General features: G+C 39.8%; 3 protein-coding genes, 3 long non-coding RNA genes and 2 pseudogenes across 8 annotated transcripts; 1 reads left to right on the forward strand and 7 right to left on the reverse strand.

Moving 5' to 3' along the window:
- Positions 1 to 20,212: 20,212 nt before the first annotated feature.
- Positions 20,213 to 20,329, forward strand: LOC137089082 (5S ribosomal RNA; annotated as a pseudogene).
- A 4,991-nt stretch (positions 20,330 to 25,320) lies between these two features.
- Positions 25,321 to 34,925, reverse strand: LOC137088130 (uncharacterized). Its single transcript, XR_010907545.1, has 3 exons — positions 33,316 to 34,925; positions 32,794 to 32,864; positions 25,321 to 25,354 (listed from the first exon to the last, which is right to left on the reverse strand). It is a non-coding gene; the product is annotated as an uncharacterized lncRNA (long non-coding RNA).
- Positions 34,926 to 36,427: 1,502 nt separating this feature from the next.
- Positions 36,428 to 50,709, reverse strand: LOC137073027 (uncharacterized). The gene is made up of 4 exons (XM_067441190.1): positions 49,058 to 50,709; positions 46,173 to 46,322; positions 45,691 to 46,080; positions 36,428 to 36,654 (listed from the first exon to the last, which is right to left on the reverse strand). Exons 1-4 carry the CDS (start codon positions 50,691 to 50,693, stop codon positions 36,428 to 36,430), a joined length of 2,403 nt encoding a protein of 800 aa, XP_067297291.1. The 5' UTR covers positions 50,694 to 50,709.
- Positions 50,710 to 52,750: 2,041 nt separating this feature from the next.
- LOC137089098 (5S ribosomal RNA) lies at positions 52,751 to 52,866 on the reverse strand (annotated as a pseudogene).
- Positions 52,867 to 53,723: 857 nt separating this feature from the next.
- On the reverse strand, positions 53,724 to 57,511 carry LOC137088141 (uncharacterized). The gene is made up of 5 exons (XR_010907546.1): positions 57,330 to 57,511; positions 56,573 to 56,669; positions 54,220 to 54,252; positions 53,978 to 54,066; positions 53,724 to 53,787 (listed from the first exon to the last, which is right to left on the reverse strand). It is a non-coding gene; the product is annotated as an uncharacterized lncRNA (long non-coding RNA).
- Positions 57,512 to 66,645: 9,134 nt separating this feature from the next.
- LOC137088152 (uncharacterized) lies at positions 66,646 to 73,452 on the reverse strand. The gene is made up of 4 exons (XM_067452101.1): positions 73,412 to 73,452; positions 70,221 to 70,311; positions 68,073 to 68,136; positions 66,646 to 67,858 (listed from the first exon to the last, which is right to left on the reverse strand). The coding sequence occupies exons 3-4, from the start codon at positions 68,129 to 68,131 to the stop codon at positions 67,078 to 67,080; spliced, it is 840 nt and encodes a 279-aa protein (XP_067308202.1). The 5' UTR covers positions 68,132 to 68,136; positions 70,221 to 70,311; positions 73,412 to 73,452; the 3' UTR covers positions 66,646 to 67,077.
- Positions 73,453 to 96,455: 23,003 nt separating this feature from the next.
- On the reverse strand, positions 96,456 to 104,327 carry LOC137080835 (uncharacterized). Of its 3 annotated transcripts, none has more exons than XM_067447602.1 (5): positions 104,229 to 104,327; positions 101,097 to 101,159; positions 99,688 to 99,757; positions 99,519 to 99,543; positions 96,456 to 99,359 (listed from the first exon to the last, which is right to left on the reverse strand). In XM_067447602.1, exons 2-5 carry the CDS (start codon positions 101,109 to 101,111, stop codon positions 97,706 to 97,708), a joined length of 1,764 nt encoding a protein of 587 aa, XP_067303703.1. In that variant the 5' UTR covers positions 101,112 to 101,159; positions 104,229 to 104,327; the 3' UTR covers positions 96,456 to 97,705. The 3 variants fall into 3 exon arrangements, with proteins under 3 accessions (XP_067303703.1, XP_067303705.1, XP_067303704.1); XM_067447604.1 differs by having other exon boundaries at positions 101,097 to 101,154; positions 104,229 to 104,265; XM_067447603.1 differs by lacking the exon at positions 104,229 to 104,327 and adding an exon at positions 102,767 to 103,009.
- Positions 104,328 to 125,677: 21,350 nt separating this feature from the next.
- LOC137088168 (uncharacterized) lies at positions 125,678 to 131,769 on the reverse strand. The gene is made up of 3 exons (XR_010907547.1): positions 131,549 to 131,769; positions 127,123 to 127,186; positions 125,678 to 126,888 (listed from the first exon to the last, which is right to left on the reverse strand). It is a non-coding gene; the product is annotated as an uncharacterized lncRNA (long non-coding RNA).
- Positions 131,770 to 139,384: the final 7,615 nt, after the last annotated feature.

Raw genomic sequence — 139,384 nt, forward strand, 5'->3', positions numbered from 1 at the left:
GCCAGAAGATTTTGCCCAAACTTCTAAGGCCTGTTTCAATGAATGAATGCATGAATGAATGAAGCATTTATATAGCACTTTTATATGTACTACTTTACAAAAATAAATGATTTAAATGATTAAACTAAGCGTATCTTAACTTTAATGTTACATTTAATCATTTTAGCAGACGCTTTTATCCAAAGCGACTTACAAAAAGGGGAGAGCAATAGAAGCAACGAAACAAACAAGGCCAACAACCTGTAAGAGCTGTAAGAAGTCTCAGTTAATTAGCACAGGACACAAACTTATTATTTTATTTTTTTTAAGACAAACAAACAGAAAATTTAATTGGATAGTTAAGTGCTAGGCTTTATTGGTCAGGTGCAATTGGAAAAGATGTGTCTTAAGATGTTTTTTGTAACTGGCTACAGACTCGGCAGCACGGATTGAGATCGGCAGGTCATTCCACCAGGTGGGAACGGTCCAGGAAAATGTCTGTGAGAGCGATTTCATGCCTCTTTGGGATGGAACCACGAGGCGTCATTCACTCGCAGAACGCAAGCTTCTGAACAAGTCAGTTTAGGTATATTGGTGCAGAGCCAGTGGTTGCTTTGTAGGCGAGCACCAGTGCCTTGAATTTGATGCGAGCAGCCATTGGCAACCAGTGCAGTTTGATGAAGAGAGGCGTGACATGCGCTCTCTTCGGCTCATTAAAGACCACTCTCGCTGCATTCTGGATCAGCTGCAAGGGTTTGATAGTGCATGCTGGAAGCCCAGCCAGAAGAGCATTACAATAGTCCAGTCTGGAGAGAACAAGAGCTTGAACCAGGAGTTGTGCAGCCTGTTCTGATAGGAAGGGTCTGATCTTTCTAATGTTGTATAAAGCAAATCTGCAGGACCGGGCTGTTGCAGTAATGTGTTCAGTGAAGTTTAACTGGTCATCAATCACAACTCCAAGGTTCCTGGCTGTCCTGGAAGAGGTTATGGTTGATGAACCAAGCTGAATGGAGACATTTTAATGAAGTGCTGGGTTGGTTGAGACAACAAGTAATTCTGTCTTTGCAAGATTAAGTTCAAGGTGATGCTCCTTCATCCAGTCAGAAATGTCTGTCAGACAGGCAGCGATACGAACACTGACTGTATGACAGAGCCTAATGATGACATGTAGATGGAGAAGAGAAGTGGTCCAAGCCCTGAGCCCTGGGGAACCCCAGTAGCTAGATGATGTGACTTAGACACTTCACCTCTCCATGACACCCTGTAGGACCTACCAGAGAGGTAAGACCTGAACCACTGGAGAGCAGTTCCTGAGATACCCATCGTCTTAAGTGTTGACAGGAGAATCTGGTGGTTAACTGTGTCAAAAGCAGCAGACAGATCCAGCAGAATGATCACTGAGGATTTGGAAGCTGCTTTTGCCAGTCTCAGTGCCTCAGTTACCGAGAGCAAGGCAGTCTCAGTCGAATGGCCGCTTTTGAAGCCGGATTGGTTGTTGTCTAGGAGGTTGTCCCGTTCAAGAAACACAGAGAGTTGATTGAACACAACTCGCTCAAGGGTCTTTGCAATGAAAGGCAGAAGGGATACCGGTCTGTAGTTTTCTAAAAGTGCTGGATTCAGAGAGGGTTTCTTAAGCAGTGGGGTTACCCGAGCCTGCTTTAATGCTGTGGGAAAGGTTCCCGTGTGAAGAGAAGTGTTGACAATGTGAGTGAGTGCAGGAGTGATATAAGAAGAAATAGCCTGAAGGAGGTGAGTGGGTATAGGATCAAGTGGACAGGTAGTAGGGTGATTGGAAAGGATGAGTTTAGAGATTTCCGCCTCGGAGAGCGGAGAGAAGGATGGAAGCGTGTTCGTGTTTGTTGTTGAGATGTGCGTGTCAGTTTGTGGTGAGGAGAACTGGTTGCTGATGAGAGATGTTTTGTTTGTGAAAAATGATGCAAAGTCATCAGCTGTAGGAGATGATGAAGGAGGGGTAGGAGGACAAAGAAGAGAGGAGAATGTTTTGAAGAGTGTGCGAGAGCAATTGTTGTTTTTGTTGTGGTAGTATGTTGTTTTAGCAGTGGAGACATTTGTAGAGAAAGAGGAGAGAAGAGACTGATACAAGGTCCTAAATAATATGCATTATGTTTATTTATATAATATATAAATTAACAAGTGCCATTCTAATGAAGCAGACAAGGGTGCAAGTTTGATTTTATAATGTTACAGCTAACAAAACACATCTACTCTGTTCATAGTTTAATACAATAGTTACTGTCATGTTCCTTGCTATTATTTGAAGAAGCTAAACACACGTCTGTGTCTGTTATTAACAGAAATGAACTACTGGTATATTTGTTTCACATCATTGTCCAGTTTGTCCTGGTGGACATGGCACACACACAGTAATACTGTTACGAGTTTTCAGTCTCCTCAGATCACTGACACTTCTTTCAGCCTCAGCTAATGAGAGAGAGATGACTAAAAGCAGCTGACAAACTTTACCAAACAGGCCTCTCACTCTTCAACAAGACCAAACAATGTTCTGCCTTCATGTTTTATGAGGAATTTACAGAGACTTCATGTTTTCATACTGAACAAACTGTATATTCCACCCCATTACACTATACCCATCACACAAAACGTTCTGCCTCTACATTTGAAAATCTTTTTGCCATCTTTGTATGTAGGGTTTCTCTCTCTCTCTCTCTCTGCTTCCGGCGTGAGTGTTGGGTGCGAGTGGAGTGGACGGGTGTGAGCGTGGGTGGATTTACTCGAGTGAATAACTTTTTTTCTCTCTTTTTCGGTTGGTGTTTTTTTCATTTTTATTCTTATTGTTTTTTGGGTGTGCCTTTGGGGCCTCGTGCTACCTGGTTAAACCGGGAAACATGACGGCCCAAAGTGCGCAGGGTTTGGGTTCACTCACGCGGCGCCATGCGGTTAAAGTGGCATCCGCTGCAGGTGTTGAGGAATGTTGCATGGCGGTCGGCGTGGTTGTAGGGCATGAATGTATTGTTTCTGCCTCAAAAATGAACAATGCCATGGTTATTTTCCTTAACAGTATTGAAAAAGCGAACGAATTAGTTGAGCAGGGAATCGTGATCAGTGATGAGTTTGTCACAGTGCTCCCCCTCGTTTTACCATCAAAAAGAGTTACTTTATCCAACGTACCCCCTTTTCTTAGTGATGAAATATTGACTCAGGCGTTGTCTCGTTACGGAAAACTGGTATCCCCAATTAAAAAGATTGCGATCAGTAGTGAATCTCCTCTTTTGAAACACGTTGTTTCTTTTAGGCGTTTCGCATATATGGTAGTTAAAGATGATGCCGAGTTAGAATTGTCACTTAATTTTCGGGTTGAAGGTTTTGATTACGTGATATTTGTTACAACCGCGAAAGCAAAGTGTTTCGGTTGCGGCAAATCAGGACATGTAATTCGGAATTGTCCGGATAAATCGGAAACCGATGCTAATAAAGAAAAATCCGTTAACGGAATGAGTGAAGCAACCGAGGCTGTTTTGCTGAACGATGAGGCGCCGGGGGTGAGCCGGGCCGAGTCGGAGTCGGTGGTCACGGGGAAGGAACTCCACGGTGAGGGGGTGGAAGCTGCTGGCTTCGCTGAGGCTGGTTCAACCTTGACGCATCAAGAACGTTCAGGTATGATACGCGATGAAACAACTGTTTGCGATGATGGAAAAGTGATTGGGGTACAGTTTTCTGGGAACGCAGAAGGTAAAAAATCATCTGGTGTTGCAGGGATTATGACTTTGCCGCTGTTGATGAGTATAGGGGATGTGGATTGTGTTGATACAGAGATGGAAAACAAAATGTTCAAAGTACCCAAAAAAAGAAAAAAGCCTGGTCAATTGCAGGATGAAATTTTTTGTAAAAAAATGGATGTACAAGTTAGTGAGGACCAGGAGACTGAAAGTGATAGTGAGCTGTCTGACTCCAGTGTAGTGCTTTCTCAAAGAGATTTTTCTGGTCGAAGCTACGATAGTGAGGACATAAAGATGTTTCTTAGGGCAACAAAATACAAAAGAGGTGTTTGTGTTCAAGAATATTTCCCTGACATCAAGCAGTTTGTTGACAAAACGAGAAGCCCAATGAAGGGGGTTTTAATAATCGGGAAGTGTACCGTTTGAAGAAGATTGTGAGGAATTTAGACAAGGATTTGTGTAATGATGTTAGGAAATTAAGAGACACCATTTTTAGTGATTTGTTGTGTGTTGGAGGGCTCTTTTTCTTTACTTTTGTCATGAGTGAAGTACGCCTGGCTACCTTGAATGTGAATTGTGCCAGAGACGTTAGGAAAAGAGCCATGTTGAATGAAGTGATAAAACAGAAGAAATTAGATGTTATTTTATTACAAGAAACACATAGTGATTGTAAAAATGCTGCTGATTGGGCGAGGGAGTTTGAGGGTATTTCTGTATTGAGCCATCTTACTTCAATAAGTGCTGGAGTGGCTGTTTTGTTTGCAAAAAGTTTTAGTCCTATTTCATATGATGTTGAAGAAATTATTAAAGGCAGACTTTTAAAAGTAAGAGCTTTTTTTGAAAATAATGTGTTTGTATTTATTTGTGTTTATGCTCCAACTGCTGTAGTGGAAAGGATGGTTTTTTTAGACACATGTTCTATCCTGCAAAACTGTTCTTCTGAAGAATATTTATTTTTGGGGGGTGATTTTAATTGTACTGAACACATACTGGATAGAAACCACATTGAACCTCATTTGCCTTCACAAAAGCGGCTCATCCAAATAATAAAGAAGTATGACCTATCTGATATCTGGAGGCAATTAAATGGAACTCAGAGACAATACACATGGGCTCACACAAGAGACAATGTAATGTCGTTTGCTAGATTGGATAGGTTTTATGGGTTTAAGCATCATCTTAATATTTTTAATAAATGTTCAATTATTCCTATAGTGTTTTCAGATCATGGAATGGTGCAATGCTGTTTCATTTTAAACTCCTTCAAACCTAAAAGTGCTTACTGGCATTTTAATAGCTCTTTGTTGAGTGACAAGTTTTTTAGGGGTTCGTTTAAGTTTTTTTGGGAGGAATACAGAAATACAAAGCATGAATTTCAATCAGTACAACAGTGGTGGGACTTTGGCAAGGTTCAAATTAGGCAGTTCTGTCAGCAGTACACTCACAATGTTACTGGAGAGATAAGAAGATCTTTGGAGAATTTAGAGACTGAAATAAATGAATGTCAACAGTTAGCGGAATCCACTGGAGATAATCAATATTTAGAAATTGGATTAAGGAAAAAGGCTCGGTTAGATGATCTGCTGGGGTATAGAATACAAGGGGCGCTGGTCCGGTCAAGATTTCAGAGTATAGCACAAATGGATGCGCCGTCCAAATACTTTTTCAGCCTTGAAAAAAAGAATGGGCAAAGACGTTTAATTCAAGCTTTGCATTCTGAGAATGGTGGGTTGTTAGTAGAACCAGTTGATATTCGAAGGAGAGCAGTTGTTTTTTATCAGAATCTATATAGAAGTGAGTCTGAGTCGGGGAGCAATGAAGGAGATGCCTTTTTAACTCACTTACCCCAGATGTCTGAAGAGGGTAATGCAGCCCTTTCAGGTGCGCTGAGCTTGGGGGAGCTGCATAAGGCCCTGCAAGGCATGGAGTCTGGGAGGGCTCCAGGACTGGATGGTCTCCCAATTGATTTTTATAAATCATTCTGGACGGAGCTAGGAGTGGATATACTACAGGTACTGAATGACAGCTTGTCTGAAGGTATGATGCCGTTGAGTTGTCGCAGAGGGATAATCACCCTCATACCGAAAAAAGGGGATCTCACTGAGATAAAGAGCTGGCGCCCCGTCTCACTTCTGTGTAGCGATTACAAACTGCTTTCAAAGGCATTAGCTAACAGACTGGCTGGAGTGTTGGACGAGGTAATCCATCCGGACCAGACGTATTGTATTCGTGGCAGATCAATGTTTGATAACATTTCACTAATTCGTGATGTGTTAGAAGTTTCAAAATTGTTAAAGTTAGATGTCGGATTAATTTCTTTGGATCAAGAAAAAGCATTTGACCGAGTCGAACATTCATATTTGTGGGGGACTTTAAGAGCTTTTGGTTTTAGTCAAGATTTTATAGACAAGATCAAGGTACTCTATAGTAAAGTTGAGAGTGTACTGAAGATAAATGGCGGCTTATGCGCTCCGTTTCAGGTTCAAAGGGGTATAAGACAAGGATGCTCCTTATCTGGGATGCTATATTCTTTGGCCATTGAACCATTGTTGCAACAAATAAGACAAAAGGTGTGTGGCTTATGTTTACCCAATTGTAAAAATAACATTGTTTTGTCAGCTTACGCTGATGATGTGATGGTTTTAATCAGTGGACAAAATGATGTACAAACTTTACTTAAATTAATTAGAGAGTTTATGTTATTATCCTCTGCTAAAGTCAATTGGACAAAATGTGAGACATTGTTGGTTGGTCAGTGGTTTGATGGAAAACCAAACCTTCCTGATGGGGTTGTTTGGGGTAAAACAGGGATTAAATATTTAGGTGTTTTTTTGGGTGATGATGTAACACAACAGAAAAATTGGGAAGGGGAGTGTGAAAAAATTAAGGGGCGTTTGGAAAAATGGAAATGGTTGATTCCAAATATGTCTTATAGAGGACGTGCTCTCGTTGTCAACAATCTGGCTGCCTCCTCTCTGTGGCACAGGCTGGCTTGTGTGGATCCTCCAAAGCAACTTCTAGCAAAAATTCAAGCTGTCCTTGTGGACTTTTTCTGGGACAAATTACATTGGGTACAACAAAGTGTTTTATACCTGCCTAAGGAAGAAGGAGGACAAGGACTTATGAACTTACAATGCAGAACCGCTGCTTTTCGGTTACAGTTTCTACAGAGGTTTTTTGACGGTGCGTCTGATGTGAGCTGGAGGGCCGTTGCCTGTGCCATATTGCAAAACTTTGGGGGGTTTGGGTTGGACAAACATCTTTTTTTGATGAACCCTTTAAAAATGGACTTTTCAAAGATGCCATACTTTTATAAAAACCTTTTTAAAGTGTGGAGTTTGTTTCATGTGCAAAAGACTGAAAAATCATACTCTCTTCACTGGCTGTTAGAGGAACCTTTGATTTTTGGAGCACGTTTGGATATAACGAACAATTGTAACTTACATGGGTTCAGTTCTGTTCTTCAAAAATCCAGGGTGGTTACTTTAGGACAGATTTTGACCTTGGCTGGCTCAAATCTGGAGAATGCAGAGATGGCATCCCAACATTTGGGTATTAGATCTGTTCGTCTTGTTTCTTTGTTTTTGTTTAAGCTGAGATTAGCTCTTACAGCTGAAGAGAACCAAATGTTAAAAGAGTACAACTGTGGGACATACACCCCCAATGCTCAGGATCTTTTTCCCTGTCTAGAATTTTCGCCTAATCTTGATGGGTGTACAGGTTTTTTTTTAAAGAATTGGCAATCTTTGTGGTTGGATCTATTGTCAACTAAGGGAAATTTGTTGTATAGAGCTTGTGTTATGGCTTTTAATAAGACATATTTTGAAAAAAAGGTTGATACACCATGGCGATCTTTTTTGGGGCTAAATGATAATGTAAAACCTGAATGGAGATCTTTATATAAGCCGCCATTATCAAAGAGGGCAGGGGACTTACAGTGGAGAATACTTCACGGTATCATTGCTGTAAACTCTTTTATCTCTGTTTTAAATCCAGAAGTTAGTCCTGAATGTCCCTTTTGCTTTCAAAGGGAAACAGTTTTTCATGCTTTTATGCAATGTCCTAGATTAGAACAATTATTTTTATTTTTAAAGGATATTTTCAACTGTTGTAAAGAGTCTTTTTCTGAAAACATGTTTATTCTGGGTTTTAAGTATAGTCGCAATAAGAGGTATGTCTGTCAATTGTTGAATTTTGTTTTGGGACAAGCAAAGTTGGCAATATATACCAGTAGAAAAAAGAAAATAGAGCAAAAGCCTTGCCAAAGCATCACTGAGGTTTTTTCAATGTTGGTTAAATCAAGAGTGGTGATTGATTTTAAATTTTATAAAACAATGGATGACTTGTCTACGTTTGAGATGATTTGGTGTTGTAATGGAGCATTGTGTGTTGTTTTTGAAGAGGAGTTAGGTTTTTCTTTGTAAGCCTGTTTTTTTGTGAGGCTTGACTGTTATTGTGTATTTTATTTTATTTTATTATTTTTATTTTTATTTTATTCTTATTATTTTTTTTAATTTTGTTGTAATAGCTGTGTGAATTATTGTGATTAAAGTTTTTTCAAAATTCAATTCTCTCTCTCTCTCTCTCTCTCTCTCTCTCTCTCTCTCTCTCTCTCTCTCTCACACACACGTTTGCCAGTTATCCCGCGATTGTTATATTCTGAACAAACAGTAGTGTCTCTAACTCAATATGTGACGCGATTTTCCCAGTATTTCCTTCCACAGAGGCGTTATTTTCTCCCATACTCACCGCCTCTAGGTCTCGGATGAACTTTGCTTTGATGCTTCGCACAACCAAACTTATCTACAGCCTACACACAAGTTAGAAAGAAAAAAATAAAGCCAATCGCAGATGTGATTTCGGGAGTCGGGATTATTAACCGTTTGTGATCCAGGAATCGCGCATTTTCCACAGAACCTCTTAAGAGATTTATTTTATATTTAAATAAAATAAGTGATAGATTAAAATCACAAGACACTATAGGACAACAGTAGTTATATAAATAGTTTACATTTTGATCTAAAATATTGCTGGTAATGGATATTGGTTGGGACAATAGGACATCCAGCGTCCCTAATAAAGTCTGATTTCTGATTTTTGTCTGACACCTAAAAAAACAACAATCCAAAATGTTTAAAGGGGGGGTGAAACACTCAGTTTCAGTCAGTGTCATGTCAATCTTGAGTACCTATAGAGTAGCATTGCATCCTGCATATCTCCGAAAAGTCTTTTTTTAAAGATAATTATATAAGAAAGATGCGCTGTTCCGAGTCTTTCCGAAAAAAGCCGAGCGGGTGGGGGCGTGTCGTGTGAGCGGAGCTAAATAGTGACGTGTGCTCGCTGCTGCTATTGTGTTGAGTCGAGTGCGTCGTAAAGCTGTGTCATCCCTAACAGCGGGAAAAAAACTTTATTCAAAATAAAAATATGGCTTTTAATCAGATACAGCCATACATCTATGATCCGGAATCAGACCCAGAGGCTGCAGTTGAACAGGAGCAGCAGCAAAAACGACTAGAGCAGGACGTCTGTATGTGGTAAGTTACAAGTTATACACTAACTATATAATATGCTTAGCGGCTTGTGTTATTTACATATTTATACTTGAATTATATCGTCGTATTTTTGTCTTTGAAGGTGTACATGTGGGAAGTGCAGTTGTGCACGTGTGTTTGTGTGTTTACGCGTGGTTTGTGTAGACAGTAAGCGGACTGGTTTTGCACGGCAGGCTAAGTTAGTGTTTACATAGAAAGACACGGAATAGTAGCGCATTTGAATGAAGAAGCGCGCTTATATAGTTCAACATATTTCCCCCCTCTTTGTGTATTGTTGTTTGGAGTGCTTTTAAAATACACAAACATAAAGTTACACATATAGTGGCCAGCTAAACAAATGTACACGCACTACACATCGCATGCTCCATTGATCAATTAACTATACGTGATCATGTTTGGGCTACTTGATGAGCATAGGCAAAAACACAGACATTTGAAGCAGTCTTACTCACCGCCTGCGGTTCTAACGTTGGGACCTTTATCGTTGGGACTGCTCCATCCTTCAGCATTAGGCGATCGGAAAATCCGGCGTCGAGCTGGGCCTTGTTTATGAAACAGTCGGCACCGAAATGCAGCGAACAGATATAAACATTCGCGCAACTCAGTTGCTGATCCGGAAAAGCAAATTACATCCACTGTTGCCTTAACGCGGGGGTTTTTGGGGAATCTGTGCAGGACTGTCTTGGTCTGGCAACCAAAAACGCACTTTTTTGGTGACATTGTAATTGTGCACATCACCTGTCCAGCATCCTACAAGCCAGCGCTTTGATGGGCGTAGCCTGTTGCTTTCGCTCTCTCCTTCGCTCTCTCTCACGCGCTTCCGGTAGAATTGTCCGTAAGGCCCATACAAGGAAATTCCGCCCCCATTAACGTCAAAGGGGACGCATGATCTCAAAAAACTTGCCGAAACTTATGACTAACCGGAAGTAGTATTTTTGACAAAGAAATACTCCCATCAAACGTCCACCTTAACTTTTGAAACTTTGTCTATGTTTAGTATGGGATTCCAAGTCTTTAACAGTGTAAAAAGATCAGTATGCATGAAACAGCATTTCAACCCCCCTTTAATTAAACTGTTGCGTATGATTTACATAAATCATAAACAAGACCTTTGTCTCAAAATGTATTCAATAAATGATTCTTATTTGCTACTTAAATCTCCAATAAAAAATAAAATAGAAATAGAGATCAAATTAGCCCAGAATCAACTTTTTGGAAGAATAATTAGAACAACATAAATGTAATTAGTACTAAAGCCTAACAATTGTATTCATTCTCTATATTAAGATGATACTCAACCCCCTTATAGTGTCCCTTTTTACCACGCAGGTCCCCTTTTTTGGTTTGGGCCACTGCCCCTCAAAATGTCTGTGCACGGCCCTGCACACAGTAATACTGTTACGTCTCACTTGTGTCTGTTCTGAGGAGTTTTCAGTCTCCTCAGATCACTGACACTTCTTTCAGCCTCAGCTAATGAGAGAGAGATGACTAAAAGCAGCTGACAAACTTTACCAAACAGGCCTCTCACTCTTCAACAAGACCAAACAATGTTCTGCCTTCATGTTTATGAGGAATTTACAGAGACTTCATGTTTTTATACTGTACTGTATATTCCACCCCATTACACTAACCTTACCCATCACACAAAATGTTGTACATTATTTTTATATTTTCAGAAAAACACCACTTTTGCCATCTTTGTATTGGTTTCACACACTCGTTCGTTACTCTCTCTCTCTCTCTCTCTCTCTCTCTCTCTCTCTCTCTCTCTCTCTCTCTCTCTCTCTCTCTCTCTCACACACACACACACACGTTTGCCAGTTATCCCGCGATTGTTATATTCTGAACAAACAACAGTGTCTCTAAATCAATATGTGACGCGATTTTCCCAGTATTTCCGTCCACAGAAGCGTTATTTTCTCCCATACTCACCGCCTCTAGGTCTCGGATGAACTTTGCTTTGATGCTTCGCACAACCAAACTTATCTACAGCCTACACACAAGTTAGAAAGAAAAAAATAAAGCCAATCACAGATGTGATTTCGGGAGTCGGGATTATTAACTGTTTGTGATCCAGGAATCGCGCATTTTCCACAGAACCTCTTAAGAGATTTATTTGAGATTTTTCCTGGTTAAATACAATAAGTGATAGATTAAATTCACAAGAAACGATAGGACAACAGTGGTTATATAAATAGTTTACATTTTGATCTAAAATATTGCTGGTAATGGATATTGGTTGGGACAATAGGACATCCAGCGTCCCTAATAAAGTCTGATTTCTGATTTTTGTCTGACACCTAAAAAAACAACAATCCAAAATGTTTACGATCTCTTCCCAGTTTCTGCTGCTGGTCCCTCTTCTAAATGTTTTTGAGGATTTTATGATTGTCAAAGATTGACTTATCGTTTATTAAAGCTGTTTTATATGAACTGTCCTTATCCTCGCCTGTTTGTAACACATTCTGTTTAAAACGAACAGCCTTTAATATGAAGTTGTGTGACCCAACACTATCACAGAAACATGTTAGCAAATGTGTTCATTATAGCTACACCTACTCTTAAGCTCAAATGTGTTTGAATATTTACATTTTTTATTTTATTTTTTAAACCAGAATAGATTACTGTGGTGTAATGCAGCTGTTCCTGTTTATTTCTCATGTTTTCTTTAATAAAGTTGAATACAATAACAAATAGAGTTTATGTCCTAGAATATTTTCCTGCTTTACAAACTCAAAAACAGCACTGTGTCTCTATTAACTTATCATTAGTTAATGTGCGGTGAGCAACTTTTACACTAACACTGAGATACACTAAATCTCATATATGTTTTTGACACAATTTGTATTACGATAGCATAGGGCTATTTAAAAAAAGTCAGAATATCTTTCTCACCTGTAAGAGCTTCCTCACTTACAGGGATATTTACAGCGACCGAAGCTCATGTCCATTATATACTCTGCTCTCATTGTGATGGGTGGAGACTAGCACACACACTTTTGCTTTCTTTGATTTGTAATTTCATATCTTACACAAAAGCAACCTGAGACTTCTCATCTGATGCCATGATATTTATTTTCCGTGTTTTATTTTTTATTAAAGCTCCACTGTGTGATATTTTCCCCCATCTAGCGGTGTAAAGGTATATGACCATCCAGTCAATAATAGTTTCTGTTCTCAATTCGCATTCGAACCCGTCACCCGTATGTATTTTCAATGGCATATTATAAACTTACGAGAATACTTTATTACTTGAAAGAAGTAAATATACATTAATGAGCGCATACATTTTTGAAAGAACTAAGTGTTTTTTGCTATGAATAAACTAAAAAAGTTACACAGTGTAGCTTTAACTCGACATTTTTTTAACAAGAAGGGAAACTTGAGTAGCTCGTAAGTGTATTCTTTCACTCGACTCTCCCTGAAAGGATCACACGAAGACGATATGTTGAATAAACAACAAACAGACATAAAATGCTGCTGATCGTAGTTGAGAAAAAAATATGAGATGGGAGGGAAAATTATTCTCTCTCATATATTATTTCGGTTAACATTTTATGTCTGACCAAAGTCCCTTTAATGGACATCGTTCACTGTGCAGCCATATCTGTCCTGTTCTCGTGAATCCTGAAAAACTGCTCGCCAAACACCACTAAATGTTGTTTCTTGTGTTGAAATAATCTTTAAATGGTATAACTGCTACAATTTATTTAATTTTATACAATCCTTGCGTTAACGTTCTAAGGTGTGCCATTAATTTTCAGGGAAGTTTAATCACTCCACCAGATGATTTCACTTGCAGTATTTATCACTGACCAAGCAAATAAATATGCCAAACAATAGGATCAAAATGACTAATTATTTCATTAATTAAAATTACTATGTGTTTTTTTTTGTTTTTTTGTGCCTCAAAATAATGCTTTATTATGTATATTCAGGGTGATTGGGACACATTTTGCCACTGAGATTTCTTGAATAACGCCGGTGAAGATTCCACCATCAGCCACCAGAGGTCTCACTCACCAGAGTACTAATGTTTAATTCGGACTTCATTTCCCAAGCACCCTCACTCTGATCACTGTACATCTGATCCTGACACACTGAACATACATATATATATACACTAGAGTGACCATATGAACATATTTTGATTACAGAGAACCAGGACACTCGGCCTGACAATGAGATCTCAAAGTTTACTCAAAGATTCCTTATTAAAGAGATAGTTCACCCAAAATTGAAAATGTAATGTTAATCTGCTGACCCCCAGGGCATCCAACATGTAGGTGTCTTTGTTTCTTCAGAAGAACACAAATGAAGAGTTTTAACTCCAACTGTTGCCTGTATAATGCATGTCAATGTGGTCTAATTAGAATTAGAAAGTATGCCCCCTTTTGTAGGAATAGAAATGTGTTATATTAGGGCCAGGACAGGGCGTGAAAACAGGACGTTTGGTCAGCCTTGCCTCTGATACAGCTGTACGCCATGGTTTATCAACACACACCTGTTTGTTCACTGAGACCGTTTTACTTTAAACTGCACATGGAGTCCTCATGACACCTACAGTGCAGACACACACTCGCACAGAAATGCATTGTCAGCAATGCTCTGACAGTTTTATTAGTAAAACATTTTAAAAACTTAAAAGCTACATGAATTAATCATTAGGCAGGCAATAATGACTCTGTTATCGAAGCAGATACATTTAGTTTCCTTATTAGAAGATACACTCCGGATGAATACTGTTGAGAGATGGACAGACTGAGCTCATTCTCTCTCTCTCTCTCTCTCTCTCTCTCTCTCTCTCTCTCTCTCTCTCTCTCTCTCTCTCTGCATTAATAACTGCATTAGTCTGTTATCAGTGCCTGAAGACTCCGTCACTAGCTCTAAAACGACGATTTGGAATTGGCAACCGAGGCTTGGGGCATAATAAATTAGTCCTGCACAAGACAAAACCTGACAAATGTCTTGAAATACAACATCTGAACAATGTTTTGAGTTGTGTTAACTGTAGTATAAGTGGAATAATTGACTCTGGGCTGTGGAATTATTCGAAAAATAATGTACGTTACTTACTATACTATTAATAGTGCTGTAGGGCCGGGGCAGTTGTGGCCTAATGGTTAGAGAGTCGTTCTTGTACCCGAAGGTTTGCAGGTTCGAGTCTCAGGTCCGGCAGGAATCGCGTCTCAGGTCCGGCAGGAATCGCGTCTCAGGTCCGGCAGGAATTGTCTAATCACTAAGTGTGGCCCAGTCGCTCCACTGCCGTGTGTGTGCAGTTGGACAAGAACCAATGGAATGTGTGTTTGGCATGCTGTCTGAGGGGAAGGCGCTGAGCTCTGACTCTGCCTGCTGCCCCCGCAGTCCTGACTATGGTAGTGGAAGAACAATTTCAGATTAAAGGACTCAAAGGGATATTGAATTACAGTGAAAAGAACCAAATTACATATAAATGATTTTTTATTAACTAATCGTCCACCGATACATTGAAATTGCAGTACTTAATCAATCTTGAATTGGGATACCGGTGGCCAACAACAATAATATCATTAACTTTATGTTCACTGACTGATTTTGACTGAGTCATTCAGAGAGAGAGAAGGCACACATCCAAACACAACACAACACTCCATCGCTAGCTGATTTCTGGCGTAATTATTTGGTTTCTTAGGCCGGATTATAGTAGGCCTATGGTGCGACCGATTATGAACTATGGTGGTGCTTGGCTATTTTCCTTGATTACTTTAGTTCTCAGGAGTGTGTACACTCAACATGTGGCTACTTGGTCTCGTGTGTGAGAGTTCCTTACAGAGGTTGTTAACCTGTGGTCTTTGTTGGAAATGATGCAGACACTGTCTTTCCCAGCCAGTTGGTTTCATTGATTAGTTTTATGATCCGTTCAGGGTTCGGAGAGGGGGTCTCTGGAATGCTTTGTTTTGTCGACTCACTGCTGGAATATACATATTCCTACAGTAGGAACAAGCCAAGAGTGAGGAGTCGGGGTGGTAGATGGATTATTTGAACATGCTCCACCTGTACATCATTTAGCTTTACATGCACAAACAGCAGCATAACAACATGATGATGCACTGTCACATCATGCACTGCAGATCTTCTTTAAAGGGAAAAAATAAATAAGACACTTGAATTATTAGCAGATTAACAAAAAAAACTGTAATAAGTCAGTGTTAAATTAACACCGCTCTGTACATATTGTGTCCACTGTTACAGTTAAGTTAATGAGATAATTAAGTGAATAATTGAGTGATGATTAGTGATGAACACCTGATGTTAACAAGCATAAATCACTGAAGGAAAGAGAAACAAAAGAACAGAAAAAAGAGAGACACAATTAAAATTGACTTCCAGCCATTACACATTATTACACTTATTATTAACTAGTTTGACTTTATTTCTCTCAGACATCTACAAAACTTCTTATTGAGGATTAACAAAGGAGGCTTTTGAAGCCTCAAAGTTTAGATGTTAATGTTTTATGAAGGTTTGGTTTGAAGTCACCATGATGGTGATCAGCGTTTGATTTAGTTGATCTCTTCACCCTTTTTTACTTGTTTATTATATTAGTTTTAGTCATTAGTTTTTATTAATATTAGTTTTTAATTGTTTAACAAGAGAAAATATGACCTGGTCATAATGGTTGTTTGATGATGACAATATTTTCATCATGTAATAGCCTGATTCACGTATGTCATTCAGAATCTAAATATCGGAGTATATGCTTGATGTGTAACTTTAATTTAAACAGAACATTTCTGTGCGCTGGTGTCCTCCTGCGAGTTACACCGGTTAGTCTCTATTGTTAATACTCAATATACTCCTCGAGTCTTTTCCTTTTGGAGGTAATCGCTTATACCATAGTTTGATGTCTGCACTTGTATGGGTTTGATACTTTAGATGGATGTCTTTGGCTGTTGCATCATGTCTCTGTTTCTCAGAATCTGAACAATACCAATTGCATTTTAAGGTGTTACAAATAATTTGTATTTGAATATGTGAATTGAAACTCAATAGGCCATTCTGTTCTGTTCTCTGATTATGGACTAAGTAAAAACGAAGCACTTTTTTAAATGTTTTAGCATTTTTAAATTCAGTACAGTCACACCGAGCATAGTCATCATGTTCATTGTTTTCATGACTGATCACTTCTGGGGAATGCATTATATGGCCAAATGTATGTGGACACAATAATTTGCATTATTTTGATTTGTCACGTTATCCACAAATCACATATATTCTTAAAATATGTAAAATATATTTGGAAACATGAATTTTGTGAATAAAGTAAATAAAGCATATTACATTCACAATGCTTTTTTGATCAGTAATGGAAAAAAGCAATATAATCTAAACTGACTGCAAGTCATATAATAGACAGCAAGTCAAAATAGAGATTATTGAGTGTAAAATTCCACTTAATGATACATTAATGATACATTCCCCTCAACACGCATGTGAATCACACCAAAAAAAAAAAACTGGCCTGTACACGCCCCAGTGGTGATGATAATGCACGAAGAAGATGAAGATGACTTTAGTAAACACTTTAATGGTCACTTCACCACTGGTAAACATAGACTCAAATCAAAACAGGTATGGAGAAGGGTCTATTGATGACGACGGACAAAGACAGAGTGAACACAGAGGAACTAAATACACACACTGATGAGGAAGATAACGAGGGGAACAGGTGATACAGATAATGACTAATTAACATAACAGGGTTAAACTAAACTAAACTAATGAGGGATGACATCAGCATCATTTATTAACATTTATTTTTCTTTTTATTCAGACACGTTTTGAACACGTAACTCCATCCCTTCCATAAACCTACCCATTTGTGTATTATTAAAAAACAGGATATAACAGGCAGATACACAGATACTGAAGGCACAGTTTATTCAGAAACTACAAATATTCCAAATGATCCGAGGCCAAACGATTGATTTGTGTGAAGAAAATCCCCCAAAACAATCAGTAACGTTGAGTCCATCTGGCGAATATTAACACATTTCAAATATTGCCGGCGGAAGAAACGTCACGTCAGCTTTGACAGCATTGGCTGTTGTGTGTCTCGTGAACAATTGCGTCATTACGTCAGCTTTGATTGTAAAATGCCATTGGCTCCCGTGTGTCTCGTGACCGATCGCGTCATCATGCTGAAGAGTCGTCTGTACGTGTTTCTCAATGTCAAGGATGCTTCCCTGGAAGGACTGATCCTTCCAAGTCACTTCCTTCAGAGGCTAGGCGAGGCTCCTCTTTAGCATTCGGAGAACATGTAAATGGAACAGGCTAGCAAGTGCACATCATAACGTCAGTGAAAAGGTCCGTTGGCCATCAATAACGTTATGTGTAATGTTATTTGTATTATTATTTTTTTATATCAATACAGTAGTAATTTGTACCAGCATTTAAACGTTAAACTTTACTTATATTTACTACGATTATAACAAATGTTTGCTAAAAGCATTGTGGCAATCAGCGAGGTGAGGGACCGTGAGTGCGGGCCGGTGGAGTGATAATGAGCGGCAGCTGATTGTCACACCGGTCTCGGCTCACGGCAGTGATGGGAGTATAATTGGAGGAGCGTGGAAGACGAGAGAGGACCAGGCCTGGACTTTATGTTATGGTTTGTTTATGTTTTATTATGTGTGTGTGGGCAGTCGCCCGTGAGAGGCTACCCGTGTTACTTTTGTTTTGTTTATTATTTATTATAAAGTTGTTGAACGTTCGCCGGTTCCCGCCTCCTTCCTTCCCATCTCCAAACTCCGATACAAGCATATTTGCCCCGCTCACGCTCCGACTCCGCGAACGTCTGAAGATAGCAAAGCTGCGCGCATAGGATTGTGGGTGATTTGAGAACGCGAAGAGCGCGAAGGCTACTCATATGCATCCTTTCCTGTATATGACATATTTTTCGAACGAAGGACTCAGTCCTTGGTTAAAATTCCGAGGATCCTCGACATTGGAACAGTCCTTCGTCGGATGTCGATGACGTAGTATCCTTGGAATTGTGGCTTCCGAGGATTCTTTCTTGACATTAAGAAACACCTTGTATCATTTGAATCATGAGAAATATGAATGAGTGTGTGTGGAGCGCGATCATCATTTCAACGATTAAAACATTAAGGTCAACTACATCAAGATATTGTATGACTTCAGAAGACTTGGAATGCATGAGTTAATACTTCTATACTGTTTCTGGTCCGTTTTTGCAATAAATTACTGTGACTGTACATTTATTTCCCTGTTATGTGTGTTATATTGTTGAGAGTGGGTAGGTTTAGGGTAGGAGGGGAGTTAGTTGCTCCGAAATATAAAAGTAGGCTATAAATATTCATAAAATCATGTCTACTTTTACAAATGCAAATAATTAAATGTGTGTTGGGAATCTGTGTGTGGACCACGGATGCTGCCTGTCATTGACTTACATAGGCATCACTTCAGTGAACCCATCACGGTATTTTCGGCGATTCCGTGAAACTACCACAGATTTTTGAGTAAAGGGTCCGTGTTCATTTCGAGGAAATCTGTGAGACCAGGTTGATTTTTTAACTCTTGTTTCAACAATTTTCACTCTTCAAACCATTTAACGTTAATTTACAACATAGGCCATACTTCATATACAATGAACATATCACTCAATTTTAACAAACATTGGAACACAACACTCCATTGTATTTCATCACATTAAAATAAATCTCCAACTCAATGATTCCTTTGAATTAACTGTGGTTTGCTAATCTTTTATTCAGATTACACCACAAACTATAGCGATGACTTCACTAACTCGGTGCGCCGGATCATTTTATTTATTACGTGTATTTGACATGGACATAACAATTACATTGGACAAACCATATGCATTTGCTAATTTTCAAAACCTGTCCACGGGAGGCTTTTTTAAATAGAGTAAAAAACAATTATAATAACAATGCCAGAGTGATAATAAAGAAAGAGAGAAAAAAAAACTATATGCATACATACAGGAATAAAACTAACACAAATTATAATAATGATAATAATAATAATAAAAGAAAAACAAGAAAAACAAACATACTATACAATTACAAAAAGAGAGAGAAAAAAGAAAGACCAATATATTCCAAATTATTTCCATACAAAAACTATATAGAACAAAGACAATATGATCAGAAGTTAGAAGGCTATTCAGGCAAACACTGTTGTTTTGATTTGAACCATTGTTTAAGTGCTCTGGAAAAAAGCATTGGCATTAGTCTCTAGTTTGAAATTAACCAGTAAAGCGTTCCAGAGTTTTGGTCCCTTTGCTGAAAAAGCAGACTCACCAAAAGATGTCTTACTCTTTGGGATAATACAGTCGCCACTGAGAGTGGCTCGTGTGTTTGTCCTATGTGAACTCTGACGCCTACTGACCATTTCGGACACCAGACATGATTCATCAGACATTTAAAAACCAACTTGAGATGATTCAAATCAACAAAACTTTCAAAGCTAAGAAGATTATGCTTTTTTAAAACCTTACAGTGATGCCAGCGCATTGGCTTCTGGTCCATAACTTTTATTGTTTGTATAATGAACTAATAGGTTTTAATTTAGTTTTGGATGACCATGACGTAATGCAATATGATAAATGTGAAAATATCATTGCATGCATGTTTAATTTTGCAGTTTGACAAGACAAATCCCTTCTAATAATACGAAAACAATTAAGGTTAGGTTTAACCTTATGGCAGATGTACTTAACCTGACTGTCAAATTTTAAGTTCTTATCCAAATTGATGCCGAGATACTTGACTTCATTCATTGATTTGATTACTTCATTCTTGATCTGCACATTAAATACATCCCTTGCAGGCCTATCTCGTATGGCGAAGCACATAGAAAATGTTTTCTGCACATTAGTCCAATGAGACAATTTGAGCCATTTAGAAATATTCTCTAAAGTCTGTGTCAGATGCTCAGCTGCCTGGCTAGGTGGCTACCAGCAGCCATATCACCCTGTAGCCCAAGACTGGTTTCCCACTGAAGCTAAGCAGGGCTGGGCCTGGTCAGTACCTGGATGGGAGACCAACTGGGAAAACCAGGTAGCTGCTGGTAGAGGTGTTAGTGAGGCCAGCAGGGGGCGCTCACCCTGTGGTCTGTGTGGGTCCTAACACCCCAGTATAGTGATGGGGACACTATACTGACAAAGAGCACCGTCCTTCGGATAAGACGTTAAACTGAGGTCCTCTCTGGTCCAAACTCTGTGGTCGTTAAAAATCCCAGGATGTCCTTCGATAAAGCCTACGTCTACACTAATCTGGATAAAACGGAGTTTTCGTCTAAAAATGCTCCGCATCCACACTATCATTTTCAATCGTTTTCCAAAAAATGTTCATCTACACTGAAACGTCTGAAAACGCTTACATCCCCGTACTGCGCATGAGCAAATCCAAGATGCTTCGACTTGCGTCATTTCCGCTACTCGTTTATTTACTCTTTCTTTAAATTTTGCGGCAATGTGGAGAAAAGGCACAGTAAGTTTTTTAACAGTATGTACAAACTGACATTAATATTTAACAAGGCTGTCAAAACAGAAAGCATACAAAACAACTGCTGTACAATGTCGTTCACCATCCTGGCTGAATTGGTCATATGACTGCACCACATGGCCAAAAATGCGTCATCGTATTAAAAAGCCTCCATTTTCACAGTCCACATTACTACATGAAGACGACGTTTTCAAATGTATCCGCTCTGGAGAGTGTTTTCAAAACAAAACGTTTTCATTGACTTAAAATGCTGTCTCAGTGTGGATGGAAGGCCAAAACGGAGAGAAAAATATACGTTTTCAAATGAAAACCTATTAGTGTGGACATGGTCAAAGAGTAGGGGTGTAACCCTGGCATCCTGGCCAAATTTGCCCATTGGCCGCTGTCCATCATGGGCTCCTAATAATCCCCATATCCTGATTGGCTTCATCACTGTCTCCTTTCCACCAAAAAGCTGGTGTATGGTGAGCGTTCTGGCGCAATATGGCTGCCGTCACATCATCCAGGTGGTGCTGCACATTGGTAGTGGTTGAGGAGATTCCCCCTTCTATATGTAAAGCGCTTCGGGTGTCTAGAAAAGCGCTATATAAAAGTAACAAATAATAATTATTATTATTATTATTATTATTATTAGATGGTGCAATGGATACATGGATGACTGTCATCCGCATACATCTGACACCTGGACAGCAACTTGGTAGGTCATTTATGCACATTGTAAACAGTAATGGGCCAAGTACAGAGCCTTGCGGTACTCCCATGCTGTTGGCTTGCAAAGGTGACTTCACCCCATGGACCCTAACACATTCCTGTCTCCCGCCTAAGTAACACCTAAACCACTGCAAAGCACCTCTTGACATTTTAAATTGATTTAAATTGATTTAGTAAAATACTATGATTAACAGTGTCAAAGGCCTTGTTTAGGTCCAGGAACACTGCCCCGACGACATTTCCTTTTTCCAATGAGGTTTTTATTTTTTCGAACAAATAACAGTTGGCTTTTTCTGTGGAAAATTTGTCTCTACATCCAAACTGCTCATCCTTATTTCCTCATTTATAGACCGGTGTAATTATTGCTGTTTCCAACTCTGGAAATCTTTTTGTCTATATCGATAGATTTAATAAATAAGTGATTGGCTCCAACAAACAGCTTTCATATCTCTTAATTAGTGCAGTATGAATATTATAAATGTCCTTAGACTCGGAATTACTCATTTGAGTCTGCGCCTCACAGTGGCTGGAGTCAGTGTTGCTGCTGATCACACTCAGTTGGACCATCTAAACCTGCAGTGCAGATTCCAGCTCTAATTGGATACATTTTACTGCAGTTATTTGCATAATACTAATCCAATTTTTTTAAAGCATTTTATTTCTCTCAATTTTATTTTTATAAGTGTATTTCTTTCACATATAAACCGTTTTACTAGAAAGGTAAAATTGCCAAAAATAGATATTTTTTTCTATGGACTAAAAATGTACTACTTTGAGCCTGGGTTATATTATGATTGAGCATTACTGATGAACACCTGATGATAATAAACAGAATCACTAACACATGTCTTCACTAATGCTCAGTCATCACTCAATTAATCACTTCATTATCTCATTAGCCCCAACACTGGTCTAACACACAGTTTGGACTCTGATGAGAGTTAATTTAACACTGAGGTTGTGCTGTGCATTTTTAAAGATTCTAGTTTTACTTCGACTGTATTATTGGTAATAATATAGTACATAGCAGTTCAATCTCTTACAAAACTATTTCATCAACTAGTTTGTAACTCTGTGTTAATAATGTCTCTGGCACATTCAATTTCATCCAGAGTCTCCTGAAATACAGCAGCTGTTTTTCTCATTTGATGAATACATTTCAAAGTTTCAGATTTGATTTCTTCTTCTTTTCTCTCACTTTCTGATTTATTAATTTCAGAGATCTCTATTGATTCATGAACAATACAGTAAACATCAAGCGGAATAAGTACAGCTGAGATTACTGCACTTAGTTTCCCAACCACTTTGAATATTTTGGCAGTGTTTGCAACCACTTCTCCAATTTTAGATACAATTTTCGTAACGCTTGCAACGGTTTTTAAGGATTTCACACTTGTTATTATTATTTTATTCTGAGCAGAATATGTCTCCTCCATCTCCTGAAGCTCTTCTATGGCGTTTTTAATTTTATCCAGATGCTGAATGATTGGTTCTATTGTGTTCTGGAAATCATTGGTGATCTTCTCAATAGTCTCACGCAGGTTTTTCTGCTGGACCATGTTAGTGATGTTAGATGCTGCACTTGTTACTCCTCCAGCTACTCCAGCAACAGCTCCACCAACAGTGAGAACTAAAGAAGCACCAAATGTGAACGGGGCCAAAGCCAGACCCACTAGTGCTGCGATTCCTCCAGCTGCTCCTACTGTTGATCCAACCAAACTGCCAATTGTCGTGCCTTTGTGCATGGATTCAAGTTCATCAGTGATGGTATTCAGCTCCTTTATTTGATCAATGAGAGTTTGACGATTTCGGTCACATTCTGAGTTCAGTTCCTCAATGCTTTTTTGCAATTGTCCTCCAAGAGCTTCTAGTTTCCTGAAATATCAGAAGAATATTTGTTTTGTCTGTTTTATGGCTTTCACCAGCCTTAACACAGAGCACATATTCTGTTAAACATTATTACATTTTTATTGTCATGCTGTATTTTTGCAATATAGCAAACTGACAGAAGACACTGAGCTATAACTTTACAATAATGTCTCCTTTGTTAACATTAGTTCATTCATTGGCTAATAACGGTTGTGCTCCAGCTCAGTTTTGTATGTCCTTCTCTTGCTAACATCTCTCCGTCTCGGACACTTCTTGTCCAAGTAGATCGTTCTCTGGGATGCGTTTTCATGAAAATCGAATGTAAAGAGTTTTATCTCTAAAAACAGATTAGCTTATAGCGCTTGTCTATGGGGCACAGGATAAGTAAAATTAAATCGCTAGTTAATACCACTAACAAGGGTCAAAATAGCCTCACACTAACACGGCAGCATAATGAGGGTCCCTACATGCAAACCGCAGCATTGAGAACTTTGTAAGTGAACAAACAGTTTACTAAGAAGATACTTTATAAAGACAGTGCATTACGCGTTTACAGACAGCAGCCATCTTGGAAAACAGTCTCGATAAGTCAAACCACGAGCGCTGTTCTAAGTGATGAACTGTTACTTGGAATCTCATGTGGTCCGTTGTTTCCAGAAGAAAACAGTGAACACAACAGAGAAAATAAATAAATAAAAATAAAAATGTCCATGTGATTACATTTCACAAACTTAATTCCTATCAACCAGCTCACTTAGAACACTGTTTGTCGCTCGACTAGTCGAGACTGTTTTCCAAGATGGTGCCTGTCAGTGAACCCGTAAGGCACTATGTTTATAAAGTATCTTCTTATTAAACTGTTTGTCCACTTACAAAGTTCTCAATGCTTCGGTTTGCATGTAGAGACCCTCATTATGCTGCCGTGTTAGTGTGAGGCTATTTTGACCCTTGTTAGTGGTATTAACTAGCGATTTAATTTCACTTATTCCATGCCCCATAGACAAGCGCTATAAGATAATCTGTGTTTAGAGATAAAACTCTTTACATTCGATTTTCATGAAAACGCATCCCAGAGAACGATCTACTTGGTAACCATCTGTTAATTACCCCTAGGTTCATTTCTCACCGGCGTTGTCCTTTAATACATCTGAGATGATTTGACAGATCCCAAATCTTTTAATCATGATAACTTATCTCTGGCTAATTTGGTTCTTCAAATGAATTTGTGGATTGGATTAATATATCTGGATTAAATTATCTGAGATCACTGCTCGTGACTGTGTTCCCTGAAGAGGGCAGGTGAGCGATACTCGAAACCACGATCAGCAATGCAGTGATTAGCTGGCGTCAAGACAACGGAATGACATCATATAATTAAAAAAGACACCTGGCAAAAAACTTGACAAAGAAGAAAAAAAGAAAAAAACACGATTTCCGGACCGTATAATTTCCGGACCGCTAATGCAATAAATTAACTCAGATTAACGTTACTGCATGTGTGTAAGACTCCAATAAAATTATAAAGAAATGATTCCATCACAAATAAATCTCTCAATCAAGTGACTGTGTCTTTAGTATTATACACACATTTTACAAAACATTATAATATTACTTTCAAGTAAACTTTTATATTAGTATTATTTTAAATGATTATTGCCCCTGGTTCAGTAATGGACTCTTGTAATAAAGTAGCAGTGGCTGGGACAGATTTTAATATCACCTCAAGATGCGATCTAATCCTGTTTACATGATGAGCAGGTTTAAGTTTACGGACCTGTTGCTATGACAACAAGACCAGGATGAGCCCCGAAGGACCAAACAATCCGAGATCGAGCCCAATCGTCAACAATTAAATCCAGCTAACTGAGTTAGCCACATAGGAAGAACGGACCCCTGGTTGTATTACTCATTGATAATAATGAGTTGATTATAAAAATAATAAAGATAAAGTCAAAACTTTAAACAAGAAATACTTACAGCTGGGCCATCTGGTCTGGTTGATCCCTTTCACCTATCAGAGAGAATTTCCAAAAATGACTCCAGTGATAATGTATTAATAATATAGTGGTGCAATAGAAGCAATCATTTTCTGTGTGCATCTATTAGGGGTGTAACGATATTCAAACCAAACTGAAAAAACACGATGCACCACCCACGGTACGAACCGCGATACGCTAAATGACATCATCACCGACGCAAACCTGGACATGCTACCTTTGAACCTTTTAAACCTGGCAGGTGCCCAATCACTTCTTTAATTTAAACCTTTTAACACCACCTGGGTACATTTATTTCTCTCAATCTCATCTCCATCATAGAGGTGGAGGGTTAGCTATAGTTGGTCGTGAGAATATCAAAATATCTAAGATTGAGTTACATGACGTATACCTTGTGTTGAAAATGACTGGCAAAACTTAAATGGCGGTAATCTTAATTTATCGACCCCCAAAACTTCATTCTGACTTTTTTGTCTCTGAGATTAGTGAGTTACTCGTCTGTGCTAGTCATTCTTCTGTCATTTTTCTTGGTGATTTCAACATACACGAAAACTGTGCAATACAACGAATTGATGTTTGTTCTGGAGTGTTTCAATTTAGCTCAACATAGTAACTTTGCTACTCACTCCAAGGGTCACACACTGGATCTTATATGTACATCTGGTTTAAATAATATTCTTGTTAGTGGAACTGATTTTGCATTTTTCAGATCACAAACTCATAAACTTCAGTTTTAGCTTTCCAGCATCTATTACAGATGCTGCAGATTTCAGATGGACAGTTAGATATTAGACAGTCTGACAAAGTAGAAGCCCTTAGTGAATTTGATAAAGCAGATTTTCTTTTGTAGGCTACAAAAGAAAATCTGCTTTATCAAATTCACTAAGGGCTTCTACTTTGTCAGACTGTCTAATATCTAACTGTCCATCTGAAATCTGCAGCATCTGTAATAACACCATTTCCCAAATACTTGACAAATATGTGTAAAAGAGTTAGAATTGTAATTTTATTTGTGAATCCTTCTGAATTTGGCAGAATCTAATGATTTCATGTCGTGCTGGTGCTGTTTGTGTGAGGACTCTCAGGAAAAATGTTTGGTAAGACATGAGATGACGCAACACAGCAGTAGCAATGTGTACTGCACGCTGTGGCTGGGTATACTTAAGCTAATATATAATGCAAATACATATAATAATGCAAAATAAGTTGCGTTTTCAACGATTTTATGTCTGTGATTTAGTATGGGTAATGTTTTGATCATTTAATTTGACTATTAACATATATTTTACAAGTTATTTGTCCTTTTGTCGTCATCAAGGCCAGTGTTGATTTTATTTTACATTTGATTTAGGTCAGTTAAGCCTGCAGTGATAACCACTAAGAGGGTGATTTATTTCATTCTACAGGTATGTCTTTTTGTATGGTTTTGTTCATTGTTATTAATGTAAAGAGTTGTCGTGTGTTGTGATGCAAATTGGTGTTAATGCTGTTATGATGCAGCACAAGAGCTGCAATGTGTTATAAAATTATATTATATAATAATATATATATATATATAATTATATAAAAAGGCTACATTTCCAAATATTTACTAACTTCTTGTTGTTTTAGATGCTGTGAATGCTGATAATAAGAGGCATCAGAGTTTATCTTTGCTGGGACGGTGCAGAACTGGCTCCATTACAACCTGAAAGGCTTCGGGGCATTGCTCCTGGTGGAACCCCCTGAGTTTGGAGTATTATTCTTTCTTCTACCTTCTTTCAGTAGTGCTGTGTCATTTCTGTATTTATTGGCAAGTTTACATTTGTATTTACTTCCATTTTGCAGATGCACGTTGTCATGTTTTTCCAGGCTCTTCTCATTTGTGTCATAAATTCAGATGTAATTGTTTTAAGTCATTGTGAGATTTCCTGTTGTAACTGTGGGGGCATAAATAAAGACATTTGCATGTAAACTGAAGGATGGTGTTTACTTTGAGTGACTTTTTGATGCAAAATCATATCGACTGCAGCCACACATGGTCTCTGATTAAAATGAATAAAATAAAGAGACAAATGAACTGGCATAGAATCCTGCTGTACATAAAGCAAGATTGATCTATTTTTCATTGTTGAAAAAACATTATTTCAGGGTGCAAACCTGATGAAAAATCAATGATATATTTCAATATTGATTCAAGGATATTTTGATTGATGCATTAACATTGATTAAACATTGATTCACTTAAATAAGTGGTTTCATTTTAGTTGGAAAACTATTGATTTTAAGCCCATCTTGATCTATTTTTCATCGTTGAAATAACATTATTTCAGGGTGCAAACCTGATGAAAAATCAACATTCTCAACATTGACATCTCAACATTGATTCAATGATATTTTAGTTGATGCATTAACATTGATTCAACGCTGATTCACTGTTTGTCTGCTATCTGGGTCTGCTGGCATCTGTGATCTAATTGTGAAGTCTAACTCTACATCCTGTCAGCTTGACCCTACTCCGACTGTTTTACTCAAGATGTGTGTTTGTGAGGTTGAACCTTTCATCAAATATAATAAACTCAAGTTTAACAACTGCTATTGTTCCAGGAGAATTAAAACTGGCTGCCGTGACCCCCATTCTTAAAAAAAACGGGACTTGACCATCTAAATATGAATAACTATAGGCCAATCTCAAACTTAGCATTCTTGAGTAAAATCCTTGAAAAAGTTGTGGCTTCAGAATTGAGTGCTAACGGCCTTTTTGAACCTTTTCAGTCAGGTTTTCACACGTCACAGGACTGAAACTGCTCTTCTTCGTATGGCTAATTATATTCTTCTATCTATGGACTCAGGGTAATAAACATCTTCTGGATCTAAGCTCTGGATTCGACACAGTCTGCCATGAAATACTAATTTCTCGTCTTTCTGATATTGGCATCACTGTTTCTGCTCTTTCCTGGCTCATCTCCTACATCAGCGACAGAAAATATTACATCATCATACAAGGCTATAAATCTGCCACTGCTCGGCTTTCACAGGGTGTTCCTAAAAGCTCCGTTCTTGTTCAACTACTGCTTATCATTTATATATATCCACTTGTCAACATCATACGGAGGCATGGACTTCAATTTCATTGCTATGCTGATGACATTCAAATTTACTTCACCACCAGCTCTGTGGGCCATCCTTGCCTGACTCACTCACTGCATGTATCAGGGATATCACACATTGGCTGTCCCTGAATTCCCTTAAAGGGGCGGTGAAATGCTGTTTCATGCATACTGAGCTTTACACTGTTAAACACTTGGATTCCCATCCTAAACATAGACAAAGTTTCAAAAACTAATGTTGGACGTTTGATGGAGTATTTCTGTGTCAAAAATACTCCTTCCGGTTTCTCACAAGTTTCGGAGAGTTTTTTTCGAGTATGGGTCGGCTTGACGTTAATAGAGCGGAAGGTCCTTGTATGGGCCGTACGGTCTCTTCTCCCGGTAGGGTGCGCGCGCACGTGACTAGAGCGAGAGAGGAAATGCACGTCCGTAAACACTCTCAGCTGCAGATCCAGTCGTCCGTGAACACTTCTGACGCGCCGTGCTCCACTTTATTCCTATGGGTGACGTCGAGCGACTTCAACGTTTCAGCACAGCATTCTGGGAAGGCAGCACTGCATTTGAACCGATTTGAACACAGAAATGACGGGAAGCTTCACAACATCGCTTCAGTCGCGTCTCAAAGTGGATCTCCACCGTTCACTGCTGTCAGGACTTCACCAAATCAACAGTTACCAAAGAAGTGTGTTTTTGACGGAGCGGTCCCCGCAATAAAGGTTCGGTCCTGCTTTGGAAGCAGCCGGTGAGTAAAACTGCTTCGAATGTCTGTGCTGTCGGCTATCGTCACGTGAGTAAACATCAGTCAACGACACAATCGTGTATAACGTTAGTTAATTTATTAATGGAGCATGCGATCTATGGTGTGTGTTTAAATACATTTGTTTAGCTGAGCACTATAGGTGTCAGTTTGATTATTGTAAAACCACCCAAACATAAACCTAGGTGACGTTCTCACAAAGCGTGCTTCGTCATTCAAATGCGCTAACGGACTCCATTGTTGTTCTCTGTATAACGTTACACTATTCTGACTCTGACGTGCAAAACCGTTTAGCGTGCTACTTCTAAGGTTTAGTCGCATACAATAGTCCATAAACCGAATCATGTCCTCATAAACTGTGAGTAAACACACACAAATGTTGACAGGCCACTAAATACAGTCCATACCACAGAGACGGACGTCCTGCTGCTGCTGTTTCTCCTGTTCAATTTATTTTAGCCTTTACCCTGGTTTATTTAGGGTAACGTTTTCTTCTCCACGCTTGAGGACGTCACCGGTTTGTGTGTGCTCGTCATTCTTTAGCTCCGCCCACACGATACGCCTCCAGGTGCTTGTTTTTTCCTGAAAGACTCGGTACAGCCCATATTTCTTTTAGAAATATAATAAAACTAAAGACTTTTCGGAGATATGAAGGATGCAATACTACTCTATAGGTACTCAAGATTGACATGAGATTGACTGAAACTGAGTGTTTCACCCCCACCCCCCACCCCCCTTAAACTAAATAATAGTAAAACTGAATTCCTGATGATTGGCTCTGCAACCAAGCAGTTTGTGATGGGTTTGAAGCTGTCTGCAATATTCGTGTCTTATTTGACTCATCTCTAACTTTTGCCTCTCATATTTCTTCTGTTGTGTGTGCGTGCGCACGCGTGTGAACTAGCCAGAGAGAGAGAGAGAGAGAGAGAGAGAGAGAGAGAGAGAGAGAGAGAGAGAGAGAGAGAGAGAGCGAGAGCATGTTTTTGTGTGTCAGTGCATGCACGTGTGTGTTAGAGTGTGTGTGTGCATGTGTCTCTGTGTGCATGAGAGAGATTGAGAGAGCATGTGTAAGCGTGTGTGTGTGTGTGCGCGTGTGTGTGTGTGCATTAGGTCTCACACCTTTATATCGTTTTTTTTTCTCCATTTTTGGCTGATTTTATTTTTGCCAAATTATATACAAATTAGTGCTGCAACGACGCGTCGACGTCATCGATGACGTCGACTACGGAAATACGTCGACGTTCGTGAAATGCGTCGACGCGTCGTGTCAGACGTTCATCTCGCGTAATGTTGGCTTCTGCTCCTGGTTCTATCACAAAAACCTAGACCGCGAATATCAAAAGTATGGGAATACTTTAAACAGAGGCCAAACAGTGTTTCCCACACATAGACTAATTTGTGGCGGACTGCCACATAATCAATAACGGCCGCCACATTCGTCATTCATTCATTTTTACGCTATTTAAAAGACGCACGCATATTCGTTTAGCTGCATTTCCTTAAGTTCTCTCTCCGTCCCTTTGCGCGTCTCTTATTCACTCACACACACACACGCGTTGCATTCGACCGTAAAACAAGTTTTATTGCATTTTGGCGCATTTAGTATGACATAGCTTTTAAAACCAGTGCAGTTGAATAACAGAGTTGCGACACGCCTTCATCACGCGGCAGCGCGCTGTCACGGCGCTCATATAATTCTAAACAAGCCAGCGCGGTGTCAATCAATGCAGACCAGTGTTTCCCAACCGGGATCCCTAGCAAAAGTTGCGGGGACGCACTTACACTTCGGTTCATCTCGCATCTGATGACGCATCTTTAATATGGGTTGTAACTTGGAAATAATGCTGTATGTATGTTTCTGTCGATGGATACACGCGCTGACTCCTCAGGTATACACTACAACAACAGCGATAATAAAAGGAAAACGTGGGCAAAACGGTATCTCTTTGTAAACTTTATAAAACGCATGCGAGTGCTGCTGTACGTCCGAATATGAGCAGTCATTTTCACCGTCATCACCCGAGTGTAGCCAGGAGACGCGAATGAGAAGATCTGTCTTTGTGCACTCGTCCCAAAGCGCGCAAATATTGAGTTATCTTTCAAATCCTGTGCTTAAACGGACAAACTCACAAAAAGTATGTCAAACTGTCATAGCCTACTCTATGCCTTAAGTGAACTTCATACAGAAAATACGACGACTATCCGTGGGTCTTAAAGGGGCAGTAGCCTTCACTGCTGTCTGTTTAATGTCAAACAAAAGATAAAGACATCACTCACTGCGCCTGACTGAATAGCTTTTGTAAGTTTAATAAGGATTATTTTTTTATTTTAAACAGTTAAATGTGTGGTTATTTTACTTTTGATTACTTCATTCCATTTCTCTACCTAAAAACTAATGTTAGACCTACCTGAAAAGCATTGTTTATTTTGTTCTCATCTTTGCTCAATAGTATTTATTTGTGCTGCTGCTTCTATTTAAGTTATCTGTTCTTATTTTCTTTATTTTCATTTGACAGTAGTCCTTTTTCCCCTGAACATAGCAAATACCAAACTGTTCTGAAACGTGAACCTAAAACTGTGATACAAAGTGAACTGTGAGCAGTCTGTACTGTTACACCTCTAGCGTAACTTATGCGAGGGGGTGCCACAGAATTTTGAAAAATTTCAAAGGGTAAAAAAATAAATCGTTAGATTAGTCGACTAATCGGAAAAATAATCGTTAGATTAGTCGACAGAAAAAATAATCGTTAGTTGCAGCTCTAATACAAATGCTCTCTGTGGTAGTCATATATGTGTGAGTTTGTGTGTGTGTGTGTGTGTGTGTGTCTATGTTTGTGTGAGCATGTCTTTTCTACATTGCATTTGTGCTCAAGTACCAGGCCTTATTTTCTGTGTGAAAATGTTCAGATTTATGCTGGATTTATAAATTTGTTGGGCCCCTGTTCTTTCTCTTGTTTTCTCTTTCTGTCTGAGGATGGCTGCCAACTGGCTGGGAGCGGAGCCTGATCATTCCTAACAGCTGAGGCCTCAGTTTTGGGGGCCTACTTTAGGAAAGCTGTTGCTTGTGGTTTCTGGTTTCTTTTGTACAGGATGGGGATTTGTGTTGGTTTAGTTATATTAGGTTAGAAGGAAAGCATAGGTAAGTAAGTTGACTTAAAGGATTGGTTAATAATTCCTTCTGAAGTCAATCGATGCGTTTGTGTGAGAAAAATATCCAATCATTTAACTTACAAATATTTAACTTACAATACAATACATTACCATACGGATTATTTAACATGAACTAATCATGGACAACACCTCTATTCAGCATGAGTTAATCTTTGTTAACATTAGTTAATATAAATCCAGCTGTTCATGGTTTGTTCATTATTAGTTCTTAATTTTAAGTTAATACAACGAAGGAGATCAGTAAAACCTCAAAACATTGTTATCTGAACCATACATTGATTTGACAAAATAAAAAATAATGTTGTGATAAATCATGAACATATGAAATCCTCATCAATGTTAGAAAATTAAAGGATTTCACATATAAAAATGTAAGATGAAAACAATTATCTGCCTGAGCAAACTCTCTCTCAGACATTCATAATTCATGACTTACTTTGCACAGAAGGATGATGCCGAATACTGTGATCAGAAACACAGCTGCTTATTAAAGTCAACTATCAAACCCTACAGAGAAGGACGAGAACAAGGCAAACATTAGGAAACTATTTCACCTGCTCCATTAATAACACACACTCTCATTACGGTTTTAAAATCATGCATCAGGATCCATTCCAGCTCATTTGTTGATTTTGAAAAGATCCTATTAGTTTATCTTTTTTTAATTTAAAATGTTTATTTTAAACTAATAAATTAACTAAATTAATTCATGCAAAAAATGCAGCCAGTTAAGTCATCATAAACATAAAATTAATGAAATAAATGTAATTTAAAAGTAGATTTCAACAGTTATCTGCAACAAATAATTCACTTGCTTTTTTCAAAATATAAAAACTGAATTAATGTCTTATAATATTTGTATATAAACAACACAAATATACAATCATCTGTGCAAGAGTAATATAATCAACTGGAGACATAAACGTGCTAGAAATAAAGTATGAATATTCCTGCCTACCTGGAGTCAAGAGCGCCCGAAGCGTCTGAGGACTGACTGAAATCTGCTCATATTTATATGCGCCGCCACATCTGTTGCGGGGTTTGGGTGTTCTATTTCACTTTTACTTTCACTGTCATGTTTTCCAGGAAGCACTGCTTTTCCAGTAAAATCATCCCGAGTTTCCAGAAATATCCTGGCAGTTTCTCATCTTTTTGGTTTTGTTGTAATTATATTAATACAAATTACATTTCATAATTATATAAAATATAAAACAATGCCATAAATTTACAGGATGAAAGAGTATTATTTTACAACAAATTACTCTAGTCAGAAATGTACAGTGAAAGGAATGCATGCTGGGTCATTTTCTAATGGACGACTGTTAATGAATAGCAAACTAAAATGGTGGCACAATGTAAATTATCCCACTGCAAAATGTTCTGATTATCTTCAACGATCTTGCAAATCAAATGATGGACCTTCAGTAAAGTGAAATCTTCAAAGAGCAAATTAATTTGATTTTTTAAGGAAAAGATCATTGGATGACATAAGACCATGAATTGTGATGAATATTGATGAATTTTACTGCCAATGTGCATCTCACCAGAAATCACGTCTAAAAATATCCACTTTAGCTAATGTTATAGAGCATAAATGAAATTTGGGGCTGAAATACATTAAAGGTGCACTATGCAACTTTCCGTCCACTGGAGGGCGCCTATTCCAAACAAATGCGTAGTTTGATGACGCAAAGTGTGAGCGCAGCATCTTGGGAGATGTGGTCTTCTCATCACAGCCGGTGGAAAATAGGACTCGGGCAGAAATCACGTTCATGCATGCGGTTATTAACGTTACTGTAGTGTAAAGCAGAGCAGGACCGAGTGTTGAGGAGCTGAGCACGGCCGCTGGAGCGATTGTTAAACAAATACCCGCCTCGCGAATACCGGGACTTTTATTATGACGGGACGGGACACAGTCGCCGGGCGCCTGCACAGATCCGCTCTTCCTGTTATGATTATGAGGTAATGTAGCTCTGTTTATCATATTAGATACATTTAAGTGTGTTTAAAACGATGTTATGACGTTACTCCGTGCGTTCACTTGTTCACACTGCTAAGAGTAAAGCGCTCCTGCCAAATAAAAGCCGAAACCAAGGGTAGCGCTGATATGACGCGATTGACAGGCGACTTCCTCAAACGCAATGCTGAAACGTCCCGGTCCTTAGTTAAAATAGCAATTTTCTCACAATTTACAAATAGTTGGAAACATCTGGGATATTGTAAGAACTCAACTGAACAAAATATATAACACCGGCCTAGTGGTTTTTGGATATTTTACTGCAAAAATACTACATAGTGCACCTTTAAGCAATTCAAAGTTATGAATGATTGCTCTCACTTCAACAAGATGAGAACAATAAATGTTTTATGGGACTTTACAGAGACTTCATGTTTTTTATACTGTAACTGTATGTTCCACCCCCTTACACTAACCCTACCTACACACAAATTATTAGATTTTCAAAAAAACACCACTTTTGCCCTTTTTGTATGCAGGATTTCTCTCTCTCTCTCTCTCTCTCTCTCTCTCTCTCTCTCTCTCTCTCTCTCTCTCTCTCTCTCTCTCTCTCTCTCTCTCTCTCTCTCTCTCTCTCACACACACACACACACACGTTTGCCAGTTATCCCCCGATTGTTATATTGAGAACAAACAGCCGTGTCTCTAAGTCAATATGTGATGCGATTTTCCCAGTATTTCCGTCCACAGAGGCGTTATTTTCTCCCATACTCACCTCCTCTAGGTCTCGGATGAACTTTTCTTGGATGCTTCGCACAACCAAACTTATCTACAGCCTACACACAAGTTAGAAAGAAAAAAACAAAGCCAATCGCAGATGAGATTTCGGGAGGCGGGATTATTAACCGTTTGTGATCCAGGAATCGTGCATTTTCCACAGAACCTCTTAAGAGATTTAATTGAGATGTTTCCTGGTTAAATACAATAAGTGATAGATTAAAATCACAGGACACAATAGGACAACAGTGGTTATATATAAATAGTATTTATATATAACATTTTTGATTGAAAATATTGCTTGGGCAACAAATCAGTGTCACTGAATGTTGGTTGGGACAATAGGACGTCCCATAATAAAGTCTTCGGGATGAGGAAAGTCTATGGAGTGACTGTAGAGGATGATTTCTGTTTTTGTCTGACACCTAAAAAAAAAAAAAAAAAAATCTAGGCTATATCAAATTATGTGATAATAGTACAATTTAATAGTTCATCACAGTTTATCTTAAAATATATATTAATTAATGTTTAGTCTCTTCCTAAACACAGTTGCGGCTGCCAGTTCCTCTTCTAAATGGTTTTGAGTATTTTATGATTGCCAAAGATAGACTTATCATTTATTAAAGCTGTTTTATATGAACTGTCCTTGTCCTCGCCTGTATGTAACACTTTTTTTTTAAACGAAAATCCTTTAATATTAAGTTGTGTAACCCAACACTGTATCAGAAACATGTTAGCAAATGTGTTCATTCTCTCTGCATTAATAACTGCATTAGTCTGCTATTAGTGGCTGATGCCTGGGCTGTTGTGGCCTAATGGTTAGAGAGTCGTTCTTGTAAACGAAGGTTTGCAGGTTCGAGTCTCAGGTCCGGCAGGAATTGTCTAATCACTAAGTGTGGCCCAGTCGCTCCACTGCCGTGTGTGTGCAGTTGGACAAGAACCAATGGTATGTGTGTTTGGCATTCTGTCTGAGGGGAAGGCTCTGAGCTCTGACTTTGGCCTGCTGCCTCCGCAGTCCTGACTATGGTTGTAACGTCGAGTGAGGAATGAGCAGACAGGGAAGCAGATCTACGTGCAGGAACATTTACTGAGAAAACTAAGAAAGACAAGAAACTCATGACACTACAATAATACATACATACAACGACTAATAAACCACGGGTGAAACACAAGCACTATAAATACACAAGGTAACAAGGGGGCACAACAGATTTTTATGGTCCTATTTATTCTTCTTTTTCATTATTATTATTATTATTCTTTCTTAGTAAATATTATGAATAATCACTATATAATATATTTTATATATTATTAATAGTATGTTTATTGATTGTGGTTAGATTTTCTTCTGAGGGTGAGCTCTGCCCCTGTACACCTGTCGCTCATTTGTTAATGTTTGGAGTTTGATATATGAGGAAAGAAAGCGAGAGACGGGGGAAGACCTGAGTGCGTGCTGTCGTGTGATCCTGGCCACCTGACAAAACTCTGTCACTGGATGAAACATCATGGTGACAGCCTGTGTTCCTATGGGAACCACCTGGAGAACTAAATTAGCATGAAATACTACAAAGGAGTATGAAACAAAAACACACAACAGGAAATAATGTAAAAGTCCACAAAAACACACAGGGAATGTGACAAAAAGGAACAAAATTAATAAGACACCACACATAATTACATTTAAATAATTAGCAGATTAACATAAACAAAAATACTGTAATAAGCCACAGTGTTAAATTAACACCGCTCTGTACTTAGTGTCCACTGTTAAAGTTAAGTTAATGAGATAATTAAGTGATTCATTGAGTGATGATTAGTGATGAACACCTGATGTTAACAAGCATAATCACTGAAGGAAAGAGAAACATAAAAAAGAGAGATACAATTAGAATTGACTTCCAGCCATTACACATTACACTTATTATTAACCAGTTTGACTTTATTTCTCTCAGACATCTACAAAACTTCTTATTGAGGATTAACAGCAGGCTTGTGCAAAATTCAGAATTTCAGAATTGGCCTCAATTCAATTAATTACTTGGAATTTTAAATTGAATTGACTCCGCCCCACAGGAAGTTGAATTGGAATGTCAGGAAGTAGAATTAAATTCATGACAATTCAAAGAAATTCCACAGTCACACAACAGAAAGAATGTGTTTAATCTCACACACACTTTGGAAATGTAATAGCTTACTAAGTTACCCATTATAAATGTGGTTTGGATTACTTTATCAATGCAAAGCAATTTCCTTTTAATGTGATTAGTAACTAATTGAATTACACATTTTACCTCAGTAAAACAACAATTACATTCATTTTGTAATTTAATAACACAATTTCATTACACGCATCTATACTGTAAACATTTTACACAGTATCTACTTTAAAAAAATTATGGTAACAATATTACATAATATTTTTTTCATGATGAATTGAATCTTGTTAGTGGAATGTACTTTTTCAATTTAAGTCTATTTAAAAAAAATAATTATATATATATATTAGAGTAAATGGAAATGACCTGTTTGTATTTGACTTACAGTTATGTTCAGTTATGTTCAGTTATTCAGCAGCTGGCAAAAAGATTAAAACTTAAACTAGGGTTTTATTTTAGAATCAAATCCTGTCTCTCATTCGAATCTAAAAAGAGGTTAGTTGCTGGTACTTTTATGTCTATTATTGACTATGGTGATGTTTTATATATGCACGCATCATCTCAAAGTGTACATGCACTGGATACTATATACCATGGAGCTCTGAGGTTCATCACTGGTCACCACTGTGAACTGTATGAACGTGTTGGATGGTCTTCTCTGTCAACACGGAGACTTCAACACTGGTATGTTTTTATATATAAGGCTATTTTAGGTCTTCTTCCATCCTACCTTCTGACCTACATCAGTGTAAAAGATATTGGGACTTACAATCTTCGGTCACAGGATCTTGTTCTTCTGTCTGTACCAAATGTTAGAACTGAGCTGGGGAAAAAGGCATTTAACTTTGCTGCTCCCTTTGCATGGAACATGTTACAGAAACATTTGAAACTTAATAAGCTTGTCTCATTGGTTACTTTTAAGAGGATATTAACTAACTTGGAAGCAGCCACATCTGGCTGTAGTTGTTCAGCATGATATGCTAAGGATTTGTGGTTGTTGTATCTGCTATTTTAGTTGTCTTATGTTATTGTGTATTCTGTGTTGTATGTATGGTTGTACTGCCGCCTATCTTGGCCAGGACACTCTTGAAAAAGAGATTTTTAATCTCAACGAGTACTTTCCTGGTTAAATAAAGGTGAAAAAATAAATAAATAAATGTTCAGTTAATAGTCTAGTCTGTTTGATGCTGGCACAAGTAGAAACAAACTTCTTATTGCACTAGCATTAGAAAAGTCATTGTTCATTGAGCAAAGCAACATTCTTCATAATAATATTAATACTTGCAGTTATTCACATCACAACATAACCATATCTCTACTCTTCTGCACAATGGTAATGGTCAAAACTTCATAACAGAAATTCTTTCAAATGTCAAACATAAACAGATGTTTCCCTTCACTCAAAAACACATTCAACAACACTTCATTTCAATATTAATCTCCATTTCCAGCCATATGCAAAACATGCTGGGAACTAACAATGCTGTCTCTAAATAAAACTGCACGATTATCAGCTTAATCGGTTCCTCAATTCAAGCCTCAAAATTGCTTACATTGCATTAAAAAAATTAGGAAAGTGTGTCTCTTGGTTTTATTTCTTAACAACCCTGAACCACAATTTTCTTAAGAAAAAATGCACACTATTTTTAATTATCACCTTATTTTATTTTTATTTTTGTGTGTGAAAATTACAAGATTCATTTTTTACAGTGTCACTCCTCAACCCTGCATTCATTTTGTTCTAAAATACAGATAATGATCAATTTAAATAAATGAACCCCTCAATGTTGTTTAATTAGTTTTGTTCCAATGTTATTTTAATTTCAAAGTAATCAAATAACACAAAGTTGTAAATGCAGTTCCCTTTCGGGGAACTCGAGCTGCGTCGAAACGCTGTGAGAACGCCTCTGCGTTAATGCGTCGTGAAGCGCCTGTAGAACCATTCCATCGGAAAAAAGATCGATCGTCGCCGACGTGATGACGTCGCCGACGTGATGACGTCATCAACCGGAGACTATAAAAGGTCCGCGGTCACAAACAGGATCTAGCTTCTGAGCCTTCAGCAAGCGATCTGTGTGAACCTGTCTGTCTATTTGGTGTTTTTGTCTGTCTATATCCAGAGATTTTCCACCCTTTTGTTAAATATTGCAGTATATATTAACAAACAAAGAGAAAATAAAATAGATAGAGTAAAATGGCGAGTGAAAGCAGCTTTAAGAGGTGTGTTCATCCCTGCCCACGCTACATCACGAGCGGGGATACACACTCTCTTTGTGTAGCCTGCTTGGGAGCGCAGCATGCCCAGGCAGCCCTCGAGGGGGCTGCTTGCGAGCACTGTGAGCGTATGCCACTGAGAACGCTGCGCTCCCGCCGGGCACTCTTCGAGGAGGGTGCCTCGGCTCGTGTTCCCCGCGGCTCTGGTCCCGCTGCTGCCGAGGCAGAGCGGTGGCTTCAGTCGTGGGGTTCACACATGGACTTTACAGAGGGGTTTGAGACGGGCCCAGCCTTATCTCAGCCCTCACCTGTATCGTCCAGTGTCTCGTCTCGGGGTTTGGAAGCCCGCTCTGCGGTCTCTTCCTCCCTGGGCGGGGCACCGGTGCTCCAACTATCCAGCTCTGAGGAGGTGGACGTTGAGAGCATCGCGACTGAAGACTCGCCACTTCAGTCACCCGCTAGTGAGTTGAGGTTCTCACGAGAGCTGTGGCCAGGTTAAATATAAAAATAAGAAATGACTGGCTGGCTGAAATATCTGAATCCCATCGAAATCAGAGAGAACGAAATTAGATGAGCGATTCCTGCCCTCTCGTGCAAAGCATCAACGTCCTGCCATTCTTCCCTGACCTGCACACCGAGGTGTCTAGGTCATGGAGGAAACAAGCGGTATCATATAGAGTGTTCAGCCCACATACATCTGCATATAGTAATATATTTGGGCTGAGACACTATGGTTATGGGGCGATGCCGAAGATCGAAGAGACGCTTGCGAGCTATCTCTCGCCTTCAGCTGCATCGTCCCTGGCATTTCCCCTCCGAAGGAAATCGGTGCTTACCTCAGCACACGGTACCCGTCTTCCTTCGGTGCCCACAGGGGGCCGCGCTGCTAACCCCGCCGCAATGTCAGGGCGCAGAGGGTCTCCGCGGGCCACCTGAGGGTGGTCCGCCCCCTCCTCGGAGGGCATGCGAGCAGTCAGGTCAGGTGTTCCCTGCCGGTTCGCCGTTTCAGGGCACTGCACTCGCTGCTCAAATTACACCAGAGGCCAGCCTCGAGAGGCTGGTTCCCTTAGTTTCCCCTCCGTGGGAAGACGGTGCTTACCTCAGCATACGGTACCCGTCTTCCTTCGGTACCCTCAAGGGGCCGCGCTGCCAACCCCGCCGCAATGTCGGGGCGCAGAGGGTCTCCGCGGGCCACCTGAGGGTGGTCCGCCCCCTCCTCGGAGGGCAGGGGAAACAAAAGGACGCTGAGGGTAGTCCCCTCCGAAGGGAAACGGTGTTTACCTCTGCCTACGGTACCCGTTGTCCTGCAGCGCCCTCTGGGGGCCGCGCTGCCAACCCCGCCGCAATGCCGGGGCGCAGACGGTCCCCGCGGGCCACTCGAGGGTGGTCCGCTCCCCCTTCGGGGGGCTCCCGAGCAGTCAAGTCAGTCGTTCCCTGCCGGTCCGCCGCTTCAGGGCACTGTGCTTGTTGCTCAAAATACACCAGAGGCCAACCTCGAGAGGCTGGTTCCCTTAGTAGATTTTCTAGACGAGTGGAAACGTCTATCAAATATATCTCAGTGGGTCCTGCAGATAATAGAAAAGGGGTACGCCATTCAGTTCAGAAGTCGGCCACCTCCTTTCTGCGGTGTCCTACCTACAGAGGTGGGCCCGGAGCAGGCTCTGGTAATGGCACAGGAAGTAGAGACACTCCTGCAAAAAGGGGCTATAGAGAGGGTTCCCCCTCCCAGCAGGGAGTCTGGCTTTTACAGCCGTTACTTCATCGTGCCGAAGAAGGATGGGGGCTTACGCCCGATATTAGATCTGCGGCTATTGAATCGCTCGGTGGCCAAGCTCAAATTCAAGATGCTTACACTCAGACAGATTGTAGCGCAGGTCAAATCGGAGGATTGGTTTGTCACCATAGACCTCAAAGATGCGTATTTTCATGTCTCCATCCTTCCACATCACAGGAAGTTCCTGAGGTTTGCCTTCGGGGGAGAGGCATACCAATATCGTGTACTTCCCTTCGGTCTAGCACTGTCACCCCGCACGTTCACCAAGTGTGTGGATGCAGCTCTGGCGCCGCTGCGTCTACAGGGCATCCGCATACTGAACTATATCGACGACTGGCTGATTCTAGCGAATACAGAGCAGATGGTGGTTCAGCATCGTGATGCTGTTCTCGCTCATATGTCGAAGCTGGGGTTGAGGCTGAACGCCAAGAAGAGTGTGCTTTCTCCGGCTCAGAGAACCACTTTTCTAGGTGTGAACTGGGACTCGGTAATTATGCGGGCGCAATTATCGCCAACACGCATAGCATCGATCCTGGCAGCCGCCAAAGAACAGAAGCTAGGCCGAGCCGTCACTGTGAAACGGTTCCAGAAACTGTTAGGTCTCATGGCAGCAGCGTCCAACGTGATACCTTTTGGCCTACTGTACATGAGGCCACTGCAGTGGTGGCTCAAAACAAAAGGGTTCTCCCCGAGGGGAAATCCGCTCCGCACGATCAAAGTCACGCGGCGATGCCTACCTGCTCTGGTCATGTGGAAAAACCCGGGGTTTTTATCTCAGGGTCCCGTGTTGGGGGCTCATGTTCGTCGCGTAACGCTAACGACAGATGCCTCTCTCACGGGCTGGGGGGGGCGACCATGAGTGGTCGCTCATCCCAGGGTCTATGGCAGGAACATCAGCGGCACTGGCACGTAAATCGGCTAGAGATGCTCGCAGTGTTTCTTGCATTGAAACAGTTCCTGCCCGACCTCAAGGGGCCACCATGTGCAGACAACACATCGGTGGTCGTCTATATAAATCACCAGGGGGGTCTGAGGTCCCGTCCGTTGGACAATTGGCACATCGGATCCTCCTGTGGGCCCAAGGGAAATTGCTGTCAGTCAGAGCAGTATATATCCCGGGGGTCCTGAATCAGGAAGCAGACAGCCTGTCGAGGCAGGGGCCGAGGCCCGGGGAATGGAGACTCCACCCAGAAGTGGTGGAGCTCCTATGGAAGGTATATGGGAGCTATTTGCTTCGGCGGAGAGTTCTCACTGCCCGCAGTGGTTTCTCTGACCCATCCAGCCCCGCTGGGGTTGGATGCCATGGTACAGGGGTGGCCGAGGCTACCTCTGTACGCCTTCCCCCCGATTGTCTTGCTTCCAGGAGTTCTGGACAGGGTACGCCGGGACGGGGCCCAGGTACTCCTAGTGGCTCCGTACTGGCCGACCCGAGTATGGTTTTCGGACCTGATATCTTTCCTGGAAGGCTCTCCGATGGAGATTCCGACCAGGAGGGATCTTCTCTCTCAGGCGGGCAGGAGATTCCTGTACCCACGCCCAGAGATGTGGAAACTGTGGGCCTGGCCTCTGAGGGGGCTAGGCTCATAGAGGAAGGTCTCTCGGCCGAGGTCGTAGAGACCATCCTTCACTCCAGAGCTCCGTCCACGAGGAAACTGTACGCTCTGAAAGGGAAACTTTTCTCAGCATGGTGCAGAGAACGCCAGTGGGACCCAGTTAACTGCCCGGTTGGTACAGTGCTGGAGTTTCTGCAGGCAAGGTTCTCGGCAGGGTTGACCCCCTCCACAATAGAGGCGTACGTGGCGGCCTTGGGTGCCGTCCACGTCCCTTTGGGTGGAGTGTCTTGGGAAGACACCCTCTGATTACACGTTTCCTCCGTGGCACTTTAAGGTTGAGGCCTGTTATGCACTCGAGGGTCCCAGCATGGGACTTAGCCTGTGTTTTCGGGGCTTGTCAAAAAGAAAGAAAACCTTTTGGCTATTTCATCTCTCAAAAGAATAAGAGATATTCAGTCCCTGTCTGTAGGGCCCTCATGTCTAGAGTTTGCGCCGGGGATTTCTCATCCCAGGCCGGGTTATGTCCCCAAGGTTCCTACGAGCCCACGGGGCCCCATTACTCTTCAAGCATTCTGTCCTCCTCCTTTCACGACGTCAGACCAGGAAGATTAATCTGCTGTGCCCTGTTAGAGCACTAGATACTATGTCCACAGAGCTGCCCTGTGGAGGAAAACTGATCAGCTGTTTGTCTGTTTCGGGCCCCCTAAGAAGGGGCCCCAGTATCTAAGCAGAGGATGAGCAAGTGAGTGGTCGAGGCCATCTCACTTGCTTATGAGGCGGCCGGGCAGCAGTTTCCACTGGCTGTCCGGACGCATTCAACCAGGGGTATGGCTGCTTCTTAAGCACTTTTGTCGGGGGCTTCCCTCCACGATATTTGTAAACGCGGCCGGATGGTCGTCTCCTTTAACTTTCGTCAGGTTCTATGAACTAGACCTGGCATCTACAGTTGGGGCACAGGTACTCTCGTAACCGTGTGCGCTTCGGCTTCACACATACGAGACACTTGGTCCTATGGCGATGTGGGTATAAGCGTTCTCACAGCGTTTCGACGCAGCTCGAGTTCCCCGAAAGGGAACGTCTCAGGTTACGTATGTAACCCTAGTTCCCTGAGGGAACGAGACGCTGCGTCGCTCTGCCATACTCCCGGCGTGTCTGTGATCACTTACTTCAGGCTTTATCAGATGCTAGATCCTGTTTGTGATCGCGGACCTTTTATAGTCTCCGGTTGATGACGTCATCACGTCGGCGACGTCATCACGTCGGCGACGATCGATCTTTTTTCCGATGGAATGGTTCTACAGGCGCTTCACGACGCATTAACGCAGAGGCGTTCTCACAGCGTTTCGACGCAGCGTCTCGTTCCCTCAGGGAACTAGGGTTACATACGTAACCTGAGACGTTATCATTAAATTTAATTATCATTAATTAATTAATTCCAATTAATTCCACTCACTGATCAACACTGATGATCTATTTCTCAATCACTCCTCAAATGTTTTATCATTGAGTCTGAAGATCTTTCCAGGAAAACACTAAAGATGATCTCAACAACAGGTGCAGAGGAAGCTGCTATGGAAAGATGGACAGGTATATGAATTTTTATGAATTTTTCTTGAATTTCAATTCTACTTCCTTTAATTTAAATTCAAATTGTAATTCTATATCCTGTTTTTGACATCAACTTAGGAGTCATTCTCAATTCAATTCTGAATTGTGCACAAGCCTGATTAACAGAGGAGGCGTTTGAAGCCTCAAAGTTTAGATGCTGATGTTTTTATGAAGGTTTGGTTTGAAGTCACCATGATGGTGATCAGCGTTTGATTTAGTTGATCTCTTGACCCTTTACTTTTTTATATTAGTTTTTATTAATATTAGTTTATAATAATTTAGCAAGAGAAAACATGACCTGGTCATAATGATTGTTTGATGATGACAATATTTTCATCATGTAATAGCCTGATTGACGTATGTCATTCAGAATCTAAATATCGGAGTATATGCTTGATGTGTAACTTTAATTTAAACAGAACATTTCTGTGCGCTGGTGTCCTCCTGCGAGTTAACAACACCGGTTAGTCTCTATTGTTAATACTCAATATACTCCTTGAGTCTTTTCCTTTTGGAGGTAATCGCTTATACCATAGTTTGATGTCTGCACTTGTATGGGTTTGATACTTTAGATGGATGTCTTTGGCTGTTGCATCATGTCTCTGTTTTTCAGAATCTGAGCAATACCAATTGCATTTTAAGGTGTTACAAATAATTTTTATTTGATAAATGTGAATTGAAACTCAATAGGCCATTCTGTTCTGTTCTCTGATTATGGACTAAGTAAAAACGAAGCACTTTTTTAAATGTTTTAGCATTTTTAAATTCAGTACAGTCACACCGAGCATAGTCATCATGTTCATTGTTTTCATGACTGCTCACGTCTGGGGAATGCATTATATGGCCTCCACATTGTAATCACATATATTCTTAAAATATGTAAAATATATTTGAAAACATACATTTTGTGAAAAAAAGTCAGAAAAATAAAGCACATTACATTCACAAAACAATGCTTTTTTATCAGTAATGGAAAAAAGCAATATCATCTAAACTGACTGCAAGTCATATTAGAGATTACTGAGTGAAAAATCCCCCTTAATGATGTCCTATAATCGCTGTATCCTGTTTTATTCTGATAATGATTTCATTCAGATGGTCAATAGTCAGGCTGTTGTCCTCTGTCAGGTGGATCAGGTAACAGCCATTCATATTTCTGTCTGGCTGGAACTTGTATCCTAATAAATTACTATTTTATCTTTTGTTTTCTCAAGTTTATCGAGTATGTTCTGTAGCTGACTCATTAATTTCTTAATTTCAACAATGAATTTCCCAGCCTTTGACGTCATCTCACTTTTGTCTATTTGTTCAGGAATGGCTGTTTCTGCAAGTCGGTTCATGTCATTGAGGACACTGGTATTTTTACAGACTGAGAACATGTCAAGCACAATGCTAAATCTACCAGCAGCTGCTGTTTCTGATTCAACCAGACATATAGTTTCAGACATCTGCGCAGTCAAATCAGCGATGTCTTCTATCAGTATGGCATCTTGCACGTTCAAGATTTTTTCAGTACACTCTTGAATGTCATTCATCATTTCAGCCATCGGGGTGATTTTATCCTGAAATCCCTCCAGTTCAGCTTTAATGTCTTGTCTTAGTTGTGTCATCAGCCGCTTTTTCCAAGAGCTGCAGTTTATGCTGTTATTTGCAGCGTCTGCGAGACTCATTATGACTCCTATGACTGCAACAAAAGGAAAAAGAGAAGATGTCCCAAGAGTGAACAGAGCCACTAATCCTACAACCAGGCAAGCACCTCCAGCTATTCCCATCCACCCTGCATTCCTGGATCCTTCAGTAGCACGTCTGTAACCTTTTTCATATGTTTCGATAACACTATGCAGCCTCTCTGTGCACTGATGTAGTTTAGGAAAATCTCTCTCATGGAGTTTGATATATTCATCTTTGAGACGAACACCTCCAGCTCTAGAGAAAAGAAATATCAAGAGTTTAGAAGTATAATACAATTTAGAATACACATGTTTTTTAATAATGGTAGTTTATATGCAGAAGACAGTGTTGATACTTTATATTACTTTACATATATTACATAATTCCAGTAGATATATTTTATTAATAATCCTCATATCTAGACTTGCTGCGATCATCTGTGTTGCGGGTGTTCAGGATACAACACTTGGCCACCGCAGCATTGCGGCCTCCCGTCGTTAGATTTTTATAGAAGTAAAATCATTTAGAGAACATACACTACAATTAAAAGCTGAACGTGTCTGCTCAATACAGTGTGAGCCGAACGAGAGTCGCAGCACAATGACAGCAGGAATCTGATTTCATTCATCAGAGAGCAAGGAGCTGACAGACCAGATGATGGCGGAAGATTTAGGCCCCATTTACACTCCATGGTTCAAGTGACCCAATTCCGATTTTCCCCTTCATGTGGCACAGATCGGATATGACATGTGAACGTGTAAGCAGTACAAAACCGCATGAATTCCGATATCCTCAGATCGGATTCAGTCCTCACTCATATGTGGTAATAAATCTGATATGATTCGGATGTGTGCATTAGCGTCTGCCATGTAAGCGGACAGATCGGATATTCCCCAGTAAATGCGAGTCGTATGTAATTGAAAAAAGGACGGAGGTGAATGACATCAACTCAGGTGGACACAAACTGCAATCAAGGCCAGTGTTGCCAAGTCCGCGGTTTTCATGCGGAATTGGGCTACTTTAACACAGTTTTTTTGAGTTGCAATTGGACGGGTTTTGTTATGAAAACCTGGCAACCCCGTCAAGGGCTCTCCTCATTTTCTCCGCCTTAAGAGAGAAATGTTTTCCCGACTTTAAAGATGTGTGGAACAGTGCAGACAGCAAAACATTGTACAATCATTTTGTCTGCGTCCATTGCATATCACACTGTTTTACTTCCTTTCACCGGTTAAGAGCGTCTTGGGCTGTTTTCCCAGTGTACAGTGTAAATGCAAATATCGAATACGGGTCGCTTTTGAAAAGATGATGTAAGCTGGTCATCAAAAAAATCGGATATAGTCACCAAATCGGAATTGTGCATCAAGACCTGCAGTGTAAATGCAGCCTTAGTTTCAAAGCAAAATGTAAAAGCACCTATTTAATTGGAGCTAATTTTAAACCGGAAGTAACATGAGCACGGCCGCACAATCATTCATTCACGGTGCTTGTCCAGTCTGGCACGTTTTCAGTTCATGCCTATGGAAGCTGAACTTTTTCATAGGAATTCATTGAAAATTAATGCCCAAGCGGCCACGCACAGTTTACTTCCGGTTTAAATAATATATTTTGGATTGGCGGTGTGATTCTGTTCTGGACAGCCTAGCATAGATAAGAGCAGGGAGAGCAGTGATGGTGAACTTAGGGTGAACACAACAGAACCAACACAATGTATTGCAGATATCATTAATGTCGATATTAAATGTACAACATAATTCAGGAATTTAGTCTGAATTAAGGGGTTTTAGTATACCAAATCCTGACTGACAAGAGGAGGAGCTGGGGATGGAGGAGGGTAAATGAGCTCTGGAGAAACGCGATAGCTGCTGATAGTCCTGAAGGAGCTTTGATATGTATGCTGTGATACTGACGGAGCTTATAATACGCTGAGAGACATCCTATTCCTATAGTTAGACGTGATCAGCTGACAGTCATCTGATGTGCGCTTGACTAACGTGACCTGCCAGAACTAAGGCTACGCTTTACTTTTGTTTAAACACCCAATCATGGCAAACTTCTGATTCAGAACAATGTTTTCTCACTTTATTCCAGGAGGTTCATCTAAGCTTTTGCGCCGGCGGAGATGAGTGAACGATGCCATTTCTGCTGTAATTAAAAACACAAATGAATAAATGATCTCTTTGCATAAGATTGTCCCAAAATGTAACTATGAACAAAACATAGAATTATATATATAGAAACATTGAGCTTTTTACTCAAGCGGAACTAGTTTTGTTCAAGCGGATCAATAAATTAAAACTATAACATTATGAAAACACTGAAATTGATCTATTCTTTAAAGGGGTACTTCAGTGCTGGGAAGATGAATCTGTATTTAAACTGGGTCATCAATGTAGTAGAAATGTGAAATCATTTTTGAATTTGGTGCCTTCTAGACTGAGAATTTTTTTCTCATAGGGATGAAAGACTACAATTCGCTGCCCTGTGAGGCCATTCCCAAAGCCACTGCTACTGGATTACTGTGACTGAGTTGGAGAAGACACTACAATTAAAAACTGAAGGTGTGTGTTCAATATAATGAGTGAGTCACCGCACGAGTGTCACAGCGCTGAGCACTAACCTCAGGAGTGAGATAAATGAGCTGATGAGCTCTCATGATGAGAGCTGAGGTAATCGCGAATACACTCGCGGAATACATTCACAACGCGCGTTTCAGTTCATGCCTTTGCAAGCTTAACTTTCATAGAAAATAACCCATATGCTAATCACTGAAGTAACCCTTTAAGGTGCTGTTCAGTGTAATTTCCGCTTATTTAATCACAATATATAGTTGCTTATGTAATTAAATCAGTGTAATGCATTCTTAAGATTATGGATACTTTATTTTATACCAATTATATTTTTTGCATATTGAATATTTTGTTTTTTTGAAATATCATATATTCAGTGATGTCATAATGGTCATTTTGTTATTGAGTTATCTTTGACATTACCAGTTACACAATGGTCAATCTGCTTCCACTGTTGCCCAGTGAAATCCTTCACATGCTGTAAAGCCCCCTTGTTTTTCTTCTCTTCTCCAGCTTTCCTCAGATCCTCCAGGTTCTTCACCCATTCATCTTTTCCCTCCTCCTTCAGTCTGGGAATCAGAAGCTCCAAATGATGAAGAGTGAAAGCGCTGTCGTCTTTTAATGCGATCTCGGCCAGACTCATGATGGTCTTATAAGCTTCATGCAGCAGGAGGAACTTCTCATGTTTTATCTTCTCAAGATCACGGATCAGTTTTTCTTCTATTTTGCTTTTATTCTCAGACTCTTTCATGTTTCTTTCATGTTCCTTTGTAATGTTTCCAAATATTTTTTTATCATATCTGGTTTTGGGCTTTTTACCAGTGCGCTCATACTCTTGTTTAAGCTCCTTAAATGTCATAGTGACTGTCTTTGTTTCTAACACATATTTTTTGTTCTCCCTGACATGTTTGCTGTAATGACACTTTCCAGTACACACAGTGCAGTGGTCGTTTTTCATGACTGAACACGTTAAGGGTTCATTTAGCCACCAGCAGCTCCACTCATGACAGTTTTCCTCACAGACGGAGCAGCAGGTTACATTTCTGTTCCAAAACCATTCATTTACATTGGGGACTTTTTCTTTGACAGCCGTTTGGACTGTAAACTGAAATTTTTCACATTTCTCGATCTTGTCTCTGTTCTCTTTGATGGCTTCCTGAATCTCAGTCAGGTTTTTCATTTTAAACTCCTCTTCACTGATTCGCCCCTTCAGATTAGAGACACAGGCCTCGAGTCGTCTTCGCTCTTTCAGAACATCTAATGTCATCTTAACACTTTTTCTGTTCTTTTCTTCCATGAGTGTGAAGAACTCCTTCATGCTTCTCTCTCCCATTTCCCATGATGATTTCAAAACACATGAATACTCTTCATCTCTTTTCTCTTTCTGCTGGTTGTTGAATAAGTAGTGAACAGGTTGTTTCTTCCCATCTCTTCTGCAGGGAATCTGTGCTTTCCTAATGACTCTGAGGGCATCTGTTGGACGTTGTCCATTTGACTGTGTGAGTAGAAACACAATGTTGTTCTCTATATCTCTCCCAAACAGAGAAAGAACTGAGTGAAATATGTAAAGCTCTTTTCCAGAGAGACGATTCTGAGACGCCTTCATCACAAAACACACTGCATCAATATAACCAATCCCATCCTTATCTGAAAATAACCTGCTCAGATACTCAGAAATCTCTCTGTCTTTCTCAAATCCTCCAGTGTCTCCGTATCCTGGAGTATCAATGATGGTCAGAGATGTTGGGTTTTCTTCAACAAACGCCTCATAAACTGTGATCTCAGATGTCTGGGTTTGTGTTTCATCTCTATCTTCTTCATCTTCTTCAGTGATTTGATAAAACTCTTGATCCTCAAACGTCACTCCCAGTAAGTGGTTGATCATGGTGTTGATGAGGGTGGTTTTCCCAGAGCCGGTTTCTCCCACCATCAGTATGACTTTGTTCTGCTTGTTTCTGTCTTTTTGTCCATATGTCCACCATCTGACATTTCTATTAGTTCCATGAATGTATGTTCGTTCCGTTTTAAGTTGGTAAAGTGCTGGAGGACCGGGATTCATTAGTGTGGAATCATGACACGATCTATAATAGAGAGAATTAACATGACATCAACATGTGAAGATCTCAGACTGCTACAATGCCTGTTGAGGGACTGATGATCTGCAGTGACAGGATTGGGATAGTTTATGACTGGAAGTGGTATTTTAATCTTGAACAAATAAGTTTATTTGAATTATTATTTTAAGCGAATGATGAGAGGGAATGTGAGGGATGAGTTCCCCTTTGAAGATGTGTTGACTCTTTGGGAACCCTTCTGCATGAGCCGGTTTCTGAAACACATGTCTAAACATCCCAATATAATAGGCTGAACACATGGGCATAGTATTTCTAATCATTAGAAATTAATCAGTCTATGAAATACGTCAGGAAATATAGGAAATGTGTGCCCCCGCTTCATTACGCTGGACCATTTACAAAATATGTTATGCGGGAGAGGAACATGCAAGGTTTTTTCCTTGAGACGGCCGACTGTGGTTATTGACCAGTCAGGCTAGTATCAAGCATTTAGGACTAAACTCAATGATTGCTTTCTCCAAAACAGAGAACCACTTTTTTAGGTGTAGTGTGGGACTCAACCAAGATGCAGGCACATCTGTATCATGCATGTGCAGATTCAATCCTAACAACTGTGAGACATCAAGCTAGGAAATTCAGAAACTGTTAGGTCTCATGGCAGCAGTGGCCAATGTTATACCATTGAGCCCACTGCACATGAGACTGTTTCAGTTCTGGCACAGGAGCAGGACTTTTCATCCTCTGAATCCTTCCAGGGTCATAAGAGTCATGCATGGTGGGCTACATGTTCTTAAGCTCTGGAAGAGACCAGGTCTCCTCAACAAGGGCTTGGCACAAGGAGCATGTTATCGTCGCAAATCTCTTACAATGAACACCTCTCTCATGGGGTGGTGTGCAGATCTCGATGGCAGAATATTCTGTGACTCAAATGTGGGGATGATGACAGGTAGCTCTGAAACACTTCCTCCCACAGTTCTACAATGTGTTGGTCCACACTGACACCTCTACAGTAGTCTCTTACATCAATCTCCAAGGCTCACCAGGACATTGTGTCCTTGTTGTAGCTCCATTCTGCCAGGCCCAAGATGTATTGTTTCTCCTGGATGGTATCCCCAGGATGAAGAGACATGTTTGTTATTACAACACATTTTGACTGACCTGTTGGTCCAGTGCTGGAGTTCCTTTCAGAGTGTCTCTCAGCAAGGCTGACTCCTGCTACCCTAAAGGTTTAAATACCTCTATTTCTACTAGCCACATACCCTTAGACAGAGCTTCTGTTCGGAGACACCCCCTGATGTCTTGATTCTTGCATAGTGCCACACAGTAAATTCCCCAGTGTTATATTAAAACTGATCTGTGTTCATATGGGAACCACCAGCAGGTGTTAGAGTAACACAGAAGCAGTGTTAGAGTTAATTAGACACTTAAGTGATTCATTGAGTTGTGAAATGAATTGATGACTTGATAATAATGACCAGACTCACTGAAGGAAAGCGAAACACAAGAACTGCAACTGACTTCAGCCACATCTTTAGATGAATTCAACTGAAAACATATAAAATCTCTAATAATAATAATAATAATAATAATAATAATAATGCGTTCGATTTATATAGCGCTTTTCAAGGCACTCAAAGCGCTTTACATAGAAGGGGGAATCTCCTCAACCACCACCAATGTGCAGCACCACCTGGATGATGCGACGGCAGCCATATTGCGCCAGAACGCTCACCACACACCAGCTGATTGGTGGAGAGGAGACCGAGTGATGAAGCCAATCAGAATAGGGGGATGATTAGGAGGCCATGATGGACAGAGGCCAATGGGCAAATTTGGCCAGGATGCCGGGGTTACACCCCTACTCTTTTTCCGAAAGACATCCTGGGATTTTTAACGACCACAGAGAGTCAGGACCTCGGTTTAACGTCTCATCCGAAAGACGGTGCTCATTGTTAGTATAGTGTCCCCATCACTATACTGGGGTGTTAGGACCCACACAGACCACAGGGTGAGCGCCCTCTGCTGGCCTCACTAACACCTCTACCAGCAGCTCCTGGTTTTCCCAGTTGGTCTCCCATCCAGGTACTGACCAGGCTCAGCCCTGCTTAGCTTCAGTGGGAAACCAGTCTTGGGCTACAGGGTGATATGGCTGCTGGTCGTCATATCGATCAGCGTAAAATCTCTCTTATTACAAGCCAGACTGACTTTATTTCTGTCATTTGTCTACAGTTCTTTGTGAAAATTAACAGAGGTTTAGATGTTGATGATTTACTGGAAATGTTTGATCACCATTATGGTGATCATTGTTTCCTTTAGCTGGGCAGTTTGACACTTGACTTTTATGTAATTGTGTAGACTTTATAACAATGTTTACTAAAACACACTGTTCAAAAGAAACAAATCAGGTAGTCTTTCATCATCTTTAAGAAAAAAATATTAACCAAAGTGGTTCCCATATGAACACTGAGCCGTGTTCATTTAACACCAGGGAATTTACTGTGCAGAAAGATGAGGCCTATCTGCTGGTTGTCAGTTCCCTCCTGTGCCCTATCATGGGTCCTTGAAGATTTAACAGAAGCCTTATGTGAGCTCTCAGTCTCAAAAAAAATCCTGACTCTCAAAGTGGCTTTATTATTAGGATTGGGTTGGATTAGGATTCAAGGAATCAAGGAAGCATCCTCCTTCTGTTTAGACATTGCTCCTTGTGGTGTCACAGTCATCCTTACATGATATACATGCAGTGAACGGTTGGTTTACCCTCTGCACACTTTTATCAGCTTGTACAGTTTGGAGGCAAACCCAGAGTCTCAAGTACTCCAAGGTTGTCCCAAAGCCCAGTTTGTGCTCAACAACTGTCTGTTCTTTTACATTAACTTGTTGGGCCGGCTTCAGACAACAGCTCAAACAGAAGCGTTCCCAAAGCGTCCCATGCCGTAGCATCTCATTCCCTGATTCCCTCTTGGAAAAATCACATTTTTATTTAAGCGGATAAATGAATAAAACCAATCTCTTACGCCAGTTTGGGAGGAGGATCCATGCTGTTTCGCCGACAGGGGTTAATCAATGATGACATTGTTGCTGAGGTTAAGAAAACACAAGTGAATACATTACTTGCATGCATGTACCTGTACCACATAATACAACTATTAGAATGAGTTTTGTGATCCATTAACAATATTTATGTAAACTTTCCACTTCTTTGCCAATGATTATTAATGCTGGAATTAGAATGTGTTTACAGTCCTGGTATTAGAGATAGCAGTCTTACCTGCCAGGTCTACAACAACTTCAAAAACTGAAAAGCTCTGTAGTTAAGCGTAAGGCTGGAGCCAAGCTGGACTCAGACAGGGCTTCTCTCTAGGAAAACAAAGGACATCTCTGGAAATTATCAACATTTTCAACATTAGCACCCTCAACCAAGACGTAATCACACTCAGTTGATCACCTCAGTATTGTTTTAAAGGGATAGTTTACCCCCCAAAAAATAAAATTAGCCCATGATTTACTCACCCTCAAGTCATCCTAAGTGTATATGACATTTTTCTATCAGACAATTAAAAGCAGAATGGCAAGTGTAATGTATGTACTATTGTGTATCATAGTTTGTGATAAGCCTGTCCTCTTGTGGTGACCTGCAGTTTTGCATAGGAAATCAAGTTCAGTTCCAGTTCAATAAAAGAACAACGTGAGTCGCACTGTAGACGATTGTGTTGTGTGATTATTATCTGCCGGCAGACACGACAGCAAGGATTGAAAGCATCTGCATTTGCACATCAAATAACGTAATCCACACGGCTCTGGGGGTTAATAAAGGCCTTCTGGAGTGAATTTTTTGCATAACTGCAAAGGAAACTTTTCCCATTTGGAAATCCACTTTTTATGTTGTGGAGTAAAAGTTGTCCAAAGAAAAATATTAATAAAGTGCATATGCTTGAAAAATGTACTTTAGAAGAAAGTAAAAATACTTTTAACTACTGTCCGCCTCTGATTTTAGTTTGAAGTATTCTCGTTGGTTCACAACATAAAGGTTGAACCACTGGAGTCACATGGACTATTTTAATGATGTCTTTACTCCTTTCTGGGCCTTGAGTCGGAGACCTTGAACACTGATGGAGGGGTCAGAGAGCTCTTGATTTCATCAGAAATATATTTATTTGTGCTCAACAGATGAGCAAAGGTCTTACGGTTTGGAACGACATGAGGGGGAGGAATGAATGACAGAAATAAATTTTTTGGGTACATTAACCCTTTCATGCAATGCATTTAATGCATGTTTTAACTTGATCTGTGTATTTAAAGAAATGTTGCAAAAGGCTCAGTGTGACTCTTTAAGCAGATCAGCCTGTTATCCTGAGGTCAGATATTAATCTTTTACTTAATATTTCTGAGCATTTGATGTTTTGTATCAATCATATTTAAATAGATTATCTAATTAGCATGGTACATTTACCTGACTATTAAAAAAATAATGTATTAGACTTTATTCTGACTTATTCTTTAATTAATAATTTCAGAGTATGTTGTATGCATTGTTACTGCAAATCCGCGTTCAGGTTAGTCACAGACTGAAGTCCAAAGGGTTTAGGTTTGGCTGATTAGCATGATTGAGCCCCTGCTGTTAAATACTGCAACACTATTCTGTGTCATAATAATCCTGATTTGATAGCTGAACGATTATTATTTAATGCGTTTATTTCTCTTAATAACTATGACTAGACATGTGCCGATTTTCGATAATGCGATTTATCACGATAATGAATATGCACGATATTGTTATCGTGGGCACTTTAAAATATCGTAAATAAAAAATGTATAATGCATTCAAGAATACTTTGCCCATCAACCGTATAAATGCTCAACACCGCTGTATTCTGCGTCAAAGGGACGCGCTCAGATATAAACAAGTCCAACGTGCGTTTTTGCACATGACTGAACCGGAGAAGGAGACGCGCTGCTGAAGTTCCGCTCAGTGACAGCAGAGGGCGCTGATGAACTGCAGAATGCAGCCGGTTACCCCGGAAACCCGCAAACAAACAAAAACCGCGTGTAGTTTTTAAAACAGCCATTCGTTTTTGTAATCTCAATGTTGTTCATCACAGCACCTAATACTTAATACTTAAAGACTTATTAATAGGGTATTTATTTTCAAACTTAAACATTTTTATGTTTTAATCTGGACTACAACATGCCCTAATGATTAGAACTGTTCTTATTATTTGTTATTGTTCAGTAAAATTTTGAGACATACGACTTCATTAGTTAACATGTTAATTCATTATTCACCAAACTGACAATGAAAAATACTTATAAAGAATTAATCATTCTATGTTAATTTCTTAGTTACTGTTTAATAACATTAAAATCAAAATCAAAATAACTTTGTTAATGGACCTCAGATAAAACTAGCAATGATCAGTATTTCTTAACTAACATTAACAAAAACATTATTTTCTGTATCAAATGTAGCTATTGCTCAATCTTAGTTAATGCATAAACTAATGAGACATTATTGTAATTTGTAAGCCTACCTGTTGTTCTTTATAGCCTAATTCTTTTGCAATTTAATCTGTTTGAAAATTGTACTTTTACAGCTCTGAAAAATATCAAGAGACCACATAACATTGATTTCTCAATGAGGGGTCTCTTAATTTTTTTCCAGAGCTGTATATATTTTTGGTGCATTATTGTATTTAAACATTCAGTTATTTTTGTTCTTACAAAAATAGTTCTTAAAGCTGTTATGGCAACACTTTTTTTGCAACTTATTTCAATATCGTGATAATATCGTATATCGTGATAAAACTTCATCAATTAATCGCAACATGAAAAATTGATATCGGCACATGCCTAGCTATGACCTTACCAGGAGAGCGTGTAGTAAATGATCTGGACTCGGCAGTGGCGTGTCATTGTGGTGTAGATTTAACGTCCGTCTTCTTTTAGCTTCTTTCTTTCTTTTGCTGGTGGGGAAAAAAAGGTTTCAGATGTTTATTTTAAATGCAAAATGTTTGATATTTGATATTAAATGTTCAATTTTTATTTTACAAGTTATTCAATATAGGCCATTACCAATGCTTTCTGACAAAAGGCTGCTATAATGTTATGACACTACTATACTCTCAGAATACCATGAGGAAAACATGTTTAACCTTGCATTTTTACTTTACATATTTATATAAAGAAAAGGCAGATAAACTCAAGAATCCTGGATATGAAACAGTTAAGATGAGTATCCATTCTCATTCTGAGGTCTTCATTTATAGGGTTGTCTTTCATTAACGCTCTTTTTATTGAAATGTGAATAGATTGAAGGTTTGTGTTGACAGTTCACCTCACGGATAGGAAGTGATAGAGTAGCCCTTTTTTACTTTGAATCAAATCTATAAGATCTTTTTTATTGTTTTAAACATCAATAACACATTAAGCCAATTAAAAGTGATGCGTTTTAAGTGGCTAAAGGTCAGAAAAAACCTGGAATTACACTTGACATTGTGTCCCTTTCTCTCTGAAATGTTGGCCACACCCTGTCTGCATGTCACTTCTTACACTCACAACTTATTGCAGACTGTACATTATAGTGCACACACACACACACACACACACACACACACACAACCAACCTTGCATTCCTGAGCGAAGCTCTTGTGTGTTTTTCGTTGTGAAACTGGAGAAGCTTGATCTCCACGGCTCCAGCTCAAAAGCAGAAAAACAGATAAACTCTCTGCTTTACAGTGACATGACAAAACACTTAACCACATTTAACATGTGGGATCAACATATCCACAAATAAAAGATAAACAAGCCGTGTATTTCAGAGCTCCTCCATTATTTCTCTTCCTCCTCTCTCTTTCTCTCTCTCTCTCTCTCTCTCTCTCTCTCTCTCTCTCTAACACAGGCTGAACATATCAATGATTTCATTGTGTAATGTACTTTATAAAATGTATGCAAATACAGAGCAACAAAACTAAGAGGAGCATAAGAAATAGATAATGTCATAAACAGCTGAATCTCCTTACATTATATTTAACCATAATGTTTTAGTATATATGTCATCAGATATTATAAAAGGTAGATCAATCTTCAGCGAGATTATGCCAGACCATATCCTTTACCCTAGGGTTGAGAGTAACACATAACTCAAAGAAAATGTATATTTTTATTTAGATTGTGTAGTCTTTTTTTCTGTCATTCAGAAGCTATTCTTAAGTAACACTGACATTCAGCTTTCTAGCCAGCTGATGTCGGATAAGGAAAACATTTGTTCAATATTTTGCTGAACTTAAAGTTATTGCAATAATAATTAAATGCATGCAGCTAAGAGTCGAACCAAACTGAAGATCAACATGCACGTCTCAACATGTTCATTTTGTGTTGTTTTTGGAGATGGATTGTGTACATGCACAAACCCTTAAGCTGAAGTAGAGACACACTATTAACATACTACTCCAGCTTCTAATGCGACATAGATAGACCTAAAAGAGTTTAGAGCTCAGTCTGACATTATTGTGAGTTATTATAAGCACACTTGTTCTGAGAATATCATATTACTCCTGGATCTTTATTGGCTAAGTGCACAGTAAATTCTCTGGTTAGGTTGAGCCACAAGTGGCACTCAAGAACTACTAGACTCAATTTAAGATTGAACATTAGTCTGGTGAGCTCTGTATTTTCTACTGCACAAGAGGTGTGATCAACAAGCATAATTCAAATGACTCTGTATGCAATTGGATATTCCTTCAACCAATCAGACCACAAGAGGCGTGATCAACGGGGAACGACCCATCACATCTCTATCCCTCATCGTGTTAAAACCGCCAATTAGGGCTGGGCGATAAATCGATTTTATCGATTAATTCGAGTTTTTAGTTTACGTCGATTTTTGTGAATGAAAATTGGTTTTCTCTTTAAAATCCACCGACGCTCCCTCTGGGATCCCGTAATGGTTCAACCCTCTCCACAAGAGTTTGCCACAGAGATACATAAACAACAAGGATATGGTCTAACAACCAGTGTTGGGCAGTAGCGTCGCTACAAGTAGTGACGCTACTAGCTTAACTACATTTTTCAGTTGCGTGGCGGTAGCATCGCTGTTTTCTCAATGAAATAGCTTTTCAGTAGCGAAGCTCTTCTGTTGATCAAGTAGTGCCGTAGCGTCCACACAAGCTAACGTTACATTTTCCCAAGCATTTATGAGGATCAAGCTCAAATTGGAAACACAACTGATAAGAACGCGGATATACTTCACTTTCTACGTTCCTTTCTGCCTCGCACAGACGCGCACAGATGCGCGCGCGAGCCTTTCAAAGGTACCGCACAGATGCGCGCGCGAGCCTTTCAAAGGTACGCACAGATGCGCGCGCGAGCCTTTCAAAGGTACCGCACAGATGCGCGCGCGAGCCTTTCAAAGGTACCGCACAGATGCGCGCGCGAGCCTTTCAAAGGTACGCACAGATGCGCGCGCGAGCCTTTCAAAGGTACGCACAGATGCGCGCGCGAGCCTTTCAAAGGTACGCACAGATGCGCGCGCGAGCCTTTCAAAGACACGCACAGATGCGCGCGAGCCTTTCAAAGGTACCGCACAGATGCGCGCGCGAGCCTTTCAAATACACGCACAGATGCGCGCGAGCCTTTCAAATACACGCACAGATGCGCGCGAGCCTTTCAAAGTACTCCTTTGGCAGTGAGCGCGTAAAGACGGGATAGGCGCGTGCACATTCGCACTTTCTAGTTGACGTTTTTTTTTCTCCTAGCGCTCAATTCGCTGTTGCACGCGCATCGTCCGCGCGGTGACAAAAGAGAAACTGCAGGGTTTTAAAATCTATTGTGTCTCTTGAATAAACAGCTCTTGTTAAAAGTATCGGGGTCCAGTCTGGCCACCTCTTGATATGAATGAATGAATGAATGATTGAAACTTGTTTCATGTGTGTGGGAGACACACACACATAGGCTGTTTTTGTTTTTTGCCATGTTGGTACTGTTTGGAGCAGGGCTTAATTATTTTGCTACTGTACTTTCTGGACTGGACTTTTTTGTACAAGTTGAGTTGTAAATTAACTTACAGTTTGTCCTGCAAAAGTGCCCAAGTCTAAATTGCGCATAAATGCAAACACACAGTTGTGTATGCATATCATACACATATAGATAAACACACACACACACACACACACACACACACACACACACACACACACACACACACACACACACACACACACACACACACACACACACTCTCTCGACACCAGGGGCCTATTGCACAATACTAGGATAAGGGATTAAGCCGGGATATTTTGGTGATCCTGGCTCAATGTATCCGCTAATATACAGTTATCTTTCATTATCGTTATCGTTCTTGGTGTGAGTTTGCCTTCAGGGTATGTTTACATGACAGCTGTGTACTAAATTTTGCATAAAATGACAAGATCATCAAGATATCCCGGCTTGATCCCTTATCCTAGTTTTGTGCAATAGGCCCCTGGTTTTGTCAATATAATGGATCACATGTTTTTGTTGCCGAATTGATTTCGGACAGTTTTTGTATAACTAAAAAAAAATGTGTGTCTATATGCTTGACTTTTATTGATCACTGAAATAGTATTGATTGGAATGAAGTGGGTCCAATATAAAATTAAATAAATAAAAAGTAGCTTAGATGTGGTAAACTACTTTGCCAAGTTGCTGTAGCTTAGCTTGCTACATTTCCCAGGGGGGTAGCTTCAGTGTAGTGAAGCTTAATTTAATGTAGAGTAACTGGTAGCTTAGCTCACTACATTTTCCAAGTAGCTTGCCCAACACTGCTAACAACATACAGTGTCATTGGTTCAGTTTTTCACAGAACTATTAACAATACCCGCTGCAAAGTGTGTTTGAAGTCTGAACGGAGCTGCGCTCATTTGAGCTGCACGGACACGAACGCAGCGCGAGCTCACACACGGGTCGATCTCGTCACAGACACGATACACTGCGCTGGAGATCCAGAGAGAGAGCGTTTAAATTCACCACAGAGTTAATAATCAGATCAAACAGAGCTGAGCTAAGGTCAGGGGTTTCAGTCACAAATCACCAACATTCACCATGATTTACTGTAGTAAAACCACATGATTTAATGTTGTTGTCCTTATTTATCTCAGGAACCTTTTGAGATTGAAATTCAAGCACTCCAATGGTTTTCAAGAGCTTCACACTTATTTCCAGCACTTCAAAGCTCTAAATATCTGATTTTAATGTTATTTTTAATGTGATGGTTTGTAAAACTAAAAGTTACAACAAAGTTTTTTTTGTTTATTTTTTGTAAAATGTGTAATCCATTTTGTAGCAACAGCTTCAGTGATTATTAAAGGAGCTCTTTACTTGTTTTCGGTGTAATTTAGTCACAATTTGAAGAAAAGTTTAGTTTTTCCTGAAACTTTGTGACTTCGTACTTTTCTCCATATATTAGGGAGTGGAAATGGCTAATAAATCAATAAGTGCTCTTCTGCTGGTTATAGTGGTGGGCACTGCATATCTTTTTTAAATCAGTTCAGTGTGAGACTATTGAAGAACAATGGTAATCTATATTTAAAGGGGGGGTGAAACACTCAGTTTCAGTCAGTGTCATGTCAATCTTGAGTACCTATAGAGTAGCATTGCATCCTGCATATCTCCGAAAAGTCTTTATTTTTTTTATAATTATATAAGAAAGATGCGCTGTTCCGAGTCTTTCCGAAAAAAGCCGAGCGGGTGGGGGCGTGTCGTGTGAGCGGAGCTAAATAATGACGTGTGCAGCAGCGCGCTGTGTGTTGAGTCGAGTGCGTCATCCCTAACAGCGGTAAAAAAACTTTATTCAAAAAAAAAATATGGCTTTTAATCAGATACAGCCATACATCTATGATCCGGAATCAGACCCAGAGGCTGCAGTTGAACAGGAGCAGCAGCAAAAACGACTAGAGCAGGACGTCTCTATGTGGTACAAGTTATACACTAACTATATAATATGCTTAGCGGCTTGTGTTATTTACATATTTATACTTGAATTATATCGTCGTATTTTTGTCTTTGAAGGTGTACATGTGGGAAGTGCAGTTGTGCACGTGTGTGTGTGTGTTTACGCATGGTTTGTGTAGACAATTGTAGTAAGCGGACTGGTTTTGCACGGCAGGCTAAGTTAGTGTTTACATAGAAAGACACGGAATAGTAGCGCATTTAAATGAAGAAGCGTGCTTATTTTGTTCAACATATTTCCCCCCTCTTTGTGTATTGTTGTTTGGAGTGCTTTTACAATACACAAACATAAAGTTACACATATAGTGGCCAGCTAAACAAATGTACACGCACTACACATCGCATGCTCCATTGATCAATTAACTATACGTGATCATGTTTGGGCTACTTGATGAGCATAGGCAAAGACACAGACATTTGAAGCACTCTTACTCACAGCCTGCGGTTCTAACGTTAGGACCTTTATCGTTGGGACTGCTCCATCCTTCAGCAACTTCAACTCAGTTGCTGATCCGGAAAAGCAAATTACATCCACTGTTGCCTTAACGCGGGGTTTTTGGCGAATCTGTGCAGGACTGTCTTGGTCTGGCAACCAAAAACCCACTTTTTTGGTGACATTGTTATGTGCTATGTGTAATTGTCACCTGTCCAGCATCCTACAAACCAGCGTTTTGATGGGCATAGCCTGTTGCTTTCGCTCTCTCCCTCGCTCTCTCTCACGCGCTTCCGGTAGAATTGTCCGTAAGGCCCATACAAGGAAATTCCGCCCCCATTAACGTCAAAGGGGACGCATGATCGCAAAAAACTTGCCGAAACTTATGACTAACCGGAAGTAGTATTTTTGACAAAGAAATACTCCATCAAACGTCCACCTTAACTTTTGAAACTTTGTCTATGTTTAGTATGGGATTCCAAGTCTTTAACAGTGTAAAAAGATCAGTATGCATGAAACAGCATTTCACCCCCCCTTTAATCAGAGCATAACATTTAAATTTTCCCTATATTTTTTTTGCACATTACTGTTGTAAATAAAAGTTAATTTTATCTGCATATCAATTCATAAACCTTTTGATATGTAAACTGTATACTGCAAAATATATGGTGCCCATTTATACTGTGGAATAGTCGAGGTTATTCACATGCTGAAAGTTTTGCACCCTAGGTAGTCAAAAATAAAGTTAAAGCTTGTTTTGAACAATTTCTTTGTCATCTGCAGACTGATCGTTTTAAATCGTAAATCGAATTTTTGGTGAAAAAATCTGGGATTTTTTTTTTTTTGGGCCATATCGCCCAGCCCTACGCCAATATTGTGCCAGGTGGATGAGCCAGTCTGTGATTGGTTCCTGCAAAAGTGTAACAGAAGCAGATGAAAGCACATGTTTCCAGACTGAGCTGCAGATCAGGCTGGGTTTAGACTGGCCATGCTTCTTCCTGTGGCCTGGGTGGTGGTTTCCGTGGTGTGCAGGGCGAGATTGGTGGCAATGACTTTGTCAGCTCATCATGCACCTCTGGAAGGTGTGGATCGCTGGCGAGGAAACCTGTTGGCGCCCTGACAGAAACCATTCGTCAAGGTGGCGTCTCATGGGCTCTTCTGGTGGAGACCAGGGATGGGCATTTTCCCAAAATATTTTATTCGAATATTTGGGCTCACAAAAAGCGATTATTCAAATATTTGTTTATTTAAATATGGTATTTTGAGAGCATGAGAGAGACGTTTTTTTTTTTTATCAACACGTCACCACCATTTTTAAAACAAGCTTATGATTAGGCAATGTACACAACATGCTTACATTATATCTTAAGGTTTTAAAACATTAAACAGTATGTGTAAAAAAATATGCCTAAAGAATAAAAGTATTATAAGCGCAAGCAGCGCTAGCAGAAAAAACACTAATAAATCAGAGCGCGCCATGTTATTCTGCAGAACGTACATACACACACACAAACACACACACACACACACACACACGGTCGGTATGGTTGTCATGTTTGTATTGTTTCTAATTTTCATGTTCAGAGAAACGATAATATTATTGGATGATGATATAATTATCGGGTTAGAAAACCAGTTTTTCAACGGCTCTGGCGAAAACGTGCCACTGACAGATGTTGCGGAGACAAAGATAACAGTGTTAAGTGAAGTTTGAGTGAAGCACTTTGTGTTTTCTGTTCTTAAACCCTCAACGAAACTGAAAGCAAGCATTTGTCGAGATCATTTTGCTATCATAAGTTAGCTTGCTCTCAATCAGGGTAACGTTACAGATGTGTTTACCCGCACTCGTGAACGCAGTGATGGACTCTTTCCTCATTCCAGTGTTCCGATGTCATGTGATTCTCGTTGTGGGGGTGATATTATGATAACTCAATTTCATTAATTAATTTTTTTTAAAAGAAACTCCATTTTGTAAGATAATTTTAAATTGTCATCTAAGTAATTCCTAACATCGTGATGCAGACAATGACATTGTGTGATCAAATACACTCAACTTAACCCGCTCCACAGCGCTACCCAGTGGATTTAGTTATGAATGCGAGATTTAGAGGGATTTCTCATGGATTCACTGCATTTACATCCAGCAAATTAACGCAGTAAAATTCGAATAGTATTTTTAGCTTTTGAATATTAATTATATTAATTATATAACTATTAGAATATTCCTGCACACCCCTAGTGGACCGGATGAGACAGAGCTCTGATGGCTTTAACGAGGACGCTGAGAAGTTTGGTGTCCACACCTGCTCTGGCATTGCTTTTGGTCTGGAGGGAGGGTTGGTGTCATCCGCTGATCCCCGACCAATCCTCGCCTTCAGAGGTTTTGTGAAGGTCTTCATCAGATCCTCCAAAGGAGACGAGTCCGCTTGCTTCACACTTGGGGCGCTGGTCTGCTCGTGTAAAGAGCACCGGTGAAATCTCTCTGTGCAGAGAGAGGGATGGAGAGAGTCTGGGCCGGCGTGAACTCACTCATGTCCGATTGCTCAGCCCTCTGATCCCTCTGTTTCTTCCTCCGAGGGTCCTGGGAACGGAGAAACGGGAGGGTGCGAGGGGTAGGGTCACCCTCTGAAAAGAAAGATATCTGCGAACGAAGGATGGAGAGCTTGGAGAGCTGATTCTCTCACAGTGGCCTTCATGTATCAATCTTGCGTAGAAACGAGCGTATGTGTTGGCGTAAGATTTTGCTTACACTCCTCTCACCGCCTGATTTATGAAGCTGTGCACACCTCTGCAATCCTGGGCCGGAGGGGGGGTAGGGGGACACTTGTCCACGGACCCAATGGACATCGCCGTTCCGAGCTTGAGACGGACTTGATAATAGCGTGTGATTTTCTCACTCAAACCACTGCCACCTGCTGCTGCTTCTGCTTTAAGAGGGAAACGCTGCCCATAACTACTTATCTAGGATATGTAATCCTCCGTAAGAATCCGTAGCATATCATTAGCGAAAAGGAGCTATCAAAAGATCCAGTGAGTATCTGTATTTGCACTCGTCAAATGATTACATACCCACGCCCTCATTTTACGCCATGGACACACGGGAGACGGCAAAGAAGCAAAACTTCTCCGATGCTCCCAAAATACAAGTACTGTTAATAGTGTGGAGGTTGAGAAGTGCTGTTTAAATGATAAATTAGCTTCCTATCAAAATGCATTATTTTACAGCACGCGTTTTGAAACAATTATTAATTTCATATCACGGCACATGTATTTGGTGTACAATAGTGATGATGATGATGATGATGATGATGTGATGTGGAGTACCATTCATTCAAATTAATAATTGTATGACAATTTGTAAGATTCTTATTATTATTATTATTATTAATATCATTATGATTAATGATGCTTATTGTCATGTAGAAGAATGTCATTATTTATTTTATTATTAGTATTATTTAAAAGAAGAAGAATGTCATTTTTATTATTTTGTCAGTGTGAATTTCTTTCAGTTCCAGTCCGTGCGCAGCTGTCGGGCCTAACCTTGGACCGTCAGGTAAAGCGCACAGGCTCGCGACTGGAGGAATACATGCCTACAAACCAAATGCTTTGGTATAGTCACACAAATTAAACATTGATTAAACACTGAAGTTCATAATTACTATGTTGTTGTTGTTGTTGTTTTACAGTGGGTCATAATATAGCATACGTGCATACACCACCTCCTGAGCTGGCGTAGTCTTTGAGCGTGCCGTACGCCAACGTCCATATTGATAAATCTCGAAGTCACCGTGGTTTTGGGTGTACGCCAGGTGTACTTTTGATAAATGAGGGCCAGTGAGAGCAGATTCTGCCCCAGACAGGACTCACACTCATCTCAGGCAGCGGGATATGGAAGCGCTCTGAATGCGCCACACATTTGCATTTGTGATATTTTTGCATCACTGCAGAAATTTGCTCTTTTCCTGCCATCCGCTGAACTGCTGCTGCAGAAGTCTAACAACGATATCGAGCGTATGCTCTAAAGTTAAACAGAAAAACGATTGTCAACATTTGTACAAAAAAAGAGAAAAGTTTATTACATAATTGACATTTTCATCAGCTATATCAGAACATATTTTGATGCGCAAATTTTTTGTTGCTGTGCAAAAACAGTTGCATTTGCTTGACTCTGTTAGTATTTACCTGAAGATAAAGACTGTCTAGGATCTTTATATTTGTTGTGTGTGTGTGTGTGTGTGTGTGTTTTACTACAGCCAGTGTAGCACAGTATTACAATAAATTATAGTACTTTAACTATTTTCACCCCCCACCTTTATTTAAAAAAATTATTGGAAAAAACAAACAAAAAATATATGTATTTTAAAGTTTTATCTTTATTAAAACACACTTATGTGTCATAGAGTTCGATTACCAACCGTATGGTCTGTTTAAAAAAAAAAATAATAATAATAAAAGAAACGTCCCACCTAAAAAAATATGTGTATATATATATATATTTCTTTTTTTCCCCCCATTGCTTTCCCCCCTTGGTGTGGACATTAAACGGTTAAAGACATTTACTTTATTCTCATTGTATAAAAAATATATTTTTGTTTGTGCATTGTTTACATGTTTTGTTATGAAAGTGATAAATATAAAGCACATAATTTACACAAAATAACAACATCTCCTAATTTTATTAATTAATGCAGAGCAAAAACAAGGTAGTCTTACTACTGGATTTCTGCATTTAACAAAATATAAATTTCCTTTTTCTAAAAATATCTTCCAGTGATTTCCTTAATACGTCTATCTTTTGACAATGTCAATTTTAATCATTGTGGGAAAATGAAAATCAATAATTATTCAATAAAGTATTGGTTGCTAGTTGTGTTGTTCTCCATCAGGTTGATCCAACAAGTTGTGTCAGCAGTTCATACTTTTTAATTTTGTCAGGTTTAATTGAAAATATTCTATATTTTCAATGGTGTTTGTTTGAGTTCTTTCATTGCACTTTTCATCTTGCGAATCCCATTCTGCGTGTCATTAATAAATTTCACTTTTTGCTCCTTAAACTCCAGGTTAGTTATTTGTTCATGTGTGGGTTTTGCAGGTTTGTCCTTTTGCCTCTTGTTGTCTTCGAGGATCTCTTGAAGGATATCAGGAACAGAACTAACCTTGGCAATCATTTCTGAAAGGTTTCCAGACAAATGCGCAATTTTAGACTTCATCTGGTCTTCCACTTTACTACCGTCATGTTCCTGAAAGAGCGGCCTTTTTTCAAAGCAGTAGGCAAAATGGTCACTCAGTGCCTGGGATTTGTGGTCTGATAGCCAAGGGTCTCTCAGGATTTTTTCCATGCGTTGACAAATGTTTTCCATCATGTCAATAATATGGCTACTTTTATCCTGAAATCCTTTAACTTCCTCTTCAATGGTTTGCTTTATGTTCTCTAGCTGTCTTTTCTTGTATCGCCCCAAACCAGCACATATTGCAGCAACTGAAGACACAACTAGTGCTGCTGTAGCAACCATGAAGGAAAGCTCGTCATCATTTAAAACAAAAGATAATACCGAAAACACAATCCCAATTGCTCCAGCTATTTTTGCTCCTCTAAGGGCATACATAGCAAGTCTGTAAACATTTCCAAACTCATCGAAGAGAGCAGTAATTGTCTTTGAATGCCTGTTGAATTCTGGGTAAATGTCCTTTTGGAATTCATTAAATTCCTCTTTAAGATGAATGACATCAGATCTAAAAGAAAAACAGAGCAGAAACAAAGTATTTTTATATAGTAAACGTCTCATAATACAAATGTCTCTATCTACAAATACAGTATGACTATACAGTCTATTATTATGTTTTTTTTTACATTGCGTTAGGCACTAATTATTCTGCTCCATCAAGCGAAAACCCATAAAATTCATAAGCATAACAGCATATTAAAACAATAACAGCAAACTCTCACAGCATGTTAGGCGGTTGCTCCATGCTGTCGCGCCGACGGCGGCGTCTGGGTGGAGCCATCGTTGCTGTGATTAAATAATAACACAAGAGTTATGCATTATGTTAGGACCACATTACAAATGTAAGTGACTAGCATGATCATCATGCAAACAGTCAAGCCAGACGTCTATTCCACAAAAAATACATGACATGTGTTTAAGAAAGAGCCACGATGATTGTGTTGTGTTGGTGCAAGGGCAGACAGTCTTAAGTTCATTAAACGCACACTTACAATGCAAGTATTCACAGCGCTTCCCTTTTCCCACATTTTGTTGTCACAGTCTTTTTCCAAAATGGATTAAATTCATTATTTTCCTCAAAACTCTACAAACATTACCCCATAAGGATAACATGAAAGAAGTTTATTTTAAATCTTTGTCAATTTATTAAAGGAACAAAATCACATGTATATAAGTATCCACAGCCTTTGCCATGACCCTCATAACTGAGCTCAGGCGCTCCTGTTTCCACTGATCATCCTTGAGATGTTTCTACAGCTTGACTGGAGTCCATCTGTGGTTGGACATGATTTAGAAAGGCACACACCTCTCTATATAAGGTCCCACAATTAACAGTGCATGTAAGATCACATACCAAGCCATGAATTCAAGGGATTGTCTGTAGACCATCCAAGATTGTATCGAGACACAGATCTGGCACAGAAACATTTCTGCAGCTGAAGGTCCCAATGAGCACAGTGGCCTCCATCATCCTAACATGGAAGTTAGGATCCACCAGGACTCTTTCTAAAGCTGCCAAACTGAGGGATCAAGGGTCTTAATCAGGGCGGTGGCCAAGAATCAGATGGTCAGTCTGACAGAGCTCCAGCGTTTCTCTGAGGAGCGGAGAACCTTCCAGAAGAACAGCCATCTCTGCAGCTCTCCACCAATCAGGCCTGGATGGGAGAGTGGCCAGATGGAAGCCATTCCTCAGGAAAAGGCACATGACAGACGGTCTGGAATTTGCAAAAAGGCACCTGAAGGACTCTCAGACCATGAGAAACAAAATTCTCTGGTCTGATGAAACAAAGATTGAACTCTTTGGCCTGAATGGCAAGCGTCATGTCTGGAGGAAACCAGGCACCGCTCATTACCTGGCCAATCCATTCCCTACAGTGAAGAATGGTGGTGGCAGCATCATGATGTGGGGGTGTTTTTCAGCGTCAGGAACTGGGAGACTAGTCATGATCGAGGGAAAGATGAATGCAGTAATTTACAGACACATCCTTGACGAAAACCTGCTCCAGAGGGCTCTGGACCTCAGACTGGGCCGAAGATTCAACTTCCACCAGGACAACGACCCTAAGCGCACAGCCAAGATAACAAAGGAGTTTTGTGCTAGTGAAAGCCCAGACTTGAACCCGATTGAACATCTCTAGAGATCTGAAAATGGCTGTGCACCGACGCTCCCCATCCAACCTGACGGAGCTTGAGAGGTCCTTCAAAGAAGAATGGGAGAAACTGCCCAAAAATAGGCATTGCCAAACTTGTGGCATCATACTTAAAAGACGTGAGGCTGTACCTGGTGCCAAAGGTAGTACCGAGCAAAGGCTGTGAATACTCATGTAAATGTGATTTTTTTCTTTTTTCTTTTATTTTTAATAAATTAGCAAAGATTTAAAGCGATACAACGTCAATAGAGACGGTTGGATTGTTATGACGGTCAGATTATAATGCATGTCGCTCTCTATTCGGCTCTAATTTAATTCTGTAAATACATTTTTGATTGTTTTTTGGAGCATCGATGTTGCGCTGTATTTGGAGCGCTCACACAGGCCATTTAGCCGATTTCATTTGACATATGAAATAAAAATCCTGTCTGCAGTTATTAATTTGTTATTCATTCTTATTTGACTCTGTAAAACCTTAGTCGGGGACACTCCTAGTACACAATAATTCCACTCAAATCGATTTAATAAACTAAGTCGAAGGTAATCTAAAGGAAATCAAAATGCAGTCGTTATACATTCCCTAAGAGAAGTAGCCTATGTTTGTCAGGTAATTTGTAATCAGTGATGGACTACAAATGATAAGTACTCTACCCAGCGCTGTGTGTCATGACAGCTGATTGGCTGGTTGATGTTTAATAATGTTAAGAACCGTGACCTTACCCGGATAACGTGTAGACGTTGACCTGAACTCATCAGTGGAGTATTAATGTGGCTCAGATTTGGCATCAGTCTTCTTCCAGCTTCTCATAGCCTGTCAAAACAATTCAGAACAGAATTATGGGGATATTACATGGATATTATTAATATGTGTATACTATCAGTATACAGAAATCTACATATCTAATATCAGAATAATCAATAAGCTTTTCTAATATGAATAATAATGATAAGCTTTTAAATACACATATTAGAATTTTTGTGTATAGTTGTAACCTGGATATTTAAAATAGAGTAAGACATATTTATTTCCAGAAATATGTTCTGGAAATATAGTTTATTATTAGTGATGAACAACAGTATGTCTTAACGTGTCTGAAATGTGTGGTCTTATTAAATGTCAACAATGAATTAATTTAATGAACACAAAGGTCAGCATAAGCAAGTCTCCATAAAAATCAGGATTTAAGGTCTTTGCACATTGAGTCCGATATTTTCGCATGCGTTTTTTCGTATTCGTGATCCGAAAAATTTGTCACGCACAGAGACCTTGCACACTGAGTCCGATGCTTATTAATGAATGCGTTACGGATAAAAAAAAACGCAAAACAAGACAAAGTGACGTCTAGTGAGGATGATTTGTTTGTCCTGAAGATATTGTTCATCCACTCCTGCGATCGCGTAGAGAGGAGTGTTTCCTCTCCTTATCCAGCAGGATTATCCAGACCGACCGATTCAAAGTTTCAGTGGCTCAGTTTGATGCTTTGCTAGCGATTCTGGAGCCACATATTAAAAAGAAGACCAATGAAAGCTTTAGCATAAGTTCTGCCAGGAAGACTTAATTGTTACGTCACTTCAACTTCTATCTATCCAATCACATTCTAATACTTGGGTATAAAAGATCGGTACTTACTCGTTTGAGTTCGCAGATGCTGACGCCCCAATTCACCGCCATCCTCCCCACCACCTCCAAGTCAAATCCTTCCCTACTCCACCCCACCACCACCACCAGGATGGTCCCTTCCATACCTCACGGGGGTCGGCTGCGCCTCTGCCTTCGTCTTCAGGCAGGATATGCAGAGTCCATACCCTCTGATTGCGAGCTACGGACCAAACTGGCTGACTATGCCAAAGTACTTTATTGCTTGCTGGATTATTAATAAATGGATTATTGTCACAGTATTTATTCTCCCGAGTCTTTCTGGCAGAACTAATTTCCATGAATCAATTGATCCCGAACACCTGGCAGAATGTCTATGGATCCGATCACACACACACATACACAGCTTTACAGAGACTTGATGTGCTATAATTATAGCTGTGATATAATAATATTTGTGGTATTTTTGCTAGAATAATATGTATGGTGGCTCTGAGTTGTCAAAACCTCTCTCAAAATGCGTTTTTTATGGATGCGAATACGCAAAAAAAAAAAAAAAAAAAAAAAAAAAAAAAAAATCGAACCTGTTCCGAATTTTTTTTGATGGACGAAAGTTTCAGAGGCAGTGTGCAAGCGTGATTGACATAACGTGAGGTCGAATTAATTTTTTGACCTGCGTAAATTTCGCATGCGAATTACGGACTCGGAGTGTGCAAAGGCCTTTAGTTGCAAGTGTTGATGATAAATATGAATATTTATTCCCCTCTCCTATTTAAAGCTAAAACACTGACCCATCACAAGCTAGCATGTAACTCATCATATATTTCACATTACAGATTTTTTTAAATATTTACACAGACAGTCTCCAATCAAACATATCGGTTTGAAACGTGTATCTGTGGATTGCCTCAACACAAAGCCATTGTTTTTCATTTTCCAAAAATAATTCTGTAATTATTGTATATTGTTTAGTTTCATTTATTAAACACGGTGCTTAAGTATATTTTTGATTCACTCTTATTATTGGACTTTAAATGGATCCCGTACCATGCTGTATGCATCAGTGAGTGTGATGGTGTTTATGGGATGTTGCTCTGGGACAGGTTGAGTCTGGGAGGAAACTAAATCAGTATACTCACTGCAAAAACTAGACTACACCCCTCAGGGCTCTCAAACTCAACTTACCTGAGGGCCGGCGGAGGCGGACAAACAAAGAAGAGCACAACTGATCCAGTCTTCTCAATCTTTATTATTAACAATTCTTCAACATGAATATTTCTTCTGAACATTAATGGTTCTTCATGAACATAGGGCTATCTTGCCTACTCTATTTTCAAAAAATAAATCATTATGTAATGATGAAATACTGATTGATTTTCATTTTATTTAAAACAAGACTAATTTAAGCCAGGCCATAACCAGGTCAAACAGAAAAGTGGACGAAATTCTAGTTGGGAAATCATCTTTTTGGGACTATTTGGAAACAATATTTGCGTCAAATATATTATTAGCCAAAAGAGATTCTTCAGAGAAATAGTCTCTCTCTGCAACTGCATTAAGCGATAGATTGCGCGCGCGCTACTTTGATTTGATTGGCCATATGACCCTCAAAATCTGCCCACTGATGCAATATTATGTGGTAACGCCTATTACTAACCTACAGAGACATATACTTGGATTACACTGCATGAAAATACAAGCTCTCACACACACTTGAGCCCTGCCCCTTTGGAAGTGAAAGTGAAAGTGTCATTTTTCATCGCAACTCAGTTAACGCGATTTCTACCGATGGGGACCCCGTCCGTCCCAAACGCGCTTGCTCTGCACGCCACAGAACAACGCGCGGGCACCACACTCAAGGGGTCCACAAAATATCATCCCTCTGAGACCACTGCTGCCAACGATACATTACAAAGCACACACACAACCACATCAACACACACACACACACACACACACACACACACACACACACACACCTTTAACACCAGACCAACCTGCAGTCCTGATCTTGTGTTGTGTCTCTAATAATCGACTGTGATTGTGTCCAGTCTTCGTGTGTGTAGATGCAACAGGAATTACTCAAGACAGATTTAAATTTTACATGATTAAAAAAAGATCAACACGCTTGAATCCGTGGCCTTCTGTCGGTGAAGGCATCGCTATTTTCATTCATTTCAGTTTCAGTAGTGACTGCTCTGCGAAGCTTCACATCATTCACACAAACGCCATACATGTTTGCATGAGATGCACTTTCTATTACAATAAACAAAACTCATAACAAACTTTCAGACGGAGTTTGAGCATAACTCACCTTCTCTTCAGTCGCGTTTACCTGGAACCGGAACAGAAGTCTTAAAGGAGACACACCCCAAAATAAACATATAGAAACATATCTTATTTTTATATTTAAAGGATAAATTAAATGAATTATTACAATTATAATATCCAGACTACAAATAAAAATGACTGATCATAGCATATGGGGAGATTTTGCGTTAAATTAGTAAATGAATAGGCCTATAACACCTGTTACATGATGACACTGAGGAAGAGTTTAAACAGAGGCTCCTCATGCTTAACAGCAAGACATTAAAACTAAATTACACTTAACATGCACAGAACCTACAGAGTTTAGCTTTAGGACAGTTAAGTAAAAACATAAGCAAGATGTGAATCGTATAAAGCCGGTATTTATTGTTAAATGATCGACTGTTATAAAAGCTTCTGAATGACAGAAAACTCAGCTTTACAGGATATAAGAATATGTTTCTGTAAGTTTTGTGCTGTTATTCCGTCCTGTAAAGGAATATTCATTCACAGTTTTTAACACCGACACTGAGGCCATCTAGTGTTGAGATTACTGAAGCACATGCTGAAGAATAATCTGCCTTTTATTATCACTGATGATGTTAACAATATTGAATACAACTAAATGATATTCAGTTGCTGCCATTTTGTTTCCCTAATATTAAAGGGTTAGTTCATCCAAAAATGAAAATGCTGTCATCATTTACTTACCATTACCATTGACTACCATTGTAGAGAAAAACATATTATGGTAGTGAATGTTTGCTCCATCTGCTTTATTACAAACATCCTTCAAAATATTTTCTTTTGTGTTCAGCAGAAGAAAGAAACTCATACAGGTTTGGAACAACATGAGGGTGAGTACATGATGACAATTGTCATTTTTGGAGGAACTATCCCTTTATACTGTGTGTGAAGATGAACAGAGGTCTTACGGGAGTCATTAATGAAAGAAATTCTTTAAGAGTACATTTTTGTTCCTCTAAGTCAGGGTTAGGTAAGTTTGGTCCTAGAGCTGATGGCCTGCAAAGTTTAGCTCCTACCTTACTAAGCCACCACCGTATAAAACCCATGGCTCACAGTGTGCGTTGCTGCATTAAGTATGTCACTATTGTTGAGATTCATATGCTGATTCTTGATATCTGTATTATTGTATCTTATGATCTGTGGCAAGAAAGTATTGTTGATGAATATTATTTGTTAATATTTTTGTGAACAGTTTAGTCAAACATTTTTCTTCATGACAATTTTTGTCTATGGCTTCTTATTATTTGAACAGATTGTGTGTTTTGTTAACTGTATCAAACATAAAAAGCCAAGAGTCAAACTGCCCAACTAAAGGAAACACTAATCTCCATAATGGTGACCACACATTTTCCATAAAACATCAGCATCTAAACCTCTGTTCATTCTCAAAGAGCTTCTGTAGACGTCTTTCAGGGTTGGAGCCAAACTCTGCAGGACAGCGACTCACTAGGAACAAACTGAGGAAAACAATGGTACAGTATTGTTCAAAATAATAGCAGTACAATGTGACTAACCAGAATAATCAAGGTTTTTAGTATATTTTTTATTGCTACGTGGCAAACAAGTTACCAGTAGGTTCAGTAGATTGTCAGAAAACAAACAAGACCCAGCATTCATGATATGCACGCTCTTAAGGCTGTGCAATTGGGCAATTAGTTGAAAGGGGTGTGTTCAAAAAAATAGCAGTGTCTACCTTTGACTGTACAAACTCAAAACTATTTTGTACAAACATTTTTTTTTCTGGGATTTAGCAATCCTGTGAATCACTAAACTAATATTTAGTTGTATGACCACAGTTTTTTAAAACTGCTTGACATCTGTGTGGCATGGAGTCAACCAACTTGTGGCACCTCTCAGCTGTTATTCCACTCCATGATTCTTTAACAACATTCCACAATTCATTCACATTTCTTGGTTTTGCTTCAGAAAAAGCATTTTTGATATCACCCCACAAGTTCTCAATTGGATTAAGGTCTGGAGATTGGGCTGGCCACTCCATAACATTAATTTTGTTGGTTTGGAACCAAGACTTTGCCCGTTTACTAGTGTGTTTTGGGTCATTGTCTTGTTGAAACAACCGTTTCAAGGGCATGTCCTCTTCAGCATAGGGCAACATGACCTCTTCAAGTATTTTAACATATGCAAACTGATCCATGATCCCTGGTATGCGATAAATAGGCCCAACACCATAGTAGGAGAAACATGCCCATATCATGATGCTTGCACCTCCATGCTTCACTGTCTTCACTGTGTACTGTGGCTTGAATTCAGAGTTTGGGGGTCGTCTCACAAACTGCCTGTGGCCCTTGGACCCAAAAAGAACAATTTTACTCTCATCAGTCCACAAAATGTTCCTCCATTTCTCTTTAGGCCAGTTGATGTGTTCTTTGGCAAATTGTAACCTCTTCTGCACATGCCTTTTTTTTAACAGAGGGACTTTGCGGGGGATTCTTGAAAATAGATTAGCTTCACACAGACGTCTTCTAACTGTCACAGTACTTACAGGTAACTCCAGACTGTCTTTGGTTATTCTGGTTATTCTTCTATCCATTTTGATGGTTGTCTTCCGTTTTCTTCCACGTCTCTCTGGTTTTGCTCTCCATTTTAAGGCATTGGAGATCATTTTAGCTGAACAGCCTATCATTTTTTGCACCTCTTTATAGGTTTTCCCCTCTCTAATCAACTTTTTAATCAAAGTACGCTGTTCTTCTGAACAATGTCTTGAACGACCCATTTTCCTCAGCTTTCAAATGCATGTTCAACAAGTGTTGGCTTCATCCTTAAATAGGGGCCACCTGATTCACACCTGTTTCTTCACAAAATTGATGACCTCAGTGATTGAATGCCACACTGCTATTTTTTTTGAACACACCCCTTTCAACTAATTCAACTAATTGCCCAATTGCACAGCCTTAAGAGCGTGCATATCATGAATGCTGGGTCTCATTTGTTTTCTGAGAATCTACTGAACCTACTGGTAACTTGTTTGCCACGTAGCATTAAAAAAATATACGAAAAACCTTGATTATTCTGGTTAGTCACATTGTACTGCTATTATTTTGAACAAGACTGTATAATTGTACCCTAACAACCAATTGTGTACCTTTAAAGGTACAGTTATAAGGTTTGTTCCCCAATGAACAAAATTGTACCTCCACTGTACCTTTTTTCTGAGAGTGTTTGCATATTTTCTAGATTACACATGAATTATGACACTAACCTGGTGAGATCTTCAATAAAGTCATACACCAAGATGCCTTTTGCTCTCATATTAAACATTTTAGCAGACGTCTCTGTACTATATGGTCAAATTTACATAGCTTATTATAATGTTATTGCAGATCCAGTGTTAGTGATAAATCTCGAATCATTTATTCAGACATTGTTCAGGAGATTGTTGCGCTGTTAAGTTTGTCAGTATTTTATTCCCTTTGGTTGGACTCTTGGAATATAATCAATAATTTGAGATAATATATAGATAATTATTCTCTCTCTCTCTCTCTCTCTCTCTCTCTCTCTCTCTCTCTCTCTCTCTCTCTCTGGAAGATGTTTGTTTGGCCGTAGGAGATGTTGTGGGTCATGAAACTATTGGGTCAGCTTCGCGAATGAACAATGCGATTGTGCTTTTTTTTTAGCACGATCGAGAAAGCCAATGCAATGGTACAGCATGGTGTTGTAATCAAAGGTTCACTCATGCCGGTGTTTCCTCTGAGTACTCCAGCCAAGAAAATAATACTTAGCGCTAGCGGGAAGAAGTAATGCGGGGTCACTCCCGGTGTCTGCTGCTGGTGTTGATAGAGGTGTTGTGGTTGAGTCCGAGTCCGTGGCGGCAGAGATCGCGGTTGGCTTGAGTAATGCGGTATCTGTACCTCTAGAACAAGATAGTGAAGTTATAACTGCAGACTTCTGATTGAATGATTGTGAACTAGGGGTGTAAGAAAATATCGATACACGTGAATATCGCGATATTATGTTTGGCGATATTGTATCGATTCTCAAAAACGCTGTATCGATATTTATATATTTATTTATTTACATCCAAGATTCGTGGCTTTGTGTTCGGTTTAAACCACAGACTGTATAACACCCAACCGCTAGATGGCAGTGTTATCTCAGAACGTATAACTGACGCGGAGCCGGAGAAGAGCAAGGTGAAAGTGCTTGTGTTTACATTAGGAAACCCAGCTCTCAAGACGATATAATTATTCCGCTCTTGCAGTATACAGAGCTGAAGTGTGGACTCATGTTGGCTTGAGCTATAAAGAAGCCACTAAGGAAATCGACAAGAATCATTTTGTTTGCAAAATAGGCCAAGTTATAATCTAATACTCGGGAAACACATTGAAACAGAGAGCTCGCTTAACATCCTGATGTCACCCGCGCTGCTAAGAAGCGTTTCGATAGAATGTCCTGCACGCTTTCCTCTCAGTAACAAAATAAACACACTCCAAAACTGACAGCGGTGGCAGGAGAACGAAAGATAATAGCGATGTGGATATGGATGCACCAGCTCTGCAGCTCAGTAACGTTCCTTGAAACAGCACTTTATACAATAGACTGCTTTCTAGAAAACAGCTTTAGGGTCCGATCACACAGAACGCGTTTTTCAGGTTCGAAAACGCGAGGCGCACTGCACTCCCTTTTTTGGTCTGCGTTTTCTCATTCAAAAATGAGCAGTGCGCTTTAATGTTTCTAGGCAACCCCCGAATCACCTGTACTGTCAGTCAAATCAATGTAACGGTCAACACAACGGAAGGCCCGCCGCTTCATTCATTCGATTGGACAACAGAACATAAGCGCGATGATGTTGCATGCTTTTCCGCTCAGAGTTGACTTTTTTTCCACTTCATGCGCTCGGAGCGCTCCTTCAAAAACGCGAGGCGCCCAGGGCGCATAAGCAGCGCGCATAACGCTCTCTGCCAACCGAAATCCATTCAAAAAAGGCTTCTCGCTGCAAAAACACGTTCTCTGTGATCGCTGATCGGGCTACTGTGTTAAATATAAAACAAACAGTCATTCAGTCATGAAATGGACTGCACTTTCTGTTGTTAAATAGCCACTGCTATACTGTGAACCTTTAAAACATATACACAAAGAATCCTGCAGTAACTTTACATTTCCCTTAATTTAGATTGCACATTGCATATGATTAGTGTTATAAATGATACTGTATTAATTAAATAAAATACTTTGTCTCGTGTTTTAGGCTTATGGTTGTGTTCTTTATTCTTTTAAATTATAAAAAACAAAAACACACAAAAAGAAATATCGCAATATATTGCCTCTATTACAATATCGCAATATATTGCAATATATTGCCTCTCTTACAATATCGCAATATATTGCAATATATCGTATCGTAACCCCTGTATCGTGATACGTATTGTATCGCCAGATTCTTGGCAATACACAGCCCTATTGTGAACTGGACATGGAAGTTGAATCGACTTTTAAAACTCCTATTAAAAGGAAAAAAGGTTGAAATGATAAAAACAGTAAATAAGTTAAAAAATGTGGTGGTAATGATCATAGTTCGGATGATGATGATTCGGACTCTAGTGCTTCTGTTATGGGTATATACCGGGGCTGGCTTCATCCCAGAGGCTCACAGGGTCCTCCATGCAATGACGCAGTCCCATCCGGCAGTGCCTACAGACATAGCCTAAACACATTGCCAAAAGCAGTGTACTCAGCAGAAAGTACCTAGACCCTCAAAGCGAGGGGAGTACAACTTACGTCACCTGCGTCGGGGCGGCCGCTCTTCCTTCATTCAGCGGTCTACCGTTCACGCTAGGGCGTCAGCCATGGCAATGCTTCGGCTTCCAGGGGAGCATCCCTGGGAGTACACCAGGGGTGTACAGTGTGTAGTCATTGAAAATGTGTTCTGATATATATTCCTCACAGAAAATGAGCCAAGGCCAATGAGTCTCAGTTTGAAAAAATAATTAATCATATAATTTTTCTTTCGATAAAAAAGGAAAACGGGTCCAACAGACCCGAACACCATACAAGGGTTAACAAATGAACAAATGACTGTTAGTTTTTTTGAAGGTCTGCCAAAACTTGATGAAGAGAGTAATGAAAGTTTGAAATGACCTTTGACGGTACAGGAACTTTACACAGCAATGATGAGCATGGAGAATGGGAAATCTCCTGGAATTGATGGCTTACCCATTGAATTCTATAAAACTTTCTGGCCTATCATAGGTGTAGATCTGTTAGCAGTGTTTGATGAAAGCCTGAGTAAAGGTTTTCTTCCACTAAGTTGCAGAAGGGCAGTTATCACTCTATTGCCCCAAAAAAGGTGATCTCCAGAATATAACAAATTGGAGGCCTGTTTCTCTCTTGTGCTCGGAGTACAAAATCCTGTCTAACATTTTGGCTACAAGATTAAGTAAAATAATTGGGAAGGGGATGCAATATGATCAAACATATTGCATACCGTAATAGAGGTTTCAAAACTTTTTGGAATTAATACTGGCCTTATTTCTTTGGATCAAGAGAAGGCTTTTGATCGCGTTGAACACTTTTATTTGTGGCATACATTACAAGCCTTTGGTTTTAATTCAGAATTTATTGATATGATCAGAACAATGTATTGTGAAATTGAGAGTGTGATCAAAATCAATGGTGGTCTGTGTACCCCTTTTAAAGTACAGAGAGGGGTCAGACAGGGTTGTGCCATGTCTGGGCTATTATATGTGCTGGCTATAGAACCCCTGCTTTTTATGTTACAAAGCAAGTTAAAGGGTTTGACATTGCCACTGTGTAACACTGCTTTTTATTTGTCTGCATATGCTGATGATGTTATTGTTTTTATAAATGACAGTGATGATGTTCGAATTTTACAACAAACTTTTAATGATTTTAAAGATATTTCATCAGCAATTGTAAATTGGGGAAAAAGTGATGCTTTATTGCTTGGGAATTGGGAGGGAGGAAATCCCATTCTACCTGGAGGTTTACTATGGCGAAAAGACGGGTTAAAATACCTTGGTGTTTTCTTAGGCAATGACTCTTTCATACAGAAAAACTGGGAAGGGATGGCAGATAAAGTAACAGGACGTTTGAAAAAATGGAAATGGCTGCTTCCTCAATTGTCTTTTAAAGGACGCACACTTGTTATCAACAATCTTGCAGCTTCCTCCCTGTGGCATAGACTTGCATGCATTGACTTGAATAAAATTCAAGCAGAAATGGTGGACTTCTTTTGGGACAATTTACATTGGATCCCTCAAAGTGTCTAGTTTCTTGCTAAAGAAGATGGCGGCCAAGGTTTAGTGCATTTGACAAGTAGATGTGCTGCTTATCGTCTTCAGTTTCTGCAGAAGTTTATGCTGGGATCTGAAAGACTGGTATGGAGACCAGTGGCTCAATGCATTTTACGCGGAATAAGTGGACTTGGCCTGGACACTGCTTTGTTTTTAATGGATTTCAAAAAACTTGATTTTAGAGGAGTTCCTTTTTTTTATCGAAGTCTCTTTAAAGTATGGAGTCTGTTTAAACATCAGTGGATGGAACCTTTAACGTCCCTATACTGGCTACTTGAAGAGCCTATTGTGTGTGGAGCATGGCTTGATGTAGCTGGTGAAGAAATACCTGGTCTTAAAGATTTGCTGTACAGAAACGGATCTCTACAATTGAAACACATCATTAATAATGCAGGCCCTGATTTTAAAGACGTAGATGCAGTTTCAGCCTTAAGTCTGCACGCTACATTAAACGTTTTTTTTAGATAAACTGCAGGGGGCCTTGAATGTACAAGAAAGATCTCTACTTGAGGAGTATAATAAGAAATGCATATTTCCAGACTGTGAAGATCTCTTCCCAGATATAAGTATTGTACCTGATTTTATTTAATCAAATTACACAAATCCCTTGTTAAAGGAATTTGATGAGCAAATAGACTTTTTTGCTGCTAAAGGCAAAATATTATACAGAACTATTGTGAAAGTGACAAACATTAAGTGGTTAAAGAACAGAACTGATACTGTATGGAGAGACACGTTAGAAATGACTGAAACAACAAAACCAGTGTGGAGGGTTCTTTATAAACCTCCCTTACCTAAAAGAGTTGGTGATCTTCAATGGAGGATACTCCATGGAGCTATAGCGGTTAATTCTTTTGTGGAAATGTTGAACCCAAATGTAAGTGAGAATTGTCATTTTTGCAATGCAAGGGAGACTGTGTTTCATTGTTTTATGTTTTGTAAAAGACTTCCCATTTTGTTTAACCTTTTAGAGATTCTTTTTGAATCTTTTGAAGTATATTTTACTAAGCAGGATTTTATTCTTGGTTGTAGGTATAGTATGAAGGAAAAGTTGAAATGTCAATTGCTCAATTTTATTGTTGGTATTGCAAAATTAGCCATCTATATAACTAGGAGAAATAAAATTGAACAGAAAGGGGACAAAGAACTTGTACCAGTTTTAAAACTATTTTTGTAAAATCCCGACTTGTAATTGAGTTTAACTTTTATAAACTAATTAGTGCATTGAATGTTTTTGAAATAGAATGGTGCTGTAAAAATGTGCTATGTGCATTAGTTGATAATGAAATTGCTATTTCAGAAGTGTTGATGTAACTATTTAATTATTATTTTTAATCTTATTTTTAATTGTATTTTTTTATGTATATTTGATTTTGTGACTGGAGTTTGAGAATTTTTTAATAAATGGATTGCTAAATTCAAAAAAATTATCTCTCACTCTCTCTCTCTCTCACTCTCTCTCTCTCTCTCTCTCTCTCTCTCTCTCTCTCTCTCTCTCTCTCTCTCTCTCTCTGTAACAACAATGGTAGCTATACTAAGTCAAGAGTAAATCTAAAGTCAATTATCAATTACTTTTTAAGTAATCTTTCACTTTCCTTGATTTTTAAGGCAATCAGTTTGCTGTTTTTTTAAGTAATTCTAGCTAATCAGATTTTACAATGTAGGGCAGAAGAGAAGAGAGGTGGGAGGAGGGAGAAGACACTGAACGGTTGTCTTTTTATCTTCATTATGGACTAACTTTAAATTATTTAGTCCTTGTTTATTTTTATGTTTATTTGTTACGCAACTATTTGAATCTAAATCAGACAGATTGTTTCCGTGTATTTACATTTTTTTTTGTTGAGCAGTTCCTCTAGTTCGACCGGTTCTAGGCGTGGAGCTTGAGCTTCTCTGGCTTCATTGTTCCTTCATTACACAAAACACACTCAATCAGGACATTATTAAGGTTTGGTCACGAAACACTCTCAAGAGCTTCATCAAGACTGACAGCATCAGGATTGACCACGAAACACTCTCAAGAGCTTCATCAAGACTGACAGCATCAGGATTGACCACGAAACACTCTCAAGAGCTTCATCAAGACTGACAGCATCAGGATTGACCACGAAACACTCTCAAGAGCTTCATCAAGACTGACAGCATCAGGTTTGACCACGAAACACTCTCAAGAGCTTCATTAGGACCGACGGCATCAGGTTTGACCACTAAACACTCTCAAGAGCTTCAACAGGACCAACAGCATCAGGTTTGACCACAAAACACTTTCAAGAGCTTCATCAGGACCGACAGCATCAGGTTTGACAACGAAACACACTCAGAGCTTCATCAGGACCGAAAGCATCAGGTTTGACCACAAAACACTTTCAAGAGCTTCATCAGGACCGACAGCATCAGGTTTGACCACGAAACACACTCAGAGCGTCATCAGGACCGACAGCATCAGGTTTGACCACGAAACACTCTCAAGAGCTTCATCAGCACCGACAGCATCAGGTTTGACCACGAAACACTCTCAAGTGCTTCATCAGCACCGACAGCATCAGGTTTGACCACGAAACACTCTCAAGAGCTTCATCAGGACCGACAGCATCAGGTTGGGCCACTAAACACGCTCAAGAGCTTCATCAGGACCGACAGCATCAGGTTGGGCCACTAAACACGCTCAAGAGCTTCATAAGGACCGACGCCATCAGGTTTGACCACGAAACACTCTCAAGCGCTTCATCAGCACCGACAGCATCAGGTTTGACCACGAAACACTCTCAAGAGCTTCATTAGGACCGACAGCATCAGGTTTGACCACGAAACACTCTCAAGAGCTTCATCAGGACCGATGCCATCAGGTTGGGCCACTAAACGCGCTCAAGAGCTTCATAAGGACCGACGCCATCAGGTTTGACCACGAAACACTCTCAAGAGCTTCATCAGGACCGATGCCATCAGGTTGGGCCACTAAACACGCTCAAGAGCTTCATAAGGACCGACGCCATCAGGTTTGACCACGAAACACACTCAGAGCTTCATCAGGACTGACAGCATCAGGTTTGACCACGAAACATACTCAAAAGATTCATTAGGACCGACAGCATCAGGTTTGACCACGAAACACTCTCAAGAGCTTCATCAGGACCGACAGCATCAGGTTTGACCACGAAACATACTCAAGAGTTTCATTAGGACCGACAGCATCAGGTTTGGCCACGAAACATTCTCAAGAGCTTCAACAGGACCGATGCCATCAGTTTGGGCCACTAAACACGCTCAAGAGCTTCATCAGGACTGACAGCATCAGGTTTGGCCACGAAACACACTCAGAGCTTCATCAGGACTGACAGCATCACGTTTGACCACGAAACACACTCAGAGCGTCATCAGGACCGACAGCATCAGGTTTGACCACGAAACACACTCAGAGCTTCATCAGGACCGACAGCATCAGGTTTGACCACGAAACACACTCATTACACACTCAAATTTTTACATTTTGTTTCCCAGTGTAATTTTCGATTCTATAAATTTGACTCATTATTGTACAGACTACGAAGCCCCTAAAGGGACATGGTGGAGGGAAAAATATTTTTCAAATCTTTCGCATTCTCTCACAAAACCTGTTGTGTTCTCTCGCAAAACCTGTTGTGTTCTCTCACAAAACCTGTTGTGTTCTCTCGCAAAACCTGTTGTGTTCTCTCACAAAACCTGTTGTGTTCTCTCGCAAAACCTGTTGTGTTCTCTCACAAAACCTGTTGGGTTCTCTCTGTGCTCTCTCACAAAACCTGTTGTGTTCTCTCTCAAAACCTGTTGTGTTCTCTCACAAAACCTGTTGTGTTCTCTCGCAAAACCTGTTGTGTTCTCTCGCAAAACCTGTTGTGTTCTCTCACAAAACCTGTTGGGTTCTCTCTGTGCTCTCTCACAAAACCTGTTGTGTTCTCTCACAAAACCTGTGTTCTCTCAGCGGTCTCTCTCAAAACCTGTTGAGTTTGGAAAAACACTTGCTGTTTAATGTCCTGCTTGCAGTGTTTCAAACAGCTCAGTATGCAGTGTTGGGCAAGCTACTTGGAAAATGTAGTGAGCTAAGCTACCAGTTACTCTACATTAAATTAAGCTTCACTACACTGAAGCTACCCCCCTGGGAAATGTAGCAAGCTAAGCTACAGCAACTTGGCAAAGTAGTTTACCACATCTAAGCTACTTTTTATTTATTTAATTTTATATTGAACCCACTTCATTCCAGTCAGTGCTAGCTCAGTGATCAATAAAAGTCAAGCATATAGACACACATTTTTTTTAGTTATACAAAAACTGTCCGAAATCAATTCAGCAACAAAAACATGTGATCCATTATATTTACAAAACCAGGGGCCTATTGCACAAAACTAGGATAAGGGATCAAGCCAGGATATCTTGGTGATCTTGTCATTTTTATGCAAAATTTAGTACACAGCTGTCATGTAAACATACCCTGAAGGCAAACTCACACCAAGAACGATAACGATAATGAAAGATAACTGTATATTAGCGGATAAATTGAGCCAGGATCACCAAAATATCCCGGCCTAATCCCTTATCCTAGTATTGTGCAATAGGCCCCTGGTGTTGTGTGTGTGTGTGTGTGTGTGTGTGTGTGTGTGTGTGTGTGTGTGTGTGTGTGTGTGTGTGTGTGTGTGTGTGTGTGTGTGTGTGCGTGTGTGTGTGTGTGTGTGTGTGAGAGAGAGATATGCATACACAACTGTGTGTTTGCATTTATGCTCAATTTAGACTTGGGCACTTTTGCAGGACAAACTGCAAAGACAGTTAGTGTTATATCACCATCTGTTGGTTTGACATGCCCTTGACAGCATTTATAGCATGTTTTTGCATTTTCATGTGGTTGCGATATTTGAAAAACGTTGAAAAACACATGTACATGTGGACTAGAGTGTTAAAATGAACTCTGAATCAGTGTTAAAGTTAATGAGATAATTAAGTGATTAATTAAGTAAGGATTGAGCCTTAGTGATGAACACCTGCTGTTAACAAACAGAATCACTGCAGGAAAGAGAAACCATTTTTAAGTCACCATTATGGTGATCAGTATTTGCTTGTCAACACTTTAGTATGGGGAACACATATTAACTATTAACTAGGGCTGGGTAAAAATATTGATTCATCAATGCATTGCAATTATTTGTTTCTCAATTCAATATCGATTCATCAAATCCTATGAATCGATTCAGCCCACCGGCCAGTGGCGGCAAAAAGAGTGCCTAGTGAGAGTGCCAAAACAGCAAGATGGTAGACAGCAGCTGCACTCCTCCATTCAAGCCTGCACCACCAATGTTAAAAGCCGAAGTTTGGGCTCATTTTGGAAAGCCAAAGGTTCTCTGATCAGCTGTTCAGTGTTATTTATTGCAGTGTTTCCCACACATAGACTGTCCATGCGACAATGCCACCACAGTTTCTGAAAACCTTCAACCTGGCAGGAGTTTTCAGAATTTTTTTTTTTTTTTTTAGAAAAAGCTGCTGTCACTTTAAGACCAATGATCTGAAATGCCCCTCTCTCTTGATTAAAAATAATGAATAAAATGCTACATTTCCATGTCATTTCCATCAGAAAAAAGGTATACAAGTTTTCTCCAGGGCAATTTCAAAAGTTAAACCACTGTGCTTTATTTACCCATAAAGGGGGAATATTATAAGGGAACATAAACGAGATATAATGTATTAACTTGTGTTTTCTTAAATCACATCAACAGTGGCATCACCCAGTCCTCATCAGCGGCACAACAGCATGGAGATTCCTCCTGAAACGTGAGAACTAAAGAATCTGAGTATCAGCTTTATCTGGGTCTTTATCCAAAATGTGATTACTATACGTCATAAACTATTCAAATAAACTCTTGATATTTATTTTCAGATGTAGTCCTGATGAACTTTTCAGACGTTTTTTTAGAAACTGTACGAGAGATTTTTTGTCACCCCAGCGAAGCACAAAGAAACAAGATATCATCAATATCATCAGCACATTTGAAGAAGAGTTCAGAGCTTCTACCAAAGGATCTAGAAATGCTGGAGGGTTGGGGATCATTGCAGCACTGGTTGTAGGAACATTAATACTTTTATCTCCATTTAATCTGAGATTTTCTTTTTCTCTTGCTGGTGCGATTGTCGGAACAATAGGATTTGTAACGCTTCTTTTTGCAGGATTTAAAAGTGGCAAATACAGAGTTAAGAAAAATAACCAGATGAAAACTTTAAGACAGCACATTGAATGGGAACTGAAAGAATTACAGCATAACATCAACGCAATGGCTGGAAATATTAATGAACGCACTGAGAAAATGAGAGACTTTAACGAACTAGACCGATATGCCTATTTTGTATTGTACCGGTGGATAGAAATGCTTGCATGTAGAACTGAACCATTGTCTGCATTTATGTGTTGGATTGCAGTAATAGCAAAATGGCTTGGTGAGTTTAACCTTGCGCTTGACATTATCTTAGTTAGTGAAAATACCAGAGCGCTCAATGACATGAACAGACTAGCAGGAACACCCATAGATAAAGAAACAGATGAAAGTAAGATCAAGTCAAGAGCTGGGAAATTCATGGTTGGACTACGGAAATTAATCCATCAGTTACAGAACATCAAAGATGAACTCGAGAAAACAAAACACAAACTATCATCATTTCAGGAGACAATCTGAGAACCAAAACACTATGAATCATAATCCTGATCCGGACAGAGACAGCAGACCGACTCGACCAACATCTCATTATATTCAATGATTTCAACAATGGCAGAGATGGACAGTCTTTCAATTCAATGTTTTTAAAATACATATTAAATTACTTTTTTTGTTTTGTTTTGATAATTACATGTTGCTCAACAAAACACTAGCCTAGCACAGTTTTGGGCAAGTTCATCACATGACACATTGTGTTGGATCCATAGGCAGATTAACCATGGGTCTTAAAGGGATAGTTCACCCAAAAATGAAAATGTCATCATGTACTCATTCTCAAGTTGTTCCAAACCTGAATGAGCTTCTTTCTTGAAATAATCCTCATGTTTGGGTGAACTATCCCCTAATTCGCATATGGCCTTTCTTGAGAGCATTTTTATTTTGGGGTGGATTATCCCCGGGCCGTGTACAGGGGGGTGGCCCGGTGGCTAGAGCCACTGCCCCTCTGCCCTCATCAGATAAGGTGCCCGTCTTGCCCCCTTCCCTCCCTCACCCCCAGGGGATTCCCATAAAAGTGTTCAATTCCTCAAAAAAATCCCCTAATCCCGCTAATCCGTTCCCGCTTGCTCCGTGGCATCGCTCAACATCTGTAACTGGCGCTTTCTGTGGAGACAGCAGTTCCAGAACGTTGTCGCATTAACAGGTATATTATAATCTACAATCCACATTACACACAGTGGTTGATCCGCAGAATTATTAATTTGGTAGTATGATTATTTCAACATTGCAAACATGGATTTAAAACTTCTGCATGCCAGTGGGTAAATCATCATACTGTAGAATTGAATATTCAGCAGACAGTTTGTCACTCTTTAACTCGTATAAAATATATTTCCAATTATGATAAAAAAAATTGAGTTAATACTAGTATTTGTAATACTTCATATTTATGATATTTTATAAAGACTATAGCCTATTAAATCGTATACACAATTAAAAAAAGTAATAAAGGACGTTATAAATATAAATGAGTTGTATTAATGGGTACAATGGGGCTAAAGGCGCACCCTAAGAAAAATTTGCTTTTTAATTATGTCTAAGTTCATACTTGTGCAAAAAAAAATCTCTTTAGCAAAGTTTGCAGTAGCCTGTTTTCTGTTTATTTTGAAGATCTATTATTGTTCAATAAATATGTTAATATAAAACTATGTTAAGTAAGTAAAGAATCTGAAATCTCTAAATGAGATCCCTGAATATATTTGTATTATATGATATGATTATTATCATATTTTTATTATATATATATATATATATATATATATATATATATATATATATATATATATATATATATATATATATATATATATGATTATCTCTAAGTTGGACTCCCAATTTAAAGGTGCACTACGCAACTTTCCGTCCACTGGAGGGCGCCTATTCAAAACAAATGCGTAGTTTGATGACGCAAAGTGTGAGCGCAGCATCTTGGGACATGTGGTCTTTACCTCACAGCCGGTGGAAAATAGGACTCAGGCAGAAATCACGTTCATGCATGCGGTTATTAACGTTACTGTAGTCTAAAGCAGAGCAGGAGCGAGTGTTGTGGAGCTGAGCACAGCTGCTGGAGCGATTGTTAAACAAATACCCGCCTCGCGAATATCGGGACTTTTATTATGACAGGACGGGAGACAGTCGCCGGGCGCCTGCACTGATCGGCTCTTCCGGTTATGATTATGAGGTAATGCTGCTCTGTTTATCATATTAGATACATTTAAGTGTGTTCAAAACGATGTTATGACGTTACTCCGTGCGTTCACTTGTTCACACTGCTAAGAGTAAAGCGCTCCTGCCAAATAAAAGCCGAAACCGAGGGTAACGCAGATATGACGCTATTGACAGGCGACTTCCTCAGACGCTATGCTGAAACGTCCCGGGCCTTAGTTAAAATAGCAATTTTCTCACAATTTACAAATAGTAGGAAACTTCTGGGATATTGTAAGAACTCAACTGAACAAAATATATAACACCGGCCTAGTGGTTTTTGGATATTTTACTGCAAAAAAACTACATAGTGCACCTTTAATATATGATTTTAACCGTCTGAATCTTAACCATGTCATTGCCAACCAAATGATAAAGTCATTAAGCTGTTTATTATCAGGTTAATTATGTAATAATACCACTTACATATTCTCCTGTTATTGAAAAACAGTTGCTTTATTTTCTTTGAACAAAACTGAAAATCATAAACAAGACCTTTGTCTCAAAATATATTCAATAATTTTAGTGATTCTTATTTGCTACTTAAATTGACAACATAAAAAAAAATTAACTATGAGAAAAAAATGCTGCAGAATTAACTTTTTGGAAGCATAATTACAACAACACAAATTTATTAGCACTAAAGCCTAACAATTGTCTTTATAATGTGATTGTAAAAGGTTTGTTATTCATACTCAACGCCCCTTATAGTGCCCCTTTTATAGTTTGGGCCACTGCCCCTCAAAATGTCTGTGCACGGCCCTCCCCTAATCCGCCTGTGGCCTTTGGGGAAAGCCTGTTGTAAAATATTGTGCTCTGAATGTCATTATAGGATAGAAGTCAAGTGACATTTACTGTTTCACAGCAGCTTCACAGTGGTAACAAGAAAACATTGCAACATAATTTAATAGAATGTAAAATAATTCAAAATTAAGTGGAATAATGAAGAATAGAGCAGTTAGCAAATAGATGTGCTGGGCTAGTACTTGATGGCTGACGAGAGATTTTAGATAGCTTCTTAACATTAGCCTATATTTGTTTCTAAGGACAAAATTGAATTTAGCGGCTAAATATCAGTCTGTGTGTCTTAAGTGAACATAAACCGTTGAGAGAAATGTGGATCATTATATTGGATCCGCGTATCTGTCTTAAAGTGACAGCAGCCTAATATAGCTCCTGCTGTATATCTATAATTCATACAGTAAAGACTGAAGTGTTTTATTTTACATTTGATTATTCAATTTCTGTATTATTTCTTCTTTGAGTGCTACTGTTAAAGGTGCTGTATGTAAGTTTGTGACTGTACTAAAGCATACAGATACCATCATATGCACTGCATGAAAAGTGGGATTTTCGTCCCCGTAAACGGCCGGAAATCTCCCTGATTTTCGACAATTAACGTCAGTTTACAGCCTGTGAACGTCGCGTTCGTCTGTGCCACATATTGACGGAAACGAACCATGACGTATGTGGAGCTTGCGGAGGCATATGCATGCTGGCGCCGGCGCTAATGGCTCTAATTAGCATATGAATAGCAGCTCTGGGCGGCGCCTTGCCGGAATGGCTTGAATTTCCTCACTCAGTATTGGTTGAAACTACTTCATTGAAACAAGAAATATCACTCTTGATTGGTTGGCAGATCTGTTACTATTGGTCAACCTGGGTAATAAATTAATAAATTTAAACCCCCAAATTATAATAATTTTACACACATATATATATAAAATTATGATTTGCATATTTTTTAATTGTATATATTCATATTCATGTGATATGCTATTATGTTTTATATTCATGTCATTGTTATCCTATGGACTACGCTATTATAACCATCAAGGACATTCATTTATTGAGGAAAGGAAAATATGCCAGGGATGTGCAGTTTATTCAAAGAAAGAGCTTTATTAGAACAAACACACAACCAAATGCAAACCGTGTGAGATCTGCCCACACAACAATAGGAAGCTCACGAGAAGCCCAAAATCCTACAGCACCATGAAGTCTCTGTTTTCCGCTTCAGAGCTGTAGGTAACTATAGCGCCATTCTGTCTGTTTTAAGTCCATTTTTCAGACGTCTGTCGTGCGTTGCCCTGTTCTTTGGAATCGCCTCTAATCTCGATTGCAGCGTGGCACAGAGCTCGGCGAGCTCCTGGCTGGTCGAACAGTCCATCCAGACACCGCGCGAACGATGCCGTCTTCCTCATCAGATATCAGGTCTATGGTAGCGCACTTCCAAAGGCCCACCTCATCCTCAGCTAACACACTCTTTCTTGCTTGTAGCAGCTGTAAAAACAAACAAAGACAATCAGTATTGCGCGATGTACTGCGTAAAATGCACCTGAAAAATAGTCACACTGACCAAAAACGGATCTAATCTAATAAATCTTACCCTCTTTCTTCTCAATCGACTCCGAGCTGAACTCTTCACAGCTTCTGCATGCGATGCAAGAACTGGATGTTTGTACCTGAAGCTCCTGCGTACTGTCTCTATGTCTTACATGCAGCTGGAAAACAATTAAATGAGTGTTATGACGAAGTTGTGAAGACGGCGTACTGCTTCCTGTAAAATGACCAGAAAAAGAAAACACTTTTATAAAGCAACTTACATTTGTTCTTTTACAAGGCTAATTTCAGCTTGTGCTACTTAAAAAGCTTTGCTTTAGGTTACTTTAGCTTAGATAACAGTCTTACCGCAATCTTAGGACTGGTCTTCTCTTAGGCACTCGTCTTCTCTTCTTAAAGTTAGTATCTTCCACACAGTTTTTCGACTCCAAAGCAAGCAACCTATCATCTATGGACAGCAACCTGGAGATTACTAAAGTTAACTGCTCGTTAAAATCGGCAGCAAACTGAGCAAGCTGACGAGATAGCCCACTGATTGCATTCAGCTGTTTCTTCCCGCCGGTGTTACGGATCAACTGGGGATCATGTTATCTGGGGACGGGCGCGTGCACGCAGCTAGTTTTACCTGGATTTACAGCAGAAGTTAGACGAGGACAGATTCGTCACAGCGGATTTTCCACTGAACAGATTTAAAACGCTTTCCACATTATTGGTAAATGTTTGCATAATATCAGGCTCTGTGTTTTCCGCTGTCGCTGCTTTGCTGTATGTTTCAAACGCAGTTTAAGGGAATTTTTAATGTGGTTTCATTTCACAACACAGACCACGCCCACATTTTGTTACATTCTTTTCGATGAAAGTCGTATCCAATGACAATTACATTCAATAAATTACATTGTGTCGTATTAGTATCGGAATTTTTATTTTATTTTTAATAACTATTGTTTTTGTAATTTGCTTAGGGTATTTTTTAAATTATATATATATATATATCCTAACTAAAATAACTCATAGCCTGTCATATTACCTTTCTCATATTAGCCTATTATATTCTATTATAATCTATTATATTGCCCACCTGCACATCCCAGCTGATATACAAGATTTGGGGGGTCATTCTGCATTTGAAAGTTTGAAAGGGTTTTAAATCTTCTAAATAAAGTAAAATGATTCAAAATCAAGTAATTTATATATGCCAAAGTCAACTTTAAACATATACAATGTAATTTCCAAACAGCAAAATTGTGGCCAGTGAAAATGCTGAGTGGCTAGTAACTTTGGAAAACCACTAGCCACGGTGGCCGGTGAGCAAAAAAGTTAATGTCAACCCCTGTATATATATATATATATATATATATATATATATATATATATATATATATATATATATATATATATATATATATATATATATGTATATGTATATATATATATGTATATGTATATGTATATATATATATGTATATGTATATATATATATGTATATGTATATGTATATGTATATATATATGTATATATATATGTATATGTATATGTATATGTATATATATATGTATACGTATATGTATATATATATATATACATATATATATATATATATATATATATATATATATATATACACACACATATATATATATATATATATATACACACACATATATATATATATATATATATATATATATATATATATATATATATATATATATATATATATATATGTGTGTGTAGTGCCGTTAAAATTAATTTGCGTTAACACGTTAATTTTGACAGGGAATGATATATGATATATAAAGTTTGCTGATGTATGACGCCGCTTATTAGCAGGAGACCGCAATGATTGGTAAAAGTTGCGGTGATTGGTCAAAATTGCGAGTCGCACTGAATTCACGGGGACTGATTGCAAATGACACACAATAAATAATCTAGAATACTTTCATCAAATATATAAATTCAAGCTTAAGTTTAAGATTTTACAATTAGGCTATACTGAGCCTGATCTATCTAAGAGATTTTCTTAGAAGGAAGTTAATACCTTTTAGAAAAATGTCACATGGGTTAAAACTCCTGCTACCCTGATTTGCATTTGTATAGCTCACAGCATGTTCATTTACATGTTAAAGCCTCCCCTGGAGTTAAGGGAAGGGGAGTCTTGGGGGGGGGGGCAACTGCCAAGCAAGGCCCACGTCAATTTCTGACAATTCACGGCAGTTTTCGGTGTCGCCTGCAAACTGCCGTGTACAGTCGTAAACCTGATCTTCCACGACAATCTACAGTGCCGCTTACTGACGAAAATCCCACTTTTCATGCAGTGATGTTTGCAGATATGTAGGAAACATGTTCACACACTCGTTTCTCTGAATGTAATGCTACAGCCAGTTATTCTGCTGTTTTGGTGTGTGTGGTTTGGGTATAGTATTTTGACACAGGTTGCCAGTTGGCAGAAAACACAGAGTATTGTTGCCATGGAAGCCAGCAAACAAACTGGGTCAGAGATCACAGATTCCACCCGACCTAAAAAGCCTCAGCATCTAGAAATCTCTGAGCACATTAAAACGCGATACCATATCATGAATCAATAAATCAGCTTACAGTGAGTATGCCTCCTCGCCTTCCATCATCAATTGTGTTCATTCCTGTTGCGTTTCCTCAAACTGGCGTGACCCGTGTGAGCGTTGAGTCTGAGGAGGGGGCGGGGCAAACTCTAGCTTGAATTTGGACTGCAGTGCCCATTTCAACCACTAGCTGTCATTCCTACATACTGCACCTTTAGATAGACACCTGTACCTGAAAACGGTAATGCAATCTATGTAATTTACATCTTAAAGTTTAATTGTCATATTGTTTGTTATTTACATATGTATTTCTTATTTCATAATTGATTTTAATAAGAGGAAAAAAATAAAATATAAAAATATGTATTGTCGCCATGAAATAAAAGGTTGGTCATAATTATAGTTTTTTATTACTGAGTTTTCTTTATCTGTGGAAGGTCAGTTTTGTGTGTCTTTTAATATGAAATATATGTTTCTAAATGTGTTGTATTTTACTGTGATGGCACAGTCTCTTGAACTATAAGTGATTGCTTCTACATTTGATATGCATTTTTGTATTTTTACTATTACTTGTATTTTAATTAAATACGTTTCCCACAACAGTATTTTGTATTTGAGGGAACGTATTTTGTTTAGTTATTAGGTTTGATGAACAAGTATATGTAATTTGTAACAAAATAAGTTTTGATGTATTTGTCCCATCTCTGAATAATTTACCCTCACAAAGTTTCTATACACTTTTGTGATGTGAACTTTAACACCTACCGTATTTGACTCTTTCTCAGGTGAGGTAAAGCAAGTCAAATCTGCCCTAACTCAAAAACCTTCAAATTCTCACACACTGCAGGTCACAGAAGACTTCTCCGTGGTTTGAGCTGCTCAAGACGAGAAATCAGAGGCTTTTTGGCAGGCGTGTTCTTGGTTATATATAGCTTTAAGTTTATTTTTTACAAGTGAATTACTTTATATAATACCAATAATAAAAACAAAAGGTAAAAGTACATAAAAAAATGAACTGGTTACAAGCGTTGTAAAGGCATCTAACACCAGAGAGGCCGTCCCACAGAATCAGCATCTCTATCCCACATTCTTGACACATCATCAAACCCCCACAAAACTAGTCTATATAAAGCTCTTCTCCTCTTTGCCTTCTTTCCTCCGGTTTCTTCTCCTTTGCTGTCACACATAAATGCGTATAAATAGTACGAGTGTGCAATGTCGTGGAATGAATACGCCAAAACTCATGTGAATTTCATTTTGTGCATATGAAACGCTGTTTTTCGCGTGCATATGATACGCACTTAATGGCGTATATATGACACGCGCTTGGGTGGGATTAGGGGGCGTATATATGACACACTCTTGGGTAGGTTTAGGGTAGTGGGGCGTATATATGACACGCGCTTGGGTGGGATTAGGGGGCGTATATATGACACACTCTTGGGTAGGTTTAGGGTAGTGGGGCGTATATATGACACGCGCTTGGGTGGGATTAGGGGGCGTATATATGACACGCGCTTGGGTAGGTTTAGGGTAGTGGGGCGTATATATGACACACTCTTGGGTAGGTTTAGGGTAGTGGGGCGTATATATGACACACTCTTGGGTAGGTTTAGGGTGGTGGGGCGTATATATGACACGCTCTTGGGTAGGTTTAGGGTGGTGGGGCGTATATATGACACGCTCTTGGGTAGGTTTAGGGTGGTGGGGCGTATATATGACACTCTTGGGTAGGTTTAGGGTGGTGGGGCGTATATATGACACACTCTTGGGTAGGTTTAGGGTGGTGGGGCGTATATATGAAACACTCTTGGGTAGGTTTAGGGTGGTGGGGCGTATATATGACACACTCTTGGGTAGGTTTAGGGTGGTGGGGTGTATATATGACACGCGCTTGGGTTGGTTTAGGGTGGTGGGGCGTATATATGACACGCTCTTGGGTTGGTTTAGGGTGGTGGGGTGTATATATGACACGCGCTTGGGTAGGTTTAGGGTGGTGGGGCGTATATATGACACGCTCTTGGGTAGGTTTAGGGTGGGGGGGCGTATATATGACACGCTCTTGGGTAGGTTTAGGGTGGTGGGGTGTATATATGACACGCGCTTGGGTTGGTTTAGGGTGGTGGGGTGTATATATGACACGCGCTTGGGTAGGTTTAGGGTGGTGGGGCGTATATATGACACGCTCTTGGGTAGGTTTAGGGTGGGGGGGCGTATATATGACACGCGCTTGGGTAGGTTTAGGGTGGTGGGGCGTATATATGACACGCGCTTGGGTTGGTTTAGGGTGGTGGGGCGTATATATGACACGCGCTTGGGTAGGTTTAGGGTGGTGGGGCGTATATATGACACGCTCTTGGGTAGGTTTAGGGTGGTGGGGCGTATATATGACACGCTCTTGGGTAGGTTTAGGGTGGTGGGGCGTATATATGACACGCTCTTGGGTAGGTTTAGGGTGGTGGGGCGTATATATGACACACTCTTGGGTAGGTTTAGGGTAGTGGAGCGTATATATGACACGCTCTTGGGTAGGTTTAGGGTGGTGGGGCGTATATATGACACGCTCTTGGGTGGGATTAGGGTGGTGGGGTGGGGGGTTCGTATGTATAATACGCCATAAAGTGCGTGTCATATGCACGCGAAAAACAGCGTGCCATAGACACGCCAATATGAGTTTTGGCGTATACATTCCACGACATTGCACACTCGTACTATTTATACGCATTTTCGTGAGATCCGGCTTCTCATCCCGTATAAAGGTATACTACTTGCATTTATTTTTCATTGATGCTCTTTCTAATACAGGTTTTCTAATATACACTTGACATGTTTTAACAATATATGTCTCTAATATTTGATTAAATACCTTCCTTAATAAAACAATGAATACAGTTATGATGTCTTTTTACTTAATAAAACACTTTCTTAATAAAACACTTTCTTAATAAAATACTGAATACAGTTATGATGTCTTTTTACTTAATAAAACACTTTCTTAATAAAATACTGAATACAGTTATGATGTCTTTTTACTTAATAAAACACTTTCTTAATAAAATACTGAATACAGTTATGATGTCTTTTTACTTAATAAAACACTTTCTTAATAAAATACTGAATACAGTTGTGATGTCTCTTCATTTAAAACACATTCATTAGTTGCCATAAAATAGTGGTAGCTTATCCACAGAGCAAAATAGTACAATTGCATTTTTACTCAACAACTTCATATTGCAAACTGTTGTTATCAAGTTTGCCCAACACACAAGGTTGGTGTACTCAAGGAAGGCGGTACTCTGTTAAAGTTTAAAACTGTTGGATCTGCCATAACCAATCGCTAACGTTTGGTCGTGACGTATGTCATCTCAAAGAAGCGCAGGACATCAACGTCCTCGTTCTCAGCCACTCCCTCTGTTCACTGATTGGACCGGTTAAAATTTGACTGGAGAAAAATATATCGCAAACCCAGACGACGTACTGAAGGAAAAAGAAAATTGAGGGGAAGTACACTGAAGGGCGGAGCCAGGCTATCACATATGTGCTCTGAGCAGTGTTGATTTAACACTGGGGATTTCGCTGTGTACTAGGCAAACGGGAACTCACGATCAGTCAATAGATGCACATTATTACACACAAATTGGGAGATATTATTTCTCAAGTCTCTCTTTTTGACTCAAAAGTAAAGGTGATGTCTTGGAAGTCCCTCCAGTGAGCAAACATTTTCCATTACACGAAACAGAATTAACTTGTTTTGCTCCTGCATCATTTCTTTCCTCCTATTCACCAGGTGGATTATCCTTTCGTCATCTTCCTTTTTCTCCTCCTCCAGTTTTTCAATAAAGAACTTCAGATGTTCATCAGTGAAAGCACTATCCACATCAATTTCGAACTTGGACAGACTCATGATGGTCTTATAAGCTTCATGCAGCAGGATGGACTTTTGTGTTTTAATCTTCTCCAGTTCACTCTTCAGATTTTGTATTTCTGTTTTATTCTCAGACTCTTCCTTTCCAGTATCTTCATATTTATTTTCATGAAAGCTGGTTTCAGGCTTTTCACCAGTGCGTCCATATTCCTGTTTGAGCTTATCAAATGTCATAATGACTGGTTTTGTCCTCGTCACATATTTCTTGTTCTCTTTGATGTGTTTGCTGTAATGACATCTCCCTGGACACACAGTGCAGTGCTCATCTTTCATGATGTCACACTTGTACAGTTCACAGGGAGGGACCCACCAGCAACCAAACTCATGACAGTTTTCCTCACAGACGGAACAGCAGGTTGCATTTAGGTTCCTCAAAGCAGCATTTTCAATGGCGACTTTTTCTTTGAAAACTCTGTTGACTGTAAAGGTAAAGTTTTCACCTCTCTCAATCTTGTCTCTTTTCTGTCTGAGGGCTTCCTGAATCTGATTCAATTCTTTCATTTTTAGTTCCTTCTCAGTGATATGATCCATCTGATTAAAGAGACAGGCCTCGAGTCGTGTTGGCTCTTTCAGAACATCTAATTTAATCGGAACACTTTTTCTGTTTTCTTCTTTCAGGAGTGTCAAGAACTCCTTCACGCTTTTCTCTCCCATTTCCCATGATGATCTGTAGACATGATCATACCGCTTGTCTCTTTTCTCTTTCTGTCGATTGTTGAATAAGAAGTGAACAGGTTCATTGTTTTCATCTCTTCTGTAGGGTATTTCTGCGGTTTTAATGGCATTGAGAGCCTCTGTTGGAGGGCTTCCATCTGAATGTGTGAATAGAAACACGATGTTGTTCTCTATATCTCTACCAAACCGAGACAGAAATGAGTGAAATATGTAACGCTCTTTTCCAGAGAGAAGTTTCTGAGACGCCTTCATCACAAAACACACTGCATCAATAGAATGAATCCCTTCCTTTGCTGAAAATAAGCTGCTCAGATCCTCAGAAGTTTTTCTTTCTGTCTTGAATCTATTACTGTGTGCATAATATCCTGGAGTGTCAATGATGGTCAGAGATGTTGGGTTTTCTTCAACAAACACCTCATAAACCGTGACCTCAGATGTCTGGGATTGGGATTGGTCTTCATGTTGTTCTTCTTCAGTGATTTGATAAAACTCTTGATCCTCAAACTTCACTCCCAGTAAGTGGTTGATAATGGTGTTGATGAGGGCAGTTTTCCCAGCACCGGTTTCTCCCGCCAGGATTACAACTTTGTTCTGCTTATTTTTGTCTTTTCGTCCATATGTCCATCGTTTGATCTTTCTATCATCCCCATCAATATTATTTAGTCCAGTGTTCAGTCGGTAAAGCGCTGGAGGACCTGGATTTAATAGGGTGGCATCATGGTGGGCTCTACAATAGAGATTTGATTAAGACTTAACATGTTATGATATCAACCAGCTATTTCCTAACATGCCTGTGAGGGCATCCATTCTACCATGCTGTTGCATATTTTGATGATTTGTTAGCAATATCATGTTACTTAGCCCAGATTAGGGAAGGAAAGCTTACCGCTTATCTGGTTGAATCCTGACTCCTGCATTTGATAATAAGCATTTTCAAAGATTATAATAATGAATAGCAGACATTAAAATTAATTTTGATTTATTGTAATATTATTAGTAACATTAGATGCTGCTTTTTCTTAAGACAAAAATAATGTGTTAATTTACAGACTCACGGTTCATTACAGCAGGAAGATGTCCAATAATGTCATCACTGCAGTCAGAGTCATTGTCATGGTGATACACCTTTAGGAAAAAAGTTTTCATGTGTGTTAGCGTGTCATGTGTTTGTAAATGTTGTTTATTAAGCTCATGGTGTTCCACAAATCATAAACTTTATATCACAAAATTAAATACAATCTACACAACAAAATCTGCTCAGAGCACATGGTCCCACTCCACAGAGAGTTGAAATAACCCTAAAGCAGTGTTAAAGTTAATAAGATAATTAAGTGATGATTGAGCATTAGTGATGAACACATACTGCAGAATCACTGAAGGAAAGAGAAACACAAGAACTACAACTGACTTCAGCCACAGCCTAACGCTGGGCATACACTTTGCCATTATCTTCCGATTTCGAGCCGAATTCTGACTTGTGCAACTCTTTTTTGAGTCGGGACGATTTTCAGCTTTGTTGTGCATTGTTTGTTGTGAGGTGTTTGTGCAGTGTACAGGGAGTCAGTGGATATCACGCAAACTTAAATGTGCAAATGTAAATATTTTGCTTGTTAACGGCAGGTGTTCATCACTAATCCTTAGTCATCACTTAATTATCTCATCAACTCCATGAACATAAACTGATTCAGTGTTATATTTAACAGCCTGTAGTGTGCACACTTAGCAGTGTTCATTTCACCTGGGCTAACCCCTGTGGGGCCTCCATGGAAACTGTGGACAAAACTGGCTGGGCCCCAGTAAGACAGCCCAGGTCAAACACATCTGGGCCCCACATTACTGTGCTGGCTGGGCACAGATCTATTTCGATATAAGAAGTCTAGGTTAACCTTTCTTCGAAATATTCATTATATAATCAGTGAAAGTTAAAGAGGTATCGAGCCATATTCCGAGATACTTGTATGAGGATATCACTTCAAGATTTGCCCTATTCAGGGATGTAATACCTTTGTTACATGGATACTTTCCAAACCTCATTGCTTTGTTTTGCGCTATTAAAAACTAGGTTTAAACCACGAAAAGCTTCTTGAATACTGTTAAAATATCCTGTATCTGTTTTAAAATGTCATCATTCGAGTATGGTATGGAGTAAAAAATGGTGTCATCAGCGTATTAATTAATAATAGTTCTCACACTACAGATAGCTAGGAAAATACTGTTTATATCAGTTGAATATAGGTTTGAAGCTTATACAGACCCTTGAGCGTGTAAATCATCGTTCCATAATATAATTACCAAACAATTTGGGTTAAATTTGTTCTTGTTAATCAACAGATCATTTTGTTGTGTTCTCATTACTGAATTACCAATTTACTACCAAGTAAATAGATTTTTATTTAGATTTTTTAATTATGCTTTTTATATATATATATTTTTTAAATTACTTTCTCATAGAAAGTGAACTCACCTTAGATTCAGCCATGTCTCCACCTCACAGAAGGTCTTCACAGCGCTCCAGTTTTCTGCTGAACTAAACACATCAGAACATTTACTCAGAACACAGGCTTCTTCAGACTCTGTGTCAGAACATCTCAGAACAAACGCTTGAGTCTTTTTTTTTATTAGTTATTAAACATCAATGCGTCATTATGGCCCCATTTACACTGCATGGTTCAAGTGACCCTATTCTGATTTTTTCCTCTCATGTGGCACAGATCGGATATGACATGTGAACGTGTAAGCAGGAAAAAAAAAAAGCATGAATTCCGATATGCTCAGATCAGATCCAGGCCTCACTCATATGTGGTAATAAATCCGTGGTAATATGATTCATATGCGTGCATTTGCGTCTGCCATGTAAGCGGTCAGATCGGATATTCCCCAGCAAATGCGAGTCGGACGTCATTGAAAAAGGGACGGGGACGAATGACATCAACTCAAGTGGACACAAACTGCGATCACATGACACTAATGGTGGGTCGCAGAAAATATTTCTGTCTCATGCAGAGTGAATCCAGCATTTATATTTAGATGTCACTTACGAAACTTTGCAGCATGCAGTTGGCCATCGGTCCTCTTAGCAGCATGAAAATCAATAGCTCGAACACAAACGTGCAAATCTGTTTCGCCAGTATATCGTTACAGTATCACCTGGGGGCTTCAGCCTTGTTTGTACTTTCGGCGAGCCTCCGATCACTACACTCAATGTGAAGATTAACGTAGCCCTCGCCCTCAATCACGCTGCAGTGTTTGTGAGAGCTGCTGATTTCTCCAACGCATAGCGCATAACGCATTCTCAGACTGCGATACAGGAAAAATAAAACAGAACTCATAACATTAGGACTAAAATGTTAGCAAGCAAGCTGCTGATAGTTTTCAACTACAGTCCTTAAAGTTAACTGCAAGGTAATTCTGCCAGGTCTGCATGGTTCCACCGCACCAATGACACGGGGCTGTCCACAGACGTGCCTGACTTTAAATCGGTGCTACTAAACACAGATATCAGCCGATGCCGATATAGTTAAAAAAAATGACAAATATCGGCCCAATATATATCGGCCAGCATCTACTTACAAAATAATCGGTAAATCAATATACCGTTTTATATGAAGGAGTTGGCACACTGATTCTCACATCAGTTTGAAGCAAAAACTCTAGGCAACATCACCCATTAGTCAAAAGTATTGTGGTATGATAATATAATGTAGATATCTGCCCTATATCTAATGCGAGTTCAGGTCTTTTCTCACTGATGATAGAAACTGGAGGCGTTGTTTTGTGCACATGACGATCTGCATGAGGGAAATCTGACACACATTTTGAGACTTGATCTTCTAAAACCAATTTCTGCACTAAAAAAACATTAAAATACCGCTGAGCATAAAGTCATCTTCAAAAAATAACAAGTGTGACATTTTGGACACATATTACAATGTTTAGGATATGTTTAAAATGACAGATATAGTTATTTATAAATTATTCCAAACAAAGTCTGTTCGAAAACTTGAGTTTTGCAGGTGCTGTGTTTAGTTTCGGTTACGTTTCGGCCCAGCGTTTTTATTTCGCTGTATCATTATCCTACTAAATTACAACCACAGCTCTAATTACAACTTATTAAAGAAAACTTAAGAGACAAACCTTGCTCAAATCTTGATCTTTGTGTCTTTTGCTTCCTCTAGAAAGTGCAGAAGCTTGAGTCTCAACAGATGAACTCTGATTTACAGAGACGATAAAAACTAGACTTCACTTCACTTACACGGACCAGTCTATACATGTTTTTGTTTAAAACCATTTGTGTAACACAAATAAAAGATCGATATGTCTCAAATTAAATTAAAACAAAGACAGAAAACTTTGTAGCTCATTTTTCTTCTTCTTCTTCTTCTTCCTCTTCGTTCTGTTGTTTTCAAGACAGGATGTCTGCAGCTGAGAGGAAAGCTTTCTCATTGGTGGAAGCAGCTTCCTGTTGACAACTTGTTAACGATACATATACGTCATTCAGATTTTTTTTCCTTTTTTTTTCTGAAATTAATGCCATAAACCAGAACCATTCAATGAGACATATTCAAAGTAAAAATAACTAAAGTAAAATTAAATAACATAGTGCCAGCGGACAAGGGGGAAAAAAAGATAGAAAAGAAAAGAGAGCTACTGTACATGTACAGTTATAAGCTCCAGTTGCTTTTTTACTTGTGCAATTACACAAAACAGAACAATAAAGCTTAAAATCAGTTTGATTTGGAGCAGTGGCGTAGGCAGAAACTGGATGATGGGTGGGTCGCCAGAATAATTCACATTACCCCTTCATTTGAAAAAAAAAGAAAAGAAAAAAAAAATATATATCCTATAATCCTATTGAAACATATAACAGAGCGAAAAGTAGGCTATTCTTCATATGCTGGACATTTTATTGTCTCTTGTCTTTTAATATAGTCTACTTGTCCATGTTTGTGATGTTTGAGCGTGGCGTGCGGAAGGACCGTTTGCGAGGTTGCTTTATTTATTGTTTTATTCCCCGAGTGCTACTACACTGAAAAAAAATGTTGGTTTAACTTAAAAAAGTAAGTTAGCTGGTTGCCTTAAAATTTGGATTTTATTGAAATTCAAATTTTGAGTTGATACAATGAAGGTAGCTGGTTTAATAAATAGAAACTCAATTTGGTATGTTTAACTGCGTCATCACAAATAAAACACACACCTTTTAATAGTAATTTAATAAAGGTTGTCGATTCTCTTTTTTTTATTGTATTAACTCAAATGTTTAATTTCAATGAACTCAAAATTTTAAGGCAACCAGGTAACTTATTTTTTAAATATTTGTTTTACAGTGTAGTGTCCTACTGTGGTTTGGAGTCAGGCCTTTTCATTTTATGAATGTGAAACTTTCCCATTAATGTTAATAAATGTATGACGTATGTCTTTATTTCTCAATCTCATAATCATTGAAGTGTATCATTATGTCAAATCCACTCAGCTTCAAATCAATGTAAATTTTTTTCTTAAATGCTTTCAGGTAAATACATTTATATTTAGATTCATAATTTTGATACTTTTATCATTTGAAATCTTTTTTAATTACTCTCATAGAAAGTGAACTCACCTTAGATTCAGTCACGTCTCCACCTGACAGAAGATCTGCTCGAGCTCCAGGAACTGCTCAACAGCGCAGAGAGAAAAGTGTCCTCTTCCTCTTCCTCCTTCTTCTCTCTTCTCTTCTGCACTCAACAGCTTAACCTCAATATATATATATATATAAGCCTTAAAGGAACACTCCACCTTTTTTTGAAAATAGGCTCATTTTCTAACTCCCCTAGAGTTAAACATTTGAGTTTTACCGTTTTTGAATCCATTCAGCCGATCTCCGGATCTGGCGGTGGAACCTTTAGCATAGCTTAACATAATTCATTAAAGGGGGGGTGAAACACTCAGTTTCAGTCAGTGTCATGTCAATCTTGAGTACCTATAGAGTAGCATTGCATCCTGCATATCTCCGAAAAGTCTTTATTTTTTTTATAATTATATAAGAAAGATGCGCTGTTCCGAGTCTTTCCGAAAAAAGCCGAGCGGGTGGGGGCGTGTGGTGTGAGCGGAGCTAAATAATGACGTGTGCAGCAGCGCGCTGCAGTGAGGAAAGTGAGTCGCTCTGTGAGGAAAGTGATTCGCTCTGTGAGGAAAGTGATTCGCTCAGTGAGGAAAGTGATTCGCTCAGTGAGGAAAGTGATTCGCCCGCCGCGTGAGGAAAGTGATTCGCTCTGTGAGGAAAGTGATTCGCTCTGTGAGGAAAGTGATTCGCTCTGTGAGGAAAGTGATTCGCCCGCCGCGTGAGGAAAGTGATTCGCTCTGTGAGGAAAGTGATTCGCCCGCCGCGTGAGGAAATTGAGTCGCTCTGTGAGGAAAGTGATTCGCCCGCCGCGTGAGGAAATTGAGTCGCTCTGTGAGGAAAGTGATTCGCTCAGTGAGGAAAGTGATTCGCTCAGTAAGGAAAGTGATTCGCCCGCCGCGTGAGGAAAGTGATTCGCTCTGTGAGGAAAGTGATTCGCCCGCCGCGTGAGGAAATTGAGTCGCTCTGTGAGGAAAGTGATTCGCTCAGTGAGGAAAGTGATTCGCCCGCCGCGTGAGGAAAGTGAGTCGCTCTGTGAGGAAAGTGATTCGCTCAGTGAGGAAAGTGATTCGCCTGCCGCGTGAGGAAAGTGAGTCGCTCTGTGAGGAAAGTGATTCGCTCAGTGAGGAAAGTGATTCGCCTGCCGCGTGAGGAAAGTGAGTCGCTCTGTGAGGAAAGTGATTCGCCTGCCGCGTGGGGAAAGTTAGTCGCTCTGTGAGGAAAGTGATTCGCCCGTCGCGTGAGGAAAGTGCTAATACAGATCGACCGCCGTCCTATCAGTGGGTAAGTCAGTAGCTACTGGTTATATCACCTGTTTAGAATCCTACAAGCCAGCGCTTTGATGGGCGTAGCCTGTTGCTTTCGCTCTCTCTCTCTCTCTCTCTCTCTCTCTCTCTCTCTCTCTCTCACGCTCTTCCGGTAGAATTGTCCGTAAGGCCCATACAAGGAAATTCCGCCCCCACTAACGTCAAAGGGGACGCATGATCTCAAAAAACTTGCCGAAACTTATGACTAACCGGAAGTAGTATTTTTGACAAAGAAATACTCCCATCAAACGTCCACCTTAACTTTTGAAACTTTGTCTATGTTTAGTATGGGATTCCAAGTCTTTAACAGTGTAAAAAGATCAGTATGCATGAAACAGCATTTCACCCCCCCTTTAAATATGATTAGACCATTAGCATCTCGGTCAAAAATGACCAAAGAGTTTTGATGTTTCTCCTATTTAAAACTTGACTCTTCTGTTGTTACACTGTGTACTAAGACCTACGGAAAGTGGAAAGTTGTGATTCTCTAGACCGATATGGCCAGGAACTATTCTCTCATTTCAGCATATAATCAGGGAACTTAGCTGCTGTACCATGAGTGCAGCGGCGCAATGATATTACACAGCACCTGAAAATAGGCTAATTTCTGTCGACATAACTAATGTGACAACCTTGCACAGGGAGTGTGCCTTGTAACGAGACAGAAGATATTCGCTTTTCTCAAAATCAAGTACGTAAACTTCAGACTTGCGTCCTTGTTAGTTCAGGCTTGCCAAGTTTGACTCAGGGCAACGAACTCCAGAGGAAGTCGAAACGACAGCATTCTCAGCTCGCTCGGGCTCCTCTGGTTATCACTGTATGTATATGTGAGGCTACAACAAAATGAAATATGTCATTAAACACCACTCTGCCTCTTTTCATTTTCATTTACAAACATATTAAACATATTCATAGCCTAATAATCGATTATCTTCACTGCATATAAAATAACAAAACAAAATATAGACAGTTTCATCGGCAACAACATAAACAAACGTTACTGTGCATGTGCGCTTGTGTGGCCCAAACTTAACTTCCGGAAGACATCCACAAAGAATCAATATCAACAGAGACTGTTATCTTTCTTATGCGTTATCATATTTTGTTTTAATTGTGCAACATTATCTTAATTTATATGTTTTATTTTTTGGGCAGGGACAACACAAGTCGTCAAATTTAACACAACCTGTGTCGTTTCTTAACACATCTCTCTAAGGACTACACATTTTGTGTTACCTGTAACTCAACTGATGTGTCATTTCTCTTACACTGAAGTGTGTGTTGAAACAGTTTACACACTAATGTGTTATAGTTACACAACTTGTGTCAGATTTGTGTTACACGTGACTGTAGGTGTGTTTTTGCCAGAGTAACTTCCTGTGTTTGGATGTACTCTGAAAGTATTGTTAGCTTGTTTTTAGTCCATTGACGTTTAGTAAAGTTTTTATTTCCTGGATGTTTTAGACATCATGAATCTACACAGACAAGCTCTTATTGAGATTAACAGAGGTTTAGATGTTGATGTTTCATTTGAAGTCACCAGAATCTGATTAATCAAACCTTTATTTGAGCTCTTGACCCTTAACTTGTCTTCTAATCCATCTTCGGCTGCTTTAACTGTATTTTATTCAAATAATTGTGTTTTATGGCAGTAACTTCACAATACCATTTTTCTTAAAACTTTAGAATTTAATTTGATCATGAAAAGGACTGAAATCTTGCCAATAATTAAAATATAATTTATTTTAATCATTGGCATTGGCATTTTAATCAATGGCCATTAAAGGATGTCAATGTCTGACGGAAACAGCAGATTGCATTTCTTCTTTCTAAAAGAATATGTTTTGGAACAGAATGATTGATATTTCTGATGAATATGTATAAAAGAATGTAAAATACTTTTAAAGCTGATTAATAATAATTAAAAAGGAGTAGTGCAGTATGAGTCTATTGTAGATCAGTTTCTGTAGAGAAGGGCAGGCTCCCCCAGTGCAGACTTTATCACTCACCCCCACCCTGCTGTCTTCCTGTTATGTTTATAACAATGAAGATATATACCATATAAGGAGGCAAACCCATCTCTCATTCTCTAGGCCCCAGACAGAGGAGCCAGTTCTAAGAAACAGCAGGATGTAGGCATGTAACACCTGTTGTTGCAAACACAATTTCAGCTCGTTTCTTCTGACACCTGAAATGGCACACACACACACACACACACACACACACACACACACACCTACACACACACACACACACACACACACACACACACACACACACACACACACACACACACAGTGATTATACGAAGATCAGTTGTCTTTAGTCATGCAGACACATAATATAAAGTACATACATTATGCCTAAAGCAAAATTAATTTTCACTACACTCCTCACTTTTAATCAACTTAAAGGAACTCTATGTAAGAAATGTATCTCAATTAATCATAAAATGGCCCTGATATGTCACTAAACATTAAGAAATCATGTTGATTTCAAATACTTCTATCACTGACAACAGTAGTCCGGCCAGGATATTGTCATTATAAAGTTGTTGTTGCAGCGCTCAGCTGATGTTGATGATGTCATGTTGTGTTTTGGCCTGAAGCTCCGCCCTCCACCGATCTACGAATCACAAACTCAGTAGTGTTCGGGCATCCGGGTTGGCAGATCTGCTCTAGTTACCACAGCTGCAGATCTACAAACGTTCCTGCTGTTCTTGTTTCAGTACCAGTTTTGGCCACAATATGTATGTAATACACTTCCTTTAAAAAGTATTTTATATTCTTTTATACATATTCATCAGAAATATGAATCCTTCTGCTTCAAAACATATTATTTTAGATACACTGTATTCCCAACAATGTCCTGAACTCAATAAATTGCAGAGCTGTACTCAAAGCTGATATATTGTTCAGGCACCACAAAAGTTTTAAGTTCACTCAAGAAGTTTCCCGGTTATTGATTATTTAGACAAGATTAGCACTGTGTTTATGAGTAGAACTGAACTCATTTAGTTCAAGAGTGGATTGAAATAACGTCTGACGTAATTATGACGTGCAAAAATTATTGGAGGTTCACATCAACATGGCAAATTCAAATAACCGATAACCTACACAAACCAACATAAAAAAAAAATGGACATTCCGATGAATGGTGAATGAACTAGTCTATGATCGATTGTGGTGGATGTAAATACACATATGATATACTAGGCTAGTTGTTTGCAAGGACTGCTGCGCGCACCCGGATGTACGCAGGCAACAACATCAAGGAGATCCACCATCAACAACATCAAGGAGATCCACCATCAACAACATCAAGGAGATCCACCATCAACAACATCAAGGAGATCCACCATCAACAACATCAATGAGCTCGACCATCAACAACATCAAGGAGCTCCACCATCAACAACATCAAGGAGATCCACCATCAACAACATCAAGGAGATCCACCATCAACAACATCAAGGAGCTCCAGCTCCACCATCAACAGCATCAATGAGCTCAACCATCAACAACATCAAGGAGCTCCACCATCAACAACATCAATGAGCTCGAACATCAAAAACATCAAGGAGCTCCACCATCAACAACATCAATGAGATCCACCATCAACAACATCAATGAGCTCGACCATCAACAACATCAAGGAGATCCACCATCAACAACATCAATGAGATCCACCATCAACAACATCAATGAGCTCAACCATCAACAACATCAATGAGCTCCACCATCAACAGCATCAATGAGCTCGACCATCAACAACATCAAGGAGCTCCACCATCAACAACATCAATGAGCTCGATCATCAAAAACATCAAGGAGCTCCACCATCAACAACATCAATGAGATCCACCATCAACAACATCAATGAGCTCGACCATCAACAACATCAAGGAGATCCACCATCAACAACATCAATGAGATCCACCATCAACAACATCAATGAGCTCGACCATCAACAACATCAAGGAGCTCCACCATCAACAACATCAATGAGATCCACCATCAACAACATCAATGAGCTCGACCATCAACAACATCAATGAGCTCAACCATCAATAACATCAATGAGCTCCACCATCAACAACATCAATGAGCTCCACCATCAACAACATCAATGAGCTCCACCATCAACAACATCAAGGAGATTCACCATCAACAACATCAAGGAGATTCACCATCAACAACATCAAGGAACTCCACCATCAACAACATCAATGAGATCCACCATCAGCAACATCAATGAGATCCACCATCAACAACATCAAGGAGATCCACCATCAACAAGATCAAGGAGATCCACGATTAACAACATCAAGGAGATCCAATATCAACAACATCAAGGAGATCCACCATCAACAACATCAAGGAGCTACACCATCAACAACATCAAGGAGATCCACCATCAACAACATCAAGGAGATCCACCATCAACAACATCGAGTAGATCCACCATCAACAACCTCAAGGAGATCCACCATTAACAATATCAAGGAGATCCACCATCAACAACATCAAGGAGATCCACCATCAACAACATCAAGGAGATCCACCATCAACAACATCAATGAGCTCAACCATCAACAACATCAAGGAGATCCACCATCAACAACATCAAGGAGATTCACCATCAACAACATCAAGGAGCTCGACCATCAACAACATCAAGGAGATCCACCATCAACAACATCAAGGAGATCCACCATCAACAACATCAAGGAGCGTGCAAACCGGCATGAAAACCTTATAGCCTGTACATACAGGTAAGTACCTGGGCAGCATGGGTTCTATGTGGACTTGGGCTGCAAATGGGCAATTTATGTGGGTCCCATGTGTGTTTCATAATGTGGATCCGTATGAGATGTATTTGAGATTGTTTCTTTTATCAATTATTTTAATAAAAAAGCAGTAATTGAATTCCAATACAAGCACCCCCACCCCCCAACCCCGCTCCCCAACACTTTTTTGTTCTCTTTTTTTATTTATTTTTCATGTGCTTTTCTTTTTCCATATATTATTACAATGTCAAAATCTAGTGCTAAATCAGGATTTGTATAAAAGTGTAAAAATTTATATTGGAATGTTTTTGTTTTTGTGCCAATTCAAAAGAATAAAGAGAATGTAAAAATTAAAAAAGTTTTTTAAAACATTTAAAATATTTTAAATTAAAATTTGTGAATTATCAATATTAAATAGTTACCCTGCCTATGCAAAAATGCACAAAAAGCATTTTTCCTTTACTTTACCAGGGACAACCCCCTTTTTTCAAACTCTATCGGTCTCATGGCCATGGGACCTATACTGTACACTCTCAAATGTTCTGACTACTCCGCTTGACAAAGTAGTCCTGTATCAAAATTTTAGTTCGATATTTTCTCACATAATATTATATCGTATAATATCATATGTTATTGATCTTGGCTGAAAATATGCGTACATTTTAATTTATAACTAACGGTTTTAAATATTTAAGCAAAAAGAATTCCCGCGCTGGCGCGTGGATACAATCTCTTCTAAGCACAGTGGTGCGGCAGCCTGGAGGAGTTTCAGTCTTAACGGTCAGCAGCAGAAGTGGTGACGGATCGGAAAAGCAGGTAAAATGCATATTTTTTTTGTTGAAATTGTTGAACTATCCACGGTTTCAAGTATTGAGAACACTGTTTTGAACATTTAAATTACCTTAACATTAATGTAGCCTTTAATATTATGATGTTGTATTTTTTGGGGGCTTTTTTGCGGGGCTTGTCATCTGTGAAAGAGCGTTGGGAAAGAACTGCGCCTACCCCCACCTCTGATGGGTCGACCTCTACCATGAACTGACGTGATGGGTCAGGGGCCATGAGGATGGGTGCCGAAACGAAGCTGCTCTTTAGGTTGGCGAATACAGCCTCGGCTGTATCGGACCACCTGAATGTAGTTCAGGGAGAGGTCAAGGCAGTCAGAGGCGCGGCTAGTTGACTGTAGTTGCGAATAAATCGCAGATAGAAATTGGCGAATCCCAGAAACCGCTGTAGGGCCTTACGGGAATCTGGGCTTGGCCAATCTATTACAGCCTCAACCTTGTCAGGATCCATACCCACTCCCACAGACGAGAGGTGATGTACCCTAAGAAAGGAACAGACTGTGCATGAAAAACGCATTTCTCTGCCTTGACAAAAAGCCCATTCACTAACAACCTCTGAAGCACTCGTCTGACATGCTGAAAATGATCCTGGGGAGAAGAAGAAAAAATCAATATGTCGTCCAGGTAGACATATATGAAGTGGTCGAACATATCTCTCAGCACGTCATTGACGAGTGCTTGGAAGTCCGCTGGGGAGTTGGAAAGCCCGAAAGGCATGACCAAGTATTCAATGTGCCCCCTAGGGGTATTAAATGCGGTCTTCCACTCATCGCCCTTCCTTAAGCGGACTAAATGATAGGCATTACGTAAATCCAATTTTGTGAAGATGGACGCTTCCTGTAACCGCTCGAAGGCTGAAGACCCTCCACTTGCTGGTCCATCCTCGCAATGCTGCGGGAGGAGAACTCGTCCCAACTCGTAGCGCTTGCTGCATTCAAAGATGGTCAGATTGTTCTGTAATGATACACAGACAGTAGATGCAAATGCAAAACACTCTTTATTAGTTTGGCAAAGGCCTGAAGAGCACAGGGTCAGATGGTCACTAGGGATGGCTGACACGAACCTGACGTTTCGACGCTGTGTCGAGATCCCGAAGCGCAGATGTTTCGAAACACTGCTCCGAGCTGTGATTCGACACACCCATGTCACGTGACTACAGTTAAACGAAGCATCGAAGTGTTTCATAAGGTGCTGAAACTGCTTTGATTAAAAGGGCGGGAAGAAACCACACAGTCACACATCTGAATGAACCTCATTCCCCACAGTTTAAAAGTGAAGTTAATCCATCTTCACCTCATGGGTTTTGTGAGAGAAGATACATTTTGTGATATCAGTGAGATTTATAGTGCTCTTTGGTTAGTTATATTTAGGCTAGATTTAAATTAGATATATTGACTGATAGGTATAGACAGCGACAGATAGTTAGGATAGATATAGGCTAGTGACACATTCATATAGGCTAAGTTTGAATTATAGATATATAATATAGAATATATAGATATAGAAGATATTCTTAAGCGATATATATAGATAGATATGGAGGCTCCACATAAGAGATGTCACATAACAGACACTACATCTGGTGTGGGAGCGTTTCCATTTGGAAACACCACATAAAATGAGATGTGTGTATTGTATTGGGCCAGAGTGCATGATCCATTAACTTAATTTTCAGTAATTTTCCCTTATTTGTATGTACTTGCTAAAAAATATTTATGCATGCCATCAAGTGTCCCGCCTTGTGAGAGAATTTTTTCAAAGGCTGGAGAAATTATATATATATATTATGTATATAAAGTCGACTAAGTCCTTCACCAGCAGAGCAATTCATACTTTTGAATAAAAATGTTATGGAACAAATGACACATTGTGGCTTTATTACTTTTAATAATCTTAATTTTTCATGACAAAAAAAACAAAAACAAAAGACTAAAGTTATTTACAATGAGGAGGCTTCAGGTTACAAAACCAAGTAGTTGTCAGACAGATGTCAAAAACGTGTTTTTTGTTTTGTTTTTTTACATACAGTAGTAGATCACTGTCAAGGTTATTTCAGATCAATACACACAAGTGTCCACTAGATGGCGTCATGGAGACGGGTGTCAGGTGTTGTTTCCAAGCTTCAGCACATTTGCTTCAACTGTTTCAGTGCTTCACAAAGCCTCGGTCTGCCCATCACTAATGGTCACAAAATGATGACGATGAACGCAGGGGACCTCAGTGGACATAGTGGTGAAGGTGCTCGAATCCCGTGAGTGATCCAGTGAAGTGCTCGAATCCCGGTGCTGAGTGGAACTACCAGACAACAGCACACGACATAGAACGGGCAACTCCAGAGACCAGAAACAGCGGGGAACAGAAGGAACACACACACACAGGAACCAGGGCTGAACTGGTAATCTGGCATACCGGGCATTTGCCCGGTGGGCCGACGCACTTTGGGGCCGGTAATGTTTTAATTTTTTTTGTTTTTTTGTTGTACCACTGACAACATGCAGCGACAGCGGCCCATTGGTTTGTCTTCTGAATTGACAAGCCAAAGCGCGAGAGACCTCCCCTCCATATTAGGCGCTTTTTTCAATTTATTTATTTATTAGTATTTGAGCGCATGGAACTGCAAAGGCGAATATCCGCACAACACAGCCGCCGCCGCTGACTAACGTACGCTGCATTTAAATGCTGCTCTATACGGCACTTTGACTCCGACTTTTGTTTTATACAGTCGTGTGATATGGGAACATTGCAGGTTCTGTATCTGTACAGTTCTGTACAGGTTTCGTTATTTTCTACAGGTTGTTCACGTTTTTTTTTTTACTTACAAATATAATAGTTTATTATTTATGTTTTATATAGGCTAGTTTTAGAAACCATATAGCCATATAATGAGGAGCAAGGTTTTTACAGTCTATGTTTTTTACCCTGTGACTACCATGATCTTACATTTAAATGAAACTGGCCTACAGTTAAACTATAGTCTAAAACAGCTTTAAAGTCTGGATCCCATGAATTAGGACAAAGGTTTTTTTTTTTTTTCTCTTTAAAATTTCTATTAACTTTTTAAAATAGATTTAATGAAATGTAATAGCCTCATGAAAGATATCAGTGTCTTACTTAAATGATGTGTTAACTCTTGAAAAATATGATTGTTCAACCCAAAAATGTGATCATTTTCTCACCCTAATGTCATTCCAAACCTAAATTAAGTTATTTCTGTGTAGCATAAAATAAAATGATTTGAGTCTGTTTTTTTGTTCATACAATATTCAAAGGGTAGCCTGACCAAAATGGCTTGGTTGCCAACATTCTTCAAAACATCTTATTTTGTGTTTCACAGAAGTCATACAGGTTTGGAATGAAACGAGCGTGAGTAAATGATGACAGCATTTAAAAGAAGTAAATTTACTTTACTGCATCCTAGCTCTAAATCATCAGTGCTTTACTGCCAAGTGTATTTCTGTGTGACAAAAAAAGCAATATTAAGTTTATCTGCATTTGCAGCAAATTCGATAATATTCATCATTATTTGTCCTTGGCGTAGTTTTATTTATATAGTCCAATTTAAGGCCCCAACCCCATCAAAAACATTCACAGGGAACTCATGGGCCGGATGTGCTGGGTATGCCAGAGCCGAATTTTAGCCCCAGTCCAGCCCTGACAGGAAACACAATGATCTGACAACATGAGACACCAGTAACTGAACATATAAAGACACACACTGATGATAACCAGCTGGCGCTGCTGATCAGTGACCACGCCCACAGACAGTCCACAAGACGATAGAGAGACAGCTGATTCATGAACCGTGACAAGAGCTTGAATTAGCCAACAGTTCCCTATCTGGGAACTCGAGCTGCGTCGAAACGCTGTGAGAATGCCTCTGCGTGATTGCGTCATGAAGCACATGTAAAACCAGTCCAATCAGGAGATAGAACGTCATAGGCGGGTGACGTCATCGACCGGAAACTATAAAGCATCCGCGAACACAAACAGAAACTAGCTTCTGTGCCTTCAGCAAGCGATCTGTGTGAATCTGTCTGTCTATTTGGTGTTTTTGTCTGTCTATCGAGAGAATTTTTCCACCTTTATTAAATATATAAAGATATATTGTAACATAAAAGATAAAAAGGAGATTATGGCGAGTGAACAGCATTTCACAAAGTGTGTTCATCACTGCCCTCGTTACATCACGGGTGGGGATACACACTCATTGTGTGTGGCCTGTTTGGGAGCGCAGCATGCTCAGGCAGCCCTCGAGGGAGCTGCTTGCGTGCACTGTGAGCGGCTTCCGTTACGAACGCTGCTCTCCCGCCGGGCACTCTTCGAGGAGGGTGCTTCGGCTTGTGTTCCCTGCGACTCGGGTCCCGCTGCTGCCGAGGCAGAGCGGCTGCTTCAGTCGTGGGGTTCACATATGGGCCTTACAGAGGGGTTTGAGACGGGCCCAGCCTTATCTCAGCCCTCACCTGTACCGTCCAGTGCCTCGTCTCGGGGTTTGGAAGCCCGCCCTGCGATTTCTTCCTCCCCGGGCGGGGCACCGGTGTTCCAACTATCCAGCTCTGAGGAGGTGGACGTTGAGAGCATCGCGACTGAAGACTTGCCACTTCAGTCACCTGCTGGCGAGGAGCTCGATGAGGTGCTCACGAACGCAGTGGCCAGGTTAAATATTGACTGGCCGGCAGAAAGATCTGAATCCCATCGCAGACAAAGTAAGTTAGATGAGTGATTCCTGCCCTCTCGTGCAGCAGAGCCTCAACGTCGGGGCCTGCCGTTCTTCACCGACCTGCACACTGAGGTGTCTAGGTCGTGGAAGAAATCGGCTTCATATAGAGTGTTTAGCCCTCAGACCTCTACATACATTAACATCGTAGGGCTAAAACATTATGGTTATGGGGCGATGCCGAAGGTTGAAGAGACGCTTGCGAGCAATCTCTCGCTTTCAGTGGCATCGTCCCTTAAGGCCCCGACTTTACCCACCAAGCCGCTTAAAACAACTTCGGCGCTGGTGGGTAAATCGTACTCGGTGGCAGGTCAGGCGTGTCTGCATACTATGGCAATCATGCAGGCATACCAGGCCGACCTGCTAAGGGACATGGACGGTAGAGATGAGGTGGGGGAGATGTCATAAATGAATTAAGACAGTCTGCCAATCTTGCTCAGAAACAAGGGGTTCTCCCCGAGGGGGAATCCACTCTGCACGATCAAAGTCACGCGGCGATGCCTTCGTGCTCTGGTCATGTGGAAAGATCCTGGGTTTCTGTCCCAGGGACCTGTGTTAGGGGCTCATGTTCGTCGCGTCACACTAACGAGAGATGCTTCTCTCACGGGGTGGGGGGCGACCATGAGTGGTCGCTCGTCCCAAGGTCTAAGGCAGGATCATCAGTGGCTATGGCACATAAATCGGCTAGAGATGCTGGCTGTGTTTCTTGCTTTGAAACATTTCCTGCTTGACCTCAAGGGCCACCATGTGTTGTTCAGATCAGACAACACGTCGGTGGTCGCCTATATAAACCATCAGGGGGGTCTGAGGTCTGACCTGATATCTCTCCTGGAAGGCTCTCCCATGGAGATTCCGACCAGGAGGGACCTCCTCTCTCAAGCGGGTGGGAGATTCCTTCATCCCCGTCCGGAGTTATGGAAACTTTGGGCCTGGCCTCTGAGGGGGCTAGGCTCCTAGAAGAGGGTCTCTCGACTGAGGGCATGGAGACCATCCTTCACTCCAGAGCTCCATCCACGAGGAAGTTGTATGCATTAAAATGGAGATGTCTCAGTATGGTGCAGAGAAAGCCAGTTGGACCCAGTTAACTGCCCGGTTGGTACAGTGCTGGAGTTCCTGCAGGCAAGGTTCTCAGCAGGGTTGACACCCTCCACAATAAAGGTTTAGGTGGCGGCCTTAGCTGCTTTCCACACTCCTTTGGGTGGAGTGTCTTCGGGAAGACACCCGCTAATTACTCGTTTCCTCCTTTGTGAGATTCTACGAACTGGACGTAGCATCTACAGTTGGGGCACAGGTGTTGTCGTAGTTGTGTGTGCTACGGTTTCACACATACGAGCACTTGGTCCCTTGGCGATGTGGGTATAAGCGTTCTCACAGCGTTTCGACGCAGCTCGAGTTCCCAGATAGGGAACATCTCGGGGTACGTATGTAAACCTAGTTCACAAGACGCTGCGTCGCCCGGCCATACTCCCGGCATGCCCGTGATCACTTACTTCAGGCTGTTTTAGAAGCTAGTTTCTGTTTGTGTTCGCGGATGCATTGTGGTACTATTTTCACAAGCAAGGGACATTTTCAAAACTCATAGTGCTAATATCACGACAGATCATCAAAAGTGCAGTTTTTGCATACATTTCAGCATGTTTTCAGATGTGTTAGTACAATACACTAAACAGCATTTTCCTATTGTGGACCCTTTGCATGGAATAATTTGCAAAAATATTTAAAATGAGATAAATTGGTGTCTATTGGTGAATGTAAAGGCATCATAAAGACAGTGGTAAAGAAGGCTTGTGGTTGTTTTTGCTGAGAGGATACCATGTTATAATATTTCTTTTTTATTTTGTATCTGTTGTATTGAAATATGTTGTCTAACTGTATGGCTGCTACCGTGGCCAGGTTTCTCTTGTAAAAGAGATTTTAATCTCAATGGGACTGCAATAAAGGTACATTTAAAAATAATAATAAAATAACTAACTACTGCAAAAGAAGTTACAGCTGTATGAAAGCGGCTTAATTTTGAATCTGATTGGCTGTGGCGGAGCGATGATATCATGTGGAGATTATATAACACACACATAAGCCTAATAACTAACATAAGCCTAAAATAAGCCTAATGTGTGATGTGTGAGACAGACCTACATGTAAAAACATGACAGCAACTTGACTTATGTATTTTAACACTGAGCGTATTCTGAGCATGTGTGTGTTTTCTTGATTACATATTAGTGTTTATTTTGTGAGAAACCATTGAAAAAAACATATAGCCTGTATATTTGTTATAAACACGTGTAACAAATGTAAATCACAGTGACAGACAAAACTCAACAGTGTCAGTGCTTTTATTATGGGATTGATTTACTGGAAAGATTTGCCTGAATTACAGATTTCAGAAAAAAAGAGGAAAACTTAAGTTACATTTCCATGACTTTTGAAAAGAGTTATTCCTAAAGGTGAATATTATTATTTAAGATACATATTCTTAAATCATAGTATAATTTAGTCCCTTTTATAGTACCTCTAATACCAGCCTTTAGACCTTTGTTTCCTAAATAACTAGTAAAAAAAAACAAAAAAACAAATACAATCATGTTACAACCCTTCTTTGGCTGTTAGCAATCTAGGGATTAAGAAGGGGAACATTAACACCAGTTCTGATTTCTGTCGAAAATGACCACTGTTTAACGAGACCACACCAAATAACGTAATGTGAACAATAATTTTATAAATATAAAAGTAGGGTGTACAATATAATTAAAGAATGAAATATTAACGACAAGTGAATAAAACCATAATAAATATAATATGAAAGAGAAACTAACACACCGGTCGAAATAAGATCTGGAGAGAACGAAAACTGGATTGTGCCAAACAAACGAGAGTAGGCTAATATATCAAAAGAGTCTTATTAAATCATTTCAACCTTGTCCTGGACTAAAAGGAAAAGATTAAAGGAAAAGTCGTAAACGTGCGTGAACGCTGACTCAATAAAAAAAGAAAAAAAAAGAAATGAGGAGGATTAAAACACTATGATTAAGGGCTACACAATTTGGTGAAAACATCCAGTTGCGATTATTCTAGTTAAAATTTTGATTGCAAATTAAAATGCGATTTATTTTATTTTATCTTTTTGTCCTTGACATTGTCCGAAATGATTACCGAGCAATCATTAGAGATTTGATGCTTATGTAAAACTGACGGCATGCCTTGTTTGTTTAATAATTTTTGAAAGCTTTGTCATATTTCATGAATTTTAATACTTTTGACAAAAGGCCACTGGCAGAAAAAATGGTGTCTAAAGAGAAGATGTTTTCAAGGCCCAATGACATTATGTGTACAGTCTCCATTGTCAGATCATCTAGAAGATCATCTAGTTTTGGATACCTGAGCATAATGTGTGCAGCCAGAAAGAGTGGATGTTTTTCAGTCAGTCTCACATCTCCTCCTCTGCTTTCAGCCCTCTTCAACTTCATTACAGCTTCTCGAATGTTCATCTTGAGTAGGTTTACAATCATACTTTTCACTCGAAACTGTTTTATGAGCATAGTATCGCCTTCTGTTGACTGCTCTTGGCTTGATAATTTCACACAAGTAAATATATGTGCCAGATGTGACTTGTATGAATCTATTGCATTGTCAGCCTTTTCCAGATCAGTCAATGCTTGCACAATATAGCCAGCGTTTTTCGTAGTAATAGTGGCCAGTGCGCGATTATAGAGAGGAATAATCTCCCCAGATGCACCGGTCTCCAAAGCTTTGGTGTACATCTCAATGCTCTCAGCAGGGCATCCCTTCTCACGGAGATTGTTTCCAGACCTGATGTAATAGTAGACCATGGACGATGGGGACTGTTTGCTCAAAAGTTTCTGCTTTGCGCTTGACAAATCCACCTTCAGCTGGTCCTTCAGTGTCCCAATGGATGTTTCCTCACTGAAGTGCATCAGTAGCCACAAGCCCCAACACTCATGAAGACAGGGCACAATTACATCACGCTGGTCAGAGAAAACATCATCTTCATAAATGTTGTCCAAAACATCAAGGTAATCAGAAAAAAGCTCTTCCTCTTTTACAATTTTTGGAATGTCTTTTTCAAGGAACCTTGAGAGTCTAATCTTCACCATTATGTTTCTGGCAGATTTTGCCTCTTCCAGATTGGTTTCCATAAATGTGTTTGATTTGATTGTCAAAAGGCCTGTGAGAGCAGAGACCATTGCCTCATGATTTTGAGAGCTGTGATTTTCCAGGTAGCGATTAACCGTTTCCTCAAACTGACTTTCTGTGCAACCATGTGACATCAATATAGTTGTAAGATGTTTCAGACGGCTGAGTAAGCTGGTGAGAGAAGTGTTTAAGCCCATCACTAGTTTAACTGATTCAGAGAAATGACTGGCACACATGATGAGTTGAGCAGATCCTGGACTCCCTTGGCGAGCTGTTCGTCCAAACGCTTGCTGTTCAACACGGACGTTCAAAGGTAAGAAGGTTTGCACCACAAACAGACCTCCTGCCTCATTTACGCTTTCACAGACCTTTAGATCTGTCCCTCGACCTGCTAGATTAGTTGCAATGATGACTTCCCCTTCTTGAATGGTTGACTCTGTTATTGTAGAATTATCCATGTTGTTATTTACATAAAGTTTTAGTTTTTCTTCTGAGATGGTGTTCGCAAGGGCTTTGTAAAAGATTACTGCACGATTTATCGTTTCACAGATGACGAGAGCTGCTCGTGGACCTCGATAGACTGTAGAAGTCACTTGATCCTGAACGACATTACAGACCATCCTAATCCACTCGTCCTCTTCAGGTACTACCATGCCTTCCAGCTCATAAAGTTTCCTTCGTCTAAATGAGGGAATCTTACAGGTGTCAATGCCGTTGTAGAGCTTCTTAACCATCTCAAGCTCCATTTGGTCCCCCAAAGTTCCTGAGATCCCATAGATCTGGGATTTGTATGTCTTGAATAAACCCACATTAGACATGAAGTTTGTGTAGCGACTCAGGCGAATCAAACACACAATCGCCAGTTACATTTAACAAATATGTTTTGAAAGTTGTGCTCACTAGCAGACCTTCCCCCAACACAACAGAGGGAGATTCTTCAGTCACCCTGGAAACCATCTGATAAGGTGTTTTATGGCCCCGAAAGGAATTTGGCCACATGAAGTTTCAGACACAAAGAGTTTAAGACACAGAGCTTTTGCCTCAAATTATAGACAAACCATCTATAAATGAACATGCACCCCAGGACATTATATGTAAACACATAACTGTCTTGTAAAATGTTTATTCTGTATGGTATTTTGCATCTTTTTGTCTGTGTCTTAACAAAGTACTAGTTCAGATAACCTCATATATGTCATGTCTCCTATCAAATTAATGCTCACTTCACGACTTACACTTCCATGTATATCACTTATTCAGAAAATGCAATGTGTGTTTGTTGCATTAATTATAGTATGAAGACTCAGAGACCCACTGAGTCGAACTTTCAAACAAAGAGCCATAAATCTGCTGAGGAATTTCCCGCCGGGAAATCCCAACAATCTCATTGGTTAAGTCTAACCCTGGAGGGTGGGACTACGGCCAGACCATAAAAGGAGGACCTCGGATGCCCTCCCTCTCTTGTTCTCTTCTCCGAAACTCTCTGGCTTTTACTTCTTCAACTCTCTCCTGTGGGAGCCAACACCCACGGGGGGGGGGGGGGGGGGGGGGCTGGCACTTAAGCCATGCCACCAATGCAGGCCCTCCAAGCAGGCCTCAGCCCCTCCGAAAATCTTCTCTTCTACAATCCGATCTTCAAGAACACGAAGCATTGCTAAAGCAAACAGCCGCTTCCCTCCCAACCTCGGAAAGGACATTTGAACTCGGAACGCACGCGCACACAAGCGAGAAGCCAAAACAAAACCAAAAAGAATGCAAGTATTCTTATTCTTACTGCTGTAAAGAGGGTGTGTTATTCTCCCGTTGGGATAAATTAACTCCGTGAAGGTCGTATTTGGGTGAACTGAAGGAAAGTTGTTGCTTACCCTCCCCCCACTCTCTTTGTCTCTCTCTCTCTCTCACTCTCTTTGTCTCTCTCTCTCTCTTTTATCTCTCTCTAACTTCAGTCTATTCATTATTCTCTTTTATGTATTCTTTCGTTAATATCTATACTTCTACTCTCTTGATGCATATTTAGTATGTACTTTCTGTGTGAATTGTAGTGTTATTTTTAGTCTGTGTTTATTAAACCTTCAAAAGACATTTAATGAGTTGAATCTGTTATTCTGCCACATACACAAAGTCAATGAAACTTGCGATCTAACGTTACCTAACTGCTTATGCTACTCTGTTAGTAAAGTAAACTGTATGACCATTTGAAATATTGAACTTATCCTGATCAGTAAAGTTAATGTTTCTTATGCGCTCGTAAAGCAGTAATCCCTTTATTGAGAATTGATTTGAAAAGTCTATAACTAATTTGCAGGACAAACTTAGTAGGATAATTTCAAGCAATTCCATAAAGGGTTACTTGTATTTAATTAAACAATTTTCCCTATCGGAAAATTTTAATACGTAATGAACAACTGGCAAATTATATTCATAAATTCATGAATATTGAATATTAAATCCCTTTTGAGTTAATTATTCCCCGAGACATTAAACTCATGAGTCGTTGTTGTTACATTTGTTATAAGACTCATATTGGACAGTTTAGTTTGGTGTTTCATCTCCAGAAACTGCTGAAGTCCTTCCCCCCCCATCTCATGTCATTCTGCACAATGCCTGTGGAAATGTAATCGACAGGAGCGACTCCATCTCCGTGAAGGACGTATTCGTGGCCCAGAGTCATTTTGGTGGCTAACAGAGCGCTTTGAATCCAGGTTTGTATCTTTCCATTAACAAGGTCTTGGAGGCCTGGGATACAAGATTCAGTTTGTTCTCCAATTGATTCAGACTGATAAAGCATTGTTATACTTTTCCCTAGTGACATAACCAGTGAGTCTTCATCACAGTGTACAACACAACATTTTCCATTTCCCAGAAGAAGAATTGATATCTCTTGTCTGTTATTTGTACCTGTAGGACTGATTTCATTGAGTTTCCTTAAAGTCCCATCAGGTGCTTGCTGGTAGAGTTTGATAAAATACTGAGGGAAGTTTCGAACAAACATGGTGAAAAATGCCACCATTTGCACAACACTTGCATTATCTAGGCATTTTAAAACATTTGTCATGTTTTCTTGCACTTGCATTGAAGGTTTTAAAGGCATTAATCCTGCATCAACAGCCGCCTGCACGATACTGAGTTGACCAATGTTTTTATTTCCATGCATTATTTCAGACAGAACCTGAGAGAAGAGCTGAATGTGCCCTACAATCTCTCCAGTGTCTAAACGCTTCATCTGGTTGATGGAGAACCAAATTTTAGCCAGTGTCCCATTTAACAGTTCCATGAGAGGTATATTACTGTTCAAGTAGACCACTTCAAGACCTTTATCCAGCATCAGTGAATCCACCTCATCCACTATAACACACTGAAACTCTCTCTTAGGTCTCACTTCTCTTCTGTGGAAGCGCTGTCTCAGAAAATCACCTGCAAAACTGACAGTTGTACCGTAGACCACCTGGCATTCATAGCACTTCTTCAGCTCACTGTCTTCTGTTTTGTTGGTGTTAGCATCAACAGTAATATTCAGTTCCTTATAAAACCTAAACCATTCTTCAGCATCTCTTTCAGCAAGAACAGGAGAACTGGAGATGATATCAGGAGTTTTCCCACTCAATGCCTGATATGCAGCAAACATTGCCACGATACACGACTTTCCTTCTCCTGTTCCAACCTGAACCAGTCGACTTGATTTAGAAAGAACAAGAATGCACCAGCTCACCATCTGAGTCTCTCGAGGTTTATATTTCATTGTCTTTTCTACAGCTTTGCAGAGTTTAAACAAACTTTGTTTTATTCCTTGTAGATGTGGAGCTGTAGAAGCTGAGAGACATTTGGACACAGAGGACACAATATCTCTCACGTCTGCCATAGTTTCTTCACCAATATCTGCTTGTTCACAGATTTCCCTCATAATCTCATCCAGTGTTTTCTCCTCAGTGTTTTTGGCTAATGTATTAATTTCAGACTGATGATCCACAATCTTATCATCATTCATTGTCAGATCTGACACACTTATTTTGTGAATCTCCACTTGATGAAGGATTTTCATCATCCATGTGTGAAAATCTTCCTTTCTGCCAATAAATTCTTTTACAAGAGCATTAAACAACTTAACAACATCATCTTTCCCCCATTGTCCATTCTTAAACAGGGAAAGCAGTCTTGATGACAGCAGGTTTCCAGATGCTTCCATGTTCAAAATTCACTCTTGATGTTTTTCACTATGCAGCGTCTCTGTCTGTAGTTTGAAAAAGACATTAAACTTCTGCTTAACTAACAAGCATAAGAAGACAAAATGATTAATAAACCAGATCATTAAGACTACGATACTTTATTTTACATAAATAAAAAAATGTTTTGCTTGTTTTAAAAGGGTATTCTAAAAAGCTTTTCTTATTTAAAAGCCTTTATTTATTATACTTACACTTTTCAAGGCCATATTGTTGTGGAGTTGTTACAGCAAACCTCTTCTAGAGTCATGTGTGTGAAAGCCTCATGGGAGTTTCATTAAATGTTTTGAGACGATGACGTCTGTCATGCCCTGGGTTTTCCACTGGGCATAATATAAATCCTCTTCAGTTTGTCACGTGATTTGAAAGAACACGAAGTGCGAGCTATTCTTTATTTACATATAGAGATCTGAAACTATTATTAAGTTATGCCTAATAAATCAATATGCCCTAATTCAAAATTTAGACAACTTTGCATGCAGGAAAATCTGTTATGAGCAAACTACTTATAGTTTCACCTTCTTAGTTTGCTCCCTGCGTGATATTAACTGTCAGCACACTCTTTCACTTTCAGTTGTGTTGGGAAGAACCGAAAATGATGTGATCCGGTAGATTCCTTGTGTGTACAGGTTTATTTGCTGTTCAGGTGTGGTGTTATAGTGTTTCTTCACTGAATGGTTATTGATGGGGTTGACTTATGCTGGTTTCTTTTCCTCATGGTTTGTTTTCAGACATGAAGTACTTTTACCTTATGTAAGTGTGTGTTTTTGACATCTGTATATAAAATATATACTGGCCTGCATTCAAACCTCAGAAACCCAATCAAGCTTTAAAGCATAGAAAGTAAGTGAGGAATATACAATCCTGTTAGATTACATTTAAAATACAGTCTCCTTTGAAAAAATAGTTGAGTAAACTAGTTATGCTCATTAACAAAGTACATTTGATTCAGTGTTGGCATCTTTACATATGTTTAGATTCACTTTCACTATGACGTGATCTTGTCAAACCCATGCCTATAGAGAAGAAACCCTTTCCAGTGGTGAGTCAAAGCATTGCTTAGTCTGGTTGTTTGATGAGAGAGATTATCTGTAATAAACACTTTAAGATCTGCAGCGGAGGACTGTTATTCTGAAAGAACTGAACGTGATTGATCTTTGGTTGACCAAAAAGAGGAAAGATTAGTTTCATGCCTGCAGAAGAAATGAGCCGTTTTCTATATTTTCTACGTTCAATATTAAATTGAAAAACCAATGAATGCAATGTGCACAGACCATCTTGGATCCTCTGTATTCACATCAAAATTTCAAATTTCCAATTCATAAATCTGTCAAATAAAAGCTAGAATATGAAATGGTTTAGCCATACTAATCTTAGAATGAATATGAAGATTTTATTTGATCAAATTAAGCATGAATATTTACATATAACATTTCAAATTCAGAACTGTTTACAAACGGATCCTTTACAATAACAAATCAATGGATGTGATACATCTATGAAATATGACAGCATCTTATAAACATCACCTAATGATGCACTGATATTAATACTCGACATACAAAACACAACAATGGGGACACTCAACAAATAATAAAAACACTTATACAACAACACAACCTGCCAAAAGCAAAGGACAAAAAAAAGTACATCAGGACAGATAAACCAAATCAAGAATAATCACAGTATAATCTATTCATGCCGCACTGCATGCTGGGTATGTCATAGTACATATGAACTGTATAAATACAGTATGATGTTGTTTGTTTACAGTCATTTGTGTTTGCGGTAAACTTACAGTAAAACTATGAAACTCCTACATCAGTATTTTTAGTGCAGTTAGATACCAAAGTCCTATTGTGAAATTACCGTGAAAGTAAAGCAATTATTAACTTGGAATAATGTCATTTTACACTGACATTTTTAACAGTGATGTTATTTTAATTTGTCAGGTTGACATTCTTTCTTTTGTTTCATTAATTTCATTCACAATGTTTTGTAACATTTGAATTTTCTCCTTCATGTCATCGAGCTCTTTGGTATCACTGCTGGTTAAGAGTCTGTCAAGCCCAGATTGGACCCGAGCAACGATTCCTGTAAGTGTTCCAGTCAAACACATAGTTTCAGAGATCTTCGCAGCCAATCCACCAGCATCATATATCCGTATGAAGCGTGATAATTCATAGGCGGAGTCAAAATATTTACCTAAACTGACCTGCTTTGGGTTATTAATGTCTCTCAAAATTTCCTCAATAAGCCGATTAATGGCTTTCATCTTGCCATTCATACAGAATATTTGACTCTGAAATTCCTCCAGTTCAGCTTCAAAGTCTTCTTTGCTTGATTTCTTTTTGTTCCAGACTCCTCTAGCAATCACACCGCTTGTGGCCACTGTTGCTCCAGCTCCGGCAACAACGACAGAAGCTCCCAGAGTAAACGGAGCAAGAGCGATTCCCAAACCCATCATGACCCCTCCAGTTATTCCTGCATTGGTTCCAATCCGAGAGCCTGCAGCGGCACCTCTGAAATCTTCTGCAAAGGTTTTCAGTCTGTCCATGCACTGCTGGGTTTGAGGATATTCATTCTTAAAGAGTTTATCCAAATCCCTTTCAAGAGATTTAAAAGAAAATCTAGAGAGAAAAAATATTTTATTCGAATTTACAGTATAATTATAACTGTAAAATGTGTTTATTAATGTAGCATAAAACCAAGGTTCTTGAAATGTTAATAATTTATGCTAAATAAATGTGTATTCGGCTTAAAATGTTATTCTTATTAATACTGCTAAATTAATAAATAAAATAAAAAAAAAACACTCATTAATTATCTGAATAAAGGAAGTATGCATAAAAACATTCTCTTACTCATTGTCGGGAGGTTGCTCCATACAGTCGCGCCGGCGGGGATCAACGAATGCTGCCATTGTTGCTACGATTAATAAAACGTAAAAAAGTTATATATATATATATTTTTTTTTTGGTAAAGATTATACAGATATAAACAAAATAGATGGGTGATTGGGGAGAAAAGAAGAGCTGTGGTTTATTTCATTTTTATATACACTGATCAGGCATAACATTATGACCAGGTGAAGTGAATAACACTGATGATCTCTTCATCACGGCTCCTGTTAGTGGGTGGGATATATTGGGCAGCTAGTGGACATTTTGTCCTCAAAGTTGATGTGTTAGAAGCAGGAAAAATGGGCAAGCGTAAGGATTTGAGCGAGTTTGACAAGGGCCAAATTGTGACGGCTAGACGACTGGGTCAGAGCATCTCCAAAACTGCAGCTCTTGTGGGCTGTTCCCAGTCTGCAGTGGTCAGTATCTATCAAAAGTGCTCCAAGAGGAACAGTGGAGAACCGGCCACAGGGTCATGGGCGGCCAAGGCTCATTGATGCACGTGGGGAGCGAAGGCTGGCCCGTGTGGTCCGATCAAACAGACGAGCTACTGGAGCTCAAACTGCTCCAGAAGTTAATGCTGGTTCTGAGGGAAAGCTGTCAGAATACACAGAGCATCTCAGTGTGTTGCATATGGGGCAGCATAACCGCAGACCAGTCAGGGTGACCTCTGACCCCTGACCCTGCCGAAAGCACCAACAGTGGCACGTGAGCATCAGAACTGGACAACGGAGCAACGGAAGAAGGTGGCCTGGTCTGAGGAATCACGTTTTCTTTTACATCACGTGGATGGCCGGGTGTGTGTGTGTGTGGCCTTACCTGGGGAACACATGGCTCCAGGATGCATTATGGGAAGAAGACGAGCCGGCGGACGCAGTGTGGTGCTTTGGCCAATGTTCTGCTGGGAAACCTTGGGTCCTCCATCCATGTGGATGTTACTTTGACACGCTCCACCTACCTAAGCATTGCTGAGACCATGTTCAGCCTTTCATGGAAACGGTATTCTGGTGGCTGTGGCTCTTCCAGCAGGATAATGCTCCTGACACGAAGCACAAATGCTTCAGGAATGGTTTGAGGAGCACAACAACCAGTTTGAGGCATTGATTCGGCCTCCAGATTCCCTAGATCTCAATCCAATCGAGCATCTGTGGGATGTGCTGAGCAAACAAGTCCGATCCATGGAGGCCCCACTCAGCAAATTACAGGACTTAAAGGATCTGCTGCTAAAATATTTGATAAGAAACCAAAGCACAAGTACAAGCTCGAGTAATTAGCTGTTTTTTGGTACAATGGATAAAAGCCTCAAACGCGTCAAAGCGGCCTCATTCACTGAAGTCTTATCACTGATAAAAATCACAATATAGTATTATTTACATTTAAATGTATGCATTTAATGCTTTTTATCCAATGCGTCTTACATTGCATTCAAGGTATATTTTTTACATTATTGTCAGTTCTTGCTTTCCCTGGGAATCGAACCCATGACCTTGCCGTTGCTAGCTCCACACTCTACTGTCAGACTCTACACAGAAGGTTAACTAAAACAATGAATGAGGTTAGTGTCCATGGTGAAAGATTATGGCAGGAAATTAGAAAAAAGGAACACATCTGTTTAACGACAACAAACTGAATGTCCATCAAAACTAAAACAGACTGTGACATAGTGCCTCTCAGAGTAGACGTGACCGTGCGCTGTAACAAGATCAAAATAAGCAGATGAGGGAGGGAGTGTGAAGCCGGAGCAATGAGGGAAATAGTTAGTGGAGGTGGGAGAGGGAGGATGGTTGGGTGGGACAACTGATAACAGATCACAGTTTATGTGAGACAAAGATTCAAGTCAAAGCTGAAATTAGTGATGAAGAAAAAGTGAAAATGGATCAGGGTGGGAGGCAGCGTTACAGTGTCTCAGACTGTTACCCAGTCCTCCTCAGAGTCGATCTCCACCAAAATCCCCGGGTTGTCACATCCCTGGTCAGACTCACATAGGAACTTCGGCTCCGGGGCTTTAGTGGGCACCGTCATCACAGGCTCCGTACTAGCGGAGGGCAGATGTTCTCCATCTGTGGGGGGCTTAGGCATTGTTGTCTCCATGGAGCAGGGTGTTGATGGGCAGGTATGATTGCGAGACATCTGTGAGGTGAGGCTGGATGAGGCTGTTGTCATCCTCTGCTTTGCCAACAGTGAACACAGATCCGATCATCCACAGCGTGAAGTTGATGTAACTACCCAGGGTCCAGCAGGGATCGGCACAAGGCATGACGAAGCAGAGAGCTTTGTCCAGACCACACCAGAATCCCTCCATCAAACAGATGCCATCGCATTTTATATGTTCAGCATGTTTTGTTTAGATTGGTGATGAATTGAGAAATCAACTTTCCCTTGAGCTTTTGATATATAAAAGGTCCTGGTAATATAAGAATATCCTGTACGTTTCAGAGCTGAAAACGTCCTTGTTAGTCAAAGAAAATATTTTATAGACACCAGGCTCAGCTGATCCTGTGCTTCATACTGACATCGGTGACGAAACACACACCTCTACAGCGCGTCTAATCCAGTAGCCCTACCCACCCTCTCATGGAGGTGATCAGCTCGTGCGAGCTAGCCAACACAATAAATATGCCGAGGAATATTAAGATATTGCGCTATTCCTGGTTGTGGAAGAACACAGTCACTGCATAAGCTTCCTTCTGATCCTAATATTAGGAATGAGTGGTTGAACTTTAGTTTTAATGAAGTTCCAGCTCACATGGGGAAGACATGTTCACTTCAGTTCACTGCGGGATCGTTTGTAAACAAATCTCCGGTCGATGCTGGATTTGGATCTGACAGGAATGGTGCAACACACTTATTTGAGTAAACATGTTTTATATGTAATAGTAATCATTTTGCTTATGTGTAACCGTGTCTAACAAAACATTGGCACTGTGCGTGCGGTTCGCGCTTATATCGAACGATCGTGCAGGCTATGTGTAATATAAAAATAATAGTCCAATCAATCGTGGGTCAATGAGAAATAAATCATTTGCTGCGTCCCAATTCGCCTACTTATACTACGTCCTAAAAGTATGTTCTCTTTTTGTGAAGAAAGGGTATATACTTTTGAGTGTGTAGGAGAAAAGTATGCAAGCTTCGGGACTACTTCGTCATCTTTAACAGACTCTGTCGCTTAGTTACGTGCATCCCGTCACCACTTAACTGCCCTATCAATCATCGTCAGATTCGTCACAGTTTAAATCCTCCACGTTTAGATTAATCTCCTACCGTATCGGAGAGAAATGTAGCCGCTCGTCGATCTGCCATGTGTGAGTCTTTGTGGGTCAGAGACTCTCCTCATGTGTTTGCAGTTTAAATATAATGATGCATTTAAAAGTTACTGGCCAAATGGGTCATTAAAAAAGTTCACAATGCTGCTGCAGGTGAAATATAATGTGGACAACACTGAATAAATATATTTTTGTCAGGTTAAATATTGATAGTTGGTCACTCAAACCCCTTTTTCTAAACTTCTCTTCTTAACCGTCGAACTCGCTCATTCGTCATGTTTGTAGTTTTTTAACACTTTGTATCCTCGTTTGTAGTACTAATCGAATCCTCGTCCAACTCGCAATGGGTTGTGGGCAAAAGAGTGCCCATCAATCCATACTTCAAATTCGGAATACTCTTTTCAACATACTATTGTTGATTTGGGACATGCTAATTCTATTTTCGAATACTATTTAGGATGGATAGTTTGCAAATTGGGATGCAGGGATTGTGTTTGTTTGATAAAGACGTTTACAAGCCCTGAGATCAAGAGAATCATTCCGGTTGCCGCTTTTCCTTCAATCTCTCCTCTCCTTTGTGAATTGACAGGGGACCTGAAGCTCATTAAATATGCTAATCTTATCCAATCCTAGCCATGGGCATTTACTTCCATGTCTTCAGTGCGTCACACCCACCAAAAGCAGCGTTTTGGAGAGAGCCTCAAAACCAGTGTAGAAAATAGCATATTACTTATTAGTTATGTTTTTGAATATAAAAACCATACAAACGTCATTAGTTGACCTCAGACAACAGTATAAAAAAAATCAAAAGGCCAGTTTATGACACCTTTGAGGAATTTGTCTTTTTTTCGAAAGGCGGAAAATCTTTACTCCCATTTTTTTGTTTCATTAAAACTTGATAAATAAATAAATAAATAAATAAATAAATAACACACATACACTATGAATATCACAATAATTAAATTTTTTTAGTTATCCCAAACAAAGTCTTAAATAAAAACAATTTTTTGAATACATTTTCATATTCACGTTATAACTACTGTATAACCCCCTCTAATTGCATCTTAATAATTCAAACTACACATTAAAGCACCAAAAACACATCAACATCATCGCATCACCCCAACCTTTCTGCTGTTCTGACTGAAGCGATGCGTCCCAATAAACGATGTGATGAAACCAGCTCGACCGGAGATGTGAGTTAAAGCTTGACCTGCATGTGCTGATACAGAAACACTCTGTGACTTCCTGTTCACTCAGAGCGCGGTCTCAAAACGGATGGATTGTCTCTTTATCTGCATTTCTCTTGCAGTCACGACCGGATGCAGCTCAGTGTGTAAAAAATGCTTGTGTTTTTACAGCGAAGCAATAAGAACTAAATTACACCTGACAATGACATGCTCAAAAATTCAACAGTATGTTAAAACTTGCGTAACACAAATAAAAGACAAACAAGATGTTAGACTAAATATTTTAAAGTTATCCCAAATTAAGCTTAAAAACAACACTCCCTGCCTCTTCTTCTTTTTCTTTCTCTTTCTCTTTCACTTACAACAGAGGTGAGAAACTCACTTGGGGCAGAGGGCCATAGCAGAGGCAGTATTTATCTACAGTATTCACAGTTTAACAGCACTGAAAACGAAATCTGTTTAGAGAAAGAGACATTTGACTGAAGTGCTTGCACACTGTAAATTCCAACTGTGATTCTAACTATTACGTTTTATCTAACTTTACTTAATGTCTTAACTGTAAAAATCTAGTAATCTGTACTATTCACATATTATCCCTTTATAACTCAGAAAAGTTCAGAATATAGCAATGCTTAATAGTTTTCTGTTTGCATTCACCCATTTCCCAAAGTCATCTTGAATGCTGAATTCGAAATAAAAGAATATTTTGAGAGAACATCACATAAGGTGACTTCATAAAAGTCTCAGGTTACATATGTAACCTATGTTCTCAATCTCTGTCTCGTTGCCAACATAGGTTACATACGTAACCTGAGACGTTCCCTTTCGAAAGGGAACTCGCACTGCGTCCTAGAACGCTTTGGGGAACGATATACCAACCCCGGCATGCTGAGGGGAGTCCATTTCCACTGGCAGTGATAACTGTCAGGACAAGCAAATTAAACTTGAAAAGCCTACACCACTTCTTCTCTGGTTACACTGGGCTGTCAGTGACAGCACTCCCTACGGTCATAGCCCAAGCTATAAGCCTCAACAGAAACCTTAATGCATAAGCATGAGGTCCTACCCAGACTGCTCAAAGGCCTGGGAACAACTTCTTAAACAGAAGGGGTCCCTTTAAGGGAATGTGGCCAGGGGGCCCAAGGGCACCCCAGACAGTCACTATTCGAAAAAAACCTTTCCCGCATGCTACCAGGGAGGCCTAAGGGATTGCGAACTGGCAGTATCCTTCTCAGACCGGATCTCAGAGACGGGTATCCTAGAGAGCAGTACTCAGCATAGCGCTTTCCTAACCCTTGCTAACGAGGGGAGTTCACCTGCTCAATCTTAGGATCTACCGAGCACTCCAGAAGTGCTCAGGAGGCCAGACAGGCCTATGGACTGATCTAACAGGGAGGCCACGCGAGGGGGTGGTGGGTAACCCCCAGCTGTAGGCCAAACTACCAAAGGTTTTATTCTACAAAGAACTGGTAAAGAAGACCTAATCTTGGGAACTTTGCCTTCAAGGGGTCCCAGAGAGGCCTACTACCTGATAACAAGTTTCAAGGAGGCCTAAGGGAGGCCACTCGATAGCAATATTGCTGACTGCCAGAGCACTTAGATTTGCCTTTATTGAGGCCTAGTGATGCCTACCACCTAAAAGCCAGCCCTCAGAATCGCCGTCGGTGTATGAATGAATGAGCAAATTAATTGGTGAATGCGAGGCAAGATGTAAAGCACTTTGGATGACCATGGGTCTGTTGAAAGCGCTATATAAATACAGACCCTTCCAACCAGTGACGCCACTCCTCCAGTGCTAATTTGACAGCCAACAACTCTCTTTTACCAATGTCATAATTGTGTTCGGCAGGAGATAAACTGTGGGGAAAAAACGTGCACGGGTGCTTCTTGTCATCAGTGGAAGAGCGTTGGGAAAGAACTGTGCCTAACCCCACCTCTGATGCGTCGACCTCTACCACGAACTGAGGTGATGGGTCAGGGGCCATGAGGATGGGTGCCGAAACGAAGCTGCTCTTTAGGTTGAGGTCAAGGCTGTCAGAGGTGCGGCTAGTTGGCTGTAGTTGCGAATAAATCACTGATAGAAATTGGCGAATCCCAGAAACCGCCTTAGGGCCTTACGGGAATCTGGGCTTGGCCAATCTATCACAGCCTTAACCTTGTCAGGATCCATGTGCACTCCCTCAGACGAGACGATGTACCCTAGGAAAGGAACAGACTGTGCATGAAAAACGCATTCTTCCGCCTTGACAAAAAGCCCATTCGCTAACAACATCTGAAGCACTCGTCTGACATGCTGAACATGATCCTGGAGAGAAGAAGAAAAAATCTATATGTCGCCCAGGTAGACATATATGAACTGGTCGAACATATCTCTCAGCACTTCATTGACGAGTGCTTGGAAGTCCGCTGGGGAGTTGGAAAGCCCGAAAGGCATGACCAAGTATTCAAAGTGCCCCCTAGGGGTATTAAATGTGCTCTTCCACTCATCTCCCTTCCTTATGCGGACTAAATGATAGGCATTACGTAAATCCAATTTTGTGAAGACGGACGCTCCCTACAACCGCTCGAAGGCTGAAGACCCTCCTCTTGCTGGTCCATCCTCGCAATGCTACGGGAGGGAACTTGCCCCAAATCGTAGTGCTTTCTGCATCCATAGATGGTCAGATCGTTCTGTAATGATGCACAGACAGTAGATGCAAATGCAAAACGCTCTTTATTAGTTTGGCAAAGGCCTGAAGAACACAGGGTCAGATGGTCACAAGACGATGACGATGAACGCAGGGACCTCAGTGGACAGTGTGGTGAAGGTGCTCCAATCCCGTGAGTGATCCAGTGAAAGTGCTCGAATCAATCCTGGTGCTGAGTGGATCAAACCAGATGACAGCACACAACATAGAACGGGCAACTCCAGAGACCAGAAACAGCGGGAACAGAAGGAACACACACATACAGGAACCACAACGATCTGACAACATGAGACACCAGTTACTGAACATATAAAGACACACAATGATGATAACCAGCTGGCACTGCTGATCAGTGACCACGCCCACAGACAGTTCACAAGACGAGAGAGAGACAGCGGATTCATGAACCGTGACAAGAGCTTGAATTAGCCTACAGTTTTTTGTTTTGTTTTGTTTTTTATTCACTTTGGTACTATTTTCACAAGCAAGGGACATTTTCAAAACTCAGTGCTAATATCACGGCAGATCATCAAATGTGCAGTTTTTGCAAACATTTCAGCATGTTTTCAGATGTGTTAGTACAATACACTAAACAGCATTTTCCTATTATGGAAATTAATATAATTAATATAATTTGCAAAATTATTTTAAATGAGAGAAATTGGTGTCTATTGGTGAATGTAAAGACATCATAAAGACAGTGGTAAAGAAGGCTTATGGTTGTTTTTGCTGAGAGGATATGTTCTAATATTTCTTTTTTATTTTGTATCTGTTGTATTGAAATATGTTGTCTAACTGTATGGCTGCTACCGTGGCCAGGTTTCTCTTGTAAAAGAGATTTTAATCTCAATGAGACTGTAATAAAGGTACATTTAAAAATAATAATAAAATAACTAACTACAGCAAAAGAAGTTACAGCTTTATGAAAGCGGCTTAATTTTGAATCTGATTGGCTGTGGCGGAGCGATGATATCATGTGGGCAATGGAGATTATATAACACACACATAAGCCTAACAACTAACATAGGCCTAAAATAAGCCTAATGTGTGATGTGTTTGACAGACCTACATGTAAAAATATGACAGCGATTTGACTTATGTATTTTACCAATGTACGTATTCTGAGCGTGTGTGTTTTCTTGATTACATATTAGTGTTTCACTAGTTCACACTTACATCAAATTAAATAGAGTAAAGATTATGCGTATTTGGCATGCTGTCCGTGGGAGGGCTCCGGGCTCGGAATTTGGCCCGAACCAGAGTACCACCCCGTGATAGAGATACTCTAGAACTGGACTGGAGTGTATTATAGATTGTGTTGACATCTAATAAGAATTTGTTAGAATCAAGTGCGGAGATGGGGTCGTGGAGGAGTGCTAAAATGAAAATGGTCAACGAAAGAAGGTAAATCTGCTGTATATATACAATATGGTAAATGGTAAATGGACTGCATTTATATAGCGCTTTTATCCAAAGCGCTTTACATTTTGCCTCACATTCACCCATTCACTCCCTCATTCACACACCGACGGCGATGTCAGCCATGTAAGGCGCCATCCAGCTCGTCGGGAGCAGCTGGGGTTAGGTGTCTTGCTCATGGACACTTCGACACTTGGTCAGGTGGAACTGGGGATTGAACCACCAACCTTCTGGTTTGTAGACAACCTACATGAACCACTGAGCCACTGCCGCCCCAATATATATATCACTCTTATTGTTGATTAGATTGATGTGCTCCACTTGTGTTTAATTAGGTTTAATTATCTGCACGTGCTTCTCCCGCAATTTTGTTAATAAAAACCTCACTTCATTAGTTCACACTTACATCAAATTAAATAGAGTAAATATAATGCGTATTTGGCGTGCTGTCCGGGGGAGGGCTACGGGCTCGGAATTCGGCCCGAACCCAGAGTTCCCCCCAAAAAATGCAAGAAGCAGAGGACAGCCACCAGAAATCTCCCCCAAATACGCAGATAATTGGTGGGCTGGCGTTTTGCTAAGCTTGGTTACTTGACCAGGAGAGCCCATGCTGGCTCTGATGGGAGCAGGTCACGGCCTTGAGCGTATGGGCCCTACTGGCTGATTGACTGGGAGCAACCTTGTTTTGGAACGACCGATCGGGAAGGCTCTTCTGAGAGGGAACAGCACTGCTGCAGCTGTGGAGAAAAGGTTAGCCAGAGAAACTGAGCTCCTGCGGGAGCAGAGGAAACAGCACTGCCGCGGCAGTGGAGAAATTAGCCAGAGAAACTGAGCTCCTGCGGGAGCAGAGGAAACAGCACTGCCGCGGCAGTGGAGAAATTAGCCAGAGAATCTGAGCTCCTGCGGGAGCAGAGGGAACAGCACTGCAGCGGCAGTGGAGAAAAGGTTAGCCAGAGAAACTGAGCTCCTGCGGGAGCAGAGGAAACAGCACTGCTGCGGCAGTGGAGAAAAGGTTAGCCAGAGAAACTGAGCTCCTGCGGGAGCAGAGGGAACAGCACTGCTGCGGCAGTGGAGAAAAAGTTAGCTAGAGAAACTGAGCTCCTGCGGGAGCAGAGGGAACAGCACTGCAGCGGCAGTGGTAAAATTAGCCAGAGAATCTGAGCTCCTCTGCGGCAGTGGTGAAATTAGCCAGAGAAACTGAGGAAACAGCACTGCTGCAGCTGAGAAGAAAAGGTTAGACAGACAAATGGAGAACCACATTCATATGAGGGAAAGAGCAATTACATTTAAATCTAGCATATTTTGTGTATGAGTGTATTATGTGTATCCTATTGAAATAAATATCCATATTTTCTTTTATATAAATAGTTTGCTGGACTGTTGTGCTTGTGTTCTATAGAGTTGTTCATGAGAACAGTTTGATCGCCATCTCTAATCTTGTCATAATTGTAATATGTTGTTAGTTGAACTGTCGGCTCGTGTACTATCGAGTTGTTCACAGGAATGGTTCGTGTTTTTGTGATAGAAGGGGTGACTTTTTCATTGAATATTCGACCTGGATTAGATACGCACAGATTCTGCCATAGTCGTTGATGCCTCTGGGTTACGTATGTGTGGGGCAGAGCTATCTAAATAGGGCGAGACCCTTTTTGAAGGTAGGAGTGTGTTTGTTTTGGTGATTTGAAATATCAACAACGGTTACCAGATATCACTAACCCCACCTTTAAGATACAAACGTAAGAAATTGAACGAGGTCACAGAATTGGAGTCAGATCAAAATGATTAATAGAGTAAAATTTGATATGAATAAATTAAGTGCTTTTAACAGAAATGCTGAAAAGTCTTACACTCAGAAGTCCTTTGACCAGGCCATTAGATTCCATCCTTGGACTAACGGATGGACCTTACGTGTGTGTGTGTGTGTGTCAGCTGTTTCTAATGTAGCATCCTATTTATGGTCTGTGTTAACATGCCCTGTTAGTCATATCATTGCAGGCTCACCTGTGTGTTTGTTCGAGCTCTCGCTTTCTGTGTTTTGTGGAGGTTTTCTTGGTTTCCTGTGGGTCTTCTCGGGATCTTCTGCTGCCCATTGCGTCCCTGCATTGCCAAGCCTGGCCGCTGCCCATCTGCTGGATTTCTGCTTCTTCCTTGAGTATCTTCTCTGCCTAGTTTCTGCTGTATCTGCACCCTTGTGTTTTCCATGATATATTCGCTCTTGGACCCTTTCGTATTTTCTAGCACAGAACCTAACAGTCATGCTGTACTTTTCCAATATAGCAAACTGACAGAGACACTAAGCTATAACTTTACAATAATGTCTCCTTTGTTAACATTAGTTCATTCATTGGCTAATAACGGTTGTGCTCCAGCTCAGTTTTTTATGTCCTTCTCTTGCTAACATCTCTCCGTCTCAGATGCACATCACTGCTTACGTTACACCAGTGGTGAAATGCGCGCAGAGACTGTGTTAAAAAAAAATGTAATTATTTATTGTTTACTTCATCATCAATAGTTAATAGGTAACTTTTGATTTTGAAATGTTGAAGGTCTAGTTTCACAGACAGGGCTTGGAATACTCCAAGATTCAGCTTTAGTTCATTTAGGCATTTAAGTAGTTTTTATAACCGTGACTTCATTATTGGGGTGTGTGTGTGTGTGTGTGTGTGTGTGTGTGTGTGTGTGTGTGTGTGTGTGTGTGTGTGTGTGTGTGTGTATCCTGAGACAAACAATGGCACTGACATATTTTAAGATGGTATCTCGCTTTGAGATAAAACTGCTCAAACATGCATTTGAATATGGGACTATATCTTAAGGCTTGTCTTACTGTAAACAGTCTACTTATGTTGATAATAATTAGTTAAAAATAATAAAGATAAAGTCTGAGCTTTGAACAAGAAATACTTACTGCTGGGCAATATTGTCTGGTTGATCCATTTTACCTATTAGACATTAAGCATTTAAAAAACTGATTCCAATGTTAATTCATTAATTATACAGTGCTGTAATCATTTACTGTGTGCAGTTATTGTTATTGAATGTTACATTATTTGTTCTGCTTTGCTGCAAGGATCATTGCACAATGACAAAGTAAAGAAACTGTAAAAATATATTGTTGATTTAACTTGAAAAGGTAAGTAAGCCGTAAAAAGTTAATTGACATTAAAAATGTTAATACAATTAATTTGTTAATACAAAGGAGGAGATCAGCAGAATAGTTATCTGAATCATACATTGATTTGACAAAAGAAACAAAATGTTATGATAAATCATGCAATTTTTTTTTACAGTAAAATCTCATCAATGTGAGAAAAGTAAAGGATTTTAAGTTAGTGAATCCATGATGCCAATATATAAAAATAAAAAAAAACGAATTAAAAACAAAAATCTACCTAAGCAAACCATGGCTCAGAAATTAATAATTTAATTTAAGACTCACGTTCTCAGAAGGAGGATGTCAAATACTGATCCGAGACACTGATGCTTAATGCGGTTACCTGTCAAACCCTACGGAGAAGGATGAGAAAAATATCTAGAATTCAAACATTAGGAAACTTTATTTCACCTGCTGAATTAAACCCACTGATAATACCTCACACTGTCTGTACAGCTTTCCTGTAGCTCAAACGATAAGTGACTACATCAAATATGTATCTTGAATGTGATATAA

Source organism: Pseudorasbora parva, chromosome 1, assembly GCF_024679245.1.
Source record: "Pseudorasbora parva isolate DD20220531a chromosome 1, ASM2467924v1, whole genome shotgun sequence".
NCBI classification, from domain to species: domain Eukaryota; kingdom Metazoa; phylum Chordata; class Actinopteri; order Cypriniformes; family Gobionidae; genus Pseudorasbora; species Pseudorasbora parva.

What these genes read in the sequence shown, in the direction of transcription:
- LOC137080835 (XM_067447602.1), bottom strand. An exon ending in TCTTCCTGCTGTAATGAACC is followed by an intron (nt 99,544 to 99,687) that starts GTGAGTCTGTAA and finishes TATCAAATGCAG; the next exon opens with GAGTCAGGATTCAACCAGAT. An exon ending in AGGATTCAACCAGATAAGCG is followed by an intron (nt 99,360 to 99,518) that starts GTAAGCTTTCCT and finishes TCTCTATTGTAG; the next exon opens with AGCCCACCATGATGCCACCC.
- LOC137088152 (XM_067452101.1), bottom strand. Translation starts at nt 68,131, where the DNA reads ATGGCTCCACCCAGACGCCGCCGTCGGCGCGACAGCATGGAGCAACCG. An exon ending in GAGCAACCGCCTAACATGCT is followed by an intron (nt 67,859 to 68,072) that starts GTGAGAGTTTGC and finishes TTTTTCTTTTAG; the next exon opens with ATCTGATGTCATTCATCTTA.
- LOC137073027 (XM_067441190.1), bottom strand. Translation starts at nt 50,693, where the DNA reads ATGAATCCCGGTCCTCCAGCACTTTACCAACTTAAAACGGAACGAACA. An exon ending in GAAGGATCCAGGAATGCAGG is followed by an intron (nt 46,081 to 46,172) that starts GTGGATGGGAAT and finishes CTTTTGTTGCAG; the next exon opens with TCATAGGAGTCATAATGAGT. An exon ending in TCCTGAACAAATAGACAAAA is followed by an intron (nt 36,655 to 45,690) that starts GTGAGATGACGT and finishes ACTCCTTTGTAG; the next exon opens with TATTTCATGCTAATTTAGTT.